General features: G+C 34.7%; 1 protein-coding gene across 6 annotated transcripts; it reads left to right on the plus strand.

The window, feature by feature from the left end:
- Positions 1-19423: 19423 nt before the first annotated feature.
- Positions 19424-119287, plus strand: LOC128868483 (uncharacterized). 6 transcript variants are annotated; one of them, XM_054110616.1, is made up of 3 exons: positions 19424-20222; positions 35719-41438; positions 116012-119287. In XM_054110616.1, the coding sequence occupies exons 2-3, from the start codon at positions 39575-39577 to the stop codon at positions 116026-116028; spliced, it is 1881 nt and encodes a 626-aa protein (XP_053966591.1). In that variant the 5' UTR covers positions 19424-20222; positions 35719-39574; the 3' UTR covers positions 116029-119287. The 6 variants fall into 6 exon arrangements, with proteins under 6 accessions (XP_053966591.1, XP_053966589.1, XP_053966590.1 ...); XM_054110614.1 differs by having other exon boundaries at positions 19425-20205; XM_054110615.1 differs by lacking the exon at positions 19424-20222 and adding an exon at positions 20229-20371.
- Positions 119288-144179: the final 24892 nt, after the last annotated feature.

Here is a 144179-nt window from a genome sequence, read left to right on the forward strand (position 1 = left end):
GAGAGAGAGGAACAAAGATCAATTCTAACATTTGTCGCGTTAAATATAATCACGCAATTGCTTCCTAGACCCTCTAGCAGCATAGACACCGATACCCCATCCTCTTACGATGGAATCGTCGTACCTCCACCCCACCTAAGTAAAGTTCGAACATCTATTAGGCGACTCAAATACAACAAAGCTGCTGGAGCAGGCGGACTTCCCACCGAAATGTATAAAGCTGGAGACGTAAAGCTGGCAAATTGCATTCTTTTGCAGGATATGGTTTGGTGAGAGCATACCAAGCGAATGGAGCCTGAGTGTGCTGTGCACAATACATGAGAAGGGTGATTCTGCAATCTGCGCAAACTACAGCGAGATAAGCCAATATGCATGGTCCTGCCGAGTGTATTGTGTGAGAGAATGAATCCTACAAACTGATTGGGCCTTACCAGTGCAGCTTCAGACCTGGTAGGCCCACCATAGACCAGATCTTCACAATACCCCAAATCCTAGAGAAAAACCATGAAAAACAACTCGACACGCACTACCTCTTCGTCGATTTCAAAGGTTTCAGACAAGTGGATTCTCTAAATTCTTAAATGTGACTTTTTCAACCTGTTGTTGGAAAAAATCTTTCGCGTTGCCGAGCTCAATCGCAATGATACTATCTTTCATAAGAGTACCATGCTACCAGCATATGCCGACGATATCGACATTATCGGCGAAACCAACCGCGCTGAATGCTCGGCATACTCCAGTTTAAAGAGAGAGAGGCGAGCAATGTGAGTCCTACGGTGAATGAGGGCAAAACAAAGTACCAGCTGTTAACACTTACAAGGATTCTTTACATCATTGGACAATATGCCAGTGTTTACAACCAACAATTCGAAGGACTTTGTGAATGTGAAGGACATTGTCTACCTTGGGACCAGCATTGACAACCGAAATGACGTCAGCTTGGAGATGAAATGGAGAATAACTCTTGAAAACAAATGTTACTTTGGGCTCAGTAGGCAATTGAGAAGTAGATCTCTCTCTTTCTCTTGATGGACCAAACTGGCACTCTATGAAACGCTTATCATTCCCATCCTGCTATATGGTGCAGACACAGCAGACGAAAAAGTTTTGGGAGATTTCGGGAGAACATTCTAGGTAAGTTCTTCTGTCCACTCCCCGCTAGTGAGGACTGCCGCGTACTGTAGAGCAGCGAGCTATACAGGAACATGAACATAATTGAACCTGTAAAAATACTCAAAAAAAGAAGGCGTAGAAGAGGAAGACCACACTTCCGTTGGAAGAACCAAGTGCTGCAGGACTTGACTTCACCCGCAATTTCCAACTGGCACCAACGAGCGCAGGACAGAAATAGTTGGCGCGCTATTGTGGATTCGGTTGTAGCATCACATAAGTAAGTAATAAATATAATACATTGTTTTGAGCTAAGTAGACATATTTTAAGGTTAATAGCAATTAAAAAAAGAAGGAAAGTACAAATAACCAACATGTATAGACCAACATAGAAGAGCTCCGAAATACGCAGAGCTCTGGACGAAATATTGAAGAAAATCCTCCTAAGAAGCATCGGACAGTCAACGGCATTGCGATTAAATCAAAAATGAAAGACAAACATAAGATTATTATCCTGTGCTGCAATGATTTTACGCTAATCAATAAATATCGCGCTTCATATAGCGTAAATTACGCAACGCGAAATGCAAAAATATTTTCTGTATTCGTTCAATTCTAGCACCAGCATTAGTAGTATTTATTGCAAATAAAAGTAAAATATACAAAATTTGAAATTTACTTATTGTAATATTAAGAAAAACAAAATATTTACAATAATTTAACGACTATAGCTGAAGCCTTTAAACACGGTATACAAAGACATCGCTGCGGACATGAAAATACGGATAGCTAGGAAGTGGAATAAACTAGCCACTTGTACAACCGCGAAAATCATGTGCAGACAGAGTGCAGATAAATACGTCCGATTCGTACAAGCTCTGTCTAGAAAAGAAAGCAGAACTATCGTAGGTATGCTGACAGGCCACAATTTGCTACCGCCACACGCATACAGGATAGGAATTACAAACAACGATAGCTGCAGATTTTGCAATGAACTAGAAGATAGGGAAACGCTAGAACACCTTCTATGTTCCTGCCCTGCATTAGCTAATACCAGATTAAAATGCTAAGGAGCTTTACAATATGAGAAGGTAGAATACCTCTCGGGGAGAGAACTCCAAAGTTTACTTAGATTCGCAAAAGAAGCAGACGTATTACAAGATGTCTACTACAAAGAAACGTAAAGATCTAGCTCCATCTGGTAACACTAAGGATCAATAGGTCTATGTGATGGCTTTCAGTCAGTCAGGTCAACCTAACCTAACTTAACGACAATGGCATGAGCCGTCTGTCGATTTATTTTCCGTGCAAAACAATTATTCGGGTTACGGTTTTTAAAACTAGTTAAACTCATTTATTAATATTTAATCACTTCATCTCGATGATCATTTTCCCCATTGATAATCTCAATCAGTTATGAATTGAATCATTTAAGGTAAATTGCCATGTCACTTCTAGCCCTCATTATAAACATTAACAACCAATTTAATTCTGTTTTCATGACAGTCGGTTCTACGTTACCGAAACGACCCGGATTTATTACCGGCCAAGGAATGTCACTTCAGCAGCATTGCCCATCTGCAAGTATGGGGAATGTTTATGCTGTTACAACAACAACAACTTATTCACAACAATTTAATTCTTTATACATCCTACTAGTACTTAATGCTTTTTGTATGTGCACTTTCATCCTTGCCTGGTTGTGGTTTGTTAAAAGCAATTTTGAATCTTCTATCCAGCTTTCTGATTGTATGCTAACAAATTACATCGTTTTTACTAAACAAGTTCTTTAAATCTCTTATCCATAAGACTTCTCTCTTTATAACAATTTTGGACAGATAACGTGGCAGCCGATTTTTTTAATAAGATAACTGAGTGCATATACTTAAGGAATAGTTCTATAGCTTCAGAATTCGCTTTACAAAATACTTTTGCAATATATCAATTTCTTCAAACCACGCAAGACCCCACACCTGTGTTGTGTATGATTGAATGACAAACTGTATTGAATGACAAACTGCAAGAAAAAGTTGCCACTTAGCTTCAATTGAAATTTCTTTCTTTTTAACACACTTTTATTAGGTCGGGTTGTATGTTTTTTTTTTTTTTTTTTTTTTTTTTTTTTTTTTTTTTTTTTTTTTTATGAGGAGGAAGCATCGAACGCCTTACCCCGTCAGTGTGGGACTTTAACCCGAACTAAACCTCCTACCGTCAAAGTACCGAACCCCCCGGTACTACCGTCAAGTATTTCGTCGGGAGGCGGTTTGAGCGTTGCACTCAACGTCAGTTACTGTTCTGATGCAATATGTCACAAGCTGCATCTGCCTATTACCACCACTGTTAGGTCATATCAGAAGACAACCACCCCTGTCGGATCTATACGCCCCCTCCCCCCATGTCCCTGTTCGTTACCATAGAAAAGCTAGTTTCTAATAGTGGTATCGTCAGTTTACCTGTGTTTTCATCTCTGGATAGGTGTGCTGCTTCACGTTCTTATTTGACGTTCGCGCATCCTCCTTGCCTGCTCGCTATTTCGAAGTTGCTGCATTATTTCAGCAGCCATGTTTTGGACTTTGCTCCAATTGTCCTGGCTCATCAACATCAGTGGCACTAAATTCTCGGGCGTGATGCTGCTGCCAAGGTTGCCTTCTAGTTTAGCCCTTACTCTTCTGAAGCGGGGACACGTGAGAAGCACATGTTCTGCGTCCTCCTCAACTGCTGGTGTGCACTGCTCGCAGTATGGACTTTCTTCGTGTCCAAAGCGGTGAAGGTACGCTTTAAAGCAACCATGGCCACTTAGGATTTGGCAGACATAGAAGTCTACTTCTCCGTGCTTTCTCTGGAGCCAAGCTTCAACGTTGGGGATGAGACGGTGGGTCCACCTGCCTTTATTTGCACTGTCCCATCGCGTCTGCCATTGGTCCACGCAGCGGTGGTTTATGGATTTTCTCAGTGCCAGCTGATCGCATTGGGCTTGGTTGTTCCTCATACGTCTCATTTCATACATCTCCTGCGCTATCAAGTCGAGTGGGCATAGACCGGCTATGATGAGCGCCGCATCCTCTGAGACTGTCCTGAAGGCAGAGCAGACTCTAAGAGCACACAAGCGGTACGTGGAGTTACTACTTCGTACGTATGAAGCGTGTTGGAATGCATCGCGCCAAACTGTCGCGCCATATAAAAGGATAGACCTCACTACTCCAGCCAGGACCTGTCTTGCCTGCTGCCTTGGTCCTCCAATGTTCGCCATTATTCTAGCCAGGGCTGCTGTCGCAGTCGCAGCTTTGTTGCTAGCGTATTCCAAGTGGTATCGGAAGCTAATTCGGTGGTCTACCAAGACGCCTAAGTATTTTATGTATGGCTTTGACTCGATAATGCTGTCCCCAACTCTAATCTTGACCTTTTCAACTCTCTTTCAGCTGCTGATGAGTACGGCTTCTGTTTTATGCGTAGCTAGCTTTAAACCATTCGCGCCTAGCCATCTTTAAGCCGCGCCTATAGCTTGTTGCGCGATATTTACAATTTCCGCGAGCGTTTTCGCGGTTACAACGATTGATATATCGTCCGCGAAGCCAACGAATGTTGCTCTCTTGTGTACCTTTAGTCGCAAAATGCCGTCGTACATAATGTTCCACAGGAGGGGCCCTAGAACGGATCCTTGTGGCACACCAGCTGTGACCTGGTAGTCAACAATTCCGCTGTCGCTGCCGTAACGTAACACCCTATCAGACAGGTAGCTGGATATGATACGCTGTAGATAGGTAGGCACTTGCATCGCGCGGAGGGCGTGTTGTATGTCTATCCATCTGGCACTGTTGAACGCATTTTTGACATCTAATGTTATTACTAGGCAATATTCTTTTGCACCACCTAACCATCGCTTGCCTTCAATTGCCTTTTCCGCAATTACTTTTACGGCCTCTATCGCGCCTGTGGTAGATCGCTTCCTCCTAAAGCCGAACTGGTAGCTTGACAGCTGTCCGTCTACATATATTTCCAGCCGGTTTTTAATCACAAGCTCAAACAACTTACCAATGGAGTCCAGCATACACAGTGGACGGTATTCATTTGGAGCGCAAGCACCTGGTTTTTTTGGTACAAGTACCAATTTTTGTAGTTTCCAGATATTTGGAAAGACGCCTTCTTGCAGGTACACATTAAAAATTCTCGCAAACAAGCACGGGTTTTGCAGCACGGCTTTTTTCAACGCAATGTTTGGAATTCCATCTGGCCCAGGCGCTTTTCGAGACGATAATTTGCTACTTAGTTTGAGCACTTCGGCTACATTTACCGCCGGGATGTTGGTGGCTGGTTCGCTATCTATCTTTCTCACAAAGTCAGGCTGCGGAGGGAAGAGTTCTCGTACAATCTTCGTCGGGTTGTATGTATGTATGTATGTATGTATGTATGTATGTATGTATGCATGTAACGGAATCTTTGAGCTTAATTTTCACTGGCTTCTAAAAATCTGATCGACTTGAAATTTTGCACACCTATCAAGGACCGATGACAATGCAATAATTTGATAAAAGTTTTCCATTATCCTTATTAGGATTGCCAGGATAAATATTTTCTTTTTTTTACCTGTGGGCAAAAAGTAAGGTGAATTTGGTTGTAAAATGAAAAATCTTTTTTTATTCTTGTAAATCAGTTTCTCAGGCTCCCTCCATGAAATAAGTTCTTCATCCCGATTACTTCTTTATCACGGCCGATAACTGCATAGCTTTAGACTCACAGTCGATAAGAAAGGAATTAAATATAACACGAATATATCGAATCATTTATTCACTGACTGCAATGATAACAATAATTTTCATTCATAATAAACAAAAAATAGTTTAAAGAAACTAAAAAACACGCTTTTTTGCTAATCGAACTAAAAAGTAGAAAATAAATTTTAATGACAAAGAGACCTATAATGAAGTAATAGCAAATTCGAACGATCAGTCATAGTCAACTACCTCAGAACAGAATTATAACAAAAATTAAGATACAAATAGAGTAATTCAAATTAGAGTTAAAAGCGTGGGATGCTTGATATAGTAAATATTACAATCATTCTATTGGCAACTACCTATGTACAGAGGGTTATGAAAGTGAAGCAAAATGCATGCTTAACTTAACTGTTTAGCATAGATCTAACTTCGTCTGGTGAAAAAACTGCTTCAAGTAGATCGTCAGCGTGGAAGTTATGTGCATAAAAAATTGCCTTGTCATTACCAGTACGACAGATTTTCAAAATAAACCTTAAGTGTATGCGTTGATATGACGAAACTTATTTCCAAAGCTTCACCCTTTATCGTCTTAACAAACTTCCACCAGCTAGCGTTATCTTACTGTTGTTGATCCTGCTATACCATTCTTCTCTATTCCTTTTCTATACTTCTTTAAAATATTTATTTGCCTTTAAGTATAACAATTTATTTGTTTCATTATAGCTTTCTCTAAGGGCACTTAAGCTTTGAAACTACGAGATTCTTGCTTCTTCATATTCTCTGTTAAACCATTCTTTGTTGTTTAACATTTTTGACCACCTTTGGTTCCTTATCTACGACTGTTTATTTCTTGGAGATCTTGGATATTAAGGGGCCTGTAAACGGCCATATTTTCCCTGATTTTCATTAAAATTATTTAAAATGAAGAGGACAATATATTGTTTTCAAATTTGGTATACAATTTATTTATACATTAAAATATTATAATATAAATTTTTTTTATTTTAATCATTTAAAATGGCGGATGTACACTCAAGTCTTCCAGGAAGGTCGCAGCGGGGCTTGTGGGGCATTGTAGCATCGGCGTCAGTGACCTGAATGCAAAAAACCAAATTTTTTTGTTAATTAATGTCATATTTTTGTTTTGAATGAACAATAAATGGAAAAAAATTCGCGGAATAAAATGCTTAAAAAAAAATGAGTTTTGGGGCGAATTTTCCTACTATTTTTGCTTCAAAAAATTATTTTTTCGAAAAATGTTCGAAAACTTGAAATACATAGAACGTAATATCATAAAAAACTGTGTGTAAAATTTCAGGGAGATCGGCCAATAACTTTTCGTGTTATCGTGTACACCAATTCGAAAAATATAGTTTTGAGAAAAACGCGTCTAAAGTTTGAATACCACGTAACTAAAGCTCTCCCAGCGTTCGAACGCAAAGAATAGAGTCGTCACGGTTGACAATCTGTAATATAAGAAATATTTAAATTGATGTTCTAAACATTTTTTGACATATTCTTAAAGGATTATATTAACATTTAATGAAACTTAACTTCTTTTACTTGACTTATAATTCTTATATTCTTATTGAAGTTTTCTTGATACCTCTCCATTTTTGGAATATTCCAATTCAACTTTGGCAATAAGCAACATTTTGACATTTTGCTGGCTCCTTCACCCAACTTCAATTTACGATAATTGGCAAATGGTCCGACCAACTTCTAAAATCAACTTCACAGTTCAAAATTAAGCGTTGTAACACACCTTTGTTGACTATACAGTAATCTACTATCGCACCATGTATTCTAAGAGCTTTGTCGTGGCGGAAAGCTTTGAAATAGGTCTTCAAAATAGTTGAAATGAAAGCCAATTTTCAGGCATTGATATTTCATATAGTAGAGATGTGAGTTTGTAAAATTTTAAGCTATCTCCTACATGGTTTTAGAAGGACTTTATGTAAAGTTTTTTCATGGCAGAGATACACTCACCGAGGGGTGACCACTAAGCTATAATTTTGGTGTCTGGCATTTCCACAGTAGAGATAGAGTCCAAAACCTACTGGCGATTCATCTTATGCATCAACACACTCGGTCAAAGCAATCATAATCTTTACTGCAACAGTATGTGACATTCTCCAAATATTAAAGCTGTATAGAAACGTTCATAATACAAATCCGTGTGCTGCTTTCGAAAAATCAATACCAACTGATAGTTAACTGTTCCATAATCATGCACTCCATATTATAAACTCATGCAATAGGAACTTATGCGTATTACAAAACCCTGATTCAAGCACTCGGTGTTATGAAAAATATCTCGGGCTCATCTCAAACGATGTAAGAATTTTCATAATAAGAGCACAGGCATAATCTAAGCAAATCATAATCGCATAAGCTAGCTGGCAAGTGTACTTTCACATACAGGAATAACTACTCAAACACAAATGTACACGCAATAATAGAAGTATATTACGGGATATTATGCCAGTGCAGCTGCAATCAGGCCAAAAATACATGCTTGTGCCTCATTGTATAAATTTTGTCATATGCTTCATTGGAGTCGCTCGTGGTGCTACATATGTATGAGTGCTTACATGTGTGCATGTGTGTATGTGAGTGAATGTGAAGCTCAGGATCTAAGCAAAAGTGTTTGCATGGAATAAAACGTATGCTTGTATATGTATAGGCACATAAGACTGTGTGCGTGCACTTGACACATTTCAGTACAGCTAAAGGCGGAAGTGAATGCATAAGTGAATGGGAGAAGTATGTGTAAGTGCGACTGGGTCTCTAAGCATGCATACACATACATAAAAATACGTACACATATACAAAAATATGTTCGTATATATGTATATGTTTGTATGTACAAATGCACGTACATGACATTTTATGTGGCTTTATTCACCAGCGCCAGTGGGAACATGAGGAAAGTACTGCGCTGTTGTGTTAGCGTGTGCGTGTGCGTGTGTGCCTGTTAGTGCTTTGAGCACACTAAAGCGGCTTGTTTTACTTGCGACTTGTTAACTTCCACGTTGAGGCGACAGTGATGAGCATATGTATGTCTGTGCGATAAAGGAAAACACCACAAATGGAAAGCAGTTCAAAAGTTACAAAAAAAAAAAACGAAATAAAAAAAAAATGAAATACCAAAAATTAGCTGTCAGGCAGGTAATGAGGAAAATATGATATTTGGGCGGGGAATATGGCATATATTTGTATTCACAAGAAAATACAAATCCTTGTCAAAGATGCTAATCTTCTGCTAAAACAAGTTGCTGTACTCTGCACATTTCCTTTCAAACTCTTCACCCACTTTGCTTTAACTTCACTCATCAAATTGCATAGCTTCAAATCCACATTCGAGCACCTTCCAATGCGAAAATGAAGTGATATAGCAAGATTTTGAACCAACAATAGGCCAACTACCATTTTGCATGGTCACTTGGCCAGCAGCACCGCATCACAGTAATGCTGAATCAAAAGTGGGTTCGTAGAAAAGTGCCAGCAACAGCCGGAGATTGTGGCAATCGCTAGCAAGGTGCAGAAGACAGCCACATCGGAGCACATCGAAGTTGGCGCGGCCTAGCAGCTGAGTAAGAGGCGTGGGCAAAACATTTCGTTTCATTTGCAATCGTTTGCTAATAACATTTGCGATTATTTTGTTCCAACCATTTCCAGTATTCCTTCTACATACATCCTTGCTTTCAACGTTCACTCGTCTCATTCATTCCTAAGCTGGTGCGCTCGGCTCCTTCGCCTGCCTGCCTGCCTGTCTGGCAGACTGCCTTAGTCAGCGTTTCATGCTCGCTGGTTGCCTTTGCTTACGTCACAGATATGCGTAGGCGTCATACTAGTGGCGCACCCACTGCACCGTCGAAAAAATAAACTCAACCAACGAACGAATGAGACAACGAAAGCAGAGTTGTGCCAGCTCTAGTCAGCCCAGCGGGCACAAACAGTGCAGAGTAGAAATTAAAAGTCGTAAGCAATGATAGCAACAACAACCACTGGCTGTGCTCAACATTTCCCCTGCATTACGAACACTCAATGAACAACAGCTCCTGCTAAATAGTTTGTGTAAGGGAGTAAAGTCTCCAAATTGAGTTGTGCGGCGTATGAGTTGCGGATGTACGGTTTGACGCATGCGCTGACTGTGTCGAGCTGCCGTTTATATCTACTATGCAGTGAAATACCTCTAACTTACCAACTCTTGCACATGTACACACACACACACACAGCTATAGTACTTGTTTGTTTTCTGCCGTCAATTTGAGATATATTTACGCTTTTGGCTCTCATCATTCTGGCTCTTGTGTACTTGTTGGCGTCGGCCGCTTCCAGCGTATTCGGCTAAGTTTGCTGTTGGCAGAAGCGTATTTTGCTTGCGGTAGGGCGCCTGACAACGACGAGTCAATGAAGGCGACTACGTCCAATTTTACTATGTAATTCGATTTTTGTTTACCAACAACTCTCTGGCTGGTGCTTCTGCTACTCTCACCTGTTTGCATACATTCGGCCATTCATACGCCACAGCCTGCTGGGCCAAAAAATCTCGGCGCTGTGGCTTGGTATGCTTTTCCTCTTGTTGCTGGTGTTCTCATCGATTTCTGTTGTTTTTGTTTTTCTGCTGCTACTGCTTCGCTTGTCATTGTTGTCCTTTCCGTATCAGCTGTTGCCGTTTTAGTTTGGAGACTTGCATACACTTGTGGCAGTTGATGGAGCAACAAATTTCAGCGACCAGCCGGTTATTGCCAGCGACTTGACGCCAGGGTTGCATTTGCTCTAATATTGAGGTAGTAACAGTGAACTATTTTTAAAAATTTAATTATACAATAATAAATAACTAATTAGCTGATGGCCTAGCCGCTAATGCTTTTTAATTCATTGTGATTGTAATTCATTACTTTTCCAATTTTTAAATAAAAAAAAAAAACTAATTAGGAAATTATTGGAAGAAAAACATGCAACAATTTAAAAAAGCGCTCAACTATTTTTAGCGAAATTAAAGGCAAAAGAGTTTTTAACGGTTGCTAGCCATTAAAACAGAATTTCAAACATTTTTTTATAATAATAAGCGAGTTGATAATTACTGCGAGTATATGCGAGTGATGATAACAGCCAATTTTACTAAAAACATTTCCCTATACCAGCGCTGGAGTTAGTCAAGGCTGCCGTTTCTCACCGCCCCCTTCCCTCCACCGACCTGGATGTGGTGATGTGTCAGCTCGCCTCGCGCCCCAGAGTCTTTACATGGTTTCACACTAGGCAATTGGAGGAATTGCAGTTTGATGACGAGAATTGTCTGCTATCGCACAAGTTGACCGATATGCAAGCGAAAGCCCACAAACTATTAACGCTAGCACCTGCGTCGGGCTGGAAGTAAATGTCGCAAAAACCAAGGAATTGAGAATCAGCCACACCAACAATAACAACGAAATGATGAATGTCAAAGAAGTGGAGCTGGCTATAATCTCAGGATATTCAACGCATGGGTGAAGTCGATGCTGCTATATGGAAGTGAAACGTGGCTTGTTTCGATATCGATCACGCAGAAACTTAAATGATTCACCAACAAATGCTTGAGGATAATATGCAGAATATTCTGGCCCAACATAATAAGTAACGTAGATATGAAAGGAAATGGAGTTGGATAGGCCACGCTCTTAGAAAACTGCCGCGCAGCATCCGACTAGAACTCTCAGGGAAGCAGAAGCCGCGGCCGTTCAAATAACACCTGGAAAATATTTATCCTGCGTGACTTATCTTTCATAAACATAAGCTGGCTCGTATTATAGCATGGCTCGTTTCTTTGTTATACTGCGTCGAGGTCTATTTTTTTTCTCTGTAGTACGCCTTCAACGTATCTTTTAACCGCATTCCAGTTAACCTCACGTTCAAGCATCTTTCCGATCACATTGGTCGGCGCGATGCCGCCAATCTATTCTCTCAGAGCATCTCTTTCTACGAGCCATCTGACACAATTAAAGAACGTATGTTCGGCGTCATTGCTCGGTGTTTCTCAGTATATGCATCTGGGGTCATTCCGGGTATTTCCGGCAGTATCCGTGACCCGAAAGTGACTAAGTCATGATATAGCCCACTTTCCCGAAGTTCCTTTGAACCCAGGTGCAATAGGTGATAGAAATCAGCTTCGCCGTCCATCTGCCACTCGATTCAGTGTCCTATCGGCTTTGCCACAGATGCATGGTTTGGCACCTCCGTTCCGAGGCGTTAGTGTTGGCATGCTTTTTCTTAGAGTCCCACGCATCCACTCGTTCCCGGGCTATGAGGTCGATAGGTATCTGCCCGCTGATCAACAAAACTGTTCGTTGTGCATATTTCCCATATTTGAGGTCGCCATTATCAGCCTTCTTTTATTCTGGATTTATGTTGTTTAGTCTGCTCTGTACTTCCATGATATGTGTGGAATGTGGCCTAGTGTCATCAGGACTCTTCAGGTTCAGCTTTTTCCGGGCATCATCGGTCTCTCGCGCCGATATGATCGCCACTATATCGTTCGCGTATCCCACGAAATATGTGTCTTTTGGCATTTCTATACTCAGGATTTCGTCGTAGCTCCAAACGCCGTCCAAACGAATGGAGAATATCCTAAGTTGAAACGTACGAAAGACATGAATAGCAGTTTAAGTGTATACGGATCAGACAACTGTGCAAAGTTCCACCTAACAAAGCCTAATGTTGCATAAGATCTCTTAATAATATGGCCGATGTGACATTGCAGGGAAAACTTCCGCAATCAGATTCAGTGGATTAGTTGCTTACTTTTGTACTTACTGAGCTCGTTGTTTTTGCGTTCAAAATTAGTCAGGGAATTTCTCTCGCGATTGCATCCGAATACTTCAATATTAGGATCATTTAGGTTCTCGGTCACAGTTGCAAAGCGGGAAACTGCGGGGACATACAGGGGACGCAGAGGACGGTTCCATCGCAAAATGAGAGAACTGGGGTTGTCTGCTCTGCTCCTGGAAAGACCTCGCATCAACCCAGCGAGCGGTGGGTTAGTGCACAAACGTGCAAAGCCGCGAGATCCCTCTGACCACGGGTAGATCGGGAACGTTCGAGGGAACTTATGAGGCTAACAAAGGCAGAGTTTTCGCATTTGGTACGTATCCTTACAGAATATTGTCAAGTTGCTTCAAGTCCAAGGGATCATCTCAGCACCTTCTTCTCAGCTGCCCTGCTTCAATTCATCAATAGCTTGAAGCGGTTAATACGAACGTAAATCGCCATCGTTGGCGTTCTTAAAACGAAAGCTTTACATTTCATATCACAAATGAAAATCTGGTGGCCATTTCTGCGTGCTTAGCTCAAAGAGCATAAAAGCTCGAAGGGATTTCTTGCTTTCGCAGAGGGTTAGACTAGCAACGTTGACTGAATAACGACTTCGTTTTCGCTGCGGCTCGCAAAAATGAGAATTCGGATTCATACAAGTACAACAGCGTTATTCGCTGTACAACCTTGATTAAGAAAGTTTTCTAACAGCCATCAGGTGGCGCTTAAAGTCAATCGAGTTGAGTTTTGTTTGTTTTTTAGGTTCCCACGTTTGTGATAAACATTCCTATTAAAATTTCACCGCCATTGCTTGACACTTGTAAAAGTTACGCCGCCTCGAGTAAATCTACTTTCGTTTTCGATTTTTCACAGTTTTAAAAATGGATTTGAATTTACAATAACGAACTTGTATTATATTTTCCGTTAAAAATGTATTCAATGGTGCGAAAACCTTAAAAATGTTGGGAAACTTTTCTATTGGGAATCTGTAATGATACTCTAAAGAAAACAGCCGTTTACGAGGGGCATGAATGCATCAGAAGAGATCGTGAGACCATCGATAATGGCGAATGTAGTGACAGGCCATCGACAGCGAAAACTGATGAAAGCATCAATAAAGTGAAAGAAAAGTTGATCAATAATCACAAATTACCCTTTAACCAGCTGAGAGCTGTCACAGGACTTGAACATTGCTTATGGATCCGTTTACGATATTGTAGTTAATGATTTGGATTTGGGCCGTGTTGCTGCAAAGTTGGTCCCAAAGAACCTCAGAGCTATTCGAAAAAGGAACCACGATGACGTCATCAAAGACATGATTTCCGGGGTGGAATCCGACCCAATACTCTTTTTGATCAAACGCATCATTATTCGAGACGAGACGTGGACTTATGAGTATGATACGCAATCCAGACAACAGGCTACTGAGTCGAGAACTTCGAATGAGCCAACACCAATAAAAGCCACGTCGTTTTCAATTAAGAAAGAAGGCGATGCTCATGTTTTTTGTGGATTGCAGTGGTATTATCCCCCAAGATTTTTTGCCTGAAGATTTGGCAGTTAAAATGCATCATTAGCTGGGCGTTATGAGAAGTTTACGTGAAGGAGTTTACCAAAAAAGAAAGGTTTTGTGGTAAAACAACTTGTGTATTTTCCACCATCATGACGCGCTGTCGCACAGTGCCGTCCTTATCCGTGAATTTTTGACCAAGGATGAAACAATTCCCAATCAACAGCCATCGAATTCACTAATTGGGCTCTGATTTCTGATTTCTGTTTTGATCGAGCCGAAAGGAACTAATGGAAAAAGCGAAGACGGCTCTGATGGGTTTACCGAAAATAGAGTTCCAGAAAGGTGCATCGAGAGCTGCATCAAACGCTGGTATAAGTGCATTGCAGTTGATGGGAAGTACTTGGAAGGCGATAATATCACTTTTGAGGAATAAACTTTAGTTTGGAAGTTTCTGAATATATTCCGGGAATCAAGGAGGAATGGTCACCAGATGTCTTCATAATTTATATGTAAGAGTTGAAGATGCGATGACTTCCACTTTCACTTGCACTTCCACTTTAAACTTATCCAGCCCTTTTATATAGATTTGAATCACATTAAATTGGCGTTTGCATTCTCCAGTAGGTCGAACTTCTACTTCCAATTTTTGGTTCTCTCTTGATCAATGGCGGCCTCGATAGTCTTATGCCAGCTCCGAAAGGCAAGTGATTTTTATAGAAAAGTGTTTCCTTGGCCGAAATGCATTCGGTAGATTCGTGAACGTTGGTAGGAATGACTTTTTCTTTCAGTTGATCCGTTATGTTCACGATGGGCCTCAAATCCGGTTTCTAGTTATGCGTACATCTAGTCCGTTTAGCTGGTTAGCGGGCTTAACGAATATTCCTAAAAAACTTCCATACGTCAAACAAGCAGCCCTTACACACAATTCTACAAATTGTATTTGGAAATATATAAACTTAGCAGCGCCGACAGAACTAAATTGAATTTGTGTATTTGAAAACTTGTTCAATGTGATTCGCCTATTATTACTTGAGAGCAATAAAATATTCATAATACGTAGTATTGAAGGGACACCAGAGGTAGTTGCGTAGCCGCCAAGCGTTGCTCACCGCACAGAATTTTCAGCAACCAATACTAATGAACTGTGCATACGTAAACAATGAAGTGGGGGAAATTTGTAAGCGAGCGTCAATCTATAGGAGAAAACATTGGAGAAAAGGAGATTTTACGCACGCACAATAACAATTCATTTTGGTAGCTGGTAGCCAGAATAATTCATCCACCGGCTACTAAACTCTACATCAATTCGTGACGGCTATAAACTATGACCCATTCACTGTTCACGTCAATGCTGATGGTGTTGCTCTGCAAAAGTTTCGCGGAATAAATTTTACAATTTTTTTTCTCTCTCGCTTCGTATTTACTTGTTAGTTGCCAATGATTTCATTGAAGAGAATTTTTGAGTTGGATACTAACGAGAAACTTTTTAGTGGCAAAAATCGATCTAGTTGAGAGTAGATTCGGTTGGATGAATAAAGTGAAGCAATGAATACAGTTTGTTGCGGCTAAAATTTACCGTGCAAACACAACTCCACCGTTTTTAGCAATGCACTTTTAGGTCTTTTGTGGCCAGTTTACGGAGAAGTGTTACACAATTTGACTTCGTTATAGATCAAAAATTTCTCTTAAATTTGATCACTGAAGCTTAAACTTTAATCCTCACACAATAAAAACTCTACCAAGCGGTTACATTTCACTCTCACTTTTCAAGTTGATTAGCAGCCGCTTTACATAACTGAGATGAGCTGCTTAAGGGGTAAAAAAAAAACAATATTTGGCGCGTACCCTTCTGTTATGTGTTTGACTGAGCTCCTCCTCCTATTTGTCGTGCGCGTCTTGATGTTGTTCCACAAATGGAGGGACCTAAGCCGGTTCCGAATGGCTAATGTTTCTTATGAGTAGTATTTTCATAGCAGAAATACACTCGGAGGTTTACCATTGCCAGCCGATGGGTGCATTGGTTAAACAAAACAAAAATTCTCGAATACTCTCTCAGGTTCTAAGTCAGTTAGAATAAAATATTAGTAGATGGAGTCTTAGGCAGTTTGGATGTGTAGACCAGATCATCCTGGTGCATCAGATTTCCCATATTTTTAAGACTTTAAGATAAGGACTTGTGCTAGAGCAAAGTTTTTTGTAATTAAAATTTTAATATTATTATTTTTTCCTTCGTGCAAACCCAAGCTTTTCTTGTGCTCTCTCTCTTTTTTCGCTAATTTTTATAGAAAAATATATTAGTTTATTGTGCAATCTCGTAATCTATCGGTTTTTGAACTTTCACAGTCTCACAGGCCGTCCGTTTTACGATCTAAGAGGCAGTAATTACCTGAAAACAAGATAAATGGGTCCATATGTTTTTTCGCGAACACTTCAAGAAGTTAGAATGTCTCTCGGGGATAGAGCTTCAGAGTTTACTTAGATTTGCAAAAGACGCAGACGTATTACAAGATGCCTACTACAAAGAAACGGTCTAGCTCCATCTGGTAACACTAAGGATCAATCGGTGATGGCTTTCAGCGAGTCAGGTTAACCTAACTTAAGCTAGATCTCGACTTCCGTCATTTCCGGTATTTACTCGGTTTCCATACAGACGCCTCCTTTCGCTACAGTAACCGAGTGACTGCTGTGGTGACTTGGGCACCACAAGAGCCCAACTGGATAAGGAAGCGGTAAGGCTATATTATGCAACATCGTTGCCTCGTGAAAAAAGCGGACTCACCTATACAGTTAGAGACAGGAAACCAAGCACTGATAGGAAATTAGAAAATCCGATCGGTGCTTAATTTAGAATTGTGGAAAGGAATGCGCTGCATGATGATGAGGAGATTGCCTATCCGAGCCAGAGCGTTTTTTCCATACCCAGGGAACTCGACTGCGAACGGCAGATGGTTTTTTTTTTCTAGTAGGAGCGTTTTCATGGCAGAAAGACACCCGAGCCTATTGCCGGGCAACCGCTATTAGAAACCTTTTTTCAATCATTTGGCATTTCATATCGGGATTTCGAACCCGAACACTATCGAGTGATAGTCATGCGTCGACGCATTCGGGTCCGGAGGCTGCTTCTCAAATAAAGGCAAAACCTTTTGGAGTAAATCCCTAAATTAAACTTTTGCAAAAGTGGTTCGAAGTTATCTTGCGTCTGCCGGATGGATTCTCATCGGACATTGTCAGGTTAAAAAATAAGTTCGCTAACGAAAATGAGCCCGTGACAAATCTGATTATTTCCTCCCTTTAGCTATGTTGCTGCCAGAGTTTGTTATTTCAAAGTTCATCAAAGAGTCACCTGCCCCCTTGCCTAAAAAACTTGGGTTTTCGTAGATTAGCCTTTACTGGAGGATGAGACAGTGAAGCCTTCGCACCAATGGGAGCTTATCAGCGGCTACCTGATTCTATACTTTGTAATACAATGGAGATAAAACAGAACCATTATTTCGCTCGCAATGGATTTCACTGAGTCAGCTATTGAGCTGAGGTAAGAGGTAGGCATTTGCTTTCACCGCTTAGGCAAGGCATTAACAAGCTAATATTTCATAGTCCGCCGTTCTCCTCTTCTTGTTTGACCAGTTTCTTCTTCTTAGTTGGCGCGATAACTGCTTACACGACTTTGGCCGAGTCTAATAAAGCGCGTCGTTTCTTTCTCGCGCTAACCGGCGTCAGTTGGACACACCAAATGAAGCCAAGTCCTTCTTCACCAGATCTTTCTAACAAAGTGGAGGTCTTCCTCTTCCGCTGCTACCACCAGCTGGTACCGCATCGAATTCTTTCAGAGCCGACACGCTCCGGCTTGTCTTGAAATTTATCAATTTCGATTCTATAAACTGAAGGTATGAGTTCTGAAAAAAAAAATGTTGATATGATTTTTTCGATTTCAACTCCGTATGCGCTACTTAGATCGGCGAAGTAACCAATTAGGCACAGTCGGCACATTTCATCAAAGCGCGAATAAGAGTTCTTATTTAAGATCTTAGGTGACATTGATTAAATTCTACACCTGGTATTTCGAAAAGAGAAGGGCGGTTCTTGTTACACCGGCACCAACGCAGGTATGATTAAATTCCAAAAATACAATCAACGAGACTTTTTTTCAAAAACCAATGGCTTGCATATCAGTGAAGACACTCAGAGAAACCAATATTTGACTTTACTTGTATTCTTCTCCTTCGGCCAAGCATTGTTGTTTGATTATTAAAAGCTTACGTTGCTTCCTGTTGGTGCTGCCAACTCATGATCATTACTTCGCACTCTACTTACTCCTGACCTGAGCTATACACCTCATTCTCATGACTGCTAATCTAGGATCCTTCTCTTAGTGATCCATATTCAACGCTTTTCGTCCAACTCTCTCGACGCAATTGCTCATTTAATTACCTATACTCGTACGCCTCTGAACCTCTCTTCCAAGTTAAAATGCCTTTGTGTTTAACGCAGACAAACAGACGCTACTGCTGCAAGCTCCAATCCATTTTAGCGGATAAAATCTACAAAAAATTAGGTATCAAGTGGTGACAAGACACTGACGTGAAAAAACACTCAGCATATGCCGGGCAGTGGCAGGAAAAACAATTTTATACACTCTCTGAGCCATGTCTCAGAGAGCGCTTTTCTACACCCACACGGAACACTGTAGAAATGTGAAGTATGCGTGCGGCTGAGACAGATTGAGAGATTGTTTGAGCGGGGAAGCAAGCCGGAGGGTAGAGTCTATAACTCACCTCTAAAACCTGGAGCTGTTGTTGTCACTTGGGGTTGTCGTTGTTGTGTGCTACTGTGGTTATTGCCTTCCATACGCACTTGTTATGCCTTTCAACCGGCACACGAACGAGCAACCGAAATGAACGAATGAAGCAGCAGCTGAATGGCATTCGACGATTGATGACGATGAGGTTTAGAGCCAAAGCCGAGCAATTGCGGCTATAGCTGAGTTGGGTAGGCTGATAAAACACACTTTTGGGGCAAAAGGAACTCTACACAAACATTCTCCAAACTCTAAAAGACGAAATAAGTACTTGATACAGGGCGGGAGGGAACAAAGGTGTAGAGCGGCGCAAAAGCCGGGCAATCGGGTAAGCGGACGCGATTGCTTGCAAAACAAGTGGTTGACGTAGGGCTCTGTGAGCGGCTGACGAGCATCCAGCGAACAAACGTTAACGAAGCGTTCGAGTGGGGAACACGCGTGTAGTAGCGGACGAGCAAATCAAATAAGTTAGCAACAGTGGCAGTGTCCAGAGAGAAGGTAGTAGCAACAACAGCAGCAACATAATTTGGCGAACAACAAATCGTTGTGACAGCTATATTGAGTGCCAGCTGCTGAAGTTGAGTGTAAGAAGTGCAAGACGAAGAGCCGTGCGGCAAGTAGGGACACCAGAGACAGGAACATGGCAATAATGAAACACAAAAACACGCCAGAGCAAAGTGGCGCAACAACAAAGCAAAAACAATGGCAGTCGACTCAGAACGGGCAGTAGGCGACAAAAGCGCGCAGCACCGACGACAAACCCAACAATTGCGATGCACTGCAGCAGCGGCAGCAGTAGCAACACTAACAGCGATTGTTGTGCGGAACGAAACAACGAATGGCGCGACGCCGCGAATGGCGAGCAGCATTCGGCTATAACTAACGGTGCATACTGTTTGTGCCACGACGAGCACAACGACAACGACAACACGAAACGTATTCAGGCTGCTCAGCGCAGTGAAGGCATGGCAAATAACGGCCAACGCTAATACGAGTACACAAACAGCCAGTCAAGGAGCCAACAGGCCAACCTTAACGCAGCCAGCGTTTCAGAGACGCGTTTAGTAGACAAACAGGCGATTCCTGCTAAGAACATACGACGAGTCCTCGCTCGTCGCTGCTAACGTTAAGAAGGACAATTTCACTAGAGAGCCTTTTTCAAAAGTGCAGTGAAAAAATTTCCAAAATTGCAGGAAAAGCAAAAATGAAAACAAATTTAAAAAACTGAACGGTAAAAACTATTAGAAATCAGTGCAGCGAAAGTGAATAGCGAGAAGGTAACACAAGTCTCTGTGTATGTGTATGCCTGCAAAAGCTAATTGTTTTTATGGGTTTTTTTCGTTTTCGAAAAAATTTTCTTCTCAATGAATTTGGAAAACTTAGCTGAGCACAATCGCTGCCAATTGGGTAGCGTGACTGTGGCAAAAACAAGTGACGTTGCAAGTAAGGATACATATATACGTTGTCAGTGGGCAAGTGTGAAGTGCATGTGAGAAGAGCGCAGGGAGTGTGGAAAGGCAATGAAATTTTTTAAAAATTTTGCAATACGATTTTTTTGTTGGAAATAAAGTGAACGTTGTAACTAAAAAATGGAAAACACAGACGCCCTTAAAAAATGTTTAAGAAAAAAAAAATGAAGTAAAATAAAATTGCAAAAACAAATTGCTACCGAGTACCAACAAATCAGCCAGCAATTGATGTCGCGATATATAAAAGTGTTTGTGCAGCAGTGAAGGCAGTCAGTACGCGATTGAAAGTGCAAGCGCAAGGAATCGGCAAATGAAGTTCACTAAACAAAAACAAATGACAAAAGCGCATGAAGTGAGAGACTTCATATTTAAATAAACAGTAAATAAATACAAAAAAAAAGAAAAGAAATATTAAGTATGAAAATTTCAAAGCCCGACAATGGCGAGATCTTCTGTGAAAGTAAAGAGTTTCATTAAATATTGAAATAGTTTCGAAATAAATGCAAAAGTGTTAAGTACTAAGCTGAAGCGCAATGCAAGCGAAAAGCGAATAGTTTTAGAAGTGTAAACAAACATTTAATTTTTTTTAGATTGTTAAATATTGAGTAAAAAATAAGAAATTTTAATTAAATGCCTCCAACTGCTAAAGTTAAAAACTAAGCGAATAGACACTGGTGCGTTAAGAAAACTGGATGAATAAAAATTGTTTGCAAACTTGCGCGGCTGCTTAGAAAACTAATAAAATCAAAACAAAAAAAAACTTAAAAAAATTGTTGGAAATAAAAACCATTAAAATGCATAAAAACAAAACCGGACGAAACAATTTATTTTACCAAATTTGTGTAGCTGCTAAAGAATCCAAAAGAAGCAAGAAAAACCCTTAAAATTTGCAAAATAAAACAATTAAAATATCGACATATAAAAACAAAAACTGGACGAATAAGGGTAGTTTTGAAAAATTTATATGACCGATAAAAAAATAAATAAATAAAATTTTGCAAAATGAGAAAACCAAAATATTGAAGTATAAAAACTGGAAATAATAAGAAAAACGAAAAAAAATTATTCAAATATAAAAAAATGGACGAATATTTGCTTGCGAAAACAGCATAAACAAAAAATAAATGAAATTTTGCAAAATAAGAATATCAAAATAGTGAAGTATAAAAAAACTGGCAAAAAATATTGATATATAAAAAAACTGGACGAATAAGGATATTTTAAGAAATTTGTTTGACTGCTAAACAGCCCGAAAAAAGCAAACACAAAAAATTAATAAGCATTTGCGAAATAAAAAACGTTTGAATTAAAAATATGGAAAAACAATAAGTATAAAAATACTGAGAGTTTTTATTATAAAAAAAGCAGTATTTATTATATAATATACTACATGGCTGATAAATGCCCAAAGAAAACAAAAACAAAAAATCCAAATGAATAAAAAAATCAAGAAACTGGGCAAATAATTATAATAAAATTATTTAAATAAAATAATAAATAAATAATAAATTTATTTAAATAAAAAAAATGAAAAAAATTGCGAAATGCAAAAAAAAAATTAAATAATATATATAAAGACGTTGTTAAATAAACCAGAAAAACTCAAAAAAAAAAACGTAAACATTTCTCCGAATTAAAAAAATTCAAGAAACTGGGCACATATAAGCATTTCAGCTACATAAACAGATAAAAAAAATAAAAACAAATTGCGAAATGGAAAGAAATAAATATATAAAAAGACGCTGTTCAATAAACCCAAAAACGCAATTACAAAGACATTTAAAAATTTTGAGCAAAAAAACCAAAAAAAAGTTATGTCTACGGAAAACCACTGGAACAATACAAAAACAAAAAACACTTTTTATCAAAACAAAAAAATTAATTTATAAAAATGAAAAAAAAATATAAGCAATGCAAAAACAAAAAGAAAATAAAAAGAAAATAATAGAAAAACATTAAAAATACAAAACTTATATAACAAAAGCAAAAAACATTTTTAATAAAAAAAAATTGTTTTTTAAAATAACAACACATAAACAATACAAAAACCAAAAACAAAAAAGTGAAATAATAAAAAAAAAACATTAAAAAATACAAAATTTTTATAAGGAAAAAAATGTATAATCATAAACATTTAATAATTCAAAAATAAAAAAGTGAAATAATAAACAAAAACATTAAAATTTATTTAAGCGAAAAAATAAAATAATTTTATAATAAAAAATTTTACAGTCATAAAAGTTTTTACAATAAAAAAAAAATTATTTAAAAAAAAAAATGTATATGCACGAAAACCGTTTTCAGCAAGGCATAACAAAACTTCTCAAAATGATTAATTACACCTTTAATTGGCATTCATTTTGCAACAAAAGTAGCAGTACTTTGAAGTACTATGAAAAACTAAATAAATATAACTGTGCATTGAAGCTCACAAGACTCCAAAACAATCCATTGTCCCAGAACACACAAAATTTTGCATTCAGCATCTCTTAAACAACACTGTACAAAAGAAAAAAACAAATAACAAAACTCTGACAGCCACATCCCTTTAAAAATTTGATTATTGAGAATAGTATTTGTTCCACACGCTTTGTATAGTTTACACCAAGAATTGTTTTTAGAGCGACTCAAAATTTATTACTTCTTAAGATGCAACGGCAAACGCAATCTTAAAATCTGAATATGTTTACAGCTGTGGCATTGAAAAATGTTCTACAACAAGTCAAATTTATTACAGGTGATGGCATCCGCATATAAGTAAAAGCATAGGTGAATTTTGTTTTTGCTTTTTGAATTCCATCATCAGCATGGTCTCCAAACTTGCTTTCGGTTCCCCTCCAGGAATGCCAAAAAAGGGTCCTTTACTCTTATTTTTTTTTTTTTGTAATATTTCACACAGATGTAAACAAAGCAAGTAATTTTGACGTTATTCATATCTACGGTGAAAAAATCAGTTGGGCGGATGTCATCACCTGTAATAAATCCGCCCTGTTCTACAATTTTAGGCGGCCCACAGTGAGCTTAATTTCCCTAACCCATATTCACTCTCTATATCTTTCACAGCATGAGTATTTTTAGTACCCAGGGAAAATAGGAAAAAGGATCCCTTAAACGGTTGTATAATGGTGCCATTTGTGGAAAAAATGTCAAAACGCACACCACAACAAGGAGTAGTAGCTCGACCAAATAGCTAACAAAGGATGTACGGCCCAGTTAGAAATATGTAGATGTACATATGTATATATACATATATATTGCTAAAAAATGCAACAAACATTTTTTTCTATAATTTTTCCCACTTATGTTTTAAAGATTTATACTTATATATTTTTTTCTTATCTTATCTGCAAAAAAAAAACAATGGCTATTCAGGTAAATTTATTTTATTGCCTTCATAGTAGTACGCTTCTAAAAATAATATTCAACCACTAATGAAATAATCACAGCACTTATCAAACGCATTTTCCGTCCTAGGCTTCAGTATTCACAGCCTACAACCTTCAAAACACGCAGCGACTCAAGTTCAATATATTCAAAGCGGTGTCTGCGAAGCCTACTTTGAGTAAATGGTCAAATGTCCCATATGTTGACACATAATTCAACTTCGACAAATATTTAAAAGTCTCCCTTAAGTCACCCATCTCCTATAATGAAGTCTTCGTAGGCGTTCTGATAATCGGACATTTTTTCTCATAATTTTTTAATCGTTTTTTTTTCCTTTATTAATTACAATCTGTTAAATTTTAAGAATATCTTTGTACAATTAGGATTTATTATTTATATTTTTTTATTTAACGTGACGCTCTTTTTCTTATAAATTGAGCGTTTTTGGCAGGAAGCGAGATTATTCTCTTCTGAGGTCCAAATAATCCTTTAACATTCTTTGCAGTACTTTACAACTCAAACTGCATCCAAATCGGTCAGGTCTCTACATAATTGTAAAATGACAATTTTCGAACACCAATTCTTTGATTTTCGTGACTTGTTGCTCACCAGTTGACGTTGATAGTCTTCAAGGGCGCTTAAGTCATCAATGTTCAATGTCTTCTTTGAAGTTTTTTATCACATATAAATATTTTTCTGCAGTGAAATTGGTCGATTCCAGGCCTTTTCTGCATATTTCTATATAATCGGATATTGGAAAAGTCATCAAAACGATTATACTTTTAGTCGCCTTTTTCATGATAATTCCTGAAAGATGTAATTTTAGGTGACCTTTTTAGGAAGAGCTAACGAGCTACTGTAAAAGATCCAAAAAAAAATCCTCTGAACATCTCGGAGCATAGCGTGACTATGAAATGAATAATGGCATTCACTTGAAATATGCCACGTGGCATCTGTGGTAAAGAGTAGTAATAACATAAAATTAAAGGCCAATAGTCTCAGCTGCTAGTTGCTTTACTGCTCTTATGTAATTATTTTCAATTATATTTGATATAAATAAATGAATAAATAAATAAATAAATATCGAAAAAAATCAACAAAAACTTTTCCCGAATCGGCTAGCCCGCAATGTTTGCATTAAAAATTCATCTTATTTTTTTAGCACATTAGTATTCCGGTTGAAGAGTGCAAAATTACTATTTTTGTCTCTCTATAACATCATTTCATACATGTAAATATTTCTCTTAATTTCCACTCAATGTCTAACAGTACCACTCCTAATCATTTAAGCCCATTTTGATGTACAAAAAATGCTCCTCTATCTAAGGACTGCTGAGTTTACCACTTGATTCTGAAGGTCTATCAATAAGTTGAAAAATAAAGTTTTGAAAATGATTTGGAAAATACAATATTAAAAATCTGAAAAAGAATTAAATCAAAAATAAAGTTTATTATATTCATATAGCTAACCATAAAATTTAACTTAAGTAAAATATTAAAAAAATAAAATTAAATTAAAAATCTAAATTACCACAAAAAGCCATGAGTTCGAAGTGCAAGCCTCATTTTCATTCAACCACTACTTTAAAAATAAATATATAAGTAAGTAAATGAAAAACCAAAAAGTACGGATGCAGCTAAAATGGCGTCTTAATATTAGGTATTGCAATTTAGGCAATCACTCACATAATGGACATTTAATTCTGCATTCTGAAATGTGCAGGCTAACAAATAGTCGACACATTGGCTTCCTCATTTCGCTGAAGCACAGAAAGGAGTACATTCTCCTACTCATCAAATCTATTTTCCTTACAAATAACACTTTTTAATGCATTTTGCTATATTTTATCCACCACAAAGCAATTAAAGAAGCAGATTCGAATAAATGACCTCTTATGGGCTTGTCTCGAGATTTTTGGCTGATGCTTTCTCCACCACAAAACAATTAAAGAGGCACATTCACATCAGTTAGCCTCTTGTAGGCTTGTCTCAAGACTTTCAGCTGATGCTAACACAAGAAATATAATTGCAATTTGTATAGAAAGAATGAAGAAATAAAATTAGTAGTAAGAAAAAGTAAGTAGCAAAGCCTACTGAGAGAGAAAAGAAAACATCTAAACATCTTTCGTTGATCGAACAGTAAAATTTCGATGCGTTCGTGTTATAAAACGATTTCTATGCAAAATAGTGCTTTCGTATTAGCGCACATTTGTATGGAGCAGCGTTCGCATTACGGGATATTATGACTGCTGTTTTTTAGGTGGAGAATTCAAGTACCGAAATATTTCTGTACTTAAATGTAACGAAATGTTATCTTAATTTTCGTAACTATTCAATGTACATAGTTTCTTGCAACATTAGCTGTGCTGCTTCATGATTGCTTGCACTGGTAGCTCTCCGTCTTTAATATTTTTTGTATATAAGATCATGTATGCTCTACTTACACTCACTCACAAGAGTCATATGGATTCTCATAGCTTTCTGGTTATAGTTTTCATCTTTAGCTATGAGGAGAAATCTCTTCTTCGTAGTTACGGCGCTTATACAAAAAAAGTTATTTCTCTATTACAATCTCTCTTATAGTCTCCGTTTTCAGTTATAATGGAAAAACTCTTTTTTCGAGTTAAGGCGCTCAGATAAAAATGTTCTTTTCCCTCTTTGAACTACAGAACTGCTTTTGAGATGATCCTTGATTTTACTAGCACATTCGGACAATTTGCATATACTAGTTTTACCATAACTCCTGTATACTTTCTAAGTTTTCCTCTATTCAATGCACGCTTTTCTATTAAAAGTTGAATTCAGTATGAAAATTGTTCACTACAATGTAGAAGAATATAAAAAAATAATAAAAAAATAATATATAAAAAAAAATTAAAATATTATGATTTAAGTATTAAAAATGTATCCGCCTATTAATGCCATGCTTAGGACTAAATCTATTTAGAAAGTATAGGCAATACAACCTAAACAGCAGCGACAGATATTTAGTGTCGTCAAAATTTCGAACGCTATTTCAATTAAACACTTCAATATGCGGCGCGTTGCGGAAGAATATATCAGCCTATTTCACAATTAAGTGCAAATAGCCTGGAATCAAAACATTCGCCAGCATAAAAACTCATTTGTGGATTGCCTTGTTCAGGAAATTTTCATTAAAATCTTTCAAAAATATTTAATACCAGCAATAAAGCAATTGCGCCGATTTTTCCTGCAGAGTTAATAAAAAAATTAAAAAATGAATAATTGGTGCTTACACTTCTGTTAGCTGTTTGGCCGAGCTCCTCCTCCTATTTGTGGCGTGCGTTTTGATGTTGTTTCACAAATCGAGGGGTCTACAGTTTCAAGCCGACTCCGCACGGCAAATGGTTTTTATGAGTAGTTTTTTCGTGACAGAAATACATCGAAGGTTTGCTATTGGCTGCGTAGGGGCTACCGCTATTAGAAGAAACTGTTTCTATTATTTGAGAATACAGAATATATAGCAATCATAAAAATTGGATTTACTTTTTCAATGCAATGTACATTTATAGATACATAGAAAGGAAAAATATGGAAAAAGTGATTTTTATATTTTATTTATTAGGTATTCTTCCACCCAAAAAGCACTGTATGCCGCTGCAAACGAGCAATAAGTTGTAATTAGCAAAGAAGGAATTTGGATCAAAATATAAAAATTTATGTTATGATTTAAAAAACAGTAGTAAGAAAAATGCGAACAAATTTATAAGCAATTTTCGTTGCACTCGAGTTACAAAAATGTAGGCAGTAAAAGTATCAGCCAGAATGAGCAATTACTACAATGGATAATCGAGTAATATTTGGAAAGTATAAAAATAATAGATATTGAATTCACTCATTCCAAAGCTAGCATTATAGCATAAGAAGTACCGATAGTGAACTCATACGTTTCAAAATTAGCTGAAAAAAATTAAATTTATATATCGTCCCCTTAGTATTAAAATAGCCTATAAATTTTTTGATGCTTTGAGAAAATGAATTTCAAACTTTTTGTCGAAAGTAGCTCTCACTCAAATCTCGTTATGTCTGTAAATATTTATTATTTTTGACTGACGTTTTGACGCACTTTGTGGAACTAGAATTTGACCAAATTTTGACCACATATAAAATCGACGATGGAGAATCCAAAAATTCAATAAAAAAAATAATAGCCTATGAGCACATAGGCTATTGTTATACTAAGGGGGCGATATTTCCCAAAACTAAATCAACGCCAAATTACATTGAGCAGACAGCGGCAGTAGAGTAGCTAAATAACGACAGATTTTCGAAGTGTATTAAAAATTATTTCAGAACAGTAATTTATCCATTTGTGGAACAACATCAAGACGCACGGCACAAATTGGACGAGGGCAAACACCCAAAAAGGGTATATGCGCCAATTATATATATATATATATAATTGATTAGTTCGAGTTAGGTTATATGATAGTCTCCAAAGATAAGCGGGCTCACATGGCGGAGAATGTCAAGTTCTTCTATTATCTTACCATTGCAAAGGGGAAAGGACTAAACTTGCTTGAATTCATAAGCGCTGTTAGCAAAAGAGGCAGAGCCGCCTCGCTCATTAGCTTGTGATGAAACAAGGCATGCGTTTGAAAGTTTTCAACAAAAAACAAAAAAAAAAACAATACGCTGTAGCTATCGTATAGGAATTGGAGGGCTACGAAAAAAAAAAAAATAATAAAAATAGCGATAATAAAAAATATAGCGCCTCAACATTTTAACAAGTTTTGAGTATTTGTTTTTTAGTTTGTCATTGAAACTATTTTCTTATATAAATATAAATTTTAAACTTTGTACAAAATTTATAAAAACTCGACAAATTTTTATTAAAATTTCAAATCGCTTAGTCAGAATATTAAAAAGGAAAAAATTTATGATAAATAATAATATAATTTGCACTAATTTATTAACAGACTCGTATGAGGTTTTCTCTTGAGTCTAGTGAAGCTCATGGGATTTGCAATTTGCTAAAAAAATGGGTATGTGGCTTAATAGCCCATAGAATTCTGGTGCAGGCATGAAGTGGCTACGAATTTTTTCTGACTTTTGATCATTTCTTTCGTTATCCGCTGTCTGAGTTGCGTATTTTCTCCATGGGAAAAAATTTCGAAGATATGAACAAAACGCGTCACATGAAGAAAATGCGCAACACCGCCGAGCAAAAAATTTTGGAAAATCAAAGAGGCTCTCTAGCAATTTCTAAATTGCTCTTTGTTGTATTAAAATTTAAAGGGCTGTAAGACTGCGTACCCATTTTTTTAATTCGGTTTCAAAAGCTTGAAATTTTGACGAATATTTGTCAAAATTTTCTAATATTTGTTTAGAGTTCGAAATTTTTATGAATATTTGTCCAACTTTTCTAGTTTTTGTATAAACTTTGAAATTCGGATTCATACGATTATGATTGTTAGACAATGAACTATGCTTTTACATAAAAAGAAATTGATTAACATTAATAAAAAAATGTATTAACATTAAAAAAATAATAAAAAGAAGAAAAAAAATATAGTAAAAACTTGTTAAAAATATTGCGGTGCTAAATTTTTTAGCGGGCTATAGTTAAATATTTCAACTTGTGAGTAATTCAAAAAATTAAGAAAAAAAAATCTGTAAGCATTTGTATTAAATTACATCTCTTCTTAACAAACACTCAATATTTCCTTCTGAAATATGGTAAGCGGAAGGGGTTTCTTCACACCCTTTGTACATCTGTAAAAGTCTAACATTGGTCTAGGGAGGGCGGCGGCAATTTGGCAACTGTCTAGCGCAGCAAATTGTCTTCATCCATTTTCGAGAAAGTTGTAATTATTTTGCAAACTCATTTCCGGGCGCTGACTGATATTATATTGACAACTTCTGCCTGCACACACACATGCGTACGCCGCACTCACATATGCAGATAATTACATACACACATGAATTTATGTTATGTTATACTCAGTAATGTTCTGGTGCGCTGAATTTGCGCAGTTTATGAAAAAATGCGGCGTAGATTGTCTCATAGTAGAAAGCTTGAGAGATGTTCTCCTTTTGCAAAAAGTTCTTACAAATATGAGTTAGCAGAGTAAGAACAAACACACAAAAGATGATGAAGTTATAAATAATTCAGTCAGCAAAAATTGTATACTTCTTTAATATATAAAAGTTCAAAGACATCAATTTTTTTATCCATACATTTTCCGGACATCGGCGCATCATTCGAAAAGCAAATTTCAAACGTAGAAAAATACAGCGTTAAATTACTTAATATCTTAAAAAAAAAACAAATAAAAAACTAAAAATAACTGCATCGAAAATATTGCATTTGCTGAAGTTTATGCGTTAATCACTTTTCTCTTTTTTCCTTTTGAATAACAAAAATGGTATTTCTTCGTTAAGTGACGATAAATATTTATTTATTTTCTTTAGGTATTTACGGCCTATTAAGAACATGAAAGTCTAACTTTCTAAGACTATAAATATAAAGTCGAAAATTATAAATTAGAAGCAAGAATTCCAGAGATTGTTAATAAATAAATAAATTTTAGGTTGAAAAAAATCAAGTATGAACAAATTTAAGCTTTAGTGTTCATGTAATGAAATCAGATGCCAACCTTAATTTTCAGATTGAGAGCTATTTGAGCTTACCTTACCTACTAATAGACCTTCGAATCTTAAGCCTTTGTGTGGCAAATGTGCACCTAATGATGCTGGTCAGACTCACAAATATTTAATACTGAAATTAGTGCAAAAGTTTTCTTTTTAGTATTAACATGCATACTTCTATTTAGCCAACAACATTCTAGGCAAACACCTAAAATATCATGAAGGTGACTCAATGAGTAAAATATTTTATTTACAATTTAAAAACAGTCTGGCTTAGCTAACAATGCCGAAGCTGAAAGTTATCACTGAGTGAAAGATTTAGGCATCTTTAGTATGAGGGAAATGATTGATGAAGTACGGAGTTCTTTAACCCTTGGGTACTTTTGAAGCCTGAGATAAGTCGTGCACTTATTTACCCTAAGATTGGATGACGGGTCAATGACGTGTTAAAAACGTAAGCTTAGACAACATTTAACATGCGAAGTTCGGTTCATTTCTTCTTGTATCAGTCATTTCTTAATTACAATTCTTACGGTGCATACTACTCCAAGCAACCAAAAATTAAATCCGTACCCTAGAGATTAAATCCACATCTACACTTTCTACTAAATACATCTTAACATTAGTCAAATTTCTGCTCCGTTTTCTCATGTGAGCAAATTGCTGCCTTAACATTTCATTTCCAAAATAACATCAAACACTTCAGACCGTTGTATTCGTGAATACAAATGACGCGACAGTTTTTATGGTAGTATACGTGATCTTCACATAACATTTCTGTTAACAGCGCTCGCGTAACATAATCTGTATAATGTTTAGAATGGAGTAATCGGATGGGTGTCGGAGAAAATTTTATCAGCGCTCACTCGAAATAGTTCAATATTTCTTTTCCTCTCTCCTTTCCCGCCAATTCGCTTGATATTTATGTAGAGTAAAAGAAGTTTGTTTTATTTAAGTGAATATGTGAGTACTTAGATGATGAATTCAATTGAGCTTTCAATTAGAAAGAATTAAATAAAAATGTAATTTATTGCCAATATTGCCAGAATTGAAAAAAAAAAATAAGTTCACAGACATTTAGGGCGTTACTTAGCGAATGGCACAAAAATATTCTTAACCTAATATGAATACGAATTTGGGAGAATCACTTACAGCCCTTCCACATTTTCACCAATTTTTAACTATATTTCTATTTTTAAATGTTAATTATTATTTTTTATTTTTATAAATTATAGCTCACTGCTTAATACAAAACACATAAATCTAAATAAAAAAAATTACAATATAAAAATATTAGAAAAATTCTACACATGTTCCATCACAATTTCGTGGTCTTGAATTAGAATTTATGGAAAAATTTTTGTTATGCAGGTTTATAGTAAATAATGCCGTTGATTTAGTAGGTTAGATTGTGGTGGTAGTCGGTCTGTACGGCCAACTCACGTAGACCTTACAGGTCCGTTGTGATAGCACTGTGCGACACGGGAACCTCATTAATTTTTCTTCGTGGTACCAATTTGTGGCTCTTATGAAGCGCAGGATTAGTCCATGCCCCCGCCAGACAGTTCCGTATGAGATTTGAAAAAATATTTGCCTAGACAACCTGCTTCGATTTTAGCTAAGGCTGGACAATTGCATAGAAAGTGCTCAACTGTTTCTTCCTTTTTATCATATTTACAAATTCTACAATTTTCATAGAAGAAAACTCCTAGCCCCAAGGAATGTCTGTCAAACAGCCAATGACCGGTTATACAAGCCACGCACTTTGGGATATTCTATATTACCTTGAGAACCAAGGCAGTTCCTTTGTCTTTCTCTTGTTTATTGCGGTCATAGTAGCCTAGCTATTACGTATGTATCTTTATCTCTCCATGCTCTATTGTTCTCTTGGATGATGTGATTCTTAATTATTAATTTGCTCGTGGCCATAGGCAGTAAGACATTTCATATTTTTCATATGGTGAAAATGCGCAACACCGTCAAGCAAAAACATTATAAAAAATCGATCGTATTTTTTAGCAACTTCGAGCTTGGACTCCTTTAAACTAAAATTGAATAATCTAAAAGCTGGGTACCTAACAATTTTATATATTGTAGATATTAATTTTTTTAAATTTTGTATACTTATACATATATTGTAATTATGATATAACATAATACAATATATATATACAATATATCTTTTGTTTTTATAGTTTTTAATTTTTATTTTATTTATATTTATTTTTATTATTACAATATATAAACAGTATAATGAAGTAATATCCGCAAAATGCTATAAAATATCTATTCAAACACCCGGAGCACGAAATTCAACTTTCCATATACTTATGCTTTTAAAATTTTTGATTAGCTTTGACTTATTTGTTTTGTACCGAATGATTGGAACTAAAGGAACGAATGACCACCCAATAACAATGAGTGCAGAAAAAACAAAATATAAGTCCCATACTCTAACGAAGAAAGAATAAAATTGTGATATTACATAAGAAAATTTTTATTTTAATTTTACTTTTGCTTTTACTTTTATAGTTTTTTTTATTTTTATTTCTCCTTTTACTTTTATTTTTACCTTTATTTTTATTTTTACCTTTATTTTTAATTTTACTTTTATTTTTATTTCTACTTTTATTTTTATTTTAATTTTATTTTTACTTTTGTTTTTATTTTTACTTTTATTTTTATTTTAATTTTATTTTTACTTTTGTTTTTATTTTTACTTTTATTTTAATTTTATTTTTACTTTTATTTTTAATTTAATTTTTATTTTGACTTTTATTTTTAATTTTGTTTTATTTTGACTTTTATTTTTACTTTTGTTTTTATTCTTGATAATATATACTTTTAGCTATCATCTTTTAAGGAGAACTAAAGCACTTCTAAAAAAAAAAATCTCTCTTCTCATATAATCGGTACTGGTAGGAGTATATATGTGATCCCCATAATTGGCATTTTCGAACTGTAAATGATTTCTCTCTCTCTCTCTCTCTCTCTGATAGTTACTTAGTTCAGCTATTATCAACTTATAAGCGAGCGCACATAGAGATGTTCTTAAGTGGATCTTCGAATTTGTGGTGTGCGTCTTGCCTACTTATAGGAATGCTACTTATGTAATTTTTATGCTGCCTCGTAACTAGAAATCCATTTTTGTAAGAATATTTTTCATATTAGCTCATTTCATAGAAATCCATTTTTATGAGTGAACTTTACTTAGCAGAAATGCAAGCGCAGGTTTGTATTAGCCTGCCAAGGGCAGAATGTTGTTAAAAATAATATTTTGGTAGTTTTATCTGCCATAGAGTACAGAATCGACTGCCAGATTGCCATGCATAAATATAGTGGCCGTAAATAACCAATTTTTTAATTGTTTATATAAAAAAACAGTTCATATATGCAATTAAAACTATATGCTTAAGAGCAGCTTTGGCTACCAAAGCCTTACCAAATCAGTTTTCATTTACTTTTCAATCGAGCTTCGAGTTCGCCGACATTCAAGAGACTGGAGCCACCGCCAGGATATCATCACTTCTATAGGGAGCAGTTTGGTTGTTGTACGAACTTTATATGATTTAGTGACGCGATTACTTCTTTGAATTTATAATTCTTCAAATTTTATTTAAATGCTTATAAGTTTGATCAAAAAGTTTCCCGAATATATTTAGAAGTCAAGTTTATTCTACAAAAGCAATATTTTCGCCGCCTTAAAGTACTTCCCATCACCTGCTAAGCACTAATGCCAGCGTTTGACCCGGCTCTCGAAACATTTCTGGAACTCTAACATATTTCCGGTATACCCATCAGAACCGTCTTCGATTTATCCATTATTTACTTTCGACTGTTAAAATGCGTTCCCCGTAGTGGGATTTTTGACTCGATCAAACAGAAAAAAATTAAAAAAAATATGCCTCCCTCACTCACAGCGGACCCATTTCGTGGTCTAAGTGGCATCGTTGTCTCTATGTGCGATGCGGCTGCCAATGGCTCCCTTATGTGTGGAGTTCATTCGTTCGTTCTTGGTTAAAAACCTACTGATAATGAATATATTATATAATAAATCTTTTATTCTTCGGCGAATTGCTTCACATAAACGTCCATTCTAATGACGCTTTTTTTACACAAAAGTCACGCAATGGCGATGCAATATTTGTGGGAAGGTTAATCACGGCTGGGACAACCTACCAAAAACAAAGCAAACAAAAAAAAAAAACAGAACTCAAACCAGTTCACTTAGAACGTCACCTGGCGGCTGTTCTGGGAACTTTTTAATCAAGTTGGTTTTCAGCTTGTGTTTAAAAAGTATATCATCACGATATTTCTCACCTGAGTTACCTTTTTAATGTTAGTAAATAAACGCATTTCTGAATTAAAAACACATATTTAAGTATTGAGCGCGTTTCCTTCGTGCTTTAACACGTTTGACCCTATAACCAATCAGAAAAATTCTCTGTGGAACATGCAAAACCAATTATCAGATAAGCGGTAGAACAAATGTGGTTTGGAGTTGAATAAGGCAACAAATTTAATTTATGTAGTTCCCAAACACTCCGGACTGGATGCTCGTAATACTTAACGATGCATACCTGAGAGACTTAGAGGCCTTAGGCTTCCTAGATTAAGTTTAGCTTTTTCGCATTAGCCACATAGATTTTTACCCGAAACAAGTTTTGAAGCTGTCCGTAAAGATGTTACGATATGAAACACCTTTTTCTAATATACTTGAATGTATATAGCAGAAAATCACTACTAAACGCTTTGTGTCGAATTGCTTCCATCAGTACTTTCCGCCGGGCTATGAGGCATAGTGAGATTACTTCGTTTTGAGCTTTTCTTTCTAAGACCAAAATGATGAAAGTACAGAAGTAGTGCATCTGGTGTGGATGCAGGCGTTGTGTTGAAATTAGTCGCGCATTACACAGAATTGAGACATGACGGAAGATACTCTAAAGCTATACATATTTGCACGTTTTTCTTTTTTCATAGAATTTTTAACCTGAATAATTTAATTTGCAAGAAATGAGCGTCGTAGCTGGCATACAGTTTAGTTTTGCAGTAATTTTCCGACCACTGGTCGTGGGCTTACGAATTTTTTTTTCATTTGAAGTTACATTTAATGCTGCTGAAAACTGTTTTGAAATGAATTGCGAGGAAATGAGTGCTTAAAAGTTGGATGAAGTGCGCCGTAAAGTGTAAAGAAAAAGAGATCGCTAAGAAATCGTGGCAGCTTAAACCTTCGTGGAATTTACTAACTGCGTAAAAGAATTTAAAAAAATTAGTTATTAACAAAATCAATCCATATTTCGTTTTTCAATTATTTATCTACTATAGCCTTAATGACCAGAACTCTCTAAGTGCTTTGGACACAAACATTCTAACGAAAAGTGATAGGAAAAATATTAAAAAAAAGTGAAAAAAATATACCAGCAACTAGAAAACTCCACCAGAACTCCACTCAACTTTGAACCAAACGAAGGAGTTCCAGGTATAATTTTCAGTCGTTTCAAACACAAAAAAGTAGAGAAGCGAAAAAATCTGCAACTCTGCGCTGTCATCATAAACAGGAAGTTTCAGCGAGCAACTCATTTTGCAGCTGATAAGTGCGCAACAAAAACAAAGTGAAAAATAACAGCAAAGTAGAAGCAAAATAAAAGAGTAATTCATAAAAAATAAGAAGAAAGCCAAGCTAAAAGTGAGTTCGACACTTCACAGCAACTAACTACAGTGCACAGGAGACGGACAAGACGGCCAGACCAGGCGCAAGGCAGCCTCATACTCGTTGAGTCTCAAGCATCGCACAAGCAACTTGACAGACAGTCATTCAGCATAGACAAACAGTTCGACAAACAGACAAGCGGCCAAAGTCGAAGCAACAGAAAAGGAGGTAAACTTGCTGCATCCCAAAGTGTGAACGCCTAACAAGGCTAAGATAAACACAAAGAAAGGACACAGCAAAGTAAGGCAGGAAGACTGAGTAGAACGAGCAGGCGTAGCTAATAGCGAGGCGGTGGCGAAAAGTTGTCTGTGAACAGCAGGCGCCAGGTGAAAGAAGAAGGTGAAGCATACGCAACACACATACATATCCAAACGCGTGTGTGTGTGTGTACCCACAAACACATTCCCCAGGGACAGACACGTAAAGCTAACAAAACAGAGTAAAAGAAAATATAAAACACAAGGCTAAAAATAGCCTACCAGCCAGCCAGTCAACCAGGCAGTCGACCGACACAAAAGCATAGGTTGGTGTATACAAGTGGGCGCGGCAAGTGTGTAAGGCACACGGTGGCAGGGCATGGTAGTTTTAGTGGCAGCAAAACAAAGCCGAAACTAAATTGGCGGAAAGCAAATATAAGCCAAGAGACTTTAGTGCGCAGCTTTACTTTATTGTTTTGTTTCTGTCTCAGCTATTTTACCAAAACTAAAGCGCTGAAACGAAGTAGAAGGAAATAAGCAGAAAACAAGACCAAATAAGGAAGCATAAAATAAATAGTGAAGTAGTGAGTGCGTGTGTGTGTGTGTGAGACGGAGAAGTTAAAAAAATTATAGTAAAGTGTACCAACCAAGAAAGCGCAAAGAAAAATAGAAAAAGAAAACTAAACGACAGACGTGCATACATTTCAGGTGCTAAAAAGTTTACCTCCACGCCACCCTATTACACAGAAAGAAAGAAAGGAAAAAAAGTAAAAAAAAAACGGTGTAAGAGATAGAGAAATAACAAGAACGTCCGAAAACGACCAGTGTGTCCGAAAATAGCAAGCACATACTGTGTGCGAGCTAATAAAAAATAAGTTATCCCTTCGGAGAAGTAGTACGAAACGTGCAAGTGAAAAGTGTACTACCACTACAGGTGAAACCCAAACGAACTGAGGTCAAAAGCCGTCAATAAGCTGCTAAGCGACGTGACGCTTCCAAAAGACAAAACCTAATGAAAAAGGATCTCCAGGGAGGTTTGTACAGTACAATACAATACCAGCAATCAACAGTTGCATGAAACACTTCGGTGTGTTGCACAAATTGTGGTGAAAGTAAATAAGTAAGTAAGAGGCTTAAAAATAAATCTGTACGTCGTGAGAAGTGCGTGCCGCTTAGCGCTCATATACACGCGCATACATACAAAGCGCCAATACAACATAACCAAAGTGAAAGACAGACAGCAAGAATAAGCTTTTAAGCAAATGCTAAAATTAGAAGAGACCAAAACAAAGTAAGAAGTTGAGTGCGAAACGAAACAATACGGGCGGTGAAAAGTAGTTGGAAGAACACTTCGTGAAAAAAGAAAGGTGCAGAAGTGGTAGCGCAAACAACCAGAAAAAAAATTGAGAAGCGACTAAAATTAAGAAAAAGTGTGCGCAAAAGCTTTCATAAGGCTGAATAGTTCCTCAAAAAACAAAAAAAAAACTATATATATTTATATATACCAACACTAAAGCAGAGCTGCAAGCACCTTTCTAAGGACAAACCAAAAAATAGAGCAAAAAATAAAAAATAACTTTTGCGCAACTGAGCCGCTGAGCAAACGCCGCAGACCGCAGTTCTTTGCAGACGCAGTCAAAAATTATTACACAGAGTTCCTCGAAAGATGCAAGCAAGCCAGTAGGGAAAGTGCTGGAGCCACGCGGACAAGACGCAGCAATTCTAGTGCCACTCAGGTCATAACAAGCCACAAATCGACGCTTCGGGCACGGGCATACAAGCACACCTACAGGCATACACGCGCGAGCCGATAAAGTAAAGTCGTAGAGTTGCAAAGGCGAACCGGCCAACGCATTGATTATCGATTTTGTCTCCGCTGACATATAACAAGATTGGCGCGGTCTGGAAGAACGTAAACGACTAGCGAACGACAAAAAAAGACACGAAAAGAAAACATAGAAAAAGGAAATAGTTACAGACAGCGCAACAGACAGACGGAAGACTAAAGTCTAGTTGTGCGAGCCAAGTGAGCAGGCGTGTGCTAGCGAGCCAACCAGAAACGTACGTCGCAGTTGCCGGTGTTGGTAATGAAACCCGCGGCAAACTAGGGGCAACTAAGGCAAGCCACCTCAACGGGCGTATCAACTAAGCAGGCAGCCAACGAATCAACCAACCCATACACAAACAAACAAGCAAACAACTAAAATATTATTGTAATCGCTTGGATTACAGTAACAACGACTGAACGCTCGACTGGCGCGCCACAAAACGAACGACAATTGAAGTCTGTGAAATTGCCATTTCAACGGCGTATTTATCGTTGGCAGCCAAGTACTGATGAAAGAAGGAACTAACAAATAATACGAACAGAAAAAAGTGTACAGAAAAAGTGGTGAAAAGAGTAAAAAGAAGTAGAGGCAAAAATAAGAAATCAACTAACGTAACAGCGAGCGGAAATAGTTGAATATAAAACCCGCGAAAAGCTATTGAAAGCACAAAAATCAACGACCAACAACCAACGAGACAGCCATATAACGAAGTGGAAAGCAAAAATCCCAGCGGAAACGTACTTTTGGCAAAATATCAAAAACGTCCCGTCGAAAAACAGGGATTACGTGAAAAACTTCAGCAAACAAACAAACAAACGCGCAGCACTAAAACGTTAGCCATAAGGCAGCAATCAACAATCAACAATTTGGAAACGCATCGAAAAAAGTTGGTGAATAGGCGCCAACATTGCCAAGAAATTCACGCCGCGATAACAAAACTTGTTTGTCGAAAGTTGTGTGCCTGTTTACCGTGAGCCATTTCGGGTACAGTTGACAGCTAAAAGGAGCTGCAAAGCTCTAAAACCAGCAAGGAGAGACGAGTAAAATCAACGGTGCGGTGGGAGATAAGTGCATGCAAAATCGTCTCGCAAATAACGTTGCAACACAACACAAACTACTTTGAGACTGTGAGAGAATGAAGACTTTTGTGTGCAAGCGAATTGCTGCTTAGACTTAAGCGTGTGACCCGAGACCTAGTACCCAAAAGCCAAACAGCCAAACGCGTTAGTTGAAACCTGCTAGAGATCCCCGTAGAAATCGTTGAAACCCAATCAACCAATAAACCAAACCAAAAGAAAAACAAACACAAAAAAAAAAAAGACGATTTGGCACCACGAATCCAATACGTTTCTCGAAAATTAGTTCTACCCCAGTCAAGTAGTTACGAAAAATCTCCAAACATAGCACGTCTACTTGAGCGTTTGCGTCGCATCAACAAAAAGAAAATGTTCTACTCGCTCGTGCAGACCATCGTGTGTGTGCTGCTCATACAGGGTGGCCTTTATGCGCTGCACTTGAATGGCCCCAGTGGCGGCAGCAGCAGCATCAGCAGCAGCGGCAATGGCGCGGGTGTTGCTAATAGCATTGGTGGTGTTGGAGTGAATGCCCCAACAAACCTCGGCGGTAGCGGCGCCGCACAGCTCAATACCGCCGCGAATACCAATCAAATGCTCAATATACTCTCCGCATCCCAGTACGCGCAACATCTACATGCCGGCGGCAGCGGCAGCGGTAGTGGCAGCGGTGGCGGAGGTGGTGGTGTTGGCCTTAGCGGCAGTGGCACTGGCAGTGGCAGTCTCTCGCATGCGTTTAGCAAATCCGCCGTCGCGCCTTTAGACAACGCTGGCCGTTTGACGCAGGAGTTGGCCGATATGGCGCAGCACGAGCGCGAGCGACTGATGTTGCTCGGTGTGGCAAAGCAGAACGCAGTAGCCCATGCGGGCACTGGACATCACGGACGTCCTTTTATTACCGGACGCATACAAATGAGTCCCGTCGAGGATGTGGAGAGCGACTATCCGTCGCTGCTGCTGCAACAGCCACGTGGCCCCATGTACGGTAGCGTCGTGAAGCAGCCAGCGGTGGTCGAGGACGAGTATGCAGATGAGGAGGGCGCATATGAGAGCGACCGTTTGAATTATGACGCGCGCGGACGTCCAGAGCATTATGAGTATGGGCGCATAGTGCAACCGTCCGATCGTGAAGAGTATGGGCAGTTGCAGCGCGCCGATGAGTTGGATGAGCTGGTCGAGGCTGAGCCAGAGATTGACGATATGCTTACCGATTTGGATAGTTACCAGTATTTGGATGAGTTGTTGCCGTTGGAGCATCGCAGCGTGTGGGGTGATGAGCCGTTAGCTTATGGCGTCGCCGGCGGCAATACCAGGCCACATCACTTGAACGATGGTTTCCCGCTGCTGTTGAACCCATACCGCACGCTTGAGGAGCTCGAGGAGAGTCCACCGCACACGCTACAGGAGCTATTCGAAAAGGAACAGCATAGTGGCGGTGCGAAAGAGCATCGCGCGCAAGTGCAGCAGCAGGCAAATGAACAGCAGCAGCACCAACAACATCATCAGACGCTGCAGCAGCAGCAGCAGCAGCAACAACACATATTCAACGGCGGCATTAAGCATCGCAATGGCGGCTATGGTGCTGCTCCTAGCGGTAGCGCTGCTGGCTATAATACACATCTGCAGCAAAAGTGGCAGCGTAAACGCTCACAACAACAACAACATCAGCGTCAATTGCAACAATGGCAACGCAACATTTTCGGTCAGCAGTTACACCATTTTGGCGCGCAAAACCAACGCCACAGCAAACTATCGCTGGCCAATTCGGAAGCCACCGCCACAAAGCATACTCAACCAAATAGTAGCAACAACAACAAATTGCCAAGCGCTCTAATCGCAATGGCACCGCAGCAACAAAGTTCCTCCACATCACTGCTGTCCCCCAATGGAGCGGTAATTAAAAGTGAACAGCAGCAGCAGCAACAACAGCAAGACCAGAAACAACAGTCAAAACAGCAGCAAGCCGCCACGCCAAATGCTGACGATGTTGCTAGTTCAACGGGCGCTTTGGCCAAAGCTGCTGCAAAATTGAAAGCACAGCAACAGCACAAACAACTGCAGACGCCGACACAGAAGCAAGAGTCTTTCTTGCATCCCAATCACAAGCGCTCCGGCAGTGGCAACAGCAAGTCCGCTACAGCTGCAGCGGCGGCGAATAACGGCTACTCGTCCATCGCGAGTCAGCTGATGCTGCGCACGGCGCGAGGGCAGCGGCAGTATGATGTGCCACAAATAGGTGAGTGAGAAGTGATTATGCATTTGTATTTTAAGAATATTTTTCCAAGCCTTCAAATGCATTGTGACGACTCTTTCTTATGGCAATAATTGCACTATGCGAATCAGAAAGTCAGCAGAAGCGAAAGTAATCAGCCGAGCGCCAAATTTGGCCACCGCTGAAAATCATTTGTTTATGAACGCATTAATAGTAAAGTAACGAACAAAAAAGAAGATAGAATATGGAAGCGTGGAATAGAGTATAAAGTATAGAATAAGCAAAAAAATAGAACACGAAAACAAAAACACAGAAATCTTCATAACTACTGAGGGAAGATATTTTTAGAAGTTTAATTCTAAATCCAGTGATATTTTCACGATGTTTGTTTTTCAAGAATTCGTAAATTTCCCTCATTCTAGTGCCATTCCCAGTGGTCTAATTCGTCATTATTTCTAAATTATTATTAAATTAGGATTGCAATAAAAGTGAGAAAGACCCATACTTATTTTCATCAAAGAAAATGCAGGTACTCTGCAGCCATTCCATGGGTACTTAAACTGAGTTTAGCTGGTAATAGTTGAATTTGCATGCATTTGTTGCATACTTTTAGGTATGAAACCTAGAAAAACCACGCACCTCTTGTGATTACAAATTTGAAATTCAATTTTTTAAATTTAACTTTAACTAATTTTTAAGAAAAACGTTGTTCATTCCTTGACAGAAGCCAAAAACCAAATCAGAAAGCTTTATCAAATTTCCAAATTTTTAGAAAATTCCTTAGCTTCAATTTTTAGAATAGAAAAGTTAAGGTCTGAAGTGCTTCAAAAGTTGCTTGACTTCTTTTGGTTTTTTTTTCTTATTTTTGCTTATTGATGGTATTTTATGGCATTTTCTTCCATGCAAAACACATTTCATGTATGGGGGAAAAGTCAAGGCGCATTCATTTAAGGTGGTGGCACTAGACCAAAAACAATGTTTTGTACGTTTGATTGTCAAAGCAAAGCATTGGCGAAGTAGGAAACCAAAAGTGATTTCGCCTTGTTTTATTGTGAGCTGACAGCCACATGCACGCGGCGAAAGAAAAAAAACTTACTTTTAAAACCCTACTCGCGAACTACGTTTAATTTCTTAAATTTTTCTCTGCAAGTATTTGGCAAGTTGTGCTTCTTGCTTCTCATTTCATTTGCCTAACAAATTGTGGCACTTCCCAAATGGCATGTAAAAAGCTAAACTGTGAGCAGATATTTACAACGAAACATCGCATCTCCTATTTCCCTTAAGAGAGACTCTTAAAAATAGCCCGTCCAGTTACAATACAAGGCTCTATAAATTTTAAAATAGGTAGTTAGACGCACCAGAGGGGTACGCGGAGGTGGACCGCCCAAGTAACACAAAAAGTTAGTAGCACAAAAAACGAGTTTACTTCGAAGCTCAAGTATCTAATCCGACCGTTCTCCTCTCTAGTCTTGATTCTCGAGCTTCCTTAAGGTAATCAAAACAATTGAATTCAAAGTAATGGGACTAACTTTTTTTTTTGAAACCAGCAACGTATTTGATGTCTGACCTTCCAACTGTAATCTAAATACATTTATGTGCAGTAAATATGCCGAAGAGAACAACGTTTTAAAATTAAGGGGGAAGCTGGTCTAGAGCGCAAAAAATGGGCATATTTTATGAATTTATTTTGACTCAACAAAGGAATCAATCGAAAATCTGTGAAATAGGTTTAATAATATAGCTTTCATGGTACAAATACAAAATTTTTCGTCTGAATTAATTTTAAAATGGCCGCTGTCCAGCAGTTCTCCTAAGGCGCCTTTTTTTCTAGTGGGTCCATTGCCGAAGACGTAAACTCCTTAATTTTTGTCCTGGATCAAAAAATAAAATTTTTTTAGTTTCTATATAACAACAGAAAGAGACGTACGTAGGATATTTTCGATATTTCGTTTTTTCGCGAAATGGTGCACGTTTGAACAAAAAGTTACAATTTTCACTATAAAGAACGACATAAAATTGTTGATTAAAAAAAAAACTATGTAATATAAATAAAAAATCCTACGTACGTCTCCGGAGAAAGGTATTTCGAATGTATTGTCAAAATTTCGTAAGAATCGGTAAAGATTTGTTCGAGTTATGTCTTCGGCCAGTTTAAAAAAAGTGATTTCGAGAAAAACGCGTTTAAAGTTGTAAGTAGCGTTCGGGGCATACCTGCGAGGCACTGCCGTCGAATGAAAAATTTGGGCATTTAGACATTTTTGCTGGCATCCCCTCATTTGGTATATTATTTCTAAGACCCTAAAGCACCTTTTAAGACAAAAAAAAATTTTTCGATTTTTTCAAAATCTAGACCAGCTTCCCCCCTTAAATCTTGTATATTTTTGCGTACACTTAACTGGTAGAAAGAAAATTTTGTTTATAATAATTAATATGAACTTATTTTCATATTCTACACCGTCTACTATTGGGACAAACTTAGTTAACCTCGGTAAGGACTGACTACCGGTAACATTCAATAGGAATTTTGCCACTCTCTTTCCATCTAAGAAGGAATGGAATAAGGGATTTTCACTAGAAAAACTTCGACACTACAGTCTATACAGATGGTTCTAAAATGGATTGTGGTATTGGAGCTGGTATAAATTCTCATAGGCTTAAAATTGAGAAATCTGTGCGTCTCCCTAATACCCGCAGTGTCTTCCAGGCGGAAGTACTGGCAATTGGGGAAGCTTACGGGCTACTAATCGCAGATTTCTCTTTTAAGGACAATATCGCTATTCTTTCGGATAGTCAAACTACAATCCAGGCACTGAATTTAGCTACAGAGGAATCTGTCATGAATAACGCTCTTGCCGAATCGGTATTCACACCAATAGGTGCAGTCAAGACTACAATTTCCGTAAAATACGTTCGAATCGCGGATTGTAGATGGAAAGACCGGACGAAATGCAAAATCAGCAGCACGTTATGGCCCACCTACAACCTCAAACAATCGTCAGTATTGTTAAATATGAAACGACGGGACGCCTGGAGACTAACGGGAGTCATAACTGGCTTTTGGTCTGTCGGAGAACAAGCAGCCAAAATGGGCATCCCTCACAGCACATACTGTCACAATTGTAAGCAACCGGAGAAAAAGGAAACAATCTTCCACTTCCTCTGTGAATGCCCTGCCCTATGGAAGGACAGAATGTTAACCCTGGGCAGGCCGCTGTTCGAGGGTCTCGAACAACTGTCGGGCTGAGATGTCTACAACCTAATACGGTTCTTAAACCGCACAGACTGGATATAGTCATGTCGTAAATAAGTTGGTAAACAAGTTGGTAACGAGGATATGGCAATTAAATGGTGCGGAAACACTAGTTGGATTCTCTCAAACCAACCAACCAACTTTCATATTTTATTAATTTCATAAGATTTTATATCAAATTTTTTTTTTTTTACTTTTACTAGAAAAGGAGTTTACAAATTATGTATGGGCGCATGTCGGAATTGTTCAGGATTTTGGCATCCATTTTTTTATCTCATTTCAAACTAAGTATTTTGCTTGAAAAAAAAAGTAAACTATGGCGCGTTTCATATCTATTATCTCCGAGATCATGGGACCGGTATCACTATCTTGAGCTGTTTTGCCTTAACACATTGATTGCTTAACCTCAATTTAAATGAAATGCCTTACTAGAAAATGATTTATAAATTATACCCGATTGCATATGAACTAATGTTTGAGCTTTTCGGGATTTCGGGTTCGACTCTTTCTTGTAATTTTAAAGTGGGGATTATGGGACCGGTACCTCTACCTTTAGCTGCTTTGTCTTAAATCAATGATTGTTTAATCTCAACTTATATTAAATAAAATACTTGAAAAAAAAGAAATAAATACAATATATAAACATACAAATACGCAATTTTCTGGAACCTTGGAACTACCACACCCCTGCTCTGAACTCCTTTGCCTCAACTTACTGGACTACGTTTATTTTATCTAAATACAAATTCAGTGCTTTATTTGAAAAAAAGTTAATAAATTACATATTTTAGAATTCATATGCATCAATTTTGAGATCTTTCGGGATTTCGGTATTAATTGGTGCATATCAAATATTTTTCAGTACTTTATTTAACAAAAAAAAAAGCAAATAGTTGAATTATATCAAGCCAATCCGCAATTTTTCGGCAACCCGGCATTGACCTCACTACTTCTTTTTAACTCAGTATTCTATTGAAAAAAATTACATTTTTAATGTTTCGTGATCTCGGGATAGGTTGGTTCATCTAAGCTCTAATGTAGTGTTTTACATACAAAAAGAAGAAAAAAAAAAGATAAACTAAGCCAGGATTCATGCTAATAAAATCCGGAATTTTTCGGGATCACGGGATTGACATCTCTACCCTAAGCTGTTTTGTTTTGAATCATTGATTGTCACATCTTAACGCACATGCAATGTTTTACTTGAAAATAGTTAATTAATTATGCTGGAATTCATATGCAGTAATTTGAGTATGTTTCGGGATATTCGGATCGGTTGGTTTATCTTAACTCTAATTTTGTGTCTTATATGAATAAAATTTTTTTTTTTATAAATTGAGTTAAGATTTTTCGGGATCACGAGATTGACATCTCTACTCTTAGCCACTTTTTTTAGCTCATTGTTGGTTTCATCTCAAGTCAAATTCAATTTTTGTTTGAAAATAGTTAATAAATTTTGTCAGAACTCGTTTGCACCAATTTTCTGGTGTTTGGGGATCTCGGGATCGGTTGGCTCATCTCAACTCTAATTTAGTGTTCGATACGAAAAAAACAAATTTATAAATTTTAAAATTTTTCTGGATTACGGGATTTACATCTCTACCCTTAGTTACTTTTTTTAACTCATTGCTTGTTTTATCTCAAGTCAAATTTAATCTTTTGCTTGAGGAAAGTTAGTAAATTATATTGGAGTTCATATGTATAATTTTTTTTAATGATGTTTCGGGATCTCAAGAGCGATTGATTTTCCTCAACTCTAATTTAGTGTTTCACATACAAAAAAAAAAAAAAAATTAAATTAAGCCAGGATTCATAATAAAAAATTCCGGAATTTTCCTGGATCACGTGATTGCCGTATGTACCTTAAACTCCTTTTTTTGACTAAATGGCTTTTTTGACTCATTGTTTGTTTCATCTCAAGTCAAATTCAATGTTTTACTTGAAAGAATTTAAGGGGGGGAGCCTGGTTTATGAGGTCTAAAAATTGCATATCTTTGCGATTTTGTTTTTAAGGAAAAAATTAATTTAGCACTGCAAAGTTTTTTCTATATTTTAATGAACATTTAAAAAGTATAAAAAATGTTTGTACTGGTTAAAATAAGTTGAAAAAAATGTTTAATATAGAAATTAGTAGAGCGCTGCAACGCTGGAGTTTCCAACTGACGCACAAGATACAGCTCGTAATTATTATCTAAAGCAAAAAATTCAAATGGATTTCTAATTATCATGATTTTTTATTCTAGATGAGCTAAGAAAACTGAGAGAAATTCCAAAATTTCAACTTTTTGGAGGTTTTAAAGAAAAAAATGCCTTTCTATAAAAAAAAATTCACTTCAACTTGGTATAAAAATCTTGAAAAATTCTTTTTTATCTAGTTTGTTAGTTGAAATAGAAGAGAATTTAATACTGAAGGGAACAAGCTATGATTCTTTTCAAAAGGTTCATTAGCTTTTTTCATTCATGTATGCCAATTCAAAGAAATCATAAAAATGAAAAGTCGAGAAAAGAAGGTAAAGTTTGTACTATAGCTGTCCGGTCACAGCGTAACTACCTAACGCTCGCCTACCTTTGGCTTTGTATCTACGGAAATATTGAGAATTAGGCTCTGTAACTTTGTGTGAATATTCTAAAATATATGAGGAATCTCTTAAAACGAAAAAAAATTGATTTTTTTTACCTTATGAACCAGGCAACCCCCTTAAATAAATCCGTTATATCCCCGGCCTGAGCTGCTGCTGGATGTTAATTCACCCGAGTAGAATCGTTTGATCTCAGCTCAAATTCCGCGCTGACAACTATAAAATCTCTACGTGTCAGTCACAAATAGTGTTTTGCTTACTCCCTCAAACATGATTCTGTGTCAATTTATCTCGTATGCCAAATATTATTATTTAACGTGCAATACAAAAATAGCTGACAGAAAAGCTGATTGGAAAACGTCAAAATTACAAGCTTGCGCCGTGCTTGTTCACTCCCAACCTACCCCAATCGTAAATCCCAATTTGTTTCATGAAAAGTTGTTGCTTTCAAAAACAAAGAAATACTAATAATAAACATTTTTTCTGGCGACTGTCAATTATGCGCCAAAGTGGCACTGAAGCTTTTTCGTATACCAAATTTCCAATTTTATTTACTGTCAACCAAAATCTGACCCTTTTTTACAGTAGTATTGCGGATTATTGCTTTTCTCGTTGTCACGCAGCCACTGGTTGCTTGCGCGGGATGGGCGATGTTCGACTAAAAGGATAATATTTTTTTATTTTTACTGCTATTGATTTGGGGGCAGCAGCAATTTCATTGAGTTCACTTGAGGTTGCTAGCACTTTGCTGTATTGAGCGCAAAATGACAACAAAAAAAAAAAAACAAAAACGTCAAACAAACAAAAAAATGAAATTATACACAAACATTTTATGTGTATTGTGCGTTTGTGTGTATTGCAGTTGGTATCAAGTTATTACTTTCATAGCACATTTCGGGCAAACACAATTTTCCTTCAGTGCATATTCTGTACTTTTTTTATCTTTTGACGTACTCCTTTACTCTCTGCGGACTGCTAATTTAGGTTTGTACTCGTTTGTCTTCATTTTCATTTTCATTTCTAATTTTATTCATATTCAATTTTGGGGTTGATTGTATTTGACATTTCGTCACGCACGCACACACATACAAATTACTCTAGGCATATTTTTATACTTGTGCTGGTGGAATTCAACATATACATACACATGCACTTATTGACACTTAATAAGAACAAGCACAACAACAATGTAGAAGTAACCGCATGACATACCAGAAATTTATAAGTAGTAGTGGTTCATTCGAATCGAAGCAAGTGCTCAAATGTCTAAGTGCTTGAGTGCGTGCGTGAACATGCATGTACGAGTATAGTATGCATGTATGTGTGTGTATATGCCCGCACGTGGTTGTTCAACCAGTTCATGACACTCTTACACGCGCCCCAAATCAATTCAATTAAATTGCTGGGAAATATTGATTTGCGCCCTTTCAGTATGGCTATGTAGAGTTAGCGTAGATGTATGTGGTTAGGTGTGGGTGGAGTAGGGAATGCGAAGGATTTTTAAAGTTAAACGATTGTCCCAATTTCCAATCGAAATTAGCTGCCGCACGTACACAGCAACAAATTATTGAGGTTTGCGACGAAAAGTGCTTACGAAGTTACGCAATTCAGCTACGTAGAAAAATTTTTGAAAACCTTTGTATAAATTATAGTCTATATAAATTAAATTGTTATGGAAATTGTAGTTGATAGTGTAGAAAAAAATGTTGAATATACAATTGCATAGGTGTTTTGTAAATACTCCGAATTACTGAAGAACCTTAGCTGCCTAGATTATTAAAAAAAATATGAGAGGAAGATATTTTAATAGTACCGTTGTTGTTTTGTTTTTTGTTGCTGTTGCATTAGAAGCATAAAGCATTCTCTATAAACTTCTTGGAGAGTGTTCACATTTTGCGGGCAGCGTACATTTTCGACTTGAAACTATTCTGATATGGGTTCCCGGTCATAGAAACATACGGCGTATTGAGATAGCAGATGAGCTAGCAAGATGCTACATAGACATAGCAGAGGCGGTGGCAATCTCCACCCCATTTAACACAATAAAAGCATCCATTGCTTCACATTATTATACTTTAGCCGAAAGAAGATGTAAGCAAACAACTAAATGTATGTATATTATAAAATACCGAAATACCTGTATACCTGTATCTGAAATAAGACCTACTAATGTTAAGCAAAAATAACTTTTTTATTTTTTGACATATTTATTTTTCTGGTTTTGTAGGTTATAATTGAATTGTTGGAAATTTATTATGGAACCCTACAGTACAACATAAAGTGTTAGAATTATCGAGTTTTTCTATTCTTACACAACTATCCACACAAATTGATTTTTTAAATAATGTTTTGATGTCGGATGAAGCGCATTTCCATTTAAATGGTAATGTCAACAAACAAAACTGTAGATTGTGGGGCTCTGAAAATGCAAGGGCGGTGTGTTACCAACATCAGTTGCACGCATCTAAATGTAGTGTTTGGTGCGGTGTTATGGCCACTAGAGTTATCGGTTCATATTTATTCGAAAATGAGGATGAAACGCCGGAATCGATTTCAGAAGCTTCTTACAGAACATTGATTGAAAACTTTTTGTGGCCAATGGCGGAGCAGTATCCTAATTTGTGGTTTCAACAAGATGCAGCAACTGCGCAGACTGCTAACCAAACTATGGACCTTAGTATGGACATTGGTAGGTCTTATTTGGCCCACCCTGTACCTTTACTTTGTATAAAGAAAAATTAGTTTAAATAAAAGATAAAATAACAATATTCATTTTTTAGTTCACGCCTGACCTTTTTTGAGATAAATCCATATGCAATTTTTCTAATTTTCCCACTCAAAATTCAAAGTCGTGCCAACGACTCCTTGGGCACGACTATTACTGTAGAAACGCATATGAGTTGTGAAAATTAACACTTAAAGCCAATCAAATCTTAGTGCGCGCATATTTTCTTGCCGTATAACTCAATTCAACTTAACTTAATCCCTTAAGGAATGCAACTACTAATTCTCCTTACCACCAGATTCAACACTTCAAGTACTTTAAGTATTTTGCTTACATAATCACTGCAATGGAATTACTTTACGCCATCTAATGTCTTCCCCTTTCTCTTTCTTGCGCACTTTCCCAGCATCTAAGTCCTTTACGCCAGAGCATCAACGAGCGTGCAATTAGTGTGTGCACCACAGGATATATACAACTGTAACTTACACATACCCATACATGCACACGAATACGCACATGAGTACTCCAAAGTAATCTACCGCCACAGCAGGCGATTAGCATTTGCTTGCAGTCACACACTTCGATTAAGTTGCCACTGGCTGTGGCAAGCGAGAAAAGTCTAAAGATATGCCAATGAGCAAATCCTTGTGAAAGTATGTCACTTGCTAAAGTGTCAATGATACATACCTACAAACGTATGTGTGTGTACGTGTGTATATATGCGTACATGCATATGTGCGATTATAACACTAATTCATTCTTTTCTCAACACTTACTAACTTCTCGTCTTCGCTCGGCATTGTGCTGCTGCTGCTGATTCTGGGAAAGTCACTGTGGGCGGGCATACGGAAGTCCACCTTTGAAGTTGCGACACTCTTCACTTTGTTTGTTTAATTTTTCTGGTTTTTGTCGTTTTTATTCTCATGTCACTGCTGGATTAGTAGCAAGGATATGTGTGATGTCTATGCACTTACATGTGTGCATGTGCATGTGTATGCATATATTATCAGTATATTTGTTGGTGTGTGAGACCGTTGGCATAATGAGTGCTGCCTATAATTGCATCACTTTTGTTAACATTGGCGGCAATTAGTCTGGGTTTTCGGTGTGGCATAGAAAGAAGTTTTATGGCGTGAATTTCTCGGTTTTAAAGAAAATTAAGCCGGACGATTTTTCACAATTTGTTCGTTCAGTATTTGCTCAATTAGCGAATTTGAACTATGTGATTTTCATTTTTTTTTGTTAATTAGAAAATATTTTGAATTTGAAAAATTGTGTTACTTTTTTATGAAAACGCGCACATAAATGTGAGGTAGTCTTAGAAAAAGTACTTAAACGTGTCCCAAAGGATAATAAATTTGTGTATCTGGAAATAAAAGTGCTTGAAAATTTTGCGGCGTTAAGAATATCTGCTCACGTCCAAGCTAAAGAAAACCAAAATTTAGTACTATAAGTAAATTTGCGTATAAATAACTTGAATGAAACTGTGAATACTTTTTTGTCAGAATAAGATTCTTCAAACAAACAAAAAAAAAAATTAAAAAAAAAAAATTAAAAAAAAAATAAAAACATTAAGAATATAGTAAAGGCGAAAAAAACAAAAAAAAAGAGTTTTAAAATTGTTTCTAAAGGGTGTTTTAATAAGAGGTGTTATTTTGATATTCAAACAAAAATGCTATTTTTTTAATATCAATAAGTGAGCGGATGTTTATTTCATTATAAAGAGGAAGGTATGCCGTTAATAGTGGAAAATAACATCAGGCGAATGACCACCACGACCACGCTTACAGGACAATACCCTTTTCATGAAATTTGCCATAACCGAATTGCAAAGTGGCTGCCCTATGTCCTCGTTAGCCTCACGAATTCCATCTTTGAGGTCTTGAATCAACCCTGGGCTGTTGGCGCGGACCTTCTCTTTCACGTGGCCCCAAAGAAAAAAGTCACAAGGCATTAAATCACAAGATCTCGGTGGTCAATTGGGATCACCTCTTCGAGAGATAACACGGTCCGGAAACTTTTCCCATAAAACATCAATGATTTCGTAGCTTGTGTGGCACGTAGCGCCGTCTTGGTAAAAATAAATGTTGTCCAGATCAATACCATCCAATTCCGGCCATAAAAAATTGTTAATCATCTCTCCATAGCGCAATCCAGTCATCAATAACACCTTATTTAATTCATAGTTATTTTCATCAAAATAGATTTTTGTATATGAAATCAACTTAGCTTACCAAGACTGATAGAATAAAGTTCAATCCCAAAATAGATTAGGTTGCTTAAATTAACCGAAGGATCAAAAATTGCTAGGGATGGAGCACCAAAAAAGACTTGAAGATTTGTCACAAGAAAAGCCGGTAATCCAATTAAAATATTTATAAAAACCTTAAAGTATAGTGAAAAAAAATGTTTACCTGAAATAAAAACAAACAACTAAAACAGAAAAAAACAACAAAAAACAAAAACGCTATCTCTACAAACGATAAGGAAATGAAAAGGCTGAAAAATCAATTTAAATGAAAAGAAATTTGTGTTAGGTACGGAAAATCATTAAATATAATGCTTTAAAACTAAATTTTAACCACGCCTTATAAAGGGTGATTTTTTACGAGCTATAGGAGAGTTTTTCAAAAAAACACACGTAAAATTAAAAAAAAGCATGAAATTTTTATTTAAATCTATAGTACAGTCCATATAATTTAATGTTTGAAGATTATTTCATGCAAATGTGACCGCGACTGCGCTTCAAATAGCCCATCCGCTTAGTCCAATTTTGGCATACTCTTTCCAATGTTTCGGCCGGTATCTCACATATAAAGCTTTAATGTTGTCTTCCAATGCGTTAATTGAAGCAGACTTGTCTGAATAAACATGAGCTTTAATATAGCCGCACGAAAAATGCGTTATATCGCACGATCAGGTACCGAACTTGAACAATTGACGTGAAATAAAATGTTCACCGAACTCGCCTCTCAACAAGTCCATTGTTACGCGTGCTGAAACCACATGTCATGCAAGTCAAGCTCTTGCGTTTTTGGGCAAAAAAAAGTTAGATATCATTTCACAGTAGCGCTCACCATTCACAGTTACATTACGATTCGCAGCATCTTTGAAGAAGTACGGTCCAATGATACCTCCAGCTCATAAACCGCACCAAACATTCACCTTTTCTGGATACATTGGTAGCTCTTGCAATTCTTCTGGCTGATCTTCACTCCAAAATTGACAATTCTGCTTATTTACTTACCCATTGATCCAAAAATGTGCTTCGTTGCTGAACACAATTTTTCGATAAAGAAGTGGATCTTCGGCCAACTTTCCAAGCGCCCATTCACCAAAAATTCTGCGTTGCGGTAGGTCGTTCGGTTTCAATTCTTGCACCAGCTGTATTTTGAAAGGCTTCACACCTAAGTCCCTTCGCAAAATTTTCCACGTTGTTGAGTAACAGAGGCCCAATTGCTGCGAACGGCGACGAATCGATAATTGATGGTCATCATTAACACTGGCCGATGCAGCTGCGATATTTTCTTCAGTTCGAACTCTACGTAAACGTGTTGGTGGTTTGATGTCCCGTAATGAAAATTTGGTTCTAAATTCAGTCACAATAGCTCGTCAGCTGTTTAGACCAACTGTTTAAAAAGGTAATACCTAAAAAATCACCCGCTAGTAGTACTTTCTACCAAAATATTATAAGCTACTTCGGCATCGAAAAAAACAAGAATTAAAAAAAAATTATACAAAAATTATTTCGTTTTAAATTGAATGCTCGAAAACTGTACATTTGTCAATATTTTGCACCAAAACACTTCAAACCATTTCTTAAATTTTATTTAAAAACTATTAAATAAAAAAAATAAAAATTTCAAAAATATGCAAATTACTTACCTGCACATTTTAGCAATACTTTGCATCAAAATATTGAAAGTTAGTTCAACAAAAACAAAAAAAAAATATTTCTAGAAAAGAAAAAAAATCATTAAATTAAAAAAAAGTGCTCCGAAACTCCATATTTGCAACTACTGTCCACCAAAATATTTGAAATTAATGTTTTAATGACATTTAATGTGAGAAAAAATAAAAATGAAAAAAAATATTCAAACTACCTAACATAACCTTTCGGTAATACCTTTCACAAAAATACTGAAAGTTACTTCAATGAAAAAAATTAAAAAAAAAGAAAATGTTTCTACTTAAGAAGAAAAAATTTAAACTTCAAAAATAAAATACTCCGAAGTTGCATTTGCTGTTGCTACTTTGCCACAAAATATTTTAAATTATTTTTTTAATGTAATTTGAAAACAACCAGAAAAAATAAAAATATAAAAAAATATTCAAATTGCTTCACAACATCTTTTAGTAATACTTTCCACCAAAATACTGAAAGTTCTGAGTATTTCTGAAAAAAAAAAAATTAATTTCAATTAAAAAAAATATTTGCCACTAATTTACAACAAAATATTTCAAAAAATTCTTTTAATATTGTATAATTTAAAATATAAATGGGACTTTTTTGTCAATATTCAAATAATTTTTACCACCGATACTATACTCAACAAAGTTTTGGGTCGTTCTAATTAGAAAATAACCTGTTAATTTTGGAAAAAGTGATTTAAAACTATTCTACATATACGCAGAAAAAATTAAAAAAATACTAAAATATCCCGTCGCTCAATAATTTTGCGAAAACTCTTTCTATGTGCCAAGAAATTGCCAAAAGAAAAATTTTCAAATTACCATTCCGCTACACAAACTCGCTGCAAATACACCCCTCCAGACTTTAGCAAATATGTTCACTTTCAACTCCGCCCCTCGTAATGTCCTGCTGCTTTTGCTGCTGGTAATCACTGATGGCCACTATGCATTGCATCAAATGGGCGGACAGCATCCACAAGCGCCACCACAAGGCTTACACCAATCGGATCTATCAACGCATGACCTCTTGCCAGCGTCAGATTATCCAGCTGGTGAAGAAGAAATCGGATCTGAGGAATGGAATTATCTGCAGACGGCAGATGTGCCATATGGTAGTTTAAGTGAAGCCTTCCGATTGGAGGCAGATTTGTTACGTTTACAAAAGTGGCGTCAAATCAGGCAACAAAAAAAGCAACGACAACAATTGTGGTTGGAGAATATGTTAGAACTGCTGGAAAAACAGCAGCATAACTTAGATGGCCAACAACAACAACAAAAACCAGAACAAAATGCTAGAAATCAACACTTGCCAATGAAGAAGCAAATGGAACAAACGAAGCAGCAGCAACAGCAACAGCAACAACAGCAGCAGCTACAGAAACAGAAACAACAAAAACACCAGCAGCAGCAATCAGCACAACCGCAGATTTCCTCGACGCAGCAGGCCCAACCGCATCAGCAGCAGCCAAACCCTGATCTGACTGAGCATTACGAAGTGGACCAAGAAATGTTCGTTGGCAAGCCGGATACATTTTACACTATTCCACAAATCAGTGAGTTCATATTTCTTTTCGATATTGTTTGATTACTAACAGTGCGGGCAATGCGGTTGTCTAATTTGAGAGGGAACTAACTAATCGCTGTTTGAGTCAGCCCTTAGCGCCTAAGCTGTCAATCGATGTTTTAGTACCAGCTTTTGACAAAATGTAACATGAGGAGGAGTCTAATAACGGTTTATAACTAAAAATGCAGTAATTAAAAATTGATTATCCTAATAAGTATGAAATTTATTGTTAAAATTTATTAAATGCAAACTTTATAGTTAAATTATATTTATAAAAAAGATCTCAAATCAAATGGTATCATAATTTGTCCAAAATGTCTTGGCTTGAAGTAGAGCTCCGGAATTTCTTTGTCTGATATACGAATATTAAGCATAACCTTCTACTCAAACTTAAATATATATATATATATACATATATAATTGGCGCGTACACCCTTTTTGGGTCTTTGGCCGAGCTCCTCCTCCTATTTCTGGTGTGCGTCTTGATGTTGTTCCACAAATGGAGGGACCTACAGTTTTAAGCCGACTCCGAACGGCAGATATTTTTATGAGGAGCTTTTTCATGGCAGAAATACACTCGGAGGTTTGCCATTGCCTGCCGAGGGGCGACCGCTATTTGAAAACTGTTTTTCTTAATTTTGGTGTTTCACCGAGATTCGAACCAACTTTCTCTCTGTGAATTCCGAATGGTAGTCACGCACCAACCCATTCGGCTACGGCGGCCGGCGGCTACTTAAATAAATAAGCAAAATTAATCGACCCATCGGATGATTTATAATTTTTGCAAATGGTGTCGTACGTCAATCACAAAAATATTCATCACTCAACAATGGGCGTCAAAGCCATCGAATACGGATTTGTGCTATGAACCGCAATTTGCTTCATGATAAGCCAGGAGTTGCCATTTCGGACTCGGTTGATCTTCGTTAGGTTATACGAGGCCTTTGAACTGCACATCCTACTTGTTGGAACGCGTTCCACCGTAACGAATGTTTAGCTACGTGGTACTTCTTTCGGAGTAGGTCATTCCATTGTCATTGTCATTTCCTTTTTCGCACTTCACAGGCAATCTCGATCCAATGGATTACTCTAAGCAGCTCAGAGTTGCTTGTTATTCTGGGCACAAAGATTCATAGTATGCATCAGAGGTAATGATTCGTGAAAGTTTGGAGATGTTTTGTGATTGTCCCTTTAACTTTCCAAGTGGTACACCCATATAGCAAGACAGATGTAACGCACACATTGAATATTCTTAATTTGGTAGAATATCCTTAGAATACCGAATGTAGACTTCGCTTTGTATGCTTTTTGCTCAACATCTATATCGAGCCACCTTTAGCGTCGACAATGCTTCATAGGTAGTGCTGCAGGTACGCAAACTACTGCCAGTCAACATCCAATGACTCCGAGGTGGTATTGTTGAATTGCGGGGGTTTTGTTTAAGCGACATTGATTTTTGGTCCAATTGAACGAAGTTGCTGATGCGGGGTGGTTGTCATAGGCTTAGAGTGAGATAGCTTGGGTGATATCTCATGAGGTTTTAAAGTTTCCATTGAATGCCACGCCGATCTCCAACAGAAAAAGAAGAGATCATGATATCTTCGATAACCAGAAGAAAAGGAAAACAGATTAAAATTAATAGAACAAACCATGTTAGAACTACCAAAAATGCAAATTAACGTAGAAGCAGAAATATTAGTTTAGATTTTACATAGTTGACTAATTTCACTGTTTTCTCACGAATTTTGCTTTCATACTAAATTTTGCTTAAGCTTTTTCCACATCACACCTTTGCATTACATAAAATATTATTTAAACTAAATTTTGTTTCTATTTTTCTATGATAAATGCGGATGGTAAGGTTGCCTGAAGTTACACCCATTTCAAAATGGTTGACTTGAGATTTAAAGTTTGGAGGATCTGAAACAAAAACCAAAAGAATATTTTTTAAGCTTTGACATGAAATCCGAAAAAAAATCAAAATGCCGAATTTGAAAATTTTGAAATTGAAAATTTTGGCTTAAATTGTCTAAAAAAGGATTAAATATTAATTAATAATTATGCTTGTTGTTGTTTAATACGCCAAATGCACGCTCTGAGTGCTTGAGGCGCTCACATTGATTCGCGTTTTTCGATCTGCGCTCGATGTTTCTTCTTCTTTATTTGCTATTCGTATTCCAATGTCAGAGATCACACAATTTAAAAATAATATATGTGACCTGGTCTATGAAAAGGTACCTTACGTGTCAAAAAATCATTTTTCACTTTTTTGTTGATTCGAATAGTGTGTGAACGGCTCTTTAAAATGGTGAAAACCAGAAAGTCATAATTTGTTTAAAAGTTTGTTAAAAGTAAAAAAAAAAGAAAAGTACAAATACGAAAAAGACTGATTTTTTTTGTCATGATACAAATTAGAATAACGAAGACAATAATTTGTGCAAATTAAAAACTGAACCATTCCTGGACAGTCTGAGGTGTAATGAATACGATACTGAAGTCTGTTTTCAAAAAATTTGTTACAAAAAATGTATTCATAACTTTATAAATGGTGGTTTTTAAGGATTTGTCAAAATTTTTGTCACGAATTGTGGCATTGTTTCAACATCAAAAGTGAATTAAAATATTTAAAAACTGTTATTCGGGGGTTTGCGAGGTCGCTGAATATGAATATGAAGTGAGATTATTTAAAATCAAAATGGCGGATCCAATATGTCGGACATGTTTTTTTAAATTTAACGGATCCTCTTAAGATTCAATACGTTTTTGGCGTTGCTGATTACGAATCCGATATCAGATTTCTGAAATTCAATATGGCGGACATATCTTTTCAAAATTCATCAGATCCGCTTGAAACTTTTCACTCGGGGGTTTTGGAGGTCGCTGATTACGAATCTGTTGTGAGATTTAAAAAAATCAAAATAGCTGATCCAATATGGCGGACAAATTTAAAAAAATGCATCGAATTTTTTCTAAACTCGTTACTTAGGGGTTTTGGTGTCGCTAATTGCGAATCCAATATCAAATTTAAAAGATTCTAAATGATGGATCCAGTATGGTTTTCGAGACTCAAAATTAATTGGATTTCTTTTAAATTTTTTAGAAAAATTTACGTTTTTCAAGTTTTTATATTTTATTTCTGCGATTTGCATTAACTTTTTCTTATTTATTTATATATAAAAAATGTTTTTCACTGCTTCTGTGATTTTATTGATACTGTGATCTATGCTGAAGAAAATAAGCCAATCCGGATTGAAAATTATTAATATTTAAAAAAGTTTTTTTAGAAAGGGTTTTTAGAAGTTTAAACTTTAACTGCTGTTTTCTCGAAAACTTGTTTTCGCACGTAAGGTACCTTTTCGTAGACCAGGTCACATATTATTAAAATTTTTATTTTTCACTTTTTAATATAAGTTTTAAACTATATTGAAAATAATTGGCGGTTTCTAGCTACTTCCAAGAGGTGACCCACATGTTGTGTACCGGATCACTGAATTCTGTTACTCAGCCAAGAAAACTGGGTACGCACGTTACCTCTGCTTCCTTCGATCTTTCCCTGCTGTATGAGCAGGGATTTTGCGTAGTAATTGTCTGTCACTGTGAACTCTTCGCGGCACTTCTTCATACGAAATGTGTTCGATCCTTGGTACTTTAAGTAATCTGCAATGAAGTCACATTTCAAATGCCAGTCTGTTTATGTCTGAAAATTTTACGGTTCATATTTTTATGCCATATAACAGAACTGGCCATTCATAACATTTTATGAAGTGTATTTTTATTGGCAGATTGAAGTCTTTATACAGGGGCATTGTTGACAGTTAAATAAGTATTGTTGTATGCTTTTTCGAAAATCCATTTTTTCGAAATAAAGAAATTTGAGTACTTGACAAATTTTTGGCTTTATACATATTTTCATTCTTCTGCAATCCGAAGAGAATAGTCTTCAATTATTAATATCTGACTTATCGCTTGATAGTAGTATCCTCATGATGTATTAGTTTTCGAGGCTTGTTCGTGTGACTTTAAATGGCCGCTGAATTGGTTCACTACATTTTCTTCCAAGGAAATCAGTCATAAATGTTATTAAATAGGTGTCATATTATATTAATTAATTTGCCAAGTTTACTGACCTTCACATTTTTACCGCTTATCAAAAGCTGATCATCACCCGCAAGTCCTTTTGTTGCGCTATGCTCCCACATCAAATAGAACCACTCATCGTTTAATTGCAAAAACATGCTTAATATACCTACATACGCATTTATCCTCTAAATACGTAACTGCATATCGGCAAGTATGTGTGTGTATACTCGTACATATACATATGGATGTGCCGATGGAGTTGTATGGTATGTGTGAATGTACGAAGGTATGTAAGTGCGGCTGGCGTCCTTCCGGGAATCCGTTAAATACGCCCACACGCAGAGACAACAATCGCGCGCACATACGCACATACCAACGCCCAACTGCAGCCGTGCTGGGTTCGGTAGTTGACTTAGGCTGCGTTTAGTATTTTTAGCACTTACGACAGGATACGCCACAGACAACTGAGAGTAAGCGAGCACAAGTGGTTGTGACAAACAAACAAACAAACAAATAAGCAAATTGACAGGAAAGTTGACAATGCTTATGTATGTATGTATGTATGCATTGTTATATGTATGAGTGGTTATATATGGCTAGGGATGAGTCAAATTGTGGGAATTTTCCTTGAGTCCTGTCTTTGGTGCTTTGAAATTTTTCCGCTGATCGCTATTCGGCCCAAAGGCACACACGCCGCTCACAATGAATGGGAATTTCCTTTGAAGTGTGAAATTATTAGAATTGAAAAATATGTGCATGTGTGTGTGTGTGTGCTTTGCTACGAGTAGTGTAACTTTGCGCTGTATTCTTTTGCTAGTTTTGGTTGGCGCTTCCGGGCGTTCTCATAGCCGGTTATTCATTGCTTTGTAAAATTAGCTATGCGGTTCATTTAAAGCTGATTCGGGGTCTAATTAGAGTTTAAAGTTATTAGTTTAATTGTGAGCAAAAGTGTAATAATTTCATACTCGCTTTTTATGAATTTTATTTTTGTGGAAAATCATATAAATATTTTTTGCTACTTTGATTGCATTTATTATTTAATTTGTTAAAAAAAAAATTACATTTCGTCTAAAGATTGGCTGGAAAAGATTGGATGGAAAAGTTAGTAAAACTGGAACATCGAACCTTCCTATCGCCAGGTACGTTCCATGAAAACATATGTGGCAGCCATCGGGGCAAATAAATTGAATTGGAGGGAAACCATTAAGATACTTAAGTAAGCTGTAAAGGATGTCTTGCGTTCTCGTAACATTTGGTACGGCAATCTGTTTGGCAGTGTCTGTCAAAGTTCTTTTGAAACTAACACCTCCACACTTTAGAATTCCTAAATTGTACAACTACGTTTTCCTGCTTTCATCTGAAGTTAGGTAACTTGGGGCGATAGTTGACTCCAAACTCCACTGAAAATCGGCTAAAGAAGGTCAGTATAGCTTTCTACTTCTGAAAATCTATGTCATCAAATGAACTTTGTTATCTAAAACAGGTGGAGATGCAGGTCTATATGTATCTGCAGCGACAGCAAAGCTGTGCTCATGGCCTTAGACATCCCCCAACCACTTCAAGGGTAGTTGAATCCTGTAAATCCAGATTGAATTATGTCGGTAGACATATCCTGATGCTAGCATGAGTCCTGGGACACGTGGAGCTCCGAGGCCAACTTCTCTGGCCCGGTTAGCAAACGGGTTAATTCAACCCACAAGCGAGCTTGGCAGGTTCAGAGAGACTGCAGATCCTCCTGCCATTAAGCAGAAGGGACTGTAGAGAGCTGGTTGAGCTATAGACAAAGCACATGGACAAGGAAGGCATCTTAGACAGTGCGCTCTGACCAGCATGGGGAGATGAGGATGAGATGGCGGACCACTTTCTATGCATTTGCCCGGACTTCGCTCAAATCAGGCTTGAGGTCTTTGGCAATGATGTGTTCAGAAGCGACTACTTTGGCACCTTGGCACCACAAGATCTACTCGGATTTCTTCGGAGGTCGGGTAGATTTAAAGTAAATTAAAGAGAACCCGAGTGCAGCGCAATGGTCTTAATGTTGCCTGAGTGCTGTTCTTGCTGGTTGTCCCGACAAAAAAAAAAAAAAACGGACGACGGCACATACAGCTATGAAGCGGCCATATTTTGAGGTAATCGAAAGTCAGATATCACTGAAATATTTGGTGAAAGTATTTTTTTTGATTTACTAAAAAGAAAACAGCATTAAAAGGAATATTTGCTGATATAAGAATTTTAATGTCGTTAAGGATGCAACAGAGGTCCCATCTTTATTTACTAAATGGACTCGGGAGTGTTTCACTAAAATGTCTTTTAATATCAAAAAAAAGGCATACGTAATAAATAGCGGTAACACCCATAACAGCTTTACCTTTTAATAGGTATCCACCCACACATACTCGCACACCCGCACACACACCAAGGGCGACTAAATTAAATACGTATGCGTTTGTATTCCCACTGCACATTCGGCGGAACATTCTCAGCTCTCGCTAACCAACGCCTACCTACAAAAACCCAGCTCATACCTTTTCTTGCTGACGCTACGAGTAGATAACTGACGCACTTACCATTTGTTTAATCGTTTCAATTTACACATTTCACTCAACACTTTCGGTATTATTAATAATATTACTGACGTTCGTTGTTGTTGCTGTGTTTATAATGGCTATTGCTGTTGGTAATAAAATTCACTTGACACTCTCTTGACACTGTTGTTATTGTTGTCATTATTCCTAAGAGTGTGTGTGTGTGTGTGTATGGCTGCGCGTGTTAATTTGCTTGTAATAAGAGTCAAGTGCTGTCACTAAAGCGGCGAATGTGCTGACGAACTGCGAAGGTGCGGGTGTAATCACACGAATATTGCGCCGGCGCACACACATAACTACTATGAAACCCTGCAGGTAAATTTATTGCTTTTGAACAGCAGAATGTAAAGTAAGAATCAAAATCAACTTATTTATTATGATATTTCTCCATAAAATTATATCTTACTGAATAACAGAAACCATATAAACAAGAGTTTCCAACTTTATAAAACATTAGAAAAATTCTAACAACTTTTCCGGCAAAGTTTCCAGCTTTATAAAAAAATTAGAAAAATTATTTCAAATTTTTCATCGCAACTTCATAAGATTTAATTAGAGCTTAACGAAAACTTTTTGGTATGCAGTTTTATAGTTTATTGAATTTTATTATAATAAAGTGCCGGAGCCGAATGTAAATAGAAAATAATAGAACAAGTTTTCTCTAATGGCTGTCGCTTCTCGACAGGCAACGGCAAACCTCCAAGTGGATTTCTACTATGAAAAATCTCCTCATAAAATAAAATATCCGCCGCTCGTAGTCAGCTAAAATCTGTAGGTCCCTCCATTTGTGCAGCAACATGAAGACGCACACTACAAGTTGGAAGAGGAACTTGGCGAAACACCTAATAGAAGTGTGAACGCCAATTATTTATTTTATTTAATAATAAAGTGCAAGTCTGAAGTTGCTGAAAAATCCAGTTGATTATTTATATATAATTTTATTTTCCTTGACGATGCTGCTTGATGGCATTTTCTCCATATAAAAAATAATGTAACGACCAGGTCCTCACGACTCAGTTACCGTTTATTTCAGTACCGGCAAAATAATTAAGTAATTGCTTCTTCGAAAAGCGGAATAGGGTGGCCCCGGATATTCCAATAATACTCATAGTTATCCCCTAAAACTAAATATGAGAACCTTATTGGAAAATGGACGCAGATCACACTTTTGATTCTTCTTCTTCTTTAGATTCGTTAGAGGACCGACTTAAACGATAAATAAAATTCTTCTAAATGGGAGACGCTCTGAGACTTATAGAAAATAGTTCAGTTATACTCACAATCTAAGCAGACAGACATGGCCGAACTGGAACAGCGGTCGATCGAAGATCTTGCTAAGATTCAAGATTCAATAAAAGAAAAATGATAGGTGTATTAACAGGTCATTGTTTAATAGGCAGCCACGCTAGAAGGTTAGGACTACCTTACTTCGATTTCTGTAGAAGCTGTCTAAATACAGAAGAAGAGAAAACAGTCAGACACCTTTTATGTGAGTGTGAAAGCCTAGCTAGGAGAAGGCTGCGCACCCTCGATACAGCATTTCTAACCGATGTAGCGGATATAGCCCATCTAAAACTAACGAAGCTCTGCTCGTTTATTAAAGCAACCGGATGGTTTGAAAGGGAACACGTAGAGTAAGGATAAGCTCCAGTGGTATCACAATGGACCTGCCGAAGGTCTAAGTGTGTCTTGCGACAACCACCCTACCTACCTACCTACCTACTCACAATCTCTCAACAAATTTTTTAAGATTAATTAACAGATTACTTAAGGAGTCACAAGGTTGGAAGATGAGTTAAAGTGGTATACCATATAGCCCCACTCTTACCGTTTTCCTATCTTAGCTCTCAAGTACACTGATAATTTATGCCTAATCGCTTATGTTTTGACGTTCTACTCAACTTCATCCATCCACTCATAAATGATATAATTCATATAATTCAAAAATAACAAAAAATCAATAATTTTGTCGTGCTTGTCTTCCGTTGAAATCTAACTAAATGTAAATCGAGGAATATTACAAAAAAATTTGGAAACAAAAAATATTTTTCATAAACCTAACAAAGAGTATATAAACCATCCAACATTCGGAAGCAGCATAAAAATTGTAGGCTCCTCCATTTGTGGAAGAACATCAAGACGCCCGCCACAAATAGAAAAAGAGAAGCACGGCCAAACACCCAACGAATGGTGTAAGTGCCAATTATTGTTAACAAATGAGGAAGTTATACTCGTATCAATTATTTTTTCTTTTCTTTTGCGTCTATAACTAAGCGAGAATTTGATAATTTTACTTAATACGAAAGATCTTCCAATAAGTTTTTATGCCAAAATTTTTTCCATACGTCCACTTGAAAAAGTGAGTAAATTGAATCGGGACACATTTTAAAAAAATCCTGGGATTTCCGGATGCGATCTTCTGCTTAAAATAAGCCTGTATGAGCTTTTTTCCGAACTTGCTTATTTCGGACTAGTTGGAAACTAGTTACATTGAAATTTATTTCTAGGGATTTCGGTACTTAAATACATCAGGATTGACATGCCCACTTTGTATATGTGTTCTACTGCTTAAAGTAATCTTATATAAAAATTATTTCGAAATAGTTTTTTTGGACTAGTTGAAAACTAGTTACATTGAAAGTTATTTCTAGGGAAATTAAAATTAAAAAATTTCTTTTGAACAAGTTTATTTCGGTGTAGGTGAAAATTTTTCCAGAAGCGAGTATATTTCATTCTTTTTTTTCCGCCCATTAGAAGTACCAAAATCCGGTGTTCACAAAATATTTACCAAACATTTTTATAGATTTATTTATAACGAGGAAAAACAATAAATTACTTAATACGAAATAAGGAGTAGTGGCTGCCAGGGCCATCGGCTTTACCAAACACTTATTTTGGTCTAATTTTTCAGTTAAATGTACACTTTTAAGTACAAAACCAAATAAAATCGCAATTAAGTTTTTCTTGGTCCTACAGACCTATTCACGAGCTGAAACGAAAGTTCGCAAATACATTTAGTATATGTACGAGGGTCAGTGAGTATGTGCGTATGTGTGTATTGTTGTAAAGCTCATATCAGTTACAGCTATTCATCAGTGGGAGTTGATTGAAGAGCGACGGTTGCGCAAAAATATGGCTACGTAGACATTAATTTTATGCTTGTATGCTTGCGGTTATACTCGTAGTATGTGCGAGTATGTATCTGCCAGGCTTTTGAATATATAAATGTAATAAATATAAATTTATATATTGCGTGGAGATATGTGCTTTGAACATTTATATGTAAAGAATATATTTTTTAACTTTTTCAAATTTTATTAATCATTACTTATTGAGGTAGTCGGTGTAGCACAGTGGGTAAATACATGCTTTACAATCAGCTGGTTTCATTGTTCATTGCGAACATAAAACAAAAAATTATTTTTTCTAGAGTAGCTAACTGCCAAATTTATTTATGTAGGCGCTTTAATTGTACATCCTCAAGGTGAATATTCCAAATTGGAGGAAAACCTTTGTCTAAACTCCGTTCGTATAAGTGCTTGGCAATACTTTAATACATATTTTTGTATTGCATTGAAGTTAAATTATTTGTTGTATGCCAGAGGAGGGAAAATATGGCATGTATCAGCAAAGAAGGTATCCGTGCGCTTTAGCTCTTCAAAATGAAGCAAGTGTCTTAAAATTATAAGAACCTCATAATAGAGAATTATTGGTTAAGGTCCCATCAATTCATTTACAATTTCAACAAAAATCTTCTCAAAATCTGTTTAAAGCAAATATAATAAGAAAGCTTTTGGGTGGCAGTCTACGTAGGTTTTCACAATTGGACATCGATTAAAGTATAGGTGGGATATGCCGCTCTTAAAACGATTTAATTTTTTAACACAGAGTTTCCTTGAAGTGATTAGGAAAGTTTCTTTCAGTCTATTCCTACATATTCTTCAAATATTCCGATATTTTCCAATCAGATCGAATATTTTCAATTCATCCCCATCTAGTGGATACTAGGGATACTCAGGGATACTATTCTTCCACTACTCTGATCCGAAGAAATAGCTTCTCAGACGGAAATCTGAAGCATATTTTTGAAGTACCTATTAAGTTTTCTTACAGGAAGTAGTTCAAGGTTTCTGTCTCTATTCCAACTCTAAGCCTGAGAAACCTTTATGTAGCGCTCCGAAATAGCGGTAATGTGAAATGACACCTTAACAGGCAGCATACAATTTTAATTGTTTGATTGATAATTTGCGAGATATCGATCACTAGAGCCAGCTACCGAGAAAATAATGGACTTATTTTTCCCTAAACGAATATAATGAAAGCAAAATATAACTTCCTCTTCTCAGCATCACAGTCCTGGGTGAACCATTGCTTCATTCACAACCGTACGCCATCTGTCTTCAGCTAAGGCTACCTCCTTCCACTGCCGCACGTTTAGCTTTTCAAGGTCAACTTCCACGTCTTCGAGCCATCCTTTACTGAGGCGCCCTCTTTTTCAAACTCCAACGGTGCGCAATTCAACTACCTTCCATGTTGTTCTCTTTTGGGTTTTTGAAACATCTGCTCGAGCCATCGTATCCTCTGAGATTTTATGAATCTTATCACAGTTTCGTGTTTCGCATCAAACTCTCGTCGTGCAGTTACATTTTCTACCATAACTTTGAATCTATGGGGAAGTTTTACAATCGACTTGCACAGAAATACGACTAAAACTATAGAAAATAATAATCTGTAAAAAAAGTAAACGATATTTTAAAAATTCTGGACGTATCTAACCCCTTAAGTAAGGCATAGTCTGCTAATTACAGCAAAAAAATTTGCAAATGGCCAGCAATTTCCGCCAAATTCATATAAATAATTTTAGATGCGGAATTTTATGTGATATTGTTCTGTGACTATTTTATTTGATTTTTTTTTTTTTAATTTATTTTTATTTTTCTTCTCAAATTATTTTAACGCATATCCGCTTCCCACAAACAAAACTCATGCTCAGTCTTGTTAAGCTCAAACGCCGCTCCATTGGTTGTGTTATTTTGATTTTCAAGGAATTTCCCTTTTCCCATTTCTTAATGCATTGCCAACTGCCCCCTCCGTTGCCTTATTTTGGTTTTTCAGAAAATTCTCTTTTCCTTTATCTTTCAATTACAATGTGGTTTGATTAGCATTAAAGTGGAATTACATGTTCGCAGTAAGTCCAATGAAATAAATTTTACAGGAATACGCAGACAAAGCTGCTAAGTTTGGATATACTCATATACGAGTATACCATGTACATATGTATAAAAGTATTTTTGTCTACCATATAATTTAGTAACATATTCAAGTACTTATTAGATTTAGGTTTACATTGAAAAAACACAACATTTTTGACATCTGCCAATGCGTACCTACGTATACGAGTACTCGCACTCATGCTTGTGTATGTGGGTGAAATGTACTTATATGTAGGTAGAATTAATTTGATTTTTATATTATTGTACAAACATATCTAGACAAAGTATGGTTTCTCGTAGGTATGTTCTTTTGATTAGTAATTGGAATTTAAGGAAAAAATCCTCTTGCTATGATTTCGCTATACCATCCTAAGGATTAAATAAAGGTTTGCCGCTCAATATCGGCGAGTTAAGATAAATTGTACTGGCAATACAATGATGAGATAGTTAGTACTAATTATGACTCCAATGTTCCGATTCCTAGAAATTTTAGAGAATTTAATTCGCTTTCAAATCATTTTGGCCCAGATTTTTATTCAGCAAAGAACCACTTCAAAATGTTACTAAATGAATTGTTGAACTAAATTATTATATTAGTATTATGGAATAGTCTTTCTCTGCAAATGATAAGATATGTTATCTTTTCCTTCATTCATTACAATGAAACTAGTAAATTATGAATTTAATTTATTTTTGTTTAAATTATTTAGCATTAAACGGTTTTTCATAGTCTGTTAGAAATACTGGATTTTTTTTGACTAGACTTAGACTATTAAAATCCTGCCGAAATATTAATTTCTATATATACTTTTTAGGTGTTTTTTGTGCTACTTGCGTTTGGTTTCAGCACTAACTTTCAATATTACAGTCTGATTTTCACCCGAAAACATACCCTTCTTTTCAAAAGCCCGCCATTTTGTTATATTTCAAAAAAAATTCCATTGTAACACCATGTTTTAAGACGTTTATTTTGGTGCCACAATACTACAAAAAAATATGTCAAAACAAAAAAAATTGTTTTTGTATACTATTTGATGTCAATAATAACATATTCTAAAATCAAAACGATTGCATTTTATTTTCAATAAAAAAAATTCCTAAAATATATCTATAAAAAATGAGTATTTGACCAGACTACTGCCTTAAAGGAATAAATAAACAAATAAATAAATACAAATACAAATAAGTAAATAAATAAATAAATGAATAAATAAAAAATCTTAACATCACTGAAACTAGTTCTAGAATAAAAGTATTAGGACCATTTGGTAAAACTCCGAAAGCGTTTTGCATTCTCAGCTGAATTTTTTTTATGTACCTGCGCGCTTTTCAAAAAAGTGTAAAATCTAATTAAAATACTTATCTGAGGGAAACCTTTTGCTTGAATATGCATTGTAGAATTTCACGAAGATTATTTTCGTAGAATATATTAACCCATTAGCTCGCCCAAAATGGGGTAATTTTTACTAGTTTTCAGAGAACTTAAAAAAAAAAAGCATTTACCAGGTCGCTAGAGGAATAAAATGTTCTACAAAATTACTCTTTGAACAATTTTACTATAGGTCTTCTCAGAAAACAACTGCATAAAAAGAACGTGAAATGGAAAAAGCTACTAAAATAGCAAATATAATAATTCACCTATGCTCCTTAAGATATGCAACAATTTTTATTTCTTCTTTCATTGACGTTTACGTTACGAGCACTGCTAACTGTGCCAGGCTGGGTAGTTTACTCATTACTATGTATTAAATTGTTTTTTTTTTATTTAACCTACTGTTAAAATTAACTTCTGATTAACTCATCACTGTGTATGGTATTTATTTATCTTGTTCAATAGCATATTTTACATGACGTATTTCGATATTTGTTGTTCATGAAACATTCAACAAAAACCGCTTTATCTTCCTCACCATTCAAGGGCATGAGAAAGTAATACCACGTACAGCATAAAATGTATCAAATCAATTCTTAGATCCAATTTTACATACGTCTTTTTCAAAGTTAAACTAAATAAAAATCCTTAGTTACCCATAGGAACATCCCTAACGACCGCTTGCCTCCAAATGTTCAGCCATCGCACCAATTTAAATTTAAGCTGAACCAAATGACAACTGTCGATTGCATGCTGACGGGAATAAAATAAAAGGTCCCACTCAGTATACGCAATCGTACTTGTAAAGCAAATTCTGCGTACCGACGTACTTTTATATGCTCGTATACCTTTGTATGTATGCACGTACACATGCAGACTTATGTAATGTCATAGATTTCTATGAAAGCTTATTTTAAATTCTAATAAATTTATATGTTTACAGACATGCAAACATGCTCAGACCCACTAAGTAATTGGCCCAATTTGTCTTGGCGCACACAAACAAGAGTTGACGCAGAAAAATACAAAAATAACACAAATACAACAAGAGAAAAGTATTCCAAAAAACTGAACTAAATAAAAACCTTAATTGGACTGATTAAATTGTTGAGCAGTCTTCAGGCTCTGACATACGTAAATCTAGTAGAGTTAAATGCCAGTATACAAAAACATTATTTAAATTGAATTAAAATTTAAAGGCATTTTTTGTAAAGCGATTATTTTTCTCTTTTTTGAATCGCTTAAAATTAAAAACAAAATATTTTTGCACGGAAGGGGAAGTCTTTAGCTAAATCAAATTCTCTTGTGTATTTTTATGCCAAATCGGAAACACATTTTGTTTGTTCGCAGGAATTTTGAAATGATAGATGTAGTTGGTCAGGCCCCTTTCAACAAAAAAAAAAAAACAAACAACAACAAAAAAATGTCTTCGCCAGAGTAAAACTGAGCATACGCCTTTTTCATATATAAAAAAATATTTTTGATGCTTTTATGTATGGAACATAGGACGTTTTTGTTGCTGCTTACACCCTGTTCGGGTGTTTAGCCGAACCTCTTCTCCTATTTGTGGCGTGCGTCGTGCGCAGAACTGTGGCTTGCTGACAAATTTTGGCAATTTAAATTTGTTATTTAATTTAAATAATTTTTCAATGAAAATATAGTATTCATTCTCCCACAAAAACCATATCAATCCAAGTCTCAAACTTTTTTCAAACCAAAACAAAAAAAATTAAAAACATATCCATCAAAATTGCATACCTCTTTTACCACAATTTTTTTGAAAAATTCTAAGGAAATTTTTGGCAATTTTCATTTCCTGGTGGTCTTGTGCATTTCCTCTATATAACGAATGATCCTCTTTTATTTTAATTGGAAGAAAACACCCAACAGCGTCACCGAAAAACATTGTCAAAATCTCCCCGATTTTTGAGCTGCTTGCGACTTGCACTTTGTTATTTCAAAATTTATTATGCTATAAAACTGCACACCCTTTTTTAAAATATCGGGTATAAAAGTGTGAAATTTTGATGAAAATTAGGTGAATGTTTTTTTTTGATTTGCACAAAGATTTACATATATGGTTTTTGTGGGCAGTGAACTATGTTAACCGCACTTTCTTAAACCCAAATTCAATGATCTATACAACCGCATGGCGGCCGCCGTAGCCGAATGGGTTGGTGCGTGACTATCATTCGGAATTCACAGAGAGAACATAGATTCAAATCTCGGTGAAACACCAAAATTAAGAAAAACATTTTTCTAAAATATCTTCCGTTCGGAGTCGGCTTGAAACTGTAGGTCCCTCCATTTGTGGAACAACATCAAGACGCACACCACAAATGGGAGGAGGAGCTCGGCCAAACCCCCAAAAAAGGGGGCGCGTACACCCTTTATATATATATATATATATGTACAACCGTCTTCTCAGGTCTTCTCAGAAAACACTTACATAAAAAGAACGTAAAATGTAAACAAATACTAAAATAGCAAATATAATAGTTCACCAATGCTCCTTAAGATATGCAACAATTTTTATTTGTTCTTTCACAGGCGTTTACGCTACGTACGGCTAACTGTGTCAGTGTATTAAATCGTTATTGTTCTTTAATTTAACCAACTGTTACCTCTGTAGGAGTGGAATACAGCCATCTGTGATTTCTGCGTTTCATCCTTGGGTCTTCGTTAGAACTCTTTTCGTTAGAAAAAAACCATAACTCATCTCAGTGATTCTGGTCATTTCTGCGGTTTGTCTGAAAAAACCAATACCATCTCAGACCCTTCAGAGTGTTTAATTTAGTTTACAAAGCGTTTTGATCGGATAACTCGCTGTTCTGGAGCTTGCTTCGACATAAACTGTTTGCTGAATAAGATTTATATAGTTTGCCTTCATGTACAACTCGGTAGTTAAGACGCTGAGAAACATTAAGCTCCTAATTGATTTTGAAGGGCTCTCGTCAATGACCGCTTGCACTTGTTGGAGAAATTCTGGAGATCGGACAAATCATGTCAGAACGTTTTCCGTGTTTTTTAATTTTTATAAAAGATTCTGCATCACCGCCTGATGCTTCCAATTCACGGTGAACCTTATAAGCGAATGAACAGGCGCATTTAAGAAAATAAGAAATCTTTATATCTTGATTTAAGTTGGCTAAGGAAGAAAACAAAAAAATGCGTTAAAAATATAATAATTGAAGCAAAATTACATACTGAAATACTAAGCCTTTGAGCTTCTCCTAATGGATATTATTTATTATATCAGCTTGCACTTTTGCATAAAGGTACGAGTATTGTAATCTCCGTGGTTTTATGTTGTAAGCTCAAGTATGGATTAAAAATAAAACGAGAAACTACATTATTGTTTTTATTTATTTGTTAAATTTATTTGGCGATACTCCGACCTAAATTAGAAGTCTTACTGAAGAAGCTCTTGGCTTTGCCTGAACGACTCAGCGCGGATCGAAGCTATTATAATATTTTTAACTATGAATGAAAGCTCATATATTAAGGGCCTATCTAGAATAAAAACTCATACATGCGTAGTAATGCCCAAGTAATTCGACCAATAGGATAATAAGTTAAGAAGTGCGCTTGCAGAGGCTGAAAAATCTTAGTACTTGGGCATTCCAAGCATTGGAAAAACGTTTGTATTTCTGCATAGACCCTTCTAATTACACTGTGTGACAAAAACAAAAAATTAAATATACTTTTATGGAGACCTAGCACAACTTATGGCTATAGAAAAACTAAACAAAATGGTATAGGAGAAATTTCCAATACACCCCCAAAATTTCATTTTATGGCCATAAAACCGTTTTTCAGTAGGTTGATGTGAAGAATCACTCCTAACTTCGCCAATTTCCATCCGATTTCGAATTTGTTTTTTTAGTTCGAAAGAACAAAAACAAGCCTTTTTGACAGTGTGTTACAATTTTTCTGAAATGACAACTGACGAGACTGTAGACGGAAGTATTTGGAGTTTTTTCATTTTTTCTCTATTTTTTCAACTTTGACATAATTTTTACGATATTATCCGATATTGAGGATTTTTTTTACTACAGTAATGTTATAATATAGTAAATTCAATTTTGCGTCGAATGAGCTATATTTGACTGTAATTGAATTAAAATTAATAGATGTGAGTTTTAAGATTTTATTTTTTTTTTACTAATTTTACTAAATCGGATGGAAATTGGCGAAGTTAGGAGTGATTCTTCACATCAACCTACTGAAAACGGTTTTATGGCCATAAAACGAGATTTTGGGGGTGTATTGGAAATTTCTCCTATACCATTTTTCTTAGTTTTACTATACCTACAAGTTGTACTAGGTCTCCATAAAAGTATAAAATCACTGTCGCACAGTGTTATCATTTGCAGACGTATTGATTTCTCAAAAAATGGCCACCTTAGTAGGTTTATTGCACCCATAATATCGTCGCACTCTTCCTAACCTTCTGTACCCCAGCATGAAGTTGCTGTTTCTCGAAACAATTCAAAGGAAATTATAAAATTAAATATGATGACGATCAAAAAATTATGCTTGGTGCAGAATGACTGGCCGACATGCGATAAATGCTTGAATGCTTAACAAACCAGTCTACATAATTATATAAGTTGAGGAATGATTTGCGATTTAATTGTTTCTATATCTAATTAAATTAGTAAATGGCTAACAAAGGCTAAATATGGCTGCAAAAGCGTATTTTAGTAAAAATTCGTAAAATTCATTTACAATGAAATGTAATGAAAACTGAGCGGAACGCACATGAATGAGTGGCAAGTCGAAAGCGATGACAGGCAAAAATTGCGCAACATTACAATTAGAGAAAACAAAAAAAACATGAAACGGGTGCTCGCCAACATACCTACGTATATGTACATAACCTCAATAATATTTTCCATGTGAACCTTTCAATGCACACTTTCACATTATTTGAGCGGATGTGTTTGAATTTGTGCACATACACACACATACATACATACATTGAATATGGAGCATGTGTTATCCATCACTCAACGCCTTCGGCACGCCTGTTGGTCAGCAACGTAAGGACACCGGCTGCTGGTATGGAGAAGCAAAGGCAAAAGAGATAACAAAAATATAAAATATTCGCTGTCAACATAAGTACGTGGACCCACATATATACACACACACACTTGTGTGCGCAATAATAGCAGCACGACAAATTGAAAAGTTCTAAATAGATATTTATTTTTATTTAATTAATTTTAGAAATATGGTTTATAATACAACAAAACCATACAGCTAAAAGTCTCAAGTTTTGATGTAATTTTTTTTAGTTTCCTTTTTTTCAAAAAATATGGTTTATAGTCTAAAAAACCAAACCACTAAAAGTTTTAAGTTTTGTATAAAAGTTATTTAATTTTTAAAATTTTTTTAATAAAAATATGGTTTATAATACAACAAAACCATACAACTAAAAGTCTCAAGTTTTGATGTAATTTTTTTTAGTTTCCTTTTTTTCAAAAAATATGGCTTATAGTATAAAGAAACCAAACCACTAAAAGTTTCAAGTTTTGTACAAAAGTTATTTAATTAAAATTTTTTTTTTATAAAAATACAGTTTATAGTACAACAAAACCATACAAAAGCTTAAAAGTTTGTACAAAAGTTTAAAATATTTAATATTATTTAAAATTTTTTCAAGTTTTTAAACAGAATTAAAAAAATCCGAGTATGCAGTTTCATAGCTCATTGAATTCTAATGTAACAAAGTGCAAGTGTGAGGTACTTCAGAAATTGCCCTGATTTTTTACAATTTTTTTCTGGAGGTCCAGTGCATTTTCTAAATTCAAAAAAAAAAAATGTCTTTATGCGAAAGGAAATGCATAATACCGTCAACAAAAAAGAAAACAAAAACAGAAAATTATCAAAAATCAACGCGAACATTGAGTTCCTATAAGCTGGTAAAATGGGTAAATGCTACAGGGCGGCACAAAATTAATCACTCTCACAGAAGATTTATAATTTTCGCTAATGGCGAACTGCAGTATACAAACAGACAAGAAATGGAGCGCGTAAAGGTCAAACTAAAGATTTTCATCACTCAAAATATTTTATTTTTTTTTAGTAGAAAAGTTAAACCCGAAGCAAATTGGTTGATTAATTTTTTATTCTCATACAATTTAAGCGAAATGAGCGGAAAGTAGTAGCCTGTAATGCATATTCATTTATGTTAAAATATAAAGTCAAGTAAGGCGGTGCAAGTTTCTTAAAGGGTGGTTAAGTTTCAAGGGCCGGTGTTGATTTTGAATAAATACAACCCTTTTAAGAAATTATTGTCATTTCTCTTTATTATTATAATACTGGTATGGCTCAATTATGCATAAAATAAAATATCGGCCAAACGGCCGCCGTGGCATCGGCGACACACTTCCATCCGATGGTCCAAATTTTCGATGACGCTGAGGCATAATTGAGGTTCTATGCCGTTAATGTGCCGAATTATCTCATATTTCAGCTCTTGAATTGTTTGTGGCTTATCGACTTTCACCTTTTCTTTCAACTAACCCCAAAGAAAGAAGTCCCACGGTATCAAATCACATGATCTTGGCGCCCAATTGACATCGCCGCGACGTGAGATTATTCGGCCATCAAATTTTTTGCGCAAAAGAGCCATTGTTTCGTTAGCTGTGTGACAAGTGGCACCGTCCTGTAGAAACCACATGTCGTCCACATCCATATCTTCCAATTCAGGCTATAAAAACTTCGTTATAGTCTCACGATAGCGAACACTATTCACAGTAACTGCCTGACCGGCCTCATTGGAAAAAATACGGCCCAATGATGCCGCCGGCCCATAAACCGCACCAAACAGTCACTCTTTGTGGGTGCATTGGTTTTTCGACACTCACTCTTGGATTATCATTCGCCCAAATGTGGCAATTCTGCTTATTGACAAATCCACTGAGGTAAAAATGTGCATTTTGATTTGAACGCCCGTTTTAATAATAAGCCTGAATAACTCTAATGCGTTGCTCGATTGTGTATCTTTCCATGATTCAAATTGAGTTAGTTTGAAATTGAAAAATGTGAAATGAAATGCAGAAAAACACTTGACGTTTAGGCATGGTTTACATTCAATATGGGTCTTTTAAATTTAACCACCCTTTATATTGATTTTTTTATTAAAACAAAAGCAAAAAAAAAACCTTGAATCATATCCATATTTGCTAAAAATATAAAGTCGTTATGGTTTCTATTGCTATTAAAATTAATGTTTCTGTTTCAGTTTCTACATGTTTCCATTTCCTATGTTGCCGAAGAAATTAAGAGTCCCAAAAATCTAGGGATTGCTTGGAAATGATCTCGGAATTCTTAGGGACTTGAAAATGTTTGGAATTCCGGGGTTCCTGGATTGACATCCCTAGTGTGTCCTAAATTTTCTTCAGATAATATTTCGATATGTTGAAATCCTTTTAAAAAACGAGTGCGCAACGCATAAATTGTGCATGAAACTAACAAACTTAGTGAAAAAGTACTTATCCAGATTGTGATCGGAACTATAAAAAAAATCTTAGGGGAGACTTAGTTAGCAACATTTAAAAATAAGAAAGATTTATTGAGGAAGAAATTAAAGAACTACCTTAGAAATCCACTCCAAACAGGGTGTATTGTTTGTCTTACGTGCAAAGAATTATAAAGAAAATAAATTTACTTACTTCTCAAAATAATTTTTTTTGGTTAGTGAAAAAGTTATTAAAACAAATTGGATGATTAATTTTGCACCACCTTGTATATCAGAATTGATTGGGCTAAAAAACTGCATATACAATTTTTTTCTAAAAATTCTAAAAATTCTTTCTACATGCATATACCTATGAAATGAGACTTTTTCAATTTCAAACGCTTATTAACAAAAAGTTGTTACAAATTTTATCTTCAAAATAATAGCCATCGCTAGCGATTTTTCCCATCTCTCAGGCAAGTTGTGGATGCCGCGCCAAAAAAATTGGCCGTCTTTGGCCGCAAACCAATCATCGAGCCATTTTTTGGCTTCTTCGGGAGAATTGAAGCGCTGCTCGGAAAGTGCAACAAATGATAATCGGAAGGCGCCAAGTCTGGTGAGTAAGCGGCATGCACCAGCGGTTCCCAATCGTACGTCTCCACCAATTCCCGAGTCGCTCTTGTTCGATGTGGCGGTGCATTTTCATCAAGAAAAATTACTTTGTGACGCCGATCGGCATATTCTGGGCGTTTTCGGTGTATTGCGCTGCTCAAATCGGCCAATTGTCGTTGGTAGCATGTACCGTCAACTGTTTCACCTGGTTTTAATAGCTCGCACCAAATCATACTACGCTGATCCCAGAAAACACACAGCATTGCCTTGCGGCCGAAGCGATTTGGTTTGGCCGTTGTTTTTGGCTTGTGGCCAGGCGGACCATACGATCGTTTACGCTTAGGATTGGAGAAATACACCCATTCTTCATCACCCGTAACGATTCGATGCAAAAAAGACTTCCTTTTGAGCCGGGAGAGCAGCATTTCACAAGTGGTTTTTCGGTTCTCTTGCTGCCCAGCTTCCAACCTTTAAAATCATGCCCATGCCTTTCAAAAGTGTGCAAATGGTTTTTTGGGTCACTCCCAACTGCTCTGTCATCATTTCTTGCATTTGACCATCATCTTCATCCAACAATGCTTGCAATTCGGCGTCCTCAAACTTTTTCGGTGGCCGGCCACGGTCCTCGTTCTCCACGCTAAAACCACCACTTTAGAATTTCTCAAAGCATTTGATGAGCTTGAGAAGCGTTTTTCTTCAATTGATAACAGAAAATCAACGATGTTCGCAAATCGTAGTTCGAAGGCACGAAATTCGACATTTTTAAGAGCGACAAAAATGCATTGTTGTATGAAACGTAACAAACAATGAACTGAATATTGTTGACAGATTACAGACAAAAAAAAAACAAGACATTTGGGAAGGTTTAAAAATACTCCTAGCGACATCTATGCACTAATAGCTAGGTAAAATTGAGTTAAATAGTTTTCATTGAAATTTGATAGTTTATAAAAATTATTAAAAAAAAATTAAATAAAAAACTAAATGAAATACAAAAAAATAGCGCAAATTGAGCGTATTTTGCACTGCTATTATTATGAACACAAGTGTATATGCACACAATTGTCCTGTCGTTATTGCTTTTTGGACTTGTGCACTCATTTTTCACTGCTCATTGTTTTTCACAACTGCTCCTTATTTGCTTTCCGAATTCTTGGTCTTTTTTGTTTTTGAATTTATTTAAATGTCGCCTCACTTTTCCGCTCCCTGTGCGCGCATAACACGCCTCCCATTTAAAAAGCGTGTACGAATTTGAACCGAGTGACTCTCCCTCACATTTATTGCACGCTTGAGGGCGCTAATTGACGTGGGTTCACTTTCAGCCATTTAAAGTGTCAAATGTGCTCGAAAAAATGCGCAATTACAATACCGCGGATGAGCTGGAGGAGCGTATGGAAGAAGGAAATATACATAATTTAGTTGGCAGAGAAAGTCAAGTGGTGGGAGCGGTTGTTTGTGATTCCTGGAAGGCAGCTGGTTACTAGCGCGCAAATTATTAGTTGTATTTCTAGAAGCGATAACTTTATTTGGGGCATTGTCACCCTTTCAGACTGAATGCGTACAGGTTTGTTAGACATTTTCGGTTACGAGATTAGTCAAAAATAAAGTAGGTTACTCAATACTCGAAAAAAGTTCGATTTCTATTCTCATCGATTTATTCATAAAAAATGAAGCTGATTTAAGCGGCCACTGTAGCGGCGAATAGAGCAGGCTTATGACGGGAGTGTTTTCCATCAAGAAAATTAAATGTTTCAAAATTCTGAGGACCGATCTCATTATTGCACAAAATGTAAAGAAAAAAACCTGAGGTGTTTGACTTAGTTTCTTTTTGAGTATGACTTGATTTTACCCAAAAACTTGACGGAAAATTTCCATGGAAAGCTTTTCCATAGCAAAAATTTGTCATTACCTGAATAGGACTGATTACTATTACATTTCTTTAAATTCTTTAACTTTTTCTTCCAAATGGGACCCCGAAGCCACTGACTGGTAGTCAGGTACAAAACGGTTCGATAGTCACGCATACAATTTTTAAAGTAATTAAAATGAAATGGCGTATGAACTGCTTTTCTTCGATAAAGTTTTTTTGGAAAGGGCGCGCACCAATTTTTAATTCACGATGAAAAACAAATTGATTTTTTTATTACACTATACCACATAATTTTTGGGGGATACAAAATTCGTTCGGATAACGACGACGTCTGATGCATTCATCAAAACCCTCCAAGTGTTTGATCTATGAAGGTCCTGTGGTGGCCAAATTAAGCTTCCATATTTGTGACTAAAGTTGTTTCGAAAAACGCCAAATAACGTTTAAAGTATCAATCAGAACTAAAACAAATGGTGAGGCATACAAAAAAAAGGGGGGCAATTTTTTATCAACTATTTAAACGTATTATAGTCTCTCAGAGTGGGTCTTTTTGTCACTTTGTTTGTCAAGCACGTAAAATATCCTGTTAAAAAAGAGGTGGAGGATTAAAAAATTCTGCAAATATATTCTCTGGAAAATTTCACTATGGGTCTTGATGCAAAAAAAAAAAAAAATCATGCGAAGTTAAATTTCTGTGAAGGGATTTCCAACCGCCCATACCTGGGCTTTAAATTTTTTGGCCTTGACCAGTAAATTTTTTTTTTCACAATTTTATATATGTATGTGAAGAATTATGGAAGTACATAAAACATTTTGGAAATAAAAATTATTTTTTAAATTTTTTAAAGAAATTTAAAATTTTCTAAAAAAAAATCCCGGAAAATTGGTTTATCAAAAAATGTAATAATAGGACTATGAATAAGTTCGTGCGGTTTTTTTCGAAATTTGAAACTTTATTGACGTAAAATGGTTACAAATTTAATATTCAAAATATTGTCCATCGCTTACTACTACTTTTTCCCATCTTTCTGGCAATTCACGGATTCCCTTTGTGAAAAATTCGGTCGGTTTTGCCGCAATCCACGAATCGATCCATTTTTTGACTTCATCGTAATTACGGAAGTGCTGGTCAGCCAGGCCATGTTGCATCGATCGGAAGAGATAGTAATCGGATGGCGCAAGGTCTAGACTATACAGCGGGTGGGGTAGGACATCCCATTTGAGCGTTTCTAAGTATGTTTTGACCACTTGTGCAACATGTGGCCGAGCATTGTCATGTTGCAAAATAACTTTGTCGTGTCTATCGGCGTATTGCGGCCGTTTTTCTCGCAGTGCTCGGCTCAAACGCATCAATTGTCGTCGGTAGACATCCCCCGTAATCGTTTCATTCGGTTTCAGTAGCTCATAATACACAACACCCAGCTGGTCCCACCAGATACACAGCATAACCTTCAGGCCATGAATATTCTGCGCCGACGTCGATGTTGAAGCATGGCCAGGGTATCCATACGTTGCCCGACGTTTTGGATTGTCGTAATGGACCCACTTTTCATCGCCAGTCACAATTCGATGCAAAAAACCCTTTCTTTTGTGCCGTTGAAGCAGTTGTTCGCATGCCATAAAACGGCGTTCAACGTCTCTTGGCTTCAATTCATACGGCACCCAATGGCCTACCTTTCGGATCATTCCCATGGCTTTTAAACGTTTGGAAATGGTTGATTGATCAACTCCCAAAGTTTTTGCAACCTCTTCTTGCGTTTGAGCCGGATCTTGATCGAGCAATTCCTCCAATTCGGTATCCATGAACTTTGGCGGCGCACCCTCGCGTTCTTCGTCTTCCAAGCCAAAATCACCACTTTTAAAGCGTGCAAACCACTTCTGGCACGTTCGCTCAGATAGAGCATGCTCACCATAAACTTCCACCAAGATACGATGACTTTCGGCTGCTTTTTTCTTCATATTAAAATAATGAAGAAGAATTCTCCGCAAAAACACATTATTTGGCACGAAATTCGACATTTTCAAGTGTGGTAAAAATATTGTTGTTTACGCTTCAAATAAAAAACTTATACTGACGTTTGTGCCTTACGACAGTAGCTCTCCAATGAATGTTTGGAAATGTGGATCGATGGAATAATAATCAAGTTACGCCATCTGTTGTAAAACCGCACGAACTTATAAATAGACCTATTATATCAAAAAAATATAACATATTTCCATGCAGAATGTAATTGTGAGCACACACGATGGCGCAAAATTAATATCGGAATATGTAATATATAAGTTTTTTAAATTCACTATAGGTCTTTTTGAAAAAAAAACAAAAAAAGTAATAATAATAATGGGATGCTATCGTTCTGCGAAGGAATTTCCTACCTTGACTTTAAATTTTCTGACTTTGACCCTTAATTTTTTTTCACAATTTTATATAGGTATGTGAAGAGCTGTGGAAGTACATAAAACATTTTTGAAATAAAAATTACTTTTTAATGTTTTTTAAAGAAATTTAAAATTTTCTAATCGAAAATTTTTTTTATCAAAAACTGTAATGTATCAAAAAAATTTAACCTTTTTCCATGCATAATGTAATTGTGAGCACACATGGTGGCGCAAAATTAATCACTCTGTCGGAAGATATATGTATACTTTTTTTAAATGGCGTCGTACGTCAGTCATATTCGACACTTGTGAGCTATACAGCCGCAGTGTAGAAGCAGACAAGCAATGGAGTATGTAAATGTGAAAATAAAGATTTCCATAGCGCAAAATATTTTTTTGTTTAGTAGAAAAGTTGTTTAAGGGGTTACATGGGTTTCATTGGTTCAAAAAATCGAGATACAGACGTGGCTGGACCGATGGAAATTAAAAGTTAACACAAACAAATCTGTGCATGTTTTGTTTTCATTGAGACGGAAAGAATGCCCTTCACTCTATCTAAATGGTAATATAATTCCCAAACATGATACGGTCAAATACCTTGGCATACATTTGGACAAACGGCTAACCTGGAAATGCCATATTCAAGCAAAAAAAACCCAGTTAAAGATAAAAACAAACAAACTTTACTGGCTACTAGGACCAAAACCAACACTTAATCTAAATAACAAAATATTAATATATAAGGCTATACTAAAGCCAGTATGGACCTACGCAGTACAACTGTGGGGAACTGCTTGCAATTCTAACATAGAAATTCTGCAAAGATATCAGTCAAAAACTTTAAGACTTATCACAAGTGCACCCTGGTTCGTCACAAATAAAGCCATACATACTGATCTAAAAATTCCCTTTATAAAAGATGAAATTAAAAAAATTACCACAAAATATTTACAGAGATTAAGTTATCACGATAACCCGCTAGCAATTGCATTACTTGATGAAACTAATGAAATTAATAGACTTAAAAGACATCATGTATTAGACATTCCATTCAGAACCTAATAGATAAATCTAATATTAAAATGTATTAAAATCTAACACATAAGTCTGAATATAAGTGTACATTAATCGTAGTATACATATATATCATTATTGACCTCAATGGAGCTCAATAATATAAGTCAAATTGTTAATAGTTAGATAATTTGCTTATTATTTTAAAAATAGATTGCAAATAAACGACAAAAAAAAAAAAAAAAAAAAAATTTTTTTGGCTTATTAATTTCTACAACATCTCAGGAATATTATCCTAAATTTCCAAGTCGATCCGAATAATAAATTTGGAGATACAACCTTTGGAAGATGTGCGCTCTGAGCCACATTTATTGTTACTCAAAACTTTAAACGCGTTTTTCTCGGAACCGTGTTTTCAAAGTCGGTTGTCAAATGTTCTCGAAAACTACTCAACCGATCTTGATGAAATTTTACTCAGGTGTTCGAAACACAATTTACTCGTGCTTGAAGGAAGGATTTTGTTTTTTTTTTCATTACATTTATTTCAATTTTCATTTTTTTGGAAAAATGTCTGCCAAGTTCCAATTTTTACTTTTTTTTTCTTTCCTTCGTTCAAGCACGAGTTTATGGTCTTAACTAAAGCACTAATTTTTGTTTTTTCATTTTTGATGAATCTGTCAGGAGTTATGCTGACAACGCGGGCGCACCTTTTTTTCGACGGGTCACCGGAAATGACGTCACAATGGAGGAGTTTTAATTTGTTTTTTTTTGAAAATTTCAGAAATTATTCTTTAAATATGTATCTATAAGACAGAAAAAAGTTTGAATTAAATAAATATTTTTTTACATAGAAAAAAAAAATATTGAAAATAGGCCTTTTTTTACCCGACGAAACCCATGTAACCACTTAAAATCATAAATGAATGACTAATTTTGCGCCACCTCGCAGGTAGTTGAAATTCCACGTAAATTTTAGCGTTAAAAAAGGGAAAATTAAATACTAAAAAAATATTTTTCAAAAACTGTTACAGAAAGGCGAAAAAAAACATAAAATATAAAAAAATATAAGCAATTTATAAAAAAATATTCAAACGCATAAAAGCATTAGAATTTCTACTTGAGATTATTTCGACTTATAAAAAAATATTCAAACGCAAAACTACATTAAAATGTCTACTTAAGATTTATTTAACATGAATTTATTCGTTACTGTGCACATTGGACTGAAAGCGGCTGCGCCAAAATTCAAAATGGAAGAATGTAATTATTTTTCTCACATTTCTTGTTTATATAATTTTTAAGTTGTTAGAAAATCTTCTAAATAAAGCAAAGAATATAAATTTTTTGAAATTTTTCCAACTCTCTAATTTATTAAAAATACACAAAATTTGTCAAAATGCTCTTTGACAATACAAATATCATTTATAAACAACAATAATAGCATCGGTTCAAAGTGGCTGCTGCGCGAAGTTACTAACGAAACAGCAACACGTTGCCTGCGCTTCTGACTTATGGTTATTTCACAGGAAAGGAGAGAGCTAACACATTCTCCTGTTATTGTAGTTTTAGTTCAAACTCACAAAAATAAACGCATTTTTTTCATACCCAATTCGTTTGTAAGAATTCAATCTGGCTCGAATAATTCTAAACAGAAAACGGCCATGCACTGAAATTAGCTTTTGTCTTTTTGAAAAACTCTGCCAATTACTTTGCTCACACGAAAATATGCTTAAAGATTTTTCTTTAGGCAGTTAAAACCAATTAAATAATTCTGTTTTCCCTTTGCACTTGCCACCTTTGTCAGCAGATTTTGCTAAGTACAAATGCATGTACCTAAGCGCAAACATCTACTCCCTAATGCAATAAAAGTGGCCACAGTAAAGTGAATTGAGAAATATAAACGCAGAAAACGTGTAGAAAATGTCAAAAAAGAGAGCATAAAAATTTCACAAAAAAAAATCTGACTACTTTATGTTGAAGAATGCAATAAATGTTGGCAAGCAAAATTTTTCCCTTAATGTCGGCAGTCACAGGTCGCATATTTGCTAAACGTGATTTGAAGCATATTTCAGGGGTGGCTTTTTTTTGCTTTATATACCTTAAAAATGTTAGTGTTGTGGGAAAAATGTAGATAGTTAGAATGAATTAACGATGTTAATAAAATTTGAATAATAAGATATGAGATGCATATCTAAAAAAAAAAAACAAAAAAAAAAATAATAATAATAATAAACAAATTTGGTGGCCGGAAGAACTTTTCCTATTTGAAGGCAAGGCAATGAAATGAAATCTAAGTGGAAAACCTGGTAAAAATATTTATTTAGCTGAAATGAATTTCAAATGTGATTAAAAAAAAAATAGTAAAATTCATTGAATTTTGAGCAAAATTTTAAACAAAATTACCAGATTGGTTTTTGAAAAAATCCTGATTGAAGTTTGAAATTTTATGGAAATTTACTTTGAAAACTAAGTTCATGGATGGAGTTGAATTGAAAATAAAAAAATTATGAAAATAAAAAAATTTTTTAACTCAATGAATTTTGAGCCAAATTTTAAACAAAATTTGCAGATTCTTTGAAAAAACCCTGATTGAAGTTTGAAATTTTGTGGAAATTTAATTCGAAAACTAAGTTCATGGAGTTGAATTGAAAATCAAAAAATTATGAAAATAAAAAAATTAGGATACTAGGATACTTATTGAATTTTGAACAAAATTTTAAACAAAACTTGCAGATTTTTTAAAAAAACCCTGATTGAAGTTTGAAATTTTGTGGAAATTTAATTCGAAAACTAAGTTCATGGAGTTGAATTGAAAATCAAAAAATTATGAAAATAAAAAATTTAGGAAACTCATTGAATTTTCAGCAAAATTTTAAACAAAATTTGCAGATTGGTTTTTGAAAAAATTCTGATTGAAGTTTGAAATGTTGTGGAAATTTAATTTGAAAACTAAGTTCATGGAGATGCATTGAAAACAAAAAAATTAGGAAAATAAAAAATTTAGGAAACTCAATGAATTTAAAAATTTGCATTTGAAAAGTAAGTTCATGGAGTTGAAGTACTGAAGATAACGCCGAAATGTTGATTCTTCCTCGTTCTCAACTTGTTGGGCTTTGTCCTTCGAGTAAGTGGAAAATTTTACGTAACAGTCTTGGCTTGCGTGCCTATAAAATATGGCTCGTGCAAGAATTGATGCCAAATGACCATTGTTTGCGTTGCATTTTTGCTGACTGAGCTCATTTGGATTTATTATTAAGATTTATTGGAAAAAGTAGTGAGCAATTCAACTAATCGAATGGGCCATTCAGGCCGGATATCATTTTCAAAAAATAAATACTATGAAATTATCTATCAGCTTATAATAAAAAATTAATTCATTCCATTCATTTTAAGTTCTCAAGCTCTTAAAAGAGCACCCGATGTTAAGTAGTTATGTGAAAATATAGAGAAAAAAATCTATTTCCACCTTTCACTTGTCGAACACATTTTAATATTATAGTATATTTTAATATTTTTTTTATTAATCCTCCTGCGACAGGTATTAGCCGCTGGGTGTGCACGTAAACTTTGCACGACCCTTTGCTTCTAAGAGCAAAAACTTTACGGAAGTCCCTCGAGTCACATGGTTCAATAAATTTGAGGTTGAGTACATTGGTGTGTACTAGCATTCCCTATGAGTTATAGAACTCAAATTGATTTAAAAAAAAAATGGAAAAAAGACTAGCTCACCACGAAACTCGGATAATCCTAAGTGAAGCATCTGCTGCCAACCATTGCCCATATGCTGGTCAGCAATCTTTCAGCAAAAATAGCAAACATTTTAAGCTTTAGCTATTGCAGTATTTGACTGACATTAACGTGGCCTAACTGGTACAAAAGTATGACGTATTCTAAGTAAATTTAAAATTCGATTGGCAAAACGACATTTTTTTGCGAAATTTGACCAGCAACATATCTGTATGTATTACATAACTATGCAGGTCTTCATATAGACATACACACATTTGCTTGTGGGCAACTACTATAGAGTTTACGTAATAACTGAAAATCAACATTTGCAATCGTGTGAATATTCATATATTCATAGAACTGTTTTGTTTCATTGGACATAGCAGATTTTGTCAATCGGCCGTTAAAGTTTGGCAAAGTGTATTTGTGTGACCCAAAATTTGTATAACAAAAAAAAATGTTTATTTTCGTCTGATATCTCTTTCAGTTCTATTAATAGAGTAAGGGTTTTTGCGTAAGCAACTTTTCTTACTTATAATACATACATGAATGACGCCTAAAATTCTACTAGAAATGCTGCAAAGCAAACCTATTTCATTCATAAAAATTTCCACTCACGAATATACTTACAAATTTGTTTTTGTTTTTTTTTTTTGTATTTTGTGTCCTTTTTACATATTTTGCTTTCATCTTTCAGTGACACTTAAGTTATTGTTATTCTTTTTCCACACCAGCTATGGAGGCGCACATTTTCTTAACATTAAACCGCTTACCAGCCAGCCCGGAACTATGCTTGGCAAAAGCGGTCTTCATTTTTCCTACAACTAACCATTTAATTGAATAAACCATACATGAAGCATGTGTGTGCGTATTAGTAAAGTGGGTATGTGTTAGTACTGCAAATACTTATACATAAGCGATCACACAGACACACACATAATGCAGCCATACTTATCTTGTGTAAATGTATGTGGCTCTTTGTTTTTTTTACTTCTACTCTGTGCTGTGGCGTCATCTTAAGTGGCCTTCAGTGAGACGCTTCATTGACTATATTTCCACACACAGTGGCGTCTGTAACTGAGAGTACTAATACACACACATACATTCAACCTACTCTATGCAGATATGGTAAATAAACAACACCACAACTTGTCACACTTTAATCATAATATTAGTCATTGTGGCGCTCAAATTCATAGGTGTAGCAGCAAATATGGGAGAAATATCCCAGCAAAGCAGAAACAATTTTTATATTGGCAATATTCTGTTACGGTGTAGGAATATCATATACTTATACTAGTATGTGTGTGTCATTCAATATTGAGTTGCTCAATGTACTACACTCCCCACTGTATGCGCTCTTACCAGAATTGATTTCATAACCAATGAATGAACTTTTTCGGGCTTCATGAACAGTTGCCATGAACGGTAGCAGCTACAGAAAGAAGAGACGTGTTTAATTCAGCAGTTTTAAGCAAGCACAAACACACGCACAAATAATTTTGTATATAGCCTTATGAATGTGGATGTATGTATAGGAGAGTGGAGAGTGAAATGTTATGAGAATTGGATATTTTGTTTGTATATAAATTGGATTGCATGAATGTAGCTGATGAGCGCTAAGGGCAAGTGGAGAAAAATGAAAGTTGTATAAAATTTGGAAAGCACAAAATGAATGCGAGTGACACACATTTTTGTGCACGTATAAGTACAGTAGAAAAAATGCAACTACAAATAAGTGTGCAGCCACATATTGACAGTAGTATATACATACATATGCATAGCTTTGAGGTGGTTAGTTGATCAATAGGAGAGTTGTCAATAGGACAGTAATTATGGTAGCTCGTGTTTTTCTATGTATTTATTGGAAATGAGCATTGAAAGGATATTCGCGGTAGAATGAGGTACTGTACACTTTTAGATATGAATGGATATGCTCAACAAGTTCAATATAGTTCGTAATTTATTATTATATGATTAGGTTGTATATATGAATTAACTTTTAAGTGGAATGATTATAGCAGCAAATCTAATAAAAGTAGTTTAGTGGTATTGCATTACTTTCTGAGCCCACGCGTCAGAATATGAGCCTTGTCATTTTCTACGAACTCACACCAGCGCGTGGAGCAAAATAAACAAGTAAAAAGATACCAGCGCATATGAGTAAGCCTAATGCTATTTAGTTTTTGGACCAAGCTTAAGCTGTATTGTGATGGGTGGTGAACAACTCAAAGTCTAAGTAGCAACTTGGTGACCTTTGAGAGACCCCCAATAACTCTGTTAAAAGCTGCTTATGAATCTATTGCAAAAGGCTGGATATGAAATAGGCAAGTCTGAGACAAGCAGTGCAATGAATGACATTGTTGTAATACTGTTAGAAATCGCTACCTCCTGAGCAGGTGGGTTTTGAAGAAAAATTAAAACAAACAAAAAAAACATTTAAATCATTTTAAGGGCTTGATTTACACTTCAAAAATATTTGCCATAAAATTTGGTGTCTCACTAAAGGTGTTCAACTATATCTAATTAATTTTTATCCCTCCAACTTCTGCAATAATCATTGCAGGTAACAAAAATATAAGTGGGTAAGAGTATGAACTGAAACCAGTGAGGGGAAAACAAAACAAGAAGAAAATGTGGAAGATACGGAAGAGTTAGGGAAATAAAGGAAAATGACGATTAATGAGAGCATAGGTTAACGAAGCAGAAACGGACGGATGGTATGACTGAATGGTAAGGAGTTATAGCGGTGATATGGAAGGAAATATGATACTTAGTAATAAATTTGGTAAGGAGATAAAAAAAATATAAAAAAAGTGTGGAACAATGGGAAGTAGAAATAAATGGAAATGAGTGGGGAAATATGAAGAGAGGTGGAAGCAAAAAGATAAAGAAAAGAGAGAAGATTAAAGAGGGAAGTTGCGATAATGACGAAAAAACAAAAGCAAGAGCAACAAGAGGAAGAAAGGGAAAACAGTTAGCAAAAAAATACCAATAATGAAGAGAAACACAATAAAAAATTGATACATAATAAATTACAAAAAATAATAATAATTCAAATTAAGTTAAAACATCAAAACTGAGAATAAGAGAAAACAAAAAATTAGTAAAACAAAATTTAGAAAAAATAATTAACAATTACTAAAATAAATATATATATAAAAATATCATCAAAATATAGTGAAATAAATTAATTCAAAATAAAATACATTAAATTAAAATAAAATAAAAATTAAGTAAGTAAATTAAAAAAAAATAAGGTAAAATAAATTAAAGTTGAGATTTAAAGTAGAATTAAAATTAAATTTTTCAATCACAATCAAAACATATCGTTAAAGAAAAAAATTAAAAACAAAAGAATATATAACATAATAAAGCTTAAAAGAAAATATAAAATGAATGTAAAATAAATGCTACTAAAATAGAACAAACGAAATAAAATAAATTGAAATTTTGATTATAATTAAAAAATATTGATTATATTGTATATTTAAATTAAAATCCAAATATTTGCTTAAAAACTTAGTAAATTAAAATATAATAAAATAAAAAAAACAACAAACTTTAATAAAAGTTAAAAAAAGGTTTTTAAGAAAAGTTTAAATAAAATACTTAAATTAAACAAAAAGAAAATTAAAAAAGTTAAGCATCAATAAGTAAAAAATTAAACTAAACAAAATAAATTGAAATAAAATATCTAATAAATTAAGACGAGGTATAATAATAAAATTAAACTGATTAAAATATGTTAATACAAATCACAACTAAAATAAAAATTTACATTTGAAATACAAAAAAATTTAAAAAAAAATATTTATATTATTAAAACGGAAAAAGATTAAAATGAAATAAGATGGAACAAAGGCCTCAGTTACTATTGGCTTTTTGCAAGGATATATAAAAGCTTATAAATATATTTTGAGCAAATAAGCAAATACAGGAAAAACAAAAGTAGCTTAAATAATGTAAAATAAGATGAAAAATATAAAAGTAAAAGAAATTAGAAAAAGAAATTTAAAAAAGCTAAATAAAATAAAATTAATAGGAATAAGCAAAAAATAAAATAAGTCGAATTGGAATAAGCAAAAAATATGATAAAATAATTGAAATAAAAGATATATAAATGAAAAAAGCAATCTCGCTTATTATCATAGTTACTCTTCGCAACAGTTCACTTAGGATATCCTTCCGTAACTAGCATTAATTAGTCGAAAGATCCAAAAAACACAAAACACCAGTTTATCCCACTTAATTTAACAATTTATTCAAATGACTCATCGATGACCCTGGTAGCTTGAGCTCAAATATTGTTTTGGATTTTTAATTAAAAATACAACAAAATAATAATAATAATATTCATGAAGTTGTATATGGGGATTTAGGATGACATGGAGCTCTATCAATAAGAATATGTGCGTTTTTGGGAAGATTCTGCGCATGAGAAACTCTTTTACCTTATCTGTTAAGCAATTTTTGATTAAAACAGGATTCTTTGTTTTGACAAAAAATCAGCATACTTCTGGAACTATACTGTAGAAACATTCTTCAAATAAAGCTAAGGTCATCCAAACATTTTCATGCATTATGATTTGCATTCACCATTTGTACAAGCAAGTAACGTTTTTCTCTCCTTACCGGTCTTAAGCCCCAGAGTCGAGGTTTCTTTTGAACGCACAAGAGTTTTATCGGCTAAGAGCTTTCAAAAGGACACACACTCATCGGTGCTTTTTATCTTCTCTTTTATCAAATTTAAATCTATTATTGTTTCGTTAAATTTGTGCAAAAATGGGCTGATGGAGTCACTGTTACTTGATAATTTGTCCATGCCTCTTTTTAAAGTTAGCAACCCAACCATCGCTAGCAGCTTTCTGGCTTTTCCTTGGCTCTCTCTTTTAGCATATCACTTGTAACTGGTAAACTTTTGGTTCTTTGATCCGCAAACTAATAGAGCAACGCCTTTTTCCATTTTTGGAAACTCATAAATCTTAAGAGTCTTTCTTTTACTTAGATCGGATTTAGATCGCGCAAAAAACTTCTTTATGGACTGTTCATTTTTTTAATACGAGTTATTGTTGCATTGTTACTCTATGCACGTGAAAGTTTTCAGCTAATTTCAGAATGCTAGGTTTTTCTTTTTCCATAAGCAGCGCAATTTTTAATTTTGCCATTATGAGACCACACCATGAAAAGTTAACGCGATACTGGCATTTCGTAAGCAAATGAATTAGACAGTACATTTCCTAAATTCATTCAGCTGATTCAATTCAAGAAATGTCATTACCAGAATAACATCGACGGTACTTTCTCGAGCTTTATTGCCAAAAATATAAAGTAAAAAGAGCAAAAGAGAAAGACAAAACATAAAATGTCGCTAGTATTGAGTACGCAATGAAAAAAAATTGTGTCGCAAGTATCGGGGTGTGCTAGAGTCGAGTTTCTACTGTATATAAAATTTATAAATAAAATAAAAAAAAAAAAAATTTTTTTATTGTAAATTTTGAAATTAAACAATTTTCTTTTAAATAAAAATGAAATATTAAAATTTAATGTAAATTTATCTAAAATAAATGAGAAAAAGTTAAAAATAAAGTATAAAAATAAAACATCTAAAGCAATTAGGCAATAAAAAACGCATAAGCGCCGAATACTGCCATAAATTGAATGGCAGAATTACAATAAGTAAACAACGTGAAAGTAGCAATAAGCACGACACACAAGCTACAACAACAACAATACATTGATGTTATGCCAGCCCAAGAGCGTGTCGTCAAATTGGCTGACTACCTAAGTATGGCTATGAAAGCCTACAGCTCAGCTTCCACAATCGCCTTACTTAGCTTTTACCACTACATAGATTGATGGTGTGTGTGTGTCAGTTGAATAGAGCTACGTAGGCTGTGAAATATGGCGCTGCGCTTGGCTAAAGTGGCTGACAATGCTGTTGTTGTGTTACTGCTGCTGCTGCTACTGTTGCTATTGCCGTTACTGATGGTGATGCTGATGCTGATGCCAGTGGTATTATTACCAGTGGCGTAGCCTCAATCAGCTATAAAGGGTAAACACAATGCGCTAGATTTATAGAATCTGATGGTGGAATGAGCTTGAAGGAAGTGGAACAATAAATGGGAAAGCGAGCGGATGTAAGAGAAAAGTTTTGAATGGGTCGCCGCTTCGTTGTGATGTGCTTGTGCTGTCGTCATTGAGTGTTGCGCACATCAACAACCTATGGACGTTCAAGTGCATGAGTGTGTGTGTGAATATCTGTTGGTATGTGTGTGCATGCTTGTGATAGCTTTCTGCAATGAATGGATTTTTCTCACGCTTCAGCCGCCTGCTGGCTGCCCGCATTGCTGCTCAACTATTGTACAGGGTGGGCTATATAGCGTTTGCTTTTTGAACCACCTATTTTTTGAGAATGGTAACACAAATGACATGTCAAATGTGTTCATAATTTTCTTAAAGGTTTGACATTTACGAAATGGGACGCTATACGCTTGAAAAAAATTGGGAAATATTGAAAACCTATTTCCAAAGTGGTGAGTCTTCTTCCTCTTTTCTGATTTTCATATCGGTGGCTACGTCAATAAGCAAAATTGTCGGATTTGGGGCTCAGAAAATCCACACGTTACTGTAGAGAAGCAAATGCATCCACAGCGAGTCACTGTTTGGTGCGGTTTTTGGTCTGGCGGCATCATCGGGCCATTTGTTTTCGAAAATGAGCGAGGAGCCGCGGTTACAGTAAATGGTGAGCGTTACCGTGACATGCTTAACTAGTTTTTGTTTCGAAAAATTGAAGAGGATGACATGGACGACATTTGGTTTCAACAGGACGGTGCAACTTGTCACACTGCCAAAGTTACACTCGAACTTTTGGCTACCGTTTTTGCAAAACCGAATAATCAGCAGAAATTCCGATATCAATTGGCCGCCTCGGAGCTGTGATTTAAGCCCGTTGGGCTATGGGAGCTATGCGAACCATCCAGAGACGATTGATGCTTTAAAAGACGAAATCGAAGTTGTCATTCGTGAAGTTGGAGCCCAAACAATCGAAAATGTGCTCAAAAATTGGGTTGATCTAATGGCCTACCGTAAAGCCAGTTGTGGCAGTCTATTGAACGATATTATTTTTCATTCATAAATGACAATGTTCAATCTTCAAAATAAAAAACAAAGTTTGAAAAAATATTGATTTGTTTTTTTTATAGCCGATTAAAAAGGAAATTTTACATGACCCACCCTATATAAGAGGAAAGCTAGAGCATGGGGCTATTGGCAGACGCGCTGTCTCGGCAGCGATGGTTTTCCATGGTTCAGCGTAAGCTAGAAAAAAACAAACCCCACGCATTGGGGCTGTGCTCAATCGCTCTCTCTTGCTTGGGCTTGCTTATAAATGCTGGAGTTTATATGTGTGTGCATACATACATACATATATACATCCGTACATCCATACATACATACATACACAGCATTTATAGTTGCGCGAGTAGGGTCGATTTTGCTATTGTTGCTAATTTCAACGCTTATTTTAAGCTGGCCCGTTGTTGTTGCATTAAAATTAACACTCTGCAATCGTTGTTGTTGTTGTTACTATTATTATTTTTACGGCTTCTGATGATCTAATGCTTATTCATATATATTCGTATGTAGAATGGCAAGGTTTTTTTTAGCTCTTCGAAGGCGTCTGCCCCTTACTTGTGGCCATAGTGGCTGGCTTTATTGCAGAGCTGTTATTGTTGTGATGCTGCCAAGTCGTTGTTTTTGCTTTCGTTTTCTGTCACTTCACTACTGTTGGCGTTGGTGCGCGATGATGTCATTGTTTATTGATTCTAAAGCGGAAGTATGTGAAAATAAAAATAATATCGTACGGTATGACGAAATCGAGGAGCAAACTGTGAATGAATGTGATTTCAATAGGCGATGGTGGCACACACACATACACATACATGTGGTGTGTTGTTATGTAAGTACGTGTGTGCTTGTCTCCTGGAACATGCTTGCTAGCTTTTGGTTATTTTTTTGCAGATAATTTGAAATAAACACAACCAACTAAAGGCGCAAAAGTAAATGCTCGAAGAACTGCTCTTGATATACCGAAACGGCTTCGTACCTTTGCTTGGCAAATTTTACACCTCACAGCATCATTTTTAACATTTGTGCCGTACTTGGCATTCGAAAGTTAATTTTATGATGTTTGTGTCACACAAAAATGTAAGCGGATGTAAAGTAAATAAAAACTGCCAAAAGCAAAAACAAAATATAAATACGGTAAAATCCAGCGAAAATAATAACTGTAATAAAATAATAAAGGCAAATAAAATGCTTGTTCCAGCCCAACCTATACGCACGCATGCATAGACATACATATGCACATTTCCACATATAACTGCTAAGCAGCGCAAAGGAAAATTTGTGGGCGTACGCCGCAAGTTTTTAATGAGTTTGGAAATAAAATCTGTTGTGTACTATTTTGGGAAAGCTGGTTTCAAAGACAGCCCACATCAATATTTTTAGCTATGAAAGAAGCCTCTGAACATTAAAAAAGTGTTTCATTCAAAAAATAAAAAGAGGTGTTTCATTCAACCATCGCAAAGTACACATCCCTTCTTCCTTCCTCTCTCGGCTAATAATTTTTTTCTTTTCTAGCCTTTCAGCAAAGGCAGGTTGCGCAAATGATGCTAGAGACACTCCTGGCAACTACAGGTAGATATAGGCCGTGCATAAGCATACATATGTCCATACATGTAAATATCTATGTATGTGTGCACTCATTGGCTGCGATTCATGGCAGCGCATGAGAATGCTTTGAGGTGTGAATATGCATGCGTGTGTGTAGGCACAGATGGGGGCAAGTAGAATTCTACTGCATTTTGCTGGTAAAAGAGAAATAAATACTGGCATGAAATGCTTACAAAGTTATAGGTAGGCAACAAAAAGTTTAAATTCATAATAAAAGGTCGGTGCGCCAACAAGTTGCAAGGTTTCTGTAAACTCAGTCGATTCAAGTCTATTAATTTGTACGCCTAGCGTATTTTTAGTTGCATTGATGAAATGTTGCATATGTTCAGGCGCCTTTATATTTTTTTATTTATTTATAGTTTGTAAGTACGCACCCGGCTTTGTTTTTATTCAATATGAAAACTTTAAACAGTTCATCATCTATTTTTAGGCGTATATGATTATATCGAATAACTGTTTATATTTGTATTTCGCACTTTTACTTGTTTAAGTAGTTGTCAAGTGGTTGCGGCTTCAGCAAATGATGTCGAAAACAATTTTGTTTGACTCATTTTGTAGAAATAGTTCACAAAATTATTATTATAGTAAATAAAATGATGCATAATTTTGGGCGCATATAATGCGTTGTGCCGTCTTACATTACGTGCTAAGGGGTTTGTTAAAAAATTATAACTATTCCATTATAGTAACATAACTGAAGGCGCATTCAATTTTTGATGCATAAACTGAGGGGCGCGTTTTAAATTGAAAATATGCGCTCGGAAATTGTGAAAATTTGGATTACTTTCTTTTTAAGTGCCCTTCCAAAACACTATAAACAAAACCTTTTGATGAATTTTATAATTTACGACGTGCTTCCATAATTTTAATTAAATGCATTGAAGGGTTCTTGGAAATTGCTCAACTAAAGGACATTACTCTGTTAAGTTAGTCGGACCATCGCCCAATTGTCAGAAAAAAAAATGTAGTTCTTTTCTGGCATATCCTCAGGCGTCCAAGCTTAATTATATCATAAACATAGCCTACTTTTCGAATTATCTTGGATTGTGTTCTCAATCTAAGAAAAAAGTATTGTAATTTTTTTCTGCATATCCTCAGGCTAGCCAAGCTTAATTATGTAAAACACATATCCTACTTTTCGACTTAACTTGGACTGTTCTCTCAGTCAAAAAACAAACAAAAAAATTTACTGCATATCTTCAGGCTACCAAGTTTAATTATATAAAAAGATAGCCTACTTTCCGGATTAGCCTGAACTATTTTCTCAGTAAAAAAATTGTAATTTTTTACCGCAGATGCTCAGGTTATATATATAATTGGCGCGTACACTGTTTTTGGGTGTTTGGCCGAGCTCCTTCTCCTATTTGTGGCGTGCGACTTGATGTTATTCCAGAAATGGAGGGACCTACTGTTTTAAGCCGACTCATGGTTTTGATGAGGAGCTTTTTCAAGGCAGAAATACACTCGGAGGTTTGCCATTGCATAATTTTGGTGTTTCACCGAGTTTCGAATCTGAGTTCTCTCTGTGGATTCCGAATCGAAGTCACGCACCAACCCACTCGGCGGCGGCGGCCACATCCTCAGGTTACCAAGCTTAATTATATAAAAACATAGCCTTCTTTTCGGATTAGCTTGGATTGTTTTATCTGTTACAAAAAAAAACTACTTTTGCTCCATGTCTCTAGGCTAACCAATCTTATTTATATACAAAATATTGCCTACTTTTCGGCTTAACTTGGATTGTTTTCTAAGTAAAAAAAAGTTTGTCTCAGCCTATCCAAGCTTAATTATATAAAAAATAGTCTACTTTTCGGATTAACCTGGATTGTTTTCTTAGTAAAAAAATTTATATAGTTTTTACTCCATATCCCTAGGCTAGCCAACCTTAATTATATAAAAATCATTGCCTACTTTTCGGATTAACTTTGATTGCTTTCTTCAACTCTTTCAGCGGCAGAGATTTAAAGAATTAATTACTACATTGGTTACTACATTTTTTGATTTGATACTTTATAATGTTTCTGATTATTAGATTTAGTTCAAATATCGAAAAAAGAAGAAAACATACTTTTAATTAAATTAAAATAATGGTACCCTACGACTACCCTACCCTAGCGAGGTATGGTGTAAAAGGAGATTTAATGCTTAAAAAATATGCGAAATGTGTCGTACTGAGCATTAAATTGATCATTGTTAAACCTTAGTGAATACGAGTATAATTTTCTTAACCTTAACTTAAAAATTATTTGATCTTTGAAAACGTTTTCGCTTCTGCGATTGTCATCGATTCGATGGTCATAAGAAAATTGCCGAAAACTTTAGCAGGCAGCTCACGCATAAATTACTATTTCTCGTCACACAGCGGCAACTATTTTGCTTTCGAAACATCAAAGAGATAATAGATAAGATTACATTTCTTGTAGCAGGAATTGAAATATACAAAAGATTTGTAATGGAATTCCTTTAGACTTTCCAAATAAAGTATATCTCGTTTCGAGGAGAGGGCGTATTATTTTTATTTTAAAGAGAACTGAATTTTATGGTTTTATTTTAATAGATTAATGCCGCGGTAGCCGCATGGGTTGGTGCGTGATTACCATTCGGAAGTTCGGATCTCCGCGCATGAAACATCCAACGATAGAAGAAGACTTTTCTAATAGCGGTCAGCACTCGGCAGGCATTGGCAAGTCTCCGAGTGTATTTCTGCCATGAAAAAGCTCCTCCTAAAATCCAAAAAACCATCAGCCAATCGGAGGTGGCATGGAACTGTAGGTCACTCCATTTGTGGGAAAACAACAAGACGTACGCCACAAATAGGAGGATGAGCTTGGTCATACACGCAATAACGAGTGTAAGCGCCAATTTTCAGGTTTTAGAACCTGCAGTCATTTTATCACAAACCGAAATTTCGGTGAGACTTGATACGAAGAAGTGCTGCTACTGGCGCGCGCAATATTTATCGCATTTGAAATCAATCGGCGCTTATTTTATGACCAATTGGTTTTCAGATGTCGTGCGTGGCTTTTAGGCAGTAATTCCAGCTTCTCATTTTATGCGCAGCTCAATTCATTAAGTGACCTCACATTAAATGTATAATTACTTGCAATATATTTACTTTATTCGGTTTCTGAGAAATTTGCCATTGAAACTGCTTTCGAGTGCAATTTGCATAATTTTTAAGCGAAAATTGAAACTCGTTCGCTCTGCATGCTTTGGCACATCATCCATTTTATTTATTCTATTGCCTTCCGAAATATTTTACAAATTCAGATAAATTGAATGCTGCCAAATTAAATAGATAAATATTTATTTCCACATAAAACATGGTTTCAGCATTCGGTCATTAATATTCACATACTTACTTGTCTGTACAAAAATCAAATCTACATTTACGATTATTAGCTGAACGTACTTGTGTTCTGCGCTCACCCCCTGGCGAGGAGTACCTGTTTGAGCAAAAATAAATGTAAATTATTTGACGTTGATTGCTTTGAAATTACTTCATGAGTGCATGGATACATACACACCACATACATACATACATATGTACGTATGAAGGTTAAATACGAAGGTTAATGCATAAAAAATACTTGGATTTATTTGACTGGAAATGTCGTTGATATGTACGAGTATTTGGGCGCACACGCGCATAACCAAGCACTTGATTTAATGACGTTTTAATGACATACATATCTGTTCGCATTATCAAATATTTATTCGAGTGCATTACATTGCGTTAACTGTGTAATTTATAGCCTCTAGCAGTTTCAAATTAGAATGAGCTCTCCAAAATAGCCGAAGTGTTATTGAGCCATAATGCAGTAACCTAGAAAAAATATGACAAGTTTCCACACTGTCTTCACTTTGGTTTAGTAGCAAAAAGGTATCATAAAGTAGCGCGTAAAATACAATAATTTATATTTTATGTTGTCGCCCATCTTCTGCGCATCCCACTGACTTAACAACTGATCATCAAATGTAGTAATGCGTAAAAATTATGATTGATTGAGGAGTGTCAACTAAAATTGCTCCACTTCCTTCTAACGATAGCAATCACTCACATCGTAGTATACTATAAACCATTTTTTTCACGTTTTCCAACTATCTCTACTATCTTCGTGCCGGCACAGTCAGGAACGTCTTACGCTTTTTCCTTTTGTCTTCTTCTTTTCTTCGCAGGCGACTTAACTCAAAATTTTGTCATAACAAAAGTTTTTCATTATTTTGTGTTTCCTGCTTGACGATGATTAATGAAGCACTTTTGATAGTCATGATATGCATGTTTTCAGGCGTTTTCCCAAAAATAGCGGAAAGTGTGTTTACAAGTTGAAAAGTTCTCTTATTAACAACCCACGTGTTTTTCGCTGGATTTTCTTTTACCTATGACCTATGCAAATTTGCCCTGGGAGTTTTGTTTTTTTTTGTGTTTTTTTTTTGTGTTTTTTCTTGTGAAGTACAATTTCGTGTACGCCCACAAAAATATGCGTGAAACTTTTAAATTAATTATATATGCGCGAATTAATTTTTACCATAAAAGCAAAAGGAGAGAAGTTTTAGCTAAGAAAGTAAGTATACCTATGTCAATACTTCAATGTGAATATAGGATCGGACGACGTGTGAGCTTAAATATGCGCCTAATGAATGTCTACGGAGACCTTAGCAAAAGGAGCTTCACTAATTGCGGTGGGGAATAGAAGCCGTGCATTCATTTATTATTTGTTTTGCATTCTTTTAATCGCTTCATAACGAAATTATACATTTTGGAATTGCGCCTATTTGTACGCCAATTGAAACCTTAGAAGAAGCTTCCAAATTAAAATTCAAAGAAAGTGCGAGCAACCAGATTAGCTGCGTAAATTATGTTTAGTGTAATGAAAAGATAAAATAATCATAGCAGAAAGAATTGAAAAACCAGAATATTAACTCAAAAAATAAAAACAAAAATTTAAAAGAAATGACATAAATGCAAAATATTAATTAAACCAAACAATGCATGCGAAAACAAGAAAAGAAAAAGAAAATAAAAAATTGAAATTAAAAGGATAGAATAAAATGAAAAAAAAAATAAACAAAAAGCTATATTAAAAACAAGGTATAATGTATATTAATAAAACATTTTAAAAGTAAATTAAAAAAAAACTAAAAATAAAATAAGTACAATTTGATAAAAGATATACAAATAAAACATAAATACGAATTTACTAAATTTACTAAAGTAAAAAAATAACAAAAGAAGAATAAAACAATTGAAGAAATATTAGAAAAACAAAACAAAAACAATTCAAAAAATATAAGAAATAAAAAAAATGTAAACAAATTAAAAAGAATTGAACAAAAAATATCACAAAAAAATTTTTTTTTTTTTTTTTAAATAAGAAAAACACAACGGACCCAACTTGCGGTCTATGTGGTACTCCGATGCGAGGTCACCCTTAAACCAACCAACCAACTAAATAAATTGGAAAAAAATAAAATTAAAACACTTATACCACCATACGGAAATATTGAAAAAAGTTAAAAAAAAGAAAAAAAATAAGTAGATAAAAAAAATAAAAATAAAACAATAAGAGAAAACAAGTAAAAAAAAGTATGCATTCAAAAATCAGTAGAAAAATATAAAAATTAAATTAAAACCCGCAATCGAAAAACGGTGTAGAGTAGCCACAATTGATCGAGTCCAAAGAACAGCCTGCCTTCTGATAACAGGATGCTTAAGTACAACACCTACTAAGGCTCTAAACACGTTGCTTCACTTGTTCTCTATCGATCTGGCTGGCAAAGCGATTGCAGCGAAAGCAGCGACACGCATGAACGCTATATCGAAATGGAATAAGTATCTTGGCCATTCGGCCATACTGAACAGGAACACTGTTATCTCTTCCGACATAGACTATCATGTAAGTCTTCCATCACCACCCTTGCTATTCTCCTGTTCACTCCCAACCAGGGAAGAATGGAAGACAAATCTTACCGAAATCGATGGCTCTCTGATTATATATACAGATGGTTCAAAACAAGACGGCAAAGTGGGATTTGGAATCTTTTCCAATTCCCCTCACATCAATCTATCATTTAGATTACCCGACTACTGTAGCGTATTAGAAGCGGAAGTACCTATGCGCTATCTGGTATGCTGCGAAAACTCTCTTAGAAAAGAGAATATCACTAGAGGATATCCGCTTTTTCACCAACAGTCAAGCGGCCGTTCGAGCACTCAGCTCTTCTTATACCCACTCAGATGTGGTTTGATCCTGTCTCTTATCTCTTAACGAGATAAGTGTTCAGAATTCTGTCCAAGTTATCTGGATACCGGGTCACAGTGGATTCGAAGGTAACTGCAAAGCTGATGAGCTCGCAAGAGCTGGAGCTGCGCAATCAAATGTTAGTAACTTACCCACAATCCACATTCCGCTCTCAATATGCAAATTGCTCATTGATCGAGAATTTCACAGCATTACTTATCGGAGGTGGCGAGTGGAAACTACTTGCGTTACGACCAGACAAATCTGGCCATCCTACAATCTGAAACAGACAAAAACCCTTATAAGTCTTTCGAAACACGAACTAAGGCATATAAAATCTCTTATCACCGGCCACTGCCTTTTGGGCACTCACGCACGTCGGCTCGGGGTTCCTCAAAACGACCTGTGCAGATACTGCTAGGACGAAGATGAGGAAGTATCGAGCAGACACTTGCTGTGCAGTTGTCCCGGTCTAGCCAGAAGTCGACTCGCTCTTCTTGGCTCTCCAACAATTGACAATCTTTCAGTACTCTCGAACCTGAAAATCGAATCTCTCATCAAATTCTCGAAACGAATTAATATCTTTGACCAAAGTCTACAATAAAAATCTCGGTTAGGTGGGGAAATCATTTAAAATAATGAGCTCCAGGGCAACACAACGGACCCAACTTGCGGTCTATGTGGCACTCCGATGCGGGGTCACCCTTAAACCAACCAACCAACCAAGAATAAGAAAAATAAAAAAAGAGATATTATTATAAAAATATGGAAAAAAACAGAAAATAATAAATCATAAATAAAAATAAAAAAAAGGTAAGAATATGGGAAAATTTTAAATTAATTAAAAATTAAATGAAAAAGAATTAAAAGAAATTATGCAAATGGGACATAAGAAAGAAATATTACATTGAAAGTAATTTAAATAAAAAAATAATAATAATTACAATAAAAAAAATTGAGAAAAAATTATAATTAACAAAAAACAATTGAAAAGTGCGGTAAATTAAAAAAAATAAAAACATTATTTTTTAATCAAAAACATTTTTTTAATTAATAAAGAGATATTATAACAATAAACAAAAAACAAATAAACACATAAATAAGTTACATTTAAAAAAACAATAAAATTATCATATAAGGATAAAAAAAATAAAAATGAATTAAAAAATTTAAAAATAAAATGAAAACGAATTAAAAGAAATATACAAATAAAACATAAAAAATAAATTGTACAAAGTAAAGTGTAAAAGGTTACATTAAAAAAGTGCAAGAATATGAAAAAATACAAAAATTATAAGAAAATTAAAACAATATAATTAAAAAAAAAACAGAAACAATCGACAAAATATAAGGAACTAAAAAAAACTCAAACAATTTAAAAATAATTAAGAAAAATATAAAATTTTTTTTTTATTAATAAGTAGAATAAAAAAGAGATATTATATTATGAAAAAAAAGTATGTTACATTTGAAAAAGAGAAAAATGAAAAAAATTAGGAACATTTGAAAAAGAAAAAAAATTTTTAAAAATTGTAAGAATAAAAAGTTATGCAAATAAATATATTAAAAAAAACCTAAAATAAATAAAAGATAATGAAAAAATAAAAATAAATTTGAAAAACTAAAAATAAAATGAAAAAAATGCAAATAAATCATAAAAAGAAAAATAAAAAAATTTACAAAAATGTATTTAAAAAGAAAAAAATAATAAAAATAGATAAAAAAATAAAAAAAATTATAATTGAAAAAGAAAACAATTAAGAAATGTAACAAATTTAAAGACATTTTGAACAAATTAAAGAGGATTATACAATACAAAAAAAATTAAAATTTTTGTTTTAAATAATGCTAATGCTTTTTAATTCATTGTGATTGTAATTCATTACTTTTCCAATTTTCAAATAAAAAAAAAAATAAAAAAAAAAATGTGATATAAGAATACGAAAAAAACATTAAATAAAACATGTATGTTATGCAGATAAAAATTAAATAATTTTTAAAATTTCAAGCCACGAACTAAACGTCAATTTCGTTGCTGGGTATGTGGAGAAGCATCACACAAATTTCTGTATTAGCAGAGCGCTTTTAAGAGTCATCTTTTTAGTCTGAAATCAACTCTACTGTTGTTTTAACTAAATATCCAATCAGTGCAAAACTTTGTAAACAATTTGATCACCAGAAAACTTTAGATGTTTGATATGTCGCTATTTCCAATATAATTATGCTTGCTTTTCGGCATATCCAATTGGGAAACCAAGTCAGGGCATCACCTAAATCGCACATTGCAAAATCACATATTGCACAGCTTACGATCATCTTTTACCCACACAGGTAGGCAGATCATAAGAAAAACTAATCACACCTATTAATTGCAATTGATATTTGAAACAGAGGTAGAATTTTTGAAATTTTCTGAATCCAACTCGACCAAATATACGAAATTTCAGCAATTTCGCGAATTGATTTGAATGCGACACTAGACAGCTTGCCTGGCATTGCTTGAAATGAGTGTAATGGAGAAGTAACAAAATTCTGGAGAATATGGTGAATGAGTTTGTGCATACCAATTTAGTTCGGCCCACTAGATTTTCAAAATTCTTGTAATACGCAGTTTGCACTTTGCAAGGTTCGCACAGTATAATTTTTCTAATGAAAAATTCTCAACTCTGCCATATCAGAAACGTTTGTATATATTTGTAGTATCATTTTCGCCTGCAACTACTGAAGATGCATTTCATTCAGGTACACGTACCATATGCGATGTTCTATAAATAAAGTGGCACAATTACATCTTCACATATGCACTTACTTTATGCGCCAAACAGAGATGCAGATGCTGGTGCATTGTATGCCCCTGTGTCTTCTTCCTTATATACTTGAAAGTTTTTGGCTAATATTTTATGCATGCAAGGAGAGCAAGTGTAGCAATAATCACTTTAGAGGCACTATACTCGCCTAGCAATTTGCAAAATTTATGCAGACCTGCGGTGGAAGAAATTTATGCTCAGGTCAGATGGTGTGTGTAGTTGAGTTTTAGTATGCGCCTTATGTTATGTTTATGCAAAAATATGAGTGAGTGCAGCTGCATGATTCGCATGGACGCTTAGTGAATTAGAATTACACAGTAGAGAAGCTCTGATTTCCAGAATTATCTGATCCTGTTTTTTACTGTCTGCAGGATCAATAGCAGCATTAATATGAGTATGGTAATGTGAGTATGAGGACGAGTAAAAGTATAAGTATAGGTATAAGTATAAGTATAAGTATAAGTATAAGTATAAGTATAAGTATAAGTATAAGTATAAGTATAAGTATAAGTATAAGTATAAGTATAAGTATAAGTATAAGTATAAGTATAAGTATAAGTATAAGTATAAGTATAAGTATAAGTATAAGTATAAGTATAAGTATAAGTATAAGTATAAGTATAAGTATAAGTATAAGTATAAGTATAAGTATAAGTATAAGTATAAGTATAAGTATAAGTATAAGTATAAGTATAAGTATAAGTATAAGTATAAGTATAAGTATAAGTATAAGTATAAGTATAAGTATAAGTATAAGTATAAGTATAAGTATAAGTATAAGTATAAGTATAAGTATAAGTATAAGTATAAGTATAAGTATAAGTATAAGTATAAGTATAAGTATAAGTATAAGTATAAGTATAAGTATAAGTATAAGTATAAGTATAAGTATAAGTATAAGTATAAGTATAAGTATAAGTATAAGTATAAGTATAAGTATAAGTATAAGTATAAGTATAAGTATAAGTATAAGTATAAGTATAAGTATAAGTATAAGTATAAGTATAAGTATAAGTATAAGTATAAGTATAAGTATAAGTATAAGTATAAGTATAAGTATAAGTATAAGTATAAGTATAAGTATAAGTATAAGTATAAGTATAAGTATAAGTATAAGTATAAGTATAAGTATAAGTATTAGTATAAGTATAAGTATAAATATAAGTATAAGTATAAGTATAAGTATAAGTATAAGTATAAGTATAAGTATGAGTATAAGTATAAGTATAAGTATAAATATAAGTATAAGTATAAGTATAAGTATAAGTATAAGTATAAGTATAAGTATAAGTATAAGTATAAGTATAAGTATAAGTATAAGTATAAGTATAAGTATAAGTATAAGTATAAGTATAAGTATAAGTATAAGTATAAGTATAAGTATAAGTATAAGTATAAGTATAAGTATAAGTATAAGTATAAGTATAAGTATAAGTATAAGTATAAGTATAAGTATAAGTATAAGTATAAGTATAAGTATAAGTATAAGTATAAGTATAAGTATAAGTATAAGTATAAGTATAAGTATAAGTATAAGTATAAGTATCATTATTAGTTTGATTAAAGTGGTATTTTTCACAATTCTATTAGCACCTGTTTTTCTTTTAATTAATTTTGGGCCTCTACTAATCTAACCACCCAATATGTTTGTTTCTGGTGCTCGAATTAGTTTGATTTCACGCACTCGCACATTATTAGGCTTTTCCGATCCATGACCGCATGAGTAATGGCTGTACGAAACGAATGAAAAATAGTTTACAAAAACTTCTTCTTTTTCGTTGTCATAACTTCATGAATTTGATACAGAATTTTCTCTGCATTGCGTGAAAGAATATGTGTATGTAACTGAACAAATGTAGAATAACAATGTTTTTGGAACGCTACAACCACACACTTTCTATGGTTACAATGGCTTGTGAAGCTTAATATAAAAGCGATGGGCACTCTCATGATTAAGTATATGTCCATATATATTTTTTTTTATTTTGCATACACACACATAGTTACTTATATAAGAAAATGCGTAATGATTAATACACGACGTTCATACCAACGTTCAAGGACATTCTGCTTTATTCTCTTTACATATTCGTTCATATTCGGTCATATTTTGTATGTGTACGACATGGCAACATTTTTGGAATATATTTACGTTTGCATACATGTACATATACAAAAATAGAGAGCTTCTGAGATTATCTACTTATGCATATACGAGTGCGTGCATGTTTGACGAGGTATCATGTAAGTCAAGGCTATCTTACTTGGCTTTTGATCTATTTGTAGTCATATCATAGAGCGCGAATGCCATTTGTGCGTGTATGGAAATTACTTTGTGGTGTCAAAAATTATTTATACATTTCCATACTTAAAGTGTATTACGCTTTAGGGAATATAATAATGAATTAAGTGAAGGGTTGCTTTAGTTAAAAAGTCTTCTGACGGATTTTTCAAAATTTTTGTAGCTAAATGTAGTCCGTCAGTTACTTAGCCAAAAATACTTAAATAAATAATTTTTGGTAATTTCATAGCATTGATAGCAATGCATATTTGCATATGCGCTCACCATTTTAAAGTGAAACTATAGTTTCATTATAAAGTTTTGGTACTCAGCAAACGCTTCCGTTGTGCAAAGAGCCCATGAGCGGATATTTCTTGTAGCCAAACTAATGCGTGCACAATTTTTTGGTATGCTTTTGATACAAATTACCCAGAATTGGGCACAGCGCGAAAAAAGCATTAGAATCAAGAGGGCCGGTGTGGATTTTGAATGAAATAAAATTTGTTTAAGAAATTATTGTCATTTCTCTTTATTATGATACTACTATATCTTTTAAATAACCCCAAAGAAAGAAGTTCAACAGTGTTGTTGACGTTTCGGTGTGGTTCACCTTCGACATCGGCCCTTGAAATTTAACCACCCTTTAGAAGCGTCTACTGCATATTGAATTAAGATATGTTGAAATAGTTTAGTAGATTAAGTGTAGCGTAGCGCCCTTCTTTAATCCTTTACTATTCCAGAAAAAACAACTTTTAAATAAAAGCTCACAAAAATTAAAAAGTTGCCCGTTTTTTTCCAAAGCTTCAAAAGGTCGTTTGCTAATGTTTCACAAGCTCAACTTAGATATTCTTCTTCTTAATTGTCGTGATAACCGCTTACGTGAGTTTGGCCGAGACTTAGACAATAGTTGGGGCGAAATTCCCGGTTAGCGAGCTCCATCTCAATTAGAAATGATGGTAGAGAGTTAAAAAATGTATACAAGAATGAATGCTTGTTTTAAAAGTGAGGTGGTTTTTGAAAAGTTGTACTTGCAACATTTTATAGGTAATACAGGAGAACAACAATGGGAGCAAATTGAACCAAAATCTAAGCTTCGAATTTCCGGAGCTTTTTGATGCACTGAATCCGAATTCGAGCTCTTGTTGTTGTTGTTGTTTTAGCAGTTAATTTTACCCTGTCAGTGTAGTGTAAATCACCGGTCATCTTCGTCTTGCTCATCTAACGGTAGACCCAAGAAACTTGCTATTTCGACAGGTTGGGTCCACAGGGAGAGAGGTGTTAGATGAGTAGGTGTGATTAGGCATGTGAAAAGGTGGTTAGTGTCGTGCGGGGTGGTTGTAGTGATAGCTCCAAGGCATCCAATTTTCAAAACAATACAACCTAAAAGTGAAAAAAATTGCTAAGCTTGGCTATATTTGAGGTTATGTAACTGGATGAGATATTTTTTTTTGTTGAATTTTGAGTAAAATTGTAGTCTGGTTCTTGACTCTGAAAATCAATCACACTTTATCGTCCTGAGTAATTCAACTACAGCATGAAAGATCAGGAGTCATAACTCATACAAAGAGAAAACGAAAAGTAATGTATTCTTTTATTTCGCTATATTAATAGCCTTCTCCGAAAAATGCTCTACACTCTTTTGCTTCGCACGTGGTTTCCAAGGACAAGACCAATGCTGGGTAACGGATAAATAATTTAAGTAAGTAAGGATGAGAAGTCAAATATTTCATTATTTGCACACAACCCAAAGACATAAATCGACTATACGCACATACCGCAATTACTTAGGAGGTGGAAAATGACGCATTTGCTGTACCTCATTTGCTTTAGAGAAAACTGAAATATGTATTAGAAGAATTTTCTATGCACAAAAAATAAATATAAGAACATAAATATTTGCGGTTTAGACACCTTTTATGCATAAATCTAATTTAATTGCAAGCAAACTGTCATATTATGTCTATATCCCGTTGTCCAAATTTGTATATTTCATCTACAAATATAACTTTTACATTCACTTGTTTTTCTGTCCACTTTTCTTCCATTTGTACTTACACATTCAGTGGCTGCACCTTTGACATTCAAAAAAGGTGTATTGACATATGCTTTGTCCACATCAAATAATTTGTATCTTAAAACAAAAAAGGTAAAAAAATTCACGGAATAACGAGAAAGGGAATTGGAGTTAAATATGAATATATTTTTCTTTTTCAACCTATTCTCCTTTAAGCCTAAAATCTTTCTAACATTTTTCATAAAGTGTGTGTTTGATTTGCGCGTACGTCTCACCACATCCAATTTGTGGTTTGCGTATTGATGTTGTTTTATAATGAAGTTCCACGTCGACTGAGAACGGCAAATAGTTTTTATTAGAAGCCTTTCAAAGGCAGATAAGCACTTGGATGTTGGTCATTGCTTGTCAAGCTATTTACTGTTTGTTACTGTTGAAAAGCTATTTACTATAATCGTCATAGGTTTATAGTCGGGGCTAATCGAATGACAACCACGCCCAAATGCACTCAGCTACTGCGGCCACTTTTATATACTTATATATAATCGAACAAAGGTTTCATATACATCTTTGAGATAGCCAGAATCAGCCGATAACATCAAATTTTTTCCTCGATACTTCCATCCTGGTTTTAGAAATAAATATTAACTTTCAGAAGCGAATCTGTACTATTTTAAGTGCTGTTAAGTGTATTGAATCTACAATCATGCAGGGTAGCTACCACAAAGGAACGAGCGCATCGCCTTGCAAAAGTGGCAAAATTCCCGTCCATTTTATCCCACAGTTTCTTTAATAGCATCTTTCAGTTGCCCTATAAGTCTAGTGCACAGCTCTGCTATAATTTAAAAGCCTTCAAATATTTGCCTTTTGAGTCCTATAAAACAGTAGCCACCATCTTTACAGTACATTGAATTCTTTTTTCTACTACTTCTTCTTCGTGACTATTTCGAAAGCAGCGATGCCTTGGTTAGATCGGAAAGGGATGAACACAAAATTCATCTCCTTCAACACTTCGATACAAAAATTTATTTCTGCTTTTGCTACACATGTTTCTGCTGCCTATTCTAGTATCATTCATTGGAGATATGATTTTAGTTTTGGAATTTACATTGATAAACTTCTTAAGATTTTCATTTATTTATGATGTGATGCTAAATATTTGATTCTCGGTTTTTCAGTGCAATAACAAAGCGCAGTTGAAGTATACCCTATGCTGAGAGTAGAATTGAAAACCCACATCTAAGTGAACTGAAGTAAACTGAATTAAATTTATGAAAAGTTAAATTTTACTGCGCTCAAATATACACAACACGAGAATTACTTATGAACTCATGAAACTTTTTGGAAAAACCAATTATTCAAGTGACAGCTTTCAGCTCAGCATTTATTGCTGCATTTTAAATTGATACCATAAAAGTATTTGTGTAAAATTTCTTTTATATTTCATCTCCTTGAAAGTAAACATTAAAAATGCGTTCTATTTGGAGTTCACGATTTTTAGGCTGCGTGCCTGTGTTGATATGCCAGCCAATACTTAATAGCTTTGCTATTAGCAACAGGTTGCTATGCAAATATTCTCCCGTATTATTTTTGACTCAATGTATGTGTGTATGCGTAAAAACATGGATAGATTCAGAATGTTTCTTTGGCTTCCTCGGAAAGGTGATCATCCTGACATTGCTTGCCATACGAGCGAAAATAAACACACCAACGGCTGGAAACAGCGAGCAGCTGGCAGTTGATGGGTGGAAAAGATATATTGACAGAAACATTAAGAGCTGATTGAAAGTTGGCTGATAGTGATGTTCATGCACATGTGACCATATACATATATATATATATATATATATATATTTTTTTTTTTTGGAGTATTTAGGTATTAATTTATAGGTGTAGTTAGGGAGAGAATATGTGCGCGTAACAGGATTCGAAGAAAAGAAGAAAAAAGTAATAATAAAAATAAATAAAATAGAAAGTAAAGGAATAAATAAAAATTATAACAAATTTAATTAATATGAATGAAAGGAATAAAATAAAAAAAGTAATAAATTAGATTAAAATTAAGTCAAATAAAACAGAAAAAAAATCAAATAAAAGACAGTAATCAAAAGTAAAATTTATTAAATTAAAAATAAAAAAAAACAAATTAACACCAAAAAAGAAATTAAAATAAAATAAAGCGAAATTTGATAAGAAACAAAAAAGTCAGTAAATTAACTAAATATAAATAAAATAAAACAGAATAAAAAAAATTTAATAAAACGGAAAAATAAACCAAAAAGAAAAAATAAGATAAAATAAAATCAAATGAAAATATATACATATATATATATATATATATGTAATATAGAAAAAATAAAGCGCCATTAAGCAAAATTAAATTAAGCTAAATCGTAAATTAAAATAAGGTAAATTAAGCAAAAGCAAAATAAAATGAAGAAAGAAATAAAACAAATTACAATCAAATAAAATAAATATGGTCACATAAAATAAAATGCAAACGAAATTCAAATAAAGTTGAAGGAAAGTAAATTAAATAATATTCAATAGATCAAAAAAATAAAAACTTTTTTTTTTTAAATAGTATACCATAGGTAAAATTAAGTAAAGTAAATCAAACTACAAGCTAAGAAACCATTGCCGTTCGCAGTCGACCTAAAACTGTAGGTCTCTGCATTTGTGAAACAACGTCAAGACGCACGACACAAATAGGAGGAGCAGCTCGGCTAAGCACCTATCAGAAGAGAACGTACCAAGTATTATTTTTTTATTAATTAAACTAAAATTAAAAAAAAAAATGTATTACAGTTTTGTTACAATTTTTTTTAAAGTAAATGATACATTAAATGAACTAAAATAAAACTATAATGATTTTGTAGGGAAAAATAATTCAGAGAGCAAAAAAACAAAAGGGAAAGATCCCTAGAGACCTAAGGAGTACCTTACAAGACCCTATCAGACCTAAACAGTAACCCAAGATTGCGATCAAAAAACTTGGGTTCAGGGTGCCTACACCAGAACTCTAACTCAGACCAGGATAGACTAAAAATAATATAAAATAATGTAAGCTAATTAAATCAAAACAAAATAAAATTATAAATTTTATTCCAATTAAAATTCCAATCAAAACTAAAACTAAAACCTAAGTTAAAATTAAAATTACGATTTAAATCAAAATTAAAACTAATATTCTAATCAATATTAAAATTAAAATTAAAGTAAAAGTAAAAGTAAAAGTAAGAGTAAAAGTAAGAGTAAAAGTAAGAGTAAAAGTAAAAGTAATATAAAAGTAAAAGTAAAAGTAAAAGTAAAAGTAAAAGTAAAAGTAAAAGTAAAAGTAAAAGTAAAAGTGAAAGTAAAAGTAAAAGTAAAAGTAAAAGTAAAATTAATATTAAAAATAAAATTAAAATTGAAGTTAAAATTACAATTAGAATTACAACTAAAATTAAAATTAAAATTAAAATTAAAATTAAAATTAAAATTAAAATTAAAGTTAAAATTAAAATTAAAATTAAAATTAAATTAAAATTAAATTAAAACTAAAATTAAAATTAAAATTAAAATTAAAATTAAAACTGGGACCAAAATTATAATTGAACTTGAAAGTAAAATAAAACTTGAAATAAAGAAAAGTAAAATTAAGTTGAAATTGACAGTAAATTTACAATTAAAATTAAAATTAAGATTAACAATTAATTAATAAATAAAATTAAAATTAACAATAAAATTAAAATTAATTTTGGGACTAAAATTACAAAAAAAAATTTAATTGAACTTCGCATTAAAATCAAAACCAATAATTAAATTTAAAATTAATATTGTATTGAAATTAAAATTAATTAAAAATTAATCTTAAAATTAGTATAAAAATTGTATTAAAACAAAACCAAATCGTAGATTAAATATCAAAAAAAAAAAAAAAAAAATAGAAAAAATAAATAAATGTAATAAACAAGGCAAGTGTATTAACCAGTTACCCTTTCATTGTATCAGTAAAATAAAATGAGTTGATTGTAAGCCATCGCTCAGATCAACGGCTTTCAATATCAACTACTGAATTAAAATTCAGCAGAGTACGACGTTATTAAAATAGCAAAAGCAAGAAACGTTAAAAGCGCTTTGAAATTTAAATGCGTAATAATTCTTGTCAAGAATCCTAGTCATATTTACTATAGTCACTTTAACTCCAGTTTGAAATTTCATTCGCTCGCATGCTTTCCTACGGCCGGCAGCCATGTGTTTTCCGTATTTAGTGGTCTTGTTTGATATCCTATACAAAATTATCTTGCTTGAGGGGTTTTAAGTAAATAACAACAAACTCTTCACACTTCGAGCGGCACCGAAAGCTTTACTTTTCCTTTTTACTTCACTTATGTATTTTAAAGCAACTTCATCCTTTCCGCCGTACCCTTACTTATCATATTAATTTGCTGGCATTTTTGCTTCACTCTCTCCATGTGTTTTTCAACGAAAATATTCCATTTTCAATAGGTTTGAAAGCATGCTCAGCGGGCTACGTATACGCCGCGTAGTACTCACACCCGACGCTGAGGCTTTCGTGCAATTACGTGCGCTACCGAATGGGTGTGGCGTTAATTGCTGATTGTGAATTTACCCACATATATTGCACATATACATGCATGTTTTTAATTGTATGTACCTCAAATTGATGTGTGTGTGTGTGTGTGTGTGTGTGTGTGTGTGTGTGTGGGCGCGTATGTGGCCTGCGGTCTTTTGGGTGCGATTGCAACAAGTTAACTATGACATAAAATTTCCAGGAATTTCACATTTGTGAGTGTTGCCATTATACAAAATAAAATAAACAAAAATGGAGTGAAATAAAATTAAAAATGTGACACAACAATAGCAACGTGAAAAGCACAAAAATTAGACAAATAATCAGACAGCTCAACCGTTCTTCCTGTGCCTTTCAACGAAAAAAGAAAAACGATCATTCGTATTCGTTCACACATTTGCGCTTGAATATAATTTGATGTAGTTGTTGTCTTAACGCCTATTTGTTGACATTCTTAATTACTTTTGTGCGTATTATGCTTGCTTGTTGGCATGTGAGTGTGTGTGTGTGTGTGTGTTTTGAGAAGTTCGTTAATGACTAGTTGTGTGAATATTTCGTTTAAACTACATTCGGCCGCTGGGTCGTTAAATATTCTTTCCAACGCTTCCATTTCTCCACCAACCACTCACACTCGCTTTTCTACACTTTGTCTTTTCGTGTTTCCTTATTTATTTTAATTACTTTTAGTTGTACATTTAATGCCTGATACATAGTATAGATGTCCTTGTTGTCATTCACTGGCTTACGGTACTGCCAACTCTTTGCCACACTCTGCCTCAGTCCCAGCTTGCCTGCGTTATTTTCGTAAATGTCAAGTGTCACTCGATTGCATGAGAAATTGTTGGTGACGTTGCTGTTCCATTTCTTTTCCGACAGCCACATTCTGCAGCGTTGGCAATTATTCACTTGTACGATATGTAAATAGCAGTTAATTGTATTTGAATATTGTCTACTTGCTCCGGCTGAAGCTTTAGGCAGTTTGATTTATTGCATTTCCTATAAATTGCCGGGGGTTATGCCATTACTTCTAAATTTACTTGAAAATGTTTCCTCTTTGTTGGTTTAAGGAAATTGCCTGAAATTGGGTTATAATTACAGCCCAAGTCTTTCTGTTATTGTATTATTTGGCCAAAAATTTATTTTGTAGAACCTACAGGTAGTTCTTCTATGTTGAACAATTTTGATATACAAATTTTATTTGCCCGTTTTACGGAAATTAGTTTTTCAATACATTAATTGGTTCATTTGGGTAATAGTGGGGTTGGGAGATAGCTCCGATATATTTAAAGAAAATGTATGCAATAACTAAATATTTTTTATTTATTTAATTCTAAATGTAAATAAACTTTACAAACAGTTTTTGATTGAGAAAACTCAAATTTTAATAAAGATATGGAATATGCAGGGCAAGCCAGTTAAATGATTAAGCTGTGGCTGTAAAATTTGTTAAACAGTTTTAAGGGGTTTGGGGTGGTCAGAATTTTCAAAAAATGGGAGCTTATTTCATTGTCTTAAAGTATAATATCTTGAAAATATTGGGTGAAAATTTGAAGTAAATCTGAGAAATACTTTTCGAGTTATTCAATAATTAATAAAGAGCGTTCGGGCGCTCCGGAGCGTTCGTATGCTGGAAAAATGGATGCTCCACGTATGAAAGGGGCAGATAAGCGCGCTAATGATTACACTCGAGAAAGTAGAATACTACCTAGACAAAAGCAAACCGATATTTTGGAAGCTGCTGTGATGGCTGAAGAACTATTACATGGTCCAGGAATAGATGACACAGTTAATAATAATAATAATAATAATTGGCGCGTACACTTCTGTTAGGCGTTTGGCCGAGCTCCTCCTCCTATTTGTGGTGTGCGTGTAGATGTTGTTCCACAAATGGAGGGACCTACAGTTTCAAGCCGACTCCGAACGGCAGATATTTTTATGAGGAGCTTTTTCATGGCAGAAATACACTCGGAGGTTTGCCATTGCCTGCCGAGGGGCGACCGCTATTAGAAAAATGTTTTTTTATTAATTTTGCTTTCACCGAGATTCGAACCGACGTCTCTCTGTGAATTCCGAATGGTAATCACGCACCAACCCATTCGGCTACGGCGGCCGCCACAGTTAAAGTAATTAAATAATTCGTATAACTCTAAATAAATCGATAGCAAAACTTTCATTAAAATCCGCACACACAAATTTTTTTGTTTTGTTTATAAGTTGGTATATTAATATTACAAAGACTGTTAGTAAATTAAAAAACGATAAGTTTTTATACAGGATTTAAAATAAAACTCGACTACCTAAAGGGAAAAAGGGAGAAAGAAATTATTTACGAGTTATTTAAGAAAAACTAATCCTGGGGTACCTTAAGTCCCCCACTCCGTACTCTAAGGGTTAAAGGCGTTTTCATGTTTTTGAACTGGTGATGACTGTAACTTAAGACCCGCTTTGTATATTTCAATAAATTTTATACTGTTTTTGAAAAACATAAAAAACTCGTGCCTGATCGAAGGTTTTTTTTTTTAAATTCGGAATTTTTTTAAACAATTAATTATCGGGTTTTTCTCGAAAATTTGAAAAATATTTCCTGAGGCCGCCATTTTGTTAGTTTTGAAAAAAAGTTTCTTCAACGCAAGATTATCTATTAATGAAACTAATTTCTCTTGCGCGATTGATTTTAGATGAATCCCCAAGGACTTATGATGATCACCGCAAGGGACTTCTGGGGAAACGGGCTCCACACAAACAGCGATAACTTTTACAATTATTAATTTTTTTTTTTGAAATTTTGCCTAATCAAGTTAAAAAATAAAGCAACTGACTAACAAAAAAAAAAAAAATTATTGAACATCATAATTTTTTCGGGCCTCTGACTACCCTTCAATAGTTTTTAAAACTTGTATTTGCGCTAAATACTCAATAAAATTATAGGAATGTTTCTTAAGTGTAGATTACTTAGATTCGCAAAAGACGCAGGCTTATTACAAGAAACCTACTACAAGGAAGAGTAAGGGTCAAGCTCCATCTGGTACCACTAAAGACCAATAGGATCATGTGATGGCTTTCAGCTAGCTAGGTCAGCCTAACCTAACCTTCTTAAATGTAGACAGCGATCCAGGTGATCCATTGATCTTATCCTACACACATTCACTACAACACTTCATTTGAATTTCATTCTAAGTTCGTGAAAAACCTACAATACTTTACCGACTTTGACTTTTAGGTGCACTATTTTCATGCTGTGATACATAATTGAACATATGAAGCATTATTGCTCTTTCTGCACCCCTCAAAAACTTATGAAACACATAAACTTACATATCCTAACTTAGGAAACATTTGTAGTTTTGCACCCAACGGCAGATGGAAGCTAAAGCAGATTAACTCAAACTACGGAACGCTGGAATGAACTGCTGAATTTGTGCAGCGCGCGTTACTTAATCTGCTTCGACGCCATTGAAAGTTAACTAAGCGCTATTTTATTATATTTTATGCATAATATTTTGCTACATACATCTTTTGCTACCAAATAATTTTTTAAGATTCATGCCTAATCCCTGTCTTTCTCGTTCTTTTTTCGCTTTTCTCTTTTCAGGTAAGTGCAAGCATTAAATAACTACTTCACATAAAATAACAACCCTGCACTACACCGACAAGTAAGTGTGTCCATTTAAAAAGCAAAAAAAAAAAACAGAAAAAAAATAAGTTGGAAAATTGAGTACCCTCAGAAAAATAATATATTTCTGCGTCATAAAAAAACAACTGAAAAGTGAAAACAAATTTTAAAGCTGCGAACTTTGGCCGAGCAGCTCTTAAACCCTGCTTCAGCGTCAACCTGCTATTCATACTTTTGCCGGGCTAAGTGCATTCATCGTTTAAAGTTGTCAAAATTTATGATTTTCCACTTTACTTTCAGTCCACTCTTTCGCTGTTGCACGTGCAACAAATTTTCTTGTCTGCCTTAGCACTTTTGCGTGACCTCAGCTGCTTCTACAGACATTGCCACTAGACCGCCGACTAGCTGACCGGTTGGTTGGTTGGTTGATTGGTTGGTTGGGCGTTGAAAGCAGGAAATGGCTTCAAGTGAGATTATTTTATCAGCGTAGATGATTATTCGTGATTTTGTTGAGTTGTGTTGCTTCGTTGTGTACCCATACATGCATATGTGGTACGTGCGTGTGTATGTATTTGCATATGTATATGCATATGCGTGCTTCTACCACTATTTGTGTAGGTAAATATAATATATAATTGTGTGAAAGCTATTGTGCGCCGCTCGCTTGTTGGCCTATCACGGCCAACGTGGAACCAATCGCATTAAAATGATACGATTACAAGTATTCCGCTGTCACAAACCCGTTTACCGTGGCTCTGTCTATTACAGTATTTTTTTTTTTTTTCTTCCCCAACTCTTTTTATAGGTCGCCACTGCAGCCGTTTGATTTCTGATTTCCAGTTAAACCGAAACAGAGGAAGTCGTTTCATCGATATACCAACAAATTTGCGTGAGAAGAATTTTGTTTGTTTTTAATTCAAGTGAATGGGCGTTTATTTATCTGCGGCGATTGCATTTCCATTAAATTTCACTTCATTTCACTTAAAGCTTTTTCCGGGTATTTCAAGCTATTTCGAGGCATTTCAGTTAATTCGCGCGCGATTCAGTACGAGTGCATTAATTGTTGCAGCAGCTTTTGAATGCCTATAGCTTCTTGACTTTTTGAACACATCTCGGCGAGAAATATGTGTGTGCTGCTGCAGGCACTCGAAAAAATAGCACCATAAATTGGCAACAAAAGCAAAGTGCCGAAAACACCGAGGCACACACACATGCGTACGCTCGATGAAGTTTCATTGCATGCCGTTTTTTCTTTGCTACGTGTGTGTGTATTGAAGTGCGTGGGCGCACACGCTTCGAAATGCCAGCGGATATAGCGCCAGCGCAATAATAGCAACTCTATGTTGGGTGTGGTTTTTGCTCGTGCTACACTTTTCAACTTCTAAAAAAGTTTCATGTTTTCCTTTCAATCTTGCGTTTTCTTTTTTTGGAATTTTCGTTCTGCAACATAGCACAATATTACGCTCGCATACTGCGCTGCCTTAACTTTTTTTTAACTTCCATGATTTTCGCTACTACATATTTTTGTTTTTACGTCTACAAATTTACAATGTTTTAAGTTAAGCAACATTTACCTCTCTTTGCATTTACCTACCGCTGGTGCTTTTTCTTTTATATATTTCTGTTTTTCTTTTTCGTAGTCAACATTTGCTTGCCAACCGCAGCATATAAATTTGCTTTTGCATCTGATTGCATTCACCAGCAGCATCCAACGGCAATAACAGCTGCGGCTGCTGTCCCACTTACATATTTATGTATGTGGGTGCGTGGGTGCGTGGATGTTGTTGAAATTCGTTTTGATAACGATTTTAATTTGCATGTGAAATGTGAAAATGTGTTAAGCTGATTTATGGCATGAGCTCGCTTATTAATTGTGCCAATATTTTAATTGCGCGCTTCGAGTAGCTATTGGCATTTTTCGTACACTCAGTTGAAGTGAACTTATGGCACACTTGAGGTTCTGTTCAAATAATTAAAAGTTTTAATTGAAATTGTTGCCTCTGATTTTATGTTGATCTTAAAGTTAATTGGGTTTGGCACAGGATTGGATTTATTCTTATTAAATTTTTAATTTGCGAAGTTTATTTATTAGTTTTCAATACATAAGCGTTGTTTTTTTCTGCTGCATCTTTAAACTTGTTGAGGATCTCACTACCATGCACTATGGGCTAGACGACCATCAAAATTGGCGAAAATGTTGCGATTTTAGTGAAAATTCATATGGCTGCAATTTTGCGATCGCTGTTTGCAAAACTGAGGTTAATTCTTCTAATTTCAAAAAAGCCGTGACGACTGTACCACTTAGAACTTCAAACAGACCACAAGACTGCTTATGAATATGAAATTGTGTCAAAAATTTCTGATTCCGAATATCAATTAGATTACGAATTAAATGATTTTAAGTTTACTGACATAGAAGACGAAGTATCAAATGGCTACAAAAATATAAAAATAAAAATTAAGGAAATTCTTTTAATGAAAAAAAAAATCTAACTCCAAGGGCATTTATTCTGCCCATTCCGAAGAGCAATCGAATTATGAATTAAACCATTTTGTGTTTACTGACATAGAGAACGAAATATTAAATGTCTACAAAACCATAAAAATCAAAACCATAACAAGAAACTAAACAAAAAAATTATAAAAAAATATTAAAAATTAGTTATAAAAGTAAGCTAATGTTTTAAGGACGAAAAAATCTACAAAAACATAAAAAAAAACTTTTTTATTTTTTAACAAAAACAAAAATAAAAAAAAACAGATATTAAAAAAATAACTATTAAAAGAGAGTTAATAAGAAAAAGTTAAAAAAAAATAACTAATTATTAAAAGTAAGTTAATTTTTTAAAAGACAAAATATGCACTACCAGTGCAGCGGATGGTTTTTAAAAAGAATGATCTGACTTTATTATTTAAAACTTCTTTCAGGGATGCTTTTAAGGTCGCTGATTACGAAAATGAAGTTAATACCAACAAATTCTGATTGGAAGGAAAATTATTCTTCCAACACCCAAAGCCAATCAGATTATGAATTAAATGATTGCCAGCTAACCGAGATCTGCAATACTGAAAAAAAAATAAAAAAAACAACCAAAAAAAATCAATAGAAAAAAAATTACAAAAAAATTAAAAGAAAAAAAATTCAAATTTCAAAAAAATTTAAAAAAAAATTTAACAAATATGCTTCAAATTCTCAGAAGGAATCAGGTATTGAATTAAATATTTTGAGCTTACCGAGATAGAGTTCGAAATATAAATTACTGAGCAAAATTTATAAAAAAAGAAAATAATACAAATAATAATAATTAAATAAAAAAAAAAATTAAAACTAAAAGATTTTAATAAGAAAGTTCTTAAAAAATTAAATAAAAAATAATAAACAAAAAAGTTTTTAAAATAAAAATTGCTGTTTCAGTCTGGCGAGTGAGTTTTAAAAACTTTAAATTAATTAAATTTCGTATTTGGGGGTTTTGATGTCGTTGATTATGAATTTGAAGCTATTTCTGATTTCGAGGAAAACTATTCCTCCTAATCTGAAGGCTTATCGGAAAGTGAATATAATGATTTTGACCTTTCCAATATAGCGGATAAAAAATAAAATGGCTAGAAAAATATAAAAAAACTATGAAAACTAAAAAAATGGAAAAAGATTTTTTCAACTCAATTAAAAATTATGAAAATAAAGGTAGTTTTTCAAAATTCAAAACATTGTTTCAATAAAAGAAAAAAGAGGGAAATTATGTAAAGATAAAAAATTAAAATCCAAATTTTAAAAAATCTAAAAAATTAAAAACCAAATTTATAAAAATAAAAAAAAAAAATAAATAAAAAAAACTTACAAAAAAAACAAGTAAAAAAAATGTATAGAGATAAAAAATTAAAATCCCATTTTATAAATATTTTATTAAAAAACATCTGAAGCCTAATTTATAAAAATTTAAACAAAAAAAATTATATTAAAAACCGAATTAACAAAAATTGCATTAAAAGAAGTAAAACAAAATTTATAAAAATTTAAATACAAGTAAAATAAATACAAAAATATAAAAATACAAATAAAAAAAATTCAAAACCAAATTTATAATAAATTAAGTCAAAAAAATTAATGGCAAAAAATTTATAAAAATTTAAATCAAAATAAATTGGACACCAAATTTATAAAAATTTAAATTAAAAAGAAAAACATTTAAAAACAAAATTTATAAAAATCTAACTAAAAGTAAACTAAAAACAAAATTATAAAAATTCAAATAAAAAAAATTCAAAACCAAATTTATAAAAGTTAAAAAAAAATAAAAGCCAAATCTATATACAAATAAATTGGAAACCAAATTTATAAAAATTGAAACAAAGAACAAATTTAAAAACAAAGTTTATAAAAATCTAAATAAAAATAAATTAAAAACCAGATTTATATTGTAGAAAATTAAAAAAACATTAAAATTAAAATTTATAAAAATCTAAATAAAAATAAATTAAAAACCATTTTTATAAAAATTTAAATCAAAAAAATTAATGACAAAAAATTTATAAAAATTTAAATAAAAATAAATTAGGCACCAATTTTATACAAATTTAAATTAAAAAAAGAAAAACGTTTGAACACCAAATTTATAAAAATGAAACAAAAAAACGGGTACTGCTACTTTTTATGGTGCTCCCCGTAAACTACAATTTTTGTAGGCTCTACAAGCCAAGCGAAACCGACTTTAGATTTGTATTTAGCACAAAAGCTAAGGTCAAAATTTTGGATGAGAATCTAAAGAGTTGCATAAATTCTTCATAGTTTATACTCTACTCAATCCATAAACAAACATTCTTGCGAGAGAGCCTGAGAGAGCGACAACGCCGTGACACTCGTACTACACCTACAATACGGCCGAATATGCGAGTATACGTGTAATGACTGCGACGCTGACAGCGAAACCTATTACGCGTGAATACGAAAGCCACAGGGAGGCAATACTATCCAAAAGTTATTTCAGTATGGTGGTTAATGGAGGTTAAGGGCTATTAAGCAGCACGTCAAGTGCTAAAAGTTGTAAGAATTATAAGTTTCACATAACTTCATGTATGCAAAGGAATCCATTTGAAGTTGTAATCATTTCAAATGAAAATTGTCGTGCTTTTGAAGAAAAGGAGCAGTTAGAAGGCTATAATTACTTTTAAAATTCAAATAATATGATAATTTGTGAATGAAAAGCGGAATGTGATTTCGAAGGAATTTCAAATTTACTAGAAATTGAATCTATTAACGCGAAACTTGGGCCTAACGTATATTTTTTGTGAATAGTAGGATAGTTTAGTTCATTTAACCAATTTCAGAACTTCGTACAAGGACACCACTTTTGAGAGGCATGCGGTCAATAGTGTCATTGGAGGAGATGGGCATGTTTAGTAAGAGCGTGCGCACCTGATCAGTGCCAGTGATAGCGAAAACAATTGCATGAGAGTTTTTTTTTTTTAACAAATATTGTAGGAAGCTTTCTATAGTTAGTTGCAGACTGCTTTTTGAGGGATGGGACGCATGTAATGTACTTGCAAGGTTCTTCTAGCCAGAGGTGAGTCGAGAACCAAGCAACTCTTGATTAGCAGGTTTTCAGGGCATTTTTCTAGGCTAATCCTGCCGCAGCTATCCTTCTTAGAACTTATCGCGTTTATTCTGATAAGAGTCAAAGCGAAGACAGTTGGTATTTATACAAGCCCCAACTCTGGTTGATTTGTACTGTCTCATGAGGTGTTAAAATCTCACTACTTTCTTCTAAGCTGGCTTGCTTTCCCAAGGCTTGATGCCATTTCTAAAATTTCTGTATTAATACCAACAAGCGTGGAACTTACAAATACTTACAGAAATACACTTGCGAAACACTTCTTGCTCTTCGCATTCAAACTAAAAGTGTTGGATGAACGAGTGAAACACTTTTTCTGCTTTCTACTAAAGTTTTCGCATTTCTTCTTTGCTTCAAGAATTTCATGAAATTCCGCCTGCATTTCACTAGCTCTTAAAATAAATGATTAACTTGGAAATGCTTTGCATTAAGTGCTGAAATTTTTTTTTAGCTATTCAGCTGCATTGACTTTCTTCCAACCTCCTTCGTTGAATTTTGCGAACTTCTGAAGTACTTTCGTGGCTTTTCCACAGCATTCCAGTTTCAAATAAGTTTTTTCATTAAACTTTTGCCGGAGTCGCTAAGTGCAGCAATTCATGTGATGTTGGTTAGTTCAACTTAGACAAACTAGATTTTTGATAAAAATGAGTGCAGTGCAGAAAATTATTTAATGAAGTTGCTTTTATTACTTACTAAAAGGTTAGTTAGAATATTTCACTGTTTATATTTCAAGTCAAAGCTTTAGCTAATCTGTGATCTAAGAAAATTCTGGTAACTTAATTTATGCTGTTGGATATGAGGATATGAACACTGTTTTCATTTATTTTCTGGTCCTTGTTCGGGTCCTTTTGAACGCTACTGCAAGTTTAAACTTTTTCTGTTGAATCTGTGTTTTGATTCAGGTAAATCTGCATTTTTCAACTCTCAGTAACTCTTTTAAGGACACCTTTCAAGTTTTAGTTAGCACTAAAAATTATTATATAAGTAAATCTATGAAAGTAACTGCTACGGATATAGCAGTGACAAATGAAACAACAGTGTAAAGGATATTCAAAAAATATTTATATTTTCCTACAAAAACCTTTAACCGTGATAAATGGGCTCTGAAATGTCTAACCTTCAATGTTCTTAAAGATTTATTTAACATTTTTTGTAAAATTTTCCTAGTACTTTCTTTCTCGAAACGCCTTGAATGTCCTGGAAGATTTATTTAATTTTTTTTTTTTAATTTTTTCCGGCTACTTTCGTTTTTCCAATGCCCTAAACATTACTCTAAAATCCTTATCTTGAATATCTTGAAAAATTTATGAAAATGTGTTTTGAATATTTTCCTGCTATTTTCTTTCTTCAAATACCTTAAAAATTACCTCTAAAATTTTTGTCCTTGAATGTCCTTGAAGACTTATTTAAAACTTTTTTTAGTATTTTTCTACTATGTCACTTCCTCAAACATCTAAAAATGACTTCTAAAACTTTTATCCTTGAATATCCTTGACGATTTATTTAAAAATTTTTTCAATATTTTACTAATATTTTCTTTCTTCAAACGCCCTAAAAATTAAATAGTTCTAAAATTTATATCCTTGAATGTCCTTGAAGATTTATTTAAACTTTTTTTTAATTTTTCCTACTACATACTTTCCTTTTTCAAACGGCCTAAAAATTAGTTCTAAAATTTATATCCTTGAATGTCTTTGAAGATTTATTAAAACTTTTTTTAATTTTTTCCTACTATTTTTTTTCTTCAAAAGTCCTAAAAATTAATTCTAAAATTTTTATCCTTGAATGTCCTTGAAGAATTATTTAAACTTTTTTAATTCTTTCCTAATATTTTCTTTCTTCAAAAGTCCTAAAACTTGCTTCCAAAATGTTTAACCTTGAATGTCCTTGAAGATATATTTAATTTTTTTTAATATTATCCTGCTACGTCCGTTTTTCAAACGGCTTAAAAATTAATTCTAAAACTTTTATCCTTGAATGGCCTTGAAGATTTATTTAAACTTTTTCTAAACTTTTCCTACTATTTTCTTTCTTCAAAAGTCTTAAACCTTACTTCCAAAATGTTTAACCTTGAATGTCCTTGAAGATATATTTAATTTTTTTTTAATATTATACTGCTACTTTCGTTTTTCAAATGTCCTAAAAATTAATTCTAAAATGTTTCTCCTTGAATGTCCTTGAAGATTTATTTAAACTTTTTTAATTCTTTCCTAATATTTTCTTTCTTCAAAAGTCCTAAAACTTGCTTCCAAAATGTTTATCCTTGAATGTCCTTGAAGATTTATTTACATTTTTTTTTAATATTTTCTTATTTTCTTTCTTCAATTGGCCTTGAATTAAATTTTTATCTTAATATTTTCCTAATATTTTCTTTCTTGAAACACTTTAAAAATTACCTCTAAAATTTTGTACTCGAATGTTCTTGAAGATTTAATATATTTAAAACCGTTTTTAATATTTTCCTACTATTTTCTTTCTTCAAACACTCTAACAATTACTTTAAAGTTTGTATCCTTGAATGTCCTTCAAGATTTATTTAAACATTTTTTTATATTTTCCTAATATTTTCTGTCTCCAAACACCCTAAAAATTACCAAATTTTTATCCTTGAATGTCCTTGAAAACTTTTTTAAAAATAAAATAAAAACCATTCAAAACCATTTTTCTATATTCCAAAAACCTGTAAAATTTCTCTTCAAGATTTTTTTATAATTAAGATAATATTTCATTAAAATTCTGTTTTTGAAAATGTGTGAAAATATCCTTTGCAATGATTACCCTTCCAAGATCTTGAAAATTTGTTTCAAAATTTAAGGAAATATGTGAGGAATGCCTGAATTGGTTTCCCCTAATGTCTTTGAAGATTTACATATTTAAAAATGAAAAAAAAATATATATATATTTCCTTGCCATTACCTTTCAAAAAAGTATGAAAGTTCTTTTTTTCAATGTCCTTGAAAATTAATTTGAATATTTAAAATTAAATTTTTCGTTACAATTATCATTTCTAAAACGTGTGAAAAATGCCTGAATTTTTGACAATGTTGAGTGTCCTTAAAGATTTACATATTTGATAATTAAGGAAGAAAAATATTTCGTTAAATACATAGTTACAGTTTCAAAAACGTAAGCAAAACGTCTTTCGAGATGTTTGCCCTCTTTTTAAACTTTAAAAAATTTCTTCTGAAAGTTCTACCCGTCAATGCCATTGAAAATTTATTTAAAAAAAAATTCCTTCTTATTTTTGTTTTTTTTTTAAATATGTGAAAAATGTCTTCTGAAATATTTGTACTGCAATACCCCTTAAGATTTATTTAAAAAAATCATCATAATTACACTTTCTAAAACGTATGAAATACGTCCTCTGAAATGTCTATCCTTAAATGTTCTGGGAGATTTATAAAAAAAACGTACAATAATTTCCTTTGAAATGTGAGGCATAAACTCAGCTCATAAAGTTCCATAATCATAGCATTTGCCTGTGTTAGCTCTACGCTACGTCTGGCTACGCGATAACTAAAAACTATCTGGATACACCACTTTCATAAATCCACACCGAATGCATGAACTGATGGCCGGTTTGAAATACAAATTTCGCAACTGCCCAAGAACTGAATAAAAAATTGGCATAAGTAAATTTTATCGGACGGGTACATTGTGACTCTTCCAACTCTTTGTATGCACGCTGTAAAATCACACATCAAAGTGGGGCAGTCAATGATGAATTACTCCTATTTTGAAATCAAGTTTTTTACTGCACACAAACCATTCTTAGTAACTTGCCCTATGAATTCCACAATGCAAAAAAGGATATTACCGTTTTACAAATTCTGTTTCAACCAAACCCCCTCGCATGTAATGAAAAATATGCTACAAAAAGCTAATACCAAAAATATGAGCTCTTTTTAATTCATATGACTTTAATTGAGCCCATAAAATATGCAATCAAAAATATGCGTAACGATAAAAACCCACTATGCGCCACCAACACTGTCCTCTTTTTTCAATGCTTTGGTTTTTTGGTCATTCGAAATTGATAGTTTCGGCGATTGCAAACAAATTTTCACTTCCAATCTACAACTGCAGATATTCAGAAATTTCTGAAAAAGATTAAAGGGGGAAAAATCCAACCGCTGCTGACAGCTACACAACCCAGCTGGCAACCCTTAATTGAATTTCAAATCAATGACAGGAAAACATAGCAAAAGAACAGAAAAAATTAGGAAACATCAAAGTACCAGCTAACGCCACAAGCGCTGGAGGTAAATCCAATGTGGGCTGGCTAGCTATAATATTCGGATTTGGATATGTAAAAGAGCAATACGAAAACGGGAAAAGCGAAAAAATACGAAAAAACACAATTTTTGGATTTCATAGGGAAGCAAATAGCGGAGCTCAGGGATTGTCATGACAATCCGCTAACAGCCCGTGGAAGCGCAATTTACTTTTGTTGCTCTGAATATGAGCACCGAATGATGAGGAAGCTACTGCTGTAATTAATGTGCGGAAACATACCAGCGGGTTGGAAGATCATTGTTGTACATAAAAAACAAAAGCAAAAAAAAAAAAGCCAAAACAATTCCATGTAGGTGTCAAATACGTGCAGATTGTAATCAAATGCACCCTCGACCTTTTTACTGCAAACTGGAAAATGATGCTACAACGAGGCCAGCAGTGGGCAGGCAAGTGGTGTGAATGAGAAAATGTAATTAAACTGCACCGCAATTGGCTAGAATTAGGTAATCAAAATTTATAGGGGAAATCCAGATGAAAAGGAATATTGCAAACAAATTTTTAATTGGCAAAGGAAGATAAGCAAATGATCACGGAAAAATGTTTATTACTAATAAATTATTGCAATCAGTTTTGTTATCTGAAGCGGTTGAGTTATGAACTTGTGGCGCACACTGGCTGCAATAAAATACAGACGTGATGGGTAAACTTGCAAGAAGAGGAGTATTAAATAAAAAATTTTATTTAAATGTCCCCCTGATATTTTGAAAAGTATCGCAAGGAAAATAATTAGAATAATTTTCAGAATCTGTATTGCATTTTTGGTCATCTTGAGTCGCTTATGGACGGCAGGTGGTTCTCAAGTGAAGCTTTTTCCTAAAATAATTTATTGTTATTGTCTGCTTTTGTTAGCCGCTCACTTATTTCATTCGCAATGCTCTCGCGGCTTATGCAATTCTTAAAAGGCTTATGAAATTAATTATTGCTAAATCGTGCATTTCATTTTAAAGAAAAAATTGATTTCTTAAGTTAAAATTTGAAACGAAAAAAGCGATCAGCCCACACCACAAATTTACTCTACATATTTTTAGTTGAGCTTAGCTCTCTTCCCCTTTAGCTTAAGCGATGTTCATGGCGAATTGCAGTTGCTGGTATTTCATTACCGGTTATGAGTATATCTGGTTTGTGTACATGCCGATTTGATTAAAATTTAACAAATTTGGTGGAAAATCACTGATATTTAGAATGATTGAAAATGTTTAAAAAAATTATAATTTTGTAACCAAAGTATGCGTGCACAAAACTGTAGCAAAGTAGGGGGAATTGAGAGAGTAAAGTGGCATTGTATTTTGAGGGGAAGCTGTTTGAGATTCAGCTGGGAACATTTTTAGCAGCTGAAAATTAAAAGCAATGAAAAGAGCTGATCGAACACGACTGGCTACAATCTAAGCAAATCAGAAAATTTAATTTAGCATAGGGAAAAATAAATATACAGAATTTATATGTCGAAGAAGTAAGTAAACATACTGTATGGATTGTGCCTCGGGAACACTTTTTTGTATTTAAAATTTTTCAATTCTCATTAATTTTTATTGAAATTTTCAATGCAAAAAAATGATCAAAAATTTTGTTTGAAACTTGAAATTTCTTACTGGTTTTTTTGTTCATTTACTATTTTGAATATTTTTCTCTTTTAGGGAGGTCAAATGCTTGTTCGCCAGAATTTTGTTACAATTATTGTTATATGATGAGTATCTGCATGCACTGACGGGCAAAATAACACCGATTTGGGATACACAAACCGAAGTGATATTTTTGGTATATAAATGCGATCCATTTATATTTCACTGCCATTAGATGGCTGAAAATATTCTCTTGCCATGAGTTGTAATTTAGGGTTGCCATTTTATGGATGTTCAATCAACAACAACAACAAAAACAATAGGCATTTTATGTTGAATGCATACAAATGCCCACTTAGGTCAATACAAATTCAACAATTCACACAAGTGGCAAAAACCGATATTTGTAATGTTAATTTTCATGAAATATTCTTTTGAAAAAAAAAAATGTGTTAAGTTATTATAAAAGCGTTCATGGCTTCTTTTGCTTTCCTAATATAATTATATAAAGCCCTTTTGAGTACTTTCTTTAACGTTTTGATATTAGCCGGCTTCTGCTGGTGAACGAGAGTTGCCTTTATATTTTGCGCCCATTAATGGAAATGCCTTTAAAGTTTTTTGAAATATTTTTGATGGAAATCAATACACTTGGACAATCTCTTCAACCAATTTTCACGGCACTTTCGCCACTCGCAAGTGAATACCTCCAAAACGTGCTGTTTAGAGGTTTCCACAGCTCCTTCAGGTGTTGAAAAACGTTGACCTCGCACCTTATTTTTGATGTTCGGAAGCAAAAGAAAAATCATTACGTGCCAAATCAGGACAGTAAAACGGATGACCCATTCTTCGATATTTTAAATGCTCAAAAGTTCTCTTATGTGAGCAGATACGTGGAAGCTCGCATTGTTTCGTTGAAGGATGCTGCAAAAATTAAACATTTTTATTTCCTCAACGCCGCTCTTCTTGTATTCTCTAAGTAATACAAAAGCTGTTATATATCAACCACAAATTTAGAAAAAAAATTTAGAAAATATTTTAAAATTATACATCGTTTTCGCATTAAAAATTCTTAGGCCAAAAATAAAAAAACCGATAAATATTTTTAATTTTAATTTCTCCCAGTGCTTGAAATAAATTAAAGCTTGGTTTATTGCCATTTTTGGTATCCAATTCTTGTATTAAGTCTCAAAACTTTTATAAGAAATCTCCTCTCTCCTCGAAAAACTCCAATGTGGTTAACTTATTTTTTTGTATCATCGATAAATTCATTCAAAAGTAGCAAAAATGCGGCATTTGAAAAATCGTTACTTAAAAAAATAATAACCATTTTCTATTTTGCTGTTGTTTTTTTTTTAATGACCAATTGCCAAAACGTACAATACAAACCTACTAAACGCAACCTTGAATACATATAAAACAAAAAACAAAAACAAACCACACTCAGTCAACAAACTAAGCATGCAATTAAAAATACTGCGACCCATATTTTTTTGCAATCATTCCTCATTTTCGTTTGACATTCATCGCATTTACACTTATTTTTATTATTTTATGCTTTTTGTGTGCCCCATTTTTCACCCAATTTTGCACATGACATAAAAACTACAGCAAGCGCGCTGTCTAGACACCATCCACTGAGAGCGGAATGTAAGCAGACTGCTTACTTATGGCTACAGTTATACGAGTTTGTATGAATGTTGGCCGTCGACTGTTCTAACGCGCGTTGCACTTGACCCTCGCACTTGCTTTGGACTTCCCATGAACTGGTTTGACTTCCTTCAAATTGCCTTGACTTCCCCTAATTTTACTCGGATTTCCTTGACAATCTTTCAAGCGCGTGCAAAATAATTTAACAATTAGTAAGTTATACATAAAGAATGGGAACCCTTTTTTTTTGTTTTGATGCGCACCCCTTTCAGTTGGGTATGGAATGTAACGCGTCGCACGGCAGGCAACTAAAAAAGAGGGTTAGCCGATTGTACTCGTATTACCGCCACTTCTGGTGTATACTCATGCTAAAGTTGGTAGCAGTAGCAAATACAACAACAAATACTAACTACTTCAGTAAAACGCATAGAAATGCCTCAGAGTGCAAAGGGGAGCCAAATATGTATGTATGCGCGAGTATATTGAAGTAAATGTAAGTAACCCCAATGATAACGGTGAAATGTGCGTCTTCCCCTAGATATGTGAGCAAACGATAAAGGAAACAGTAGGCTTTAAGCAGTCTGTAGGTAGCTAAGTAAATTTGAATGAAGTTGGTTGCGCTACTTCAATTCTGATTTGGTGTGAAAAGATGTTGTTCTCTACCCCGTTGCGATGTGTTGTTAGTATACCCGCTGCTTCTGCAGCAACTAGGGGAGCAGTGTCAATTGATAGAAGGGCATAGGGTAGTGTACTCAACTGTCAAATGAACGACGTCGGCGTAGCCACAATGTACGAATGAGCGCGTCTGGAGTGTTTCTGTAAGCAAAGGCATGCGGACGTCAACGTTGACGACGACGCCGACGTCTCCTTCAAGTGAAGTTGCGCTGCAGATGAGTAACACAAAAAATAGCAACAAACTCACCCGGAGGGAGAACGTCTATCACGTTGGTATGTAGCTACGTAGCTTCATTCATTAGACAGCTCTTGCATTATTTCACTGCCTGTGGAGGAAGTGTAAATTGCATTAGCAACAATAACAATTGAAGTGCTTGAATAGTAATCAGGGAAGGGTTAAAAACGTGAAAAGGAAAGAAAACAGCAGCAAAGGTAACAACCCGCAGACGGTTTGTACTTAAGTGGGATCCACTCAAACACAACCCATCTGCTTGGCGGGCGTGACCCGACCAAGGCAAGTAGTCATATGACAAAAACAGTACATTTCTTACGCGTGGGTTGTGCCCTTGTAACTGAACTGGAAGGCAATTTTTTCTTGATTAAAAAAGGGATATCTATTACCGTGTTTTAGGCGCTTGAAGGCCAATAATTTCGTATTTACATACGGAAATATTAAAATGTATTAGAAATCGGCTCAATTTATGTACATTTAAGAGAAGAAGAAGAGAGTGTGCAAAGCAAAATGCTTACCTGCTGAGAGCAGTGCATATTTTTTTATGGTGCCGCGGGCACTTTTGAGGCACCTTTTCTGCATTAAAGTAGTAAGAAAGTTAATAGTATTTTTTAATGGTCGTTTTATGATATTCCTAAAATTCAAGTAAGGTTAACAGATATTTTGGGGAACAAGCCAACCAAAGGCAATTAATTTTTTCACAAATACTCTCGTAAGCCTACAGTTAGCATCATTATTTTCTTCAAAAAACTGGACTAAACTTTAATGGCGCATATTTTGGCGGAATATTTTAAACGAATATTTCTTACCCGCGTTGTCCATTTTGAACCTTTTTTCAATATAAAAAATTTGAAAAATATTAAGTTTGCAGTGCCGATAGAGGATTAAAATGTTCTAGAGAAAACTTCTCCAAGAAAGTATATTACAATACTAGTTTTCTCAGATGAAAACAGTGAGCGGTAACGGAAAAAGTACACCATTAATCGGTTTAAGAAAAAATTGGTAATAAAAAAAGTTTAACAAAACTGATGAACGAGTATACATTTTATCCAATTGATGTCTAATCTACCTGTAATATGTCATATATTTTTGTTTGGAAAACTATGTATATATTTTTATTTCTCTATGCACTACAGAGCTTGAATGGTTAAGTTGGATTATACATAAAAACAAGAATGAATCGTTAAATATGCGAGATCTCTACGCATCTCTTTGCACTCCACAAAATCTGGAAATTGATTTTTCATCTCCGAAATCTGTTTTTAACTCTCCCGTCGACGCTCTGTACTGTTAGTTTCTAGTACTCTTTTATGGCAAATGTTATTAACATTTACATTAATTTTAAGTAAAAGCGGCCGCCTCTCTGCAATCAATGGCAATCCTTAGAGCGCATTTCTGCCATGCAAAGGCTGCTCATAAAAGCCATTTACCGTTCGGAGTCGGCTTCAAACTGTAAGTCCCTCCATTTGTGGAACAACATCAAGTCGCATGCCTCAAATAGGAGGTGGAGCTCGGCCAAACATATAATAGAAGTGCACGCGCCAATTATTTATTTTATGTTTTTATTTTTTAATGGTTTACATAACTGCATACGAAGGGTTTATCTAAAAGCCCTGACTGGAAAGTTGGAAATTTTGATGTAACTTTATTTATTTTTTTTTTTTAAGTTTTGTACGTAGTTTGAAATGCTAAGATATATGGGTTTTTGTTGTTTAAGTATTGTAGAATTTGTAAAAATTTTAGAAAAAAATAAATAGTAAAAATTTAATCGCGCTTCTATTATATGCTACACAGGTGTCCATATTTAAGCGAGTGAAATATGCATATAGAACAGGAAAAAGATTGAGTTTGTTGCTTCATAGTATAAACAAAGAATATTGGATGAACGCCACTTCAGAATCGCGTTAGCGCCGCACAAAGATGATCAAATTTCTCTAGAAGATATTTTATGAGGTGAGAGAAGAGCACGAAAAGCTGCTGTGCCGGTTCAAATGTGTCAGAACTATTGCCTCTTCTATCTCGAATTCCTATATGCAAAGTTAGCTATAAAATTTCCAAAATTTTTAAATCCATAAAACTTTGTCAATTTGCAAAAACCAAAAAAATCTCATTTCGGTATTGGAGCGGCGTGGTACATAACCAATGAAAATATCCATCGAGACCTAAATGCTCCATTAGTAGCAGCAGAAATAGAAGTAATCAAACAAAACTACTACCAAAGGCTGAGACAGCACCCAAATCCATTTGCTCGATCGCTGTTGCATACCGTCAATTCGTCACGTCTCTAAAGAATTGACTTTCCAACCCTGTGATGCATATTTGAAGCCCCCATAACAACCTCAACTGTTTTGAAGAAGCTGTAGGTACTCTAATTTAGTTTAAGACTCGAAGACTAATTAATAGATTCAGTAAATAATAATAACAGTAAATAAGAAATAAAATAAAAAACAAAAAAAAAATTCGGTATTAATAGAGTTTAAAACAATTTATGAACTAAAAACATTGTAAAGAATTATAAAAAAGGACAACTTTTGAAATAGAGTTCGCTTTTCCCAACTTACGTTACAATACTCTCATTGCGCTGGTATTCACTAATAGAAATGCATTTTAGATATTAAAATATTAAATAACAAATTTTTAGATATTCTCAAATTTATATATTTTTATTAAATATTAGAGAGTATCTTTAAATTTTTCGTTATGAAAAATTGTGTAATTTTTTCCAGATATGTTAAGTAGCCAAGAACTACAGAATGTAAAATTTCGCTCTACGAAGCCAAATTGTGAGAGTAACTCTCGCTGCTCCGTCATAGCGGACTTGGCAGCAGAATTGCGCCCGCTCATTTCACATGCAGTCTTACGCACTTTCAATCAGTCGCTGCTCAGACGCCATGACATAGGCAGTAGCTGCGCTCATTTTTTCCTATATGACCAACACAATCTCAATTCTTGCAGACCTATGTTGTGAACAGATCGCTAACATCTAATTTACTACGTCAGCAGATCTGATTCAAATTTGCTAAGACCTGATTAGCGTTTTTACGTTGGCCACAGTTTTGAATTCTGTACATTGTGGATGTCAGCATTATCATGAAGAGTTCTCAGAAAAACCAAAATCAAATCAGGGTCTCTGAAAATTCATAAATAGCACTTGAATTTTCATTGCTGGCAAGTTTCTTACAGCAATCAAATGAAGCATAAATTTCTGTTGGCCAAAAGTAATTTTCATCACAAAGCACAAATTGTGACAGTCATTCACTTGACAGTTGCAAATTTAGATGCTTATGTGTTTGTAAATGAAGAAAACGAAAATCTTGACCAACAGCAGTGCGGCTAATTTGATGTGACAACTGGTTGGTTGCGATTGTCAGGTGTTGGCTGTCGGCGCTGGTTAGTGTTGGGTTAACACTGATTTTGCTCAAAGCTTTGATGTCTATTTTTAGGCGTAAAAGTGGGCACAATTTCATTCTTTTCCTACCTTATTTATATATAGTTTAATTCTGCTTATTCATGCTTTTGCGATTTCCTGATTTCTTAATATTTTACCTGCTGTAGGTATCCCTCAATTTCCTTGCTACGCCTGTCGGCAGCCGGAGCAGCTCTACTTAAATGACAAGTGACAAGTGACAAGTGTATGCAGCTCTTTGTGATTTCTGTTTTATCTCTTTTAGGGTGTTGTGGCCGCAAATCACTGTGGGGAAAACGTATTTTTATCAAAAGGCGTATAAAAAAGGAAGTGAAGAAAAATAAATCAAACAAAATTCAAACGCGTTCAAGTACGCTTTCACTCCCAGTTCGCACTTCACAAGTCGCTTAAATTTTCTATTTACCTTTGCTGATGTACTTCAATGCCCGTTTCTCTGCTTCTTTACTGCGCTAGCGCTCACTTATGTATTTGCTTTGCAGCTTTTGGCCTTGGAAATGTAATAAAGGTCAAGTGCGTCTAATATTTTCTAATTTCATAGTTAATGTAAAATTATTGTGGCAGTAAAAGCAAAGTGTTTAAGTAAAGTAAAGTTCCAGCATCCGATCCATTTCTGCACTTCGAATGCCTCCCATTCAATTACTCTCACCCATCGTGTCTTATTTCTCTGCTTTCCTTTCCCATTTCTCTTGGCCACCTTAGTGTCTGTAGTCGTCCAGTTGCTAAAGTATTCCATCATTATCAAACGAAATCTCAATTGAATTGTGCTAATTTTAAATGTTCGCTGAGTTCTACTTTTTGAAATCGACACCTGTTCAATGTCAACAATAGCTTAAAAATAATATCAAGCAACAACAAAAATGCACGTTGTTAGAAATAATGAATGGCGCACTTAAGCAATTACTTATGAAAATAGCTTGGAAAATGTGAAACTCAGCACTTGAAAAACTTGTGCCAACAATAACAAAATTCAGCGTTGATAGTGAGCATAACAATAACAAATCCAACTACAACAACAACACCAACGACATAAACTAAGACAGTAAAATGCTATTATATGACTGTGCTGAATTAATATAAAATGCGCTCATGCCGCTCTTCCCTGCCATAGCTGCCTTAGCTGCCATAGCTGCCTTAGCTGCCATAGCTGCCCCTCTGCTCATTCTAACCGCATTCAATTTATTGCTGGCAAAGTGAATCTCAGCACTTGGACTCGAATAAACTCAATTTGAAATTCCTTGGGAAAATATTTACCACTTAGGAAACGGCCCGCGTACACACAGCCGCAACCATTGCCCAGTAGCAGCGCAGGGACTCTCAGGCATTCTCAAGCAGTCAGGCAATAATAATGGAAGAATAATAAAATCAGAGTAATGAAGGTCGGTGTCAGTTAGCTACCCCTGCTTATTCTACACAAAGTTTTCCCACTCCTGCTTATTGCATTCATTCTGAAATAACCGATGTGCTTCTCCTCTAAGCTACTTACACTCTACTCATACTTATATATATAAGTTCTACGTCTGTTTTCTATAGCGAAAGCTTTTTGCTCTGTAAGCTGTGTCGAATTTATTACAATGATAGCTTGTTGTTGCTGCTGCTGTTGTTGATATTATTCTAATTGTCATAGTTGTTGTACACGTTTTATACATACCGATATACAAATATATATATACGAGTACACCTGCCTTCCTGCGTTTGCGGCTTGGCTTGTTTGAACGGCCGCTGACGTAACTGACCAACGCATTGAAAAGTGTGCAAGTGTAAATATCAATACACCTACATATCGACATACTATAGATATGGCAAATACATCAAAGCGGTTGTATACGCAAAGCATACTCTGATATTACTCTAACCCTGCACCCTGCCGGAAAAATTTGTAGTATAAAGTGGAATAAATTTCGTTGATTTTTAATATCGACTTTTATTTATTCAAATGGTACGATTAAACTGAAAAGGGGACATATACCCTTTAATTAATATTTGATTAATTTAGTTATGTCCAAAATTTAGATGTCCGCTTTCGAGATATTCGATTTTACAGATAACTACAATAAAAAAAATTATTTAATATTAAGATAAATAAAGCGTTTTTCAGTAAGAGCGTTTCAACTTTTTTTTTGAATAAAACACAAACGGTTTGACTTTTTGAACTAACTTTTTTTTTATTATCGAGTTTGAACATATACATTTAAGTATGAAATTCGATTTCTTTTGCATGACCACCGCGTGCACGTTTTACGAAGTCCAATCGTTGAACCCAATTTTCGACCACTCTTTTGCATAATCGGCCGAAATTCCAGCAATTTCGCGTTCAATATTGGTTCTGAGCTCACAAATCGTCGCCGGCTTGTTACTGTAGACCAATGACTTCACATAACCCCAAAGAAAATAGTCTAGAGGCGTCAAATCACACGAGCGCGGCGGCCATTCGACCGGTCCATTTCTGGAAATAATGCGCTCATCGAACTTACTCTTCAACAAATCAATTGTAGCGCGCGCTGTGTGGCTTGTTGAAACCACATGTCGTCTAAGTCCATACCATTCAATTGCGGCCACAAATAATCGTTTATCATGTCGCGGTATCGATTTCCATTCACAGTAACGTGGCGCCGCCGGCATGAAAACCGCACCAAACAGTGATTTTTTCGGGATGCAACGGTGCCTCATGAATCACGTGTGGATTGCTTTCTGCCCAGTAACGCATATTTTGCTTGTTGACAAAGCCATTGAGCCAAAAGTGAGCTTCATCACTGAAGATGATTTTTTGGAAAATTTATAAATTTTCATAAAAAATTTGCACGATTATTTTCATAAAAAATTTGCACGATTTGCAATCGTTGTTCAAGTGTGTAGCGTTCCATGATGAAATGTATACTAATGAAGTTTACAAATGACAAGCGAAAAATAAAAAATATTGCGTCGTTCGCCCTCCCTATCGGGAAAAAGTTGAAGCGCACCTATTGAAAAACGCCTTATTATAAAGATAAAGATGAAGATGAATGTGAAGATGAAGGTGAAGATGAAGTCGAAGATGACGGTGAAGATAAAGATGAAGATGAAGATGAAGTTGAAGTTGAAGATGAAGATGAAGATGAAGATGAAGATGAAGATGAAGATGAAGATGAAGATGAAGATGAAGATGAAGAGGTAGATGAAGGCGAAGATGAAGATGAAGATGAGGTTGAAAATGAAGTTGAAGATGAAGATGAAGATGAAGATGAATATGAAGATAAAAATAAGCGCAGCTCTACTAAAATGACAAGCGAGAAGTGTGCGCAGGGGCTTGTGATTTCTGTGTTATCTCTTTTAGGGTGGTGTCGTATTTTAATCTAAAGGTGAATAAAAAATAAGCAAAGAAAAAAATCAAAAATAATTCGAATGCGTTCAAATATGTTTCACTCCCAGTTCACACTTCACACGTCACTTAATTTTTCTGTTTACCCTTCGAGATATACTTCAATGTCCGATTAAATTAAGATAAAGATAAAATACTAGGTTCACTGTCGCTTTTGTTCTATTTATGAGTGACCCATCTAGCTGCTTCACTTATTCTAAGCTCCTTCTATTAAAATACTAAATCAAAATATCTTACTACAGTGAGTACAAAAATCAATCTTGCACTTTCCCCACCATTGGCTATACTTTCAAGCATCGATTGTCTCTTGTGCTTGCGTACTACGCATTAGAAATATGAAATTTCCACATGGGGTTTTGACAAGCTTTGAATATTTATTTACTCATTTTTTTATTTAATTGATTTTTTATAGAAATATTCATTCATTCCATAACTAATACCATATTAACCAAATCTTAAAACTTTGCAAAAGGCTCATGAAAATTCGTCAAATTTTGATGAAAATTTAAAATTTTTTAATCAGATAAAAAAAAAATTGTGGGTACCCGATTTGGTAGCCTATCGAGTTCTGGTATAACCAAGTTGAAGTTAGGAGTGGTTCCAAATTTTGGCTCATTTTGGTGTTTCTTTTCTTGGCGGTAATGCGCATTTGCTCCACATATTAAAAATGTCCGCGCACCATCTGGGGAAAAAATATTAAAAATCAATTAAAGTTTTAAGCCATTTTAAACTTTTGTTTTATTATAGAACTAAATAAGCTACAAAGTTGCTTATCCAAAATTTTCTAAAAAATTCTGCAAAGCAATGTGTTAAATTTTGATGCGGATTAATTTTTAAAAATGTCGCATTAACCCTGAAACTTTGATTTTGATGGCTTTTCTTAAAGACCGAGATATATTTCAATAGAAATTTAATAAATAATAAAACAGTACAATGTATACAGTTAAAACTTGTCAATAGTGCTCTTATTATGTCACTCACTTTAGCTTTAAGTGTCAGCTAATCAGGTTAGAACTCCTCACAATGGGCCTTAGAGCCACTGAGTATCTTGTCTTAGGCAAGCAACCTGGCTAAGCTAACCTAACCTAACTTAGAGTTCTATAAGCACAATATATACAAATAAAATTGGCGCAAAATTAGTCATTCAACTTTCTTTTTTATTTTTTTTTATTTTGTAAATTATTTTTATAATTTTATTCTATTTTTTACTAAATAAAAAAAATCTTGAATGGTTATTAATTGGTGGACACTTTTATTTTTACTTTTACGCGCTCCATTGCTTGCATGTTTGTACTTATATACTGCGGTTGTCTAGCTCGCAAGTGTCAAATGTTATTGACGTACAAAGCTTTTACAAAATTATAAAGCTTCCAATGAAATTGAATTGATTTTGTGCCACCTCGCATCAATTTTTTACTCACTATGTCACTCATTTCAGCTCTTAATGTCAGCTAATCAACTTAAAATTGCTCTATAGTAGCAAAATTACTTTTCGCTTACGTTCAACTTCGATAAAAATGAAGTTCCATTCGGTCTAATTATTTATTCAAACTCATTTATTTTAGCATTCCTTTTAGAAACCTACGGAATCACGATATTATTGCTCCTAAATATTCAACTTTGCCCTCATCAAAATTTTTTTTCATTAATACTAAAAAGCGCTGAAGTTCTATTCCAGAATCTGTCAATAGGGTAATAATGAGATGGGGTAACTGCAGAAAGTTAGACCTTAATTATTTTAGCTCTGTAAACTGAATGAAACTGCGATATGTGCGTGTGTGCGATGCGTGTATTATCGATAGTTAATGGGCTATTGAAGCTATACTATTAGGAATTGTTGCATGAAAATTTCACAGTATATTCTTAAGATACTATATGTACATTCGAAATAGCGAATAAAAAAGTCGAAAATTGAAAATTTTATAAGGCCTCCCCCCCCGTAATACACAGACTTGCCTATGGAAGCTACTGGAATGTCAGAGAATTATTTTTAAAAATTTTGAAATTAGGCAAGAATAGTGACACATTAGATTAATTCAAAAATGTAATACTTTTTCACTCCTCCCATTTTTCCCCTGCGCGTGATCCGTCATTGCGCCAGTGCGACCCTCTACCCACTCACTTGTGCATTAATCATAAAATCAACAGTCTACTGTCATAGGTCGTTATAAATAAGTATCGAATGATAATTCAAAATGGTCTAGCAGCAACAACAACGACCTCCTTTAGTAGCAAAAGAAAGTTATTTTTACCTGCGCTTGCATTTTATTGGTAGCTGAAAGCTAAATTCGTAAACGCAAGCAGGTGAGGGTTAGCTGGTTAGGTATCCATTGGGCTGCTATTCACACTGAAGTTCACATATAAATGCGAAATTGGTTGTCGGCTTATGCGTTGCCTGCGGTTGTTGTTTAACCTAATTTAATTTGCGGAGGTTGCTTTTTTAGTACACCAGCTTGTTTTTTTTTATATTTTTTTTGAATCGCCTAAAAGCTAGCTACGCAGCCATGCACATAAACAACAACTAGTGGCAGAGCGAACGGAAGGAAAGTGCGCGCGCTCGCAACATGAAAGCAATTTCCGTTACAAGTGTAGTGAATCGTGGCAACCAGCAGACGCTTCGCGTGGCAATAATGATAAGAAATGAAATGGGGAGAAAAAGTTTGCGAGGTTTTCTGACGGGCAGTTTGAAAATATGGCGGTGTGTAAAATTGCTGTGTTGCTATTTTGTGGCCATTAACTAACGGGAATATGCAACGTAATTGCGGTCATGTAAAATAGCTGCAAATAATGAAGAGGTACGCAAAAATGTATAAAAAAACCAAACAAAAGAGAAAAATTGAATAGAATATGGGAAAAGTGGGCATTACAAGAGCGCAAGAAATTTTATGAACGGGTGCCTGTATGTTAACGCAAAAGCTACTAAAACGTGGCGAAGAGGTTAAGTGTATAAACAAGGGCTTAATATTACGTACATTTTCACTTTCGGATCTTCTCTTCTTGATTGGCGCGTTAACCCCATACGCGAGTCCACGCAAGTGGCGAAAGTACATGATTGCCATTCACTTGGGAGTAGTCAGGACGATTCTTCTGCTACGGTCCAAGCAGCTCACAACCGTCAAGTATTCTCTGGATAGCACGCGAACATCCATTTAAGAGTGAGCAAATGTGATATCTGGTTGTGCGCTGCGCTTAGGACCCGTCTCAATGGAAAAATAAAACAAAGCCTCGGATGAGAATTGCTTAGTCACTTTTGGATTACTCCTTGAAAAATGGTAAATTTCAACAGCCGAAGTAATAATTTTTTCAAGGAATTTCTTTAGCAAATACACTGCGTTAAGTAACTATAGCAAAGGGACTTCTTATCAAACTTTCGAAATTTGTCATTTATATTAAATTCTGTTTTTTTATAAAAATATAGTTCACTCTTCTTCAAACGACACATACATTCTGTCAAAAAAATTGTTGGGAAATGTTCAACAAAACGTAAAGTAATTGCTTAATCATCAACATTTATTTTGTCACCTTCAAAACAGGCTCATTTGGAAGCAATACAGCAACGTCAAATGCCAACGATTAGTGCAGTCATCAAAGCACCGTTTTAATGCCTTTGAAGAAATCTTCTTCAGAATCTTCAGTGAACTCTCCCTAATGGCCTCAATCGACTCAAAGCGGCTTCCGCGCAGTGGCAGTTTAAGTTTTGGGAAAAAGCAAAAGTTACAGGGCGCTCTATCCGGTGAATACGGTGGTTGTTTGCTGATATTTGTCGAGTTTTTGGTCAAAAAAGTATTCACAATATGAGTTTTGCGCGACGGTGCTTTCTCATGGTGCAAGATCCATGAGTTTTTTCCAGAAATTGGGCCATTTCCTACGAACATTCTCTCTCAAACGCTACATAACTTCCAAATAATATTTTTTATGGAATGAATTCCAAGTGCACAACATCATGATAATCAAAGAAAAGGAGTAGCATTATTTTCACTTTTGAACAACTTTGACGTGGTTTTTTGGGTTTCGGCTCATGAGGATAGCGCCATTCAGCCATTCAGTCGCCTGTTGACTGATTTGCATGGCAAACTCATATACCCACGTCTCATCATCTGTTATGATGCGCTGGATAAACGTTGCGTCCGAATTCACGTGCTCAAGCATGTCTTCAGCCACCTTCTTCAGATGAATTTTTTGCAAGAAATTCAACTCTCTTGGCACAAGTCGAGCAGCCACGCATCTTGGCGCCTCATGCCCAATTGATGGTGTCGAATGCTGCGAATTGATTCGTGAGACACGCTAAAGTAACGAGTTACCTCCCTCAAACTTAAATGATGGTTTTCCAGCACCATTTCCTTGACTTTGTCGACATTTTCATCCGTTGAAGACGTTGATGGGGAACCAGATCGTGGCAAATCGTACACTATTTCGCGACCGCAAAAGTCTTATACCACCCGCAGACCTGTGGTTTTGATAAAGCACACTCACCTATCCCTCTGCAACATTTTCAATGATTCGGCAGACAAAATCCCGTTCAAACACACAAAATCTAAGACAAATTCTTTGTTCGATATTTTTATCCATAGTGAAAATCGCAGAGCACAACTGCAGTTGAGTGATATAATTAAATGCCAAAAAGAAGTTAATTGACAGATTACGCCCAAACTGTGGGACACTATAGAGAAGAGTTGTACCAACATTTTAGCGAAAAAAATTTAAGCATACAGGTATGTGTAACGCGCGCTTTTTAAACGAACAATTCCCTACATTTTTTTTGACAGAATGTATGATTTTTCAAAGTTTGTGAAAAGTATAAAAATTCATATAAAATTTTTATACTATAAATCATATAAAATTTTTATACTAATAGGTCTATTTATAAGTTCGTGCGGTTTTACAACAGATGGCGTAACTTGATTATTATTCCATCGATCCACATTTCCAAACATTCATTGGAGAGCTACTGTCGTAAGGCACAAACGTCAGTATAAGTTTTTTATTTGAAGCGTAAACAACAATATTTTTACCACACTTGAAAATGTCGAATTTCGTGCCAAATAATGTGTTTTTGCGGGGAATTCTTCTTCATTATTTTAATATGAAGAAAAAAGCAGCCGAAAGTCATCGTATCTTGGTGGAAGTTTATGGTGAGCATGCTCTATCTGAGCGAACGTGCCAGAAGTGGTTTGCACGCTTTAAAACGCTTTAAAAGTGGTGATTTTGGCTTGGAAGACGAAGAACGCGAGGGTGCGCCGCCAAAGTTCATGGATACCGAATTGGAGGAATTGCTCGATCAAGATCCGGCTCAAACGCAAGAAGAGGTTGCAAAAACTTTGGGAGTTGATCAATCAACCATTTCCAAACGTTTAAAAGCCATGGGAATGATCCGAAAGGTAGGCCATTGGGTGCCGTATGAATTGAAGCCAAGAGACGTTGAACGCCGTTTTATGGCATGTGAACAACTGCTTCAACGGCACAAAAGAAAGGGTTTTTTGCATCGAATTGTGACTGGCGATGAAAAGTGGGTCCATTACGACAATCCAAAACGTCGGGCAACGTATGGATACCCTGGCCATGCTTCAACATCGACGTCGGCGCAGAATATTCATGGCCTGAAGGTTATGCTGTGTATCTGGTGGGACCAGCTGGGTGTTGTGTATTATGAGCTACTGAAACCGAATGAAACGATTACGGGGGATGTCTACCGACGACAATTGATGCGTTTGAGCCGAGCACTGCGAGAAAAACGGCCGCAATACGCCGATAGACACGACAAAGTTATTTTGCAACATGACAATGCTCGGCCACATGTTGCACAAGTGGTCAAAACATACTTAGAAACGCTCAAATGGGATGTCCTACCCCACCCGCTGTATAGTCCAGACCTTGCGCCATCCGATTACTATCTCTTCCGATCGATGCAACATGGCCTGGCTGACCAGCACTTCCGTAATTACGATGAAGTCAAAAAATGGATCGATTCGTGGATTGCGGCAAAACCGACCGAATTTTTCACAAAGGGAATCCGTGAATTGCCAGAAAGATGGGAAAAAGTAGTAGTAAGCGATGGACAATATTTTGAATATTAAATTTGTAACCATTTTACGTCAATAAAGTTTCAAATTTCGAAAAAAACCGCACGAACTTATTCATAGTCAAAAAAAAAAGTGAGTATTAAGTTCTATAGCGCACTGAATTTTGGTATCACAAAGTGCGAATTTCAAATGGCACAAAAATAGTTTTGTATATTTCCAAATTTTTTTTCCTGACGATGTTTGGTGTGTTCTTCGACATAAAAAGAAAATTTCAGATATTCGCTATAAGACCAAAATGAATATGACCGGCAGCAAAAATACCAGAATTTAATGGGCTATTAAACCATATACCCACCCAAAGTTTTTTGAAAAAAAAAAAAATTCATTTGCAAAAGGTTTGACATTTTTTTTGTTTATTTTTTGCGAAGAAGAATGAATCATATTTTCATGAAAATTAAATAAGGAAGAAATAAGTTTTCAATAATTCAATATTACACATTAAATTAAAGTTTCAGATTGATCAGCATAGCATTCCGAAAGCATTTTGCTACCTATTTTGCAACTGACTCCGAAAGAAGGAAACTTATTAGAGAATGCATGGTTAACCTTTGAAAATTTTACATTTGTAATAGCCTAGAAATGTTTTTAAAAACCGAATATGGTATTTTATATAAGAATGCCATATCTTTCGAGACACAAATGTGCGCTCTTTTTCCAGAAGTTGTAACACATTACAAGCCCATTAAGTTACGGTGGGTGCCTCTCTCAACCTCCAGGGTGTGCTATTCATTACGCTACTTAATGGGCGTTTATTCACGCATAAAACAATATTTAGGCAAAAGATCATGACTCGGAAATGAAAAGAGATATTGAGTTAGTCCTCTTTGCTGATCCGTAGAGAAACTACGAAATACGTCCATTAGAATGTAAAAAGAAATTCTGCTGTTAGGCGTTTCTTTGTAGAGTCAAAAATAAGAGATTTTAAAAAGTCAAAAAATGCGTTTGTAAAATATGGCATAACACTTAAACCAACTTAAAGAATTGAATGTTTTTTAAGCACTTCCTCTGCTATTTCCTATGTTTGTGTAAGAAAAAGCGATTGTCGTGCGCTGAACTCCTTGGTCTTTTTCATTGCTGATTTGGCTACTTAAATATCCAACTGGTAGGAAAGTGTAGCATATAAAAAAAAATAGTGAAAGAAGAAGTCTGTGTAGTATTTATAGGATTTTTAAAAAATATTAATAATTAGTTTCTATTTCTATGTATATTATTTGACTTTGACTACTTTTATTTATTCATTTCAAAAGGTCGAACAAACATGATTTCC

The sequence above is a fragment of the Anastrepha ludens genome, chromosome 6 (assembly GCF_028408465.1).
Source record: "Anastrepha ludens isolate Willacy chromosome 6, idAnaLude1.1, whole genome shotgun sequence".
NCBI lineage: Eukaryota > Metazoa > Arthropoda > Insecta > Diptera > Tephritidae > Anastrepha > Anastrepha ludens.

Bases quoted from the DNA above. Each gene is read 5' to 3' on its own strand.
- LOC128868483 (XM_054110616.1), top strand. From the start codon at position 39,575: ATGTTCTACTCGCTCGTGCAGACCATCGTGTGTGTGCTGCTCATACAG.